The 138,385-nt window shown below is 59.4% G+C and overlaps 3 protein-coding genes, 1 long non-coding RNA gene and 1 pseudogene across 68 annotated transcripts; 1 reads left to right on the top strand and 4 right to left on the bottom strand.

Moving 5' to 3' along the window:
* Window positions 1-34,050: 34,050 nt before the first annotated feature.
* LOC134809158 (uncharacterized) lies at window positions 34,051-38,412 on the bottom strand. Its single transcript, XR_010154180.1, has 3 exons — window positions 38,255-38,412; window positions 36,920-37,077; window positions 34,051-34,599 (listed from the first exon to the last, which is right to left on the bottom strand). It is a non-coding gene; the product is annotated as an uncharacterized LOC134809158 (long non-coding RNA).
* CHRNA4 (cholinergic receptor nicotinic alpha 4 subunit) lies at window positions 37,758-52,833 on the top strand. The gene is given in 6 exon segments (NM_001034114.1): window positions 37,758-37,833; window positions 39,226-39,377; window positions 42,403-42,447; window positions 42,744-42,853; window positions 48,446-49,820; window positions 52,708-52,833. Coding segments are annotated over 6 exon segments (1,884 nt in total).
* An 8,310-nt stretch (window positions 52,834-61,143) lies between these two features.
* COL20A1 (collagen type XX alpha 1 chain) lies at window positions 61,144-108,818 on the bottom strand. Of its 16 annotated transcripts, none has more exons than XM_009437624.5 (37): window positions 108,685-108,816; window positions 106,605-106,696; window positions 103,801-103,911; window positions 96,163-96,306; window positions 95,619-95,798; window positions 94,049-94,207; window positions 93,607-93,726; window positions 92,991-93,155; window positions 92,200-92,364; window positions 91,782-91,942; window positions 91,172-91,301; window positions 90,074-90,219; window positions 89,865-89,988; window positions 89,558-89,697; window positions 89,064-89,193; window positions 88,683-88,825; window positions 88,368-88,500; window positions 87,358-87,506; window positions 87,048-87,177; window positions 85,019-85,057; window positions 83,609-83,747; window positions 81,099-81,241; window positions 80,703-80,812; window positions 80,102-80,260; window positions 79,931-80,008; window positions 79,198-79,284; window positions 78,220-78,273; window positions 74,968-75,063; window positions 74,838-74,891; window positions 74,611-74,664; window positions 74,183-74,236; window positions 73,505-73,576; window positions 72,363-72,398; window positions 72,205-72,292; window positions 71,852-72,019; window positions 70,690-70,766; window positions 69,426-69,635 (listed from the first exon to the last, which is right to left on the bottom strand). In XM_009437624.5, the coding sequence occupies exons 2-36, from the start codon at window positions 106,684-106,686 to the stop codon at window positions 70,693-70,695; spliced, it is 4,017 nt and encodes a 1,338-aa protein (XP_009435899.2). In that variant the 5' UTR covers window positions 106,687-106,696; window positions 108,685-108,816; the 3' UTR covers window positions 69,426-69,635; window positions 70,690-70,692. The 16 variants fall into 16 exon arrangements, 12 of the variants coding, with proteins under 12 accessions (XP_009435898.1, XP_009435888.2, XP_009435890.2 ...); XM_009437625.5 differs by having other exon boundaries at window positions 72,205-72,271; XM_009437613.5 differs by lacking the exon at window positions 72,205-72,292 and having other exon boundaries at window positions 61,145-69,635.
* On the bottom strand, window positions 62,477-62,589 carry LOC112206549 (U6 spliceosomal RNA; annotated as a pseudogene).
* Window positions 108,819-112,165: 3,347 nt separating the features above from the next.
* ARFGAP1 (ADP ribosylation factor GTPase activating protein 1) lies at window positions 112,166-130,066 on the bottom strand. 50 transcript variants are annotated; one of them, XR_008541289.2, is made up of 17 exons: window positions 129,926-130,066; window positions 127,210-127,273; window positions 126,649-126,758; window positions 126,198-126,369; window positions 125,543-125,643; window positions 124,645-124,731; window positions 123,034-123,130; window positions 120,676-120,732; window positions 119,232-119,264; window positions 118,203-118,232; window positions 117,164-117,220; window positions 116,201-116,260; window positions 115,700-115,938; window positions 115,476-115,552; window positions 114,872-114,958; window positions 112,425-114,388; window positions 112,166-112,278 (listed from the first exon to the last, which is right to left on the bottom strand). XR_008541289.2 is itself a non-coding variant. In XM_054674627.2 (16 exons), exons 2-16 carry the CDS (start codon window positions 127,267-127,269, stop codon window positions 114,327-114,329), a joined length of 1,329 nt encoding a protein of 442 aa, XP_054530602.1. In that variant the 5' UTR covers window positions 127,270-127,273; window positions 129,926-130,066; the 3' UTR covers window positions 112,166-114,326. The 50 variants fall into 50 exon arrangements, 37 of the variants coding, with proteins under 37 accessions (XP_054530602.1, XP_054530594.1, XP_054530593.1 ...); XR_008541287.2 differs by having other exon boundaries at window positions 115,780-115,938; XR_008541292.2 differs by lacking the exon at window positions 114,872-114,958.
* Between the last annotated feature and the right edge of the window lie 8,319 nt (window positions 130,067-138,385).

Raw genomic sequence — 138,385 nt, 5'->3', positions numbered from 1 at the left:
TGCACCTCCTGCTGCAGCCCCTCCCCTCCACTGGGCCCACACCTCCTCCTGCAGCCCCTCCACCCAGCTGGGCCCGCACCTCCTCCTGCAGCCCCTCCCCTCCACTGGGCCCGCACCTCCTGCTGCAGCCCCTCCCCTCCACTGGACCCGCACCGCCTCCTGCAGCCCCTCCCCTCCACTGGGCCTGCACCTCCTCCTGCAGCCCCTCCCCTCCACTGGGCCTGCACCTCCTCCTGCAGCCCCTCCCCTCCACTGGGCCTGCACCTCCTGCTGCAGCCCCTCCACCTCCACTGGGCCTGCACCTCCTCCTGCAGCCCCTCCACCCGGCCGGGCCCGCACCGCCTCCTGCAGCCCCTCCCCTCCACTGGGCCTGCACCTCCTCCTGCAGCCCCTCCCCTCCACTGGGCCTGCACCTCCTCCTGCAGCCCCTCCCCTCCACTGGGCCTGCACCTCCTGCTGCAGCCCGTCCACCTCCACTGGGCCTGCACCTCCTCCTGCAGCCCCTCCACCCGGCCGGGCCCTCACCTCCTGCTGCAGCCCCTCCCCTCCACTGGACCCGCACCGCCTCCTGCAGCCCCTCCCCTCCACTGGGCCTGCACCTCCTGCTGCAGCCCCTCCCCTCCACTGGGCCCGCACCTCCTCCTGCAGCCCCGGCCGCCTCCTCCCTCATGGCTGCTGCCCGCGGACCCCCCAACTGTGGTGCTTCTTGCCCTGAAGTCTGCATGGCCCACGGGGAAAATCCCAGCAGCACTGGGACCCTCCGAGGGCGGCTCTCTATGCCATCCCCATACCTGCCTTCTTCCCTCTCTACTCTCTTCTAGAACCTTCCTGAACTTCCTGGCCCCTCCCAGTCCACCTCCAGCCCTGCCTCCTCCTTGGAGCCCCCCAGCTACCCTGAACCAGTGCCCCCTACACCATCCCCCCATCCCCTGCCTGGAGCTGCGTCCTGCGGGTGTTGGTTCTGTTTCCATCCGCGCCCCCCCCCCTTCCCTCCAGCCGGGGCCATGTCCCCAGGCTTGGGGATTCTCTGACAGTGACCACTGGAAAGTCCCAGCACCCGAGCTTGGCTGAGTCCTTGGGAGCCCTACCCGGCTGCAGCCATGTCTGCTTTAATAAAATGCAAAACATTTCATTTCTTTTTCAATTTAAAAGGAAAATGGTTCATCTCAAGAGTTCATCTCAGGAGACAAGGACTATGCTGAGTGTCGCCTCCTGCCTGGAGTGACCCTGGGCGGGGACCCCTGGGTCTGCCGTCAGCCAGCAGAGAGAGGGAGCTGCACCAGCCTCTCACATGAGCAGGAGCACCTATGGAGCACCTGCTGCATGCAGTGGGGGCAGGGAAAGAGGTGAGGCCGCACCTGCTGGAGGGGGACTGAAGGGCGAGCAGGGTCTGGGGGTGGCTCTGAGGGTGGAGAGCACACGGCGCCCGGTCTCTCCGCAATGCCGTCCTTCGTGGCCCTGGATGTGCTCCCTGCCTCGGATGTCTCCTTGTGCCTCTCTGCGTGCCGGGTTGGTCCCTGCAGCCTCACGAGGGGTGGTCGCTTGGCCTCGGTTTGGCCTGCACTGTCCTCCGGCCTCACGTGGCCTTGTCTTCACACCCAGCGTGGTCATGTCTTGGGAGCCCGTCACCCACGCATGCCTCAGGGTGGAGCCCCCGCCTGGACTCAGGACCCCGGGCACCACACCGAGGCGGTGGCCCCAGACCCTCCCCTGTCCAAACAGGAGATCTCTCGTAATGCAGCCAGGTGGTGTCCGGGGGACTGAGGCCCACCAGCGCCTCTGCCTTTTCCCGGCCTGATGGCGAATTCCGGTGCTGCTTCCTCAGCCTTGGCTCAGATGCCATCCTGCCGCTGCAGGATTTGCCTTCTGCTCTGCATCCTGGCTCTGTCATCAGCAGCCCTGGTCTCAAGGGGAGGCCCCCTGGGCCCACCGGCTCCCGCGTGTCTCAGAGGCTATGCAGACAAGAGTCCCTGGACTGGGCTGTGTTTGCTGGGGCTCCTTCCCTCCAGCGACGAGTCCCCAGATCGTCTCCCTGGTGTGCCTCAGTTCTCAAAGGTCCTGGCAGCCCCTCTGTGCCAGGCAGTGGCCCCACGCCAGCAGCCTCCTCCCACAGCCCAGGAGCTGGAGGAAACAGCTCAGCCAAGCCGCGCCGCCAGCTAGAGCCGGGACTCCCTCCTTGACATTCAGAGCTGCTAAGTTTTCCTGCGCATGGTTGGTTTGACATTTGCATTGGAATGGATTTATGTTAACTTCCTCCCTGCTGCTGGCTGGAGACCAAATCCTCCTGGTTGCTCAGGCAGTGATCCCCGGATGGGCCACCTGCCTCATTGCCTGCCCTGCCAGAGGGAGGCTCTGGGACCTGAGACCACCCAGGCGCAGACTTGGTGCTGTGTAGCTCATGGAGCGGCCCCGCCTCTGCTCCCACCGAGCCCTCCAGCCCCCTTGTCTTGGAAGGACGCAGCTCCCCTTCCTGGCCCTCCCCCAACCCCAAGTCCTCGCCCAAGCGCTGCTTCCTCTATTAAGCTTCCCTGAGCGGCCCTCTTGGAGGGTCACTGTTCCCTGGCAAATTCTGACCACACCTGGCTCCTCCATCATTTCATGGACGCAGCCCTGGTCAGCTCCACTTGGGTCGGGGCTGACGTGGCTCATTCCCTTGCACCCCAGCACAGCGCAGGACAGGCTATTCAGCTGGTGTCCAGTCCGCCTGTGCCGTATGCTCCCTGCAGCCGGGAGCAGCCACCCTTCCGTCCTCCCTGAGGGCTGGCACTGCCTCCCGGATCCTGCCGCGTACACAGCAGGTGCAGAATGGGTGCTCGCTAACTCCATGGGACGACGGGGTGTCAAACCTGCAGCCACCAGCTTCTGACGGGAGATTTGCTGAGAGCCTGCAAGTCCCACGGGCCTACTGGGGGGCTGTGCACAGAGAGCCTAGGGGGCCATGGCCCAGCCCTGGCACTCCCCGCCCACAGCAATTATTGCCCCAGGAGCCAGGCCCAGCCTGCACCCCCACACCAGCCCTGCTCCTTCCTCCTCTGGGCCCAGGCCCCAGGAGCCGGGCCCAGGCCCCAGGAGCCAGGCCCAGCCTGCGCCCCCACAATGGCCCTGCTCCTTCCTCCTCTAGGCCCAGGCGCCCGCCTGACACATGTCCACCATGTTCACCTTGCCTGTGTCACACATGAGAAGACTGAGACTCAGTGAGGGCCCAGCAGAGCGGGTGGAGCTGGTCAGCCCGGCTGTGCCCTGACATGTGGGGGTGGGGGGTGTGGAATCCTAATGAGGGAAAAGGAGTCGGGCTGGCAGGACTGAGGGAAGGCAAAAAGAAGAAGCAAAGAAGCTTTAAGTCTGCCCTTCTTCACCGTCCAGGACACACAGCCCTCCTGAAGAAGTAACTCACAGTCTTCCTGCGCCCGGCTATCACCAGACCCTTGGCTGATAGGAGAATGGATGTTAGCTGACTGCAACCTTGGCGTTATCAGCATTGCCTGTGGCCCTTTCCTGCACACAGCACAGGCACCGTCCTATAACATCCCCAGCAAGCCCTCATTTCTTTGCAGTGGCTCCTCCCTTGCTGACCTGCCCCTTGCTTCGGCTCCTCCCTTGCTGACCTGCCCCTTGCTTCGGCTCCTCCCTTGCTGACCTGCCCCTTGCTTCGGCTCCTCCCTTGCTGACCTGCCCCTTGCTTCGGCTCCTCCCTTGCTGACCTGCCCCTTGCTTCGGCTCCTCCCTTGCTGACCTGCCCCTTGCTTCGGCTCCTCCCTTGCTGACCTGCCCCTTGCTTCGGCTCCTCCCTTGCTGACCTGCCCCTTGCTTCGGCTCCTCCCTTGCTGACCTGCCCCTTGCTTCGGCTCCTCCCTTGCTGACCTGCCCCTTGCTTCGGCTCCTCCCTTGCTGACCTGCCCCTTGCTTCGGCTCCTCCCTTTCTGACCGGCCCGTTGCTTCTGTGCTATGCACGTTTCCTACTTTCTCTAATAAATCTGCCTTTCTTTACCTACAACTGTTTTGGTAAATTCTTTTTATGGCCCACACAACACCAGCCCCAGATGGTCACTACCCAAGATGAGGTCACTTCCTGCCATAGGTGAATGGGTGAGGTCCCGGGATCCAGCACAGGCCAGCGTGGCTGGAGAGTGTGTATGTGGAGGCAGGTGCTTCTGCAACCCTGTGCCTTCTCAGGGGCGGTGGGCTTTGCCTGGGCTGCCCTGAGGGGCGCTGAATCTGAGGAGGGCAGAGTGAGGGGAGCATGGAGGAGCCCCTGTGGGGGTTTGGGAGGAGCCACAGGCCCCAGTGCCCCCCAGCCCCTGCTCAGCCCTCAAGATGTAGCCAGGAGGTGGAGGTCTGTGGGCCACACCTGTGTTCTTCCTTCTGTGCTTGTGAGACCCCCGCCCTCCATAGTGCAGACTAGGCCAGAGGGAACCTGAGGGGCCTCTTTAAGTGGCAGGCCGGGTGCTGTGGCCTCCGTGGGGATGTGGGCGCTGCTCAGAGGGCTGCCTGTCTGCCCGGGGACCAACCTGGACCTTCCCCTCAGACGGGCCCTGCCAGGACTCTGAGGCCAGGAAACCTGGTCTGCATATACTGTGGGGGCCCCTGGTGTAGTGAAAATGGACAAACAGCACCCAGGAGTTAGAAGGTGAGATGCAGGCAAATGTTCACGTAGAAGAAACGGGTGTGGCAAACTAACGTCTCCAGCGGCAGCCGCATGGGTGTATCCCATGTGCTACCCCCACAGTGGGACCTTGCCTTCCCTCCACTGGGAGGTGGGGTCTCCATTTCCTCCCCTTGGGCCCGGGGGCCCAGGTTAGAAGGCACAGGAGTGACACTGCCTGACGCCAAGGCCAGGCCAGGATCCACAGGCTGCTTCTGCATGGTTGTTTCTCAGGATGCCAACTCCTGGAATCCAGACACCATGCTGTGAGGAAGCCCAGAGGCCACATGGCCACGTGTGTGTCCTGGTCAACAGTTCCAGCTCAGGCCTCTGTCACAACCTGTACTAGCCCCCGACACGTGAGTGAACGTGCGCCTTCGAGGCTTATGGCAGACGCCCTGCACATTGGGAGTGGAGATCGGCTGCGTGCTGTCCGACTCCTGAGCTGCAGAAACTGAGACGATAAATGGTTATCATTATTTTTAAGCCACTATGTTTTAGCATAATTTGTTACTCAGCAACAGATACACAACGACTCATCTTTCCTGAACTTGATTGTGTAACACTGGCATTACCCCTTCCTTATATGTCTGTTCAAACTTACCAGTGGGTTACTCTTTCCTTACACGTTTGTTAGAATTTACCAGTGGAACCATAGGAGCCTAAAATTTTCTTTTTTGAAAGGCTTTTAACTACAAATTCAATTTATTTAATAGGCATAGGACTACCTTGGAAGAGTTTTGGTAGTTTGTGTCTTTCAAGGAATTAGTCCACTTAAGTTGTTGAACCTGGGTGTAGAGTTGTCCCTAGTATTTTTTTATTGTTCCTTTAATAACTAGTATTGAGAGTGAGGTCCCCCTCTTTTGTTCCTGATATAATTTGCATTTCTTTTTGCAACCGTCTCACTCTGTTGCCCAGGCTGGAGTGCAATGGTGTGATCTCAGCTCACTGCAACCTCTGCCTCCCGGGTCCAAGCGATTCTCCTGCCTCAGCCTCCCGAGTAGCTGCGGTCACAGGTGCCTGCCACCACGTCCGGCTAATTTTTGTATTTTTAGTAGAGACGAGGTTACACCGTGTTGGTCAGGCTGGTCTTGAACTCCTGGCCTCAAGTGATCCCCCTGTCTTGGCCTCCCTCAGTGCTGGGATTACAGGCGTGAGCCACCGTGTCCAGCCTTCTTCTTTCTTTTTTTTTATTGCTCAGTCTGTCTAAGGTTTATCAATTTTATTTTTTCAAAGAACCAGATTTTGGTTTGGTTGACTTTGTTTTCAATTTCATTGATTTTTGCTGTAATCTTTATTACTTCCTTCCTTCTGCTTTCTTTACGTTTAATTTTCTCTTCATCTTTAGTTTCTTTAGGTGGAAGTTTGGGTTACTTATTTGAAATATTTCTTCTTTTTCTAATAATTTAATACTATAAATTTTCCTCTAAGCACTGCTTTACCTACCTACCACAAATTTTGATGTTATTCTTTACATTTTCATTTCAGTTCAAAATATTTTCAAATTTTTCTTGAGACTTCCTCTTTCATGGATTATTTTAGAGCGTGCTATTCAATTTCCAAATATTTGTGAGACTTCACTCATATCATTATTTAATTCTAGTTTAATTTCTTTATGTTCTAAGACCATACTTTGTATGATTTCTATTCTTTTAAATTTTAAAGTTTGTTTTATGGTCAGAATATAAGCTATCTTGGTGAATCTCCATGTGCACCTGAGAGGAAGGTGCTGCTGGGTCTCTGTGTGTTATTTTGTTTTATACATGTCAGTTAGTTCCAATTAGTTGAGGTTGTTAAGGTCATGTGTATTGTGACTGATATTCTTTTCTTCTTCTTCTTCTTCTTTTTTTTTTTGAGTCTCGCTCTGTCTTCCAGGCTGGAGTGCAGTGGCACCATCTCAGCTCACTGCAACCTCCGCCTCCTGGGTTCAAGCGATTCCCCTGCCTCAGCCTCCCGAGTAGCTGGGATCACAGGCGCCCACCACCACACCTGGCTAATTTTTTGTATTTAATAGAGACGGGGTTTCACCATGTTGGCCAAGATGTTACTGATTTTCTACCTAAGTGTTCCATCAGTGACTGCTGGGGGAGTGCTGACGTTTCCAGCTATAACTGTGGATTTCCCAGGTTCTCCTTTTAATTCTCTCAGTGTTTACTTCATGTATTTTGAGACTCTTTTATGAGCTGACTACACATTTAGGATGGTTATGTCTTCTTGCAGAACTGACCTTTTTATCATGAGGTAAGTGTTCCTCTTTATCCCTGATAATATCCTTTGTTCTGAAGCTACTTATTCTGATGTTAACAGAGTTACTCCAGGTTTCTTTGGCTTAGTGTTTATATAGTGTATCTTTTTCCATCTTTCAGCTTTTTACCTATCTTTGTCTTTATACTGAAGGTGACTTTTTTTCACACACCATAGTTAGATATTGTTTCCTAAAATCCAATCCGACAATCTCTTTATTTTTAACTGGTGCTTTTAGTTCACTCACATTTATAGTGATTATTGATATGGTTGGATGAAAATCCACCATCTTGCTAGCTATTTTGTATTTGTTCCATTTGGCTCGGTTTCTTTTTGCCTCTTTTTTTTTTTTTTTAATCTTCTCTTGGAGTAATTGAACAGTCTCAGGTCCTCCTTCACATCCTTTGCAATATTGGGAATTATTGCATATTTTACATTTATAGGTGCTATAAACACAAAATACTTTGCTCCTGTTTTTTGCTTTAGACAGTTAATTATATTTTAGAGCAAGTAAAAGTAAGAAAAAGTAAACTTTATTTTGAATTATTTTATTCAATTTCCGACACTCTTCATTGCTTTGTGTAGACCCAAGCTGCTGCCTCTGCCCGAAGAATTCCTTCAGCATTTCTTGTCGAGTAGATCTGAGGGCCATGCGTTCCCTCGGGTTTTGTTTGCCAGAGAAAGACTGAATCCTTCAGATTTGGTGGATAGTTTTACTGGCGATTGAATTCTGGGTTGACAGTTTTGTTTTGTTTCTCAGTAATTTAAAGGTGTTACTCCATTGTCTGCTTCCTTGAGTGATTTATGACAAGAAGTCAGCTGTGATTCTTAGATCCTGTTCCTCTATAGATATTGTGTCCCCACCACACCCGCACTCCCAGGCCAATGGATGCCTCCAGGAGTTCTACTTTGCCCTTGGCTTTCTTTTTTCTTTTTTTCTTTTTTTGAGATGGAGTCTGGCTCTGTCACCCAGGCTGGAGTGCAGTGGTGAAATCTCAGCTCACTGCAGCCTCTGCCTCCTGGGTTCAAGCAATTCTCGTGCCTCAGCCTCCTGAGTAGCTGGGATTACAGGCGTGCACCACCACATCAGGCTAAATTTTGTATTTTTAGTAGATGGGGTTTTGCCATGTTGGGCAGGCTGGTCTCGAACTCCTGACCTCAAGTGATCCACCCTCCTCGGCCTCCCAAAGTGCTGGGATTACAGGTGTGAGCCACTGCGCCAGGGCTGCCTTTGCCTTTAGTTTTCAAAAGTTTGAATTTGATATGCCTAGGGGCAGTTATTTTTGGTATTTGCCCTACTTAGTGTTAAGTTTTTTAGATGTGTGGCTTAGTGCTTGTCATTAATTTTGAAAAAGATACAGCCATTATTCTCCAAATGGCTCTTCCCTATTTTCTCTTTTCCTTCTGTTCTTGGATGCTCTGCCTTCCCCTCCCTGCTGTGTGTACATGTGCATGTGTGTGTGTGTGGGCATGCACGTGTGTGCACGTGTGTGTGTGCATGCGCCTGTGTATGTGTGTGGGCACGTATGTGCTTGTGCATGTGTGTGATTAGCGTGTTTGCATGTGTGGGCATGCACATGCATGTGCATATGTGTGGGGGGGCGTGTGTGTGCACATGTGTGCGTGTGTGAGTGTATACCTGTGTGTGCATGTGTGTGTGGGCATGCACGTGTTTGTGCTTGTATGTGCATACATGTGTGGGTGGCTGTGTGCACGTGCATGTGCGTGTGTGTGCCTGTGTTTGTGCACGTGTGCATGTATGCGCATCGGGTCTTGCACGTGCACCTGTGTGACTGTGCATATGCATGCATATGTATGTTTGTGGACGTTTGTACATGTGCGTGCATGTGTGTGCGTATGTATGTGTGTGCACGTGTGGGCGTGCACGTGCATGGTGTGTGCTTGTGTGTGCATGCACATATGTATTTGTGTGTGGGCATGCACATATATGTGCGTGTGTGGATATGTGTGCATGTGCATGTGTGGGCATGCACATGCATGTGCATATATGTGTGTGGGCGTGCATGTGTGTATGCATGTGTGTGGGCATGAACATGCATGTACATATATGTGCGTGTGTGGGTGTGCATGTGTGTGCATGTGTGTGAATGTGTCTGGGTGTGCATGTGTGTGTGCCTGTGTGTGCATATGTGTGTGCGTGTGTGGGCATGCACATGCATGTGCGGGTGTGCATGTGCGTGTGCATGTGTGTGCACAAGTTTGTGCGTGTGTGCATGTGTGGTGTGCATGTGAGTGCATGTTTGTGCATGTGTGGGCGTGCGTGTGTGGGCGTGCACGTGCGTGCATGTGTGTGTGTTGGTTATTAGGTATTGATCTATCCTCATGTTCACTGACCCTTTCCTCCACTGTGTTGCGTCTACTGCCCCATTGAAAGCATTTTTCATCTCTGTAGCCTGGTTTGACGTCTTTCCATCTGGTTCTTTCTTATCGTTTCCATCTCCCTGAGGAAATTACTCATCTCATCTTGTACATCGTCTACGTTTTCCGTTAGAGCCCTTAACATACTACTCAAGGTTATTTAAGTTCCCTGCCTGATAGTCCCAACATCAGTGTCATGCCCAATTCTGGTTTAGATGATTATTTTGCCTCTTGGGAGTGTGTTTGTTCCTGCTTTTCACATGTCTTATAATTTTTTACTGGAAGGCAGGCATTTTGTGGAGGAAAGTAGATATTGTCATGAGCGGCTTTATGCTTGGTGATGACCTGCCCTTCCTTCTCTAGGTCTTTGGTGTGGAGGTTTTATTAATGAAGTCAGGACTTGGACTTGGTTTGAGGTTGTTTCTATGGTTATCTTCTGTGTTTAGGGGATAGGCCATGTGCCAGGTGTTTTCTCAATGGCTTTTCCTTGGCTTTGTGTCTTTTCTTGGTTTCACACCCAGGGAGAATGCTTCTCTTTCAGCTCTTCCAGTTTTATTTTCATGGAGCCCTTGTTAGTCTTGTGTGAAAGGGTGGAGAATGTTTCTGGCTCCATCTCAGGCAGGCACTGTGTCCTCGGGTCTCGGGGTGTGGCCTCCGCAAGCGCGCCGGTTCCTTCGCAGCCACGGAGCTGAGCCAAGCGTTTTCCATCCTGTTCCCCAGGGCCAGGGCTTCTCCATTCTCGCTTCCTCTCGTTCAACCGCATCGTCCTGGGGTGACGGTTTCTGCGCTCTTCCCTCTGCAAGTGAGTCTTGTGCTTCACAGGAGGGTGAGGAGATGGTGCTGTCTGGCGGTGGCTTCCATTCCCCTCACCCGCTAGTGCCAGAGGGAAGATTTCTCATAATTTTCCACGACCTTTCCTGTGAGCCCCTGGTGGACCCTGCAAAAGGCGGACCCTCCACGCTCATGTCTTCATGGAGGTTCCCAGGGACAGACTGGCCTCATGTAGACTTTAGAATGTGCCAACATTTAGCCAGATCTTCTTCCTGGCTTATTCAGCATCCAGCAGTGTGTGCCAGGCAACCAAAGGCTGTGTCCTGTGGTTGCATCCACAGGGTCCTGTGTCTTGCATCCAGAGCCTGGTCACTGTATCTCCACAGATTTGGAATGAGTGGTTGGCTGAGAGCTGAGCTTTCTGATAAGTTCCAGAAGGTGCTCATTTCCAGGCTTTCCCGTGTTTCCTTCATTGTAAGCATGGGCGTGATGGTCTTTTCAACTCTCTTCATTGAGCCCAGGCTGGAAGGCTTGTCTTTGTTTGTGAAGGATAGTTTTGCTGGGTATAGAATTCTAGGTTGACTTTTAAGGCTGTTGCTCCAAAACCTTTCTGCTCATGTTGTTTCTGAGGATGAACCTGCTGTTGTCCTTTATTCTCCTCTGTCTAAAGTGTCTATTTTTTTTTCCTGGCTGCTTTATTGATTACCTTTCCTGACTTTGCCAGATTTCCCTTTTCCACTGATTTTGAACAATTTAATGATGATGCATCTCTGCGTGGTTTTCATCATCTGTGTCTTGTACTTGGGGTGATTGAACTTGGCTTTGTGGGCTTGTTGTTTTCATAAAATTTGGAATATTTGGGGACATGTTTTTTCAAATATTTTTTCTGTCTCTCCTCCTTTGGGCACAGCAATTACATATATATTTGCCCACTTTATGTTGTCTCACTGATCATTGATGGTCTTTTAATTTCTTAAAAATTCTTTTGTCCCCGTGTTTCACTGTGGACCTTTTCTATTGCTGGAACTTCCCTCCTCTTTTCTTCTGCAGCATCCGTCTGCCATCGATCCGGCACAGTGTGTTCATGTCTCAGGTACCTTGGTTTTCGTCTCTGGAGGTTATACTTTATATTTGGATCTTTTCTATATTTTCCATGTCTCTACTTAACTTTTTGCATAAATTAAACACAGTTCTGATAACTTTTTTTTGTTGTTTTGAGACAGAGTCTCACTTTGTTGCCCAGGCTGGAGTGCAGTGGTGTGATGTTGGCTCACTCCAACCTTTGCCTCCCGGGTTCAAGCGATTCTCCTGCCTCAGCCTCCTGAGTAGCTGGGATCACAGGTGCCTGCCACCACACCTGGCTAATTTTTTGTATTTTTAGTAGAGACGGGGTTTTGCGATGTTGGGCACGCTAGTCTCTAACTTGTGACCTCAAGTGATCCACCCACCTTGGCCTCCCAAAGTGCTGGGATTACAGGGATGAGCCACCACACCCAAACTCTGATAACATTTTAAATATCCTTGTCTATTACCTCTACATCTACATCAGTTTGGGGTCAGTTTCAATCAATTGATTTGGGGGCCACGTTTTTCTATTTCTGTGCATGCCTGGTAATCTTTGATTTAATGCCATAAGTTGTGAATTTTAATTCACAATAATTTGGTTAGTCCTGGTTTTTGACATTTGTTATGGGGTGATGTGTTACTCACAATAATTTGATTTTAGGAGTTTTTGTGTTTCAGGTTTGTTCATCCTAATTATTCCCCAGCTGAGACTGCCCAGCGTCTCCCTTCTGAGTTCTCCCCACACAATCCCATGGATTTCGAGGTTTTCCAGGCTGGCTGGGAAAAAGGCCCTCTCCCGGCCCTGTGGGAACACGGGGTTGCTCCTTCGGACTCCTCTAGATGGGCCTTTTCCTGGCCTGGGCCGCGTCCGCCCAGGGTGTGCAGAGGACATCCCAGAGGCTCCGTGTCAGAGCAGCTCCCTTCTCTCCCTCTCTACCAGGCACCTTGGCTTCCTCAGACTCCCAGGTCGGTCCCATCAACCCAGGACTGCACCAGGAAGAAGCTGCAGCAGCTGGAGGGCTCGTCCTCTTGGGGGCTGTGGAGCTCTGCTGCCGACGTCCCAGGCCTCCTAACACTGTGGCTGCAGATATTCTGTCTGTTGTTGTCCAGGCGGGAGGTGACCCTGGCCCTGTTACTGCATGTCGGCCCCAAAGCCTTTCTGAATCACGGTGACATCCTTGTCCCGCACATGGCCACCTCTATCTCCCTGCCCCGGGCCTTCGCTCATCCAAGTTCAGCCCCAGAATGCCCACCCCACCCACCTCTCAGAATTCCACCTGTTACGGGGTATCCCAGAGACCCAGTGGGTTTGTTCTTGATGTGGTTGCCACTGAGAGCCACCGAGAGTGTAGGGATGGGTGGTGGGGGGTGGAGGTGACGAGAGGAGTGGGGGTGAGGTTGGGGTTGGGGTTGGGGGGGTGGTGGTAGAGGGTTCCCTGGAAACAGGCCTCCTTTCCATGGTGGTGCCTACGATGTAGCCTCTGTGAGTTTTGGGGGGTTTGGCCACTGGGGGAGGACGGTGCGTGGAGTGGGGTCAGCGTTGCAGCCTGGGCGGCACTGGCTTGCTCTTCTCTGCACCTCTCGGCTGTGGGCCCTGCCTGTAGTGGTCCGTGAGGATGAAGGCCCAGTGAGCTTTCCTGGGCTATTGTCTTCCTGCTCCCAAAAAGTCCTGACCATCCTGGGGAGCCAGGCTCCCCAGCTCCCAGCCGCCAGGAGGCCAACTCAGGCCCAGCGCTGCAAGGACGCTGAGGCTCGGACGGGTGCCCGGGTGGTTGGTGGGGCCCGGTGACTCCTAGGCCCTATCCCCGAGCTCTCTCCGCATCCCAGTCCCCTGAGTGATCCTGGCTGCCGGAGTCAGTGGGAGCACCTTTCCCACCTCCAACCCCAGCAGGTGGTGCGAGGGGAGGTGTGAGACAGAGACTTTCTCATTCTAATTCTGTGCATAACTCTTCATTTGACATGGTTACAAGCATCATGCATTCGTTTTGTAATTAAAAAAACCCAGACAAGTAAGTCAATGATTTTACTGCTAAGGAAACAAAACACAATAAAAAGAAGCGAGGCAGAGCTGGCTGGTGATAAACTGGCCCATGTGGTGGAACCGAAGCCCCCGGGCCAGGCAGCAGCCTTGAAAATAAAGTTCCCGCGGTTTGTGATCGGACACCCCCGCCTCCGCCCTCCAGCCACGCATCCTGGGAAACTGCTGGGGGCAGGGCTGGCCATGACCTCAGCAGGTGGATCTGAAGGGGCCACTTGGCTGCTGAGGATGTGAAAGTGAATTTTATTTTCTTCAGGTTCCGGAGGCAAGAAATGGCCTGGTAAATATTTTTTGTGCCCTTAAAAAAAATATTCAGGCTGGGCGTGGTGGCTCACACCTGTCATCCCAGCACTTTGGGAGACCGAGGCGGGCGGATCACTTGAGGTCAGGAGTTTCAGACCAGCCTGGCCAACATGGTGAAACCCTGTTTTGACTAAACATGCAAAAAATTAGCCAGGCGCGGTGGCGGGCGCCTGCAGTCCCAGCTACTTGGGAGGCTGAGGCAGGAGAATCACTTGAACCTGGGAGATGGAGGCTGCAGTGAGCTGAGATTGCACCATTGCACTCCATCCTGGGCTACAGAGTGAACTTGATCTCAAAAAAAAAAAAAAAAAAATCAGCCGAGAGAAGGCTTTCCAAGTCAGATGCCCTGTGTGGACGGACAGGTAGTGCTGTGGAAACCCGCTGGCCAGTCAGGTGGGGAGAGCCCCGGGCTGAGTCCTGCCTCTCGCCTGCTTGCTGCCAGCGCCAGGAGGAAGGGTTCCCAGCGCTATTCTGGGCAGCTGAGGACCAGGGCTGCCATTGGCCAGGAGAAACCCAATGGGGTACAGCCCCAGCCCTAAGGGAAGGAGGGAGACTGGGCCAGGGAGGGTGAGATCTGCTTGTGGGAGGGGTGGGGCTGGTGACAGTCCACACAGGGATGGTGGGGCGGGGGCTGGGGTCCAGCTGGCACCAGGTGCAGAAGGGTTTACCCACACGTGGGTCTAGGGGGCCTCGGAACCCCTCATGGACACGGGTTGGGGAGATTACCAAGCCCATCAGCGGGTTGGCCAAGACCTCCCTGGGGGTAAAATGGGTGGGGAGATTCCTGGTCCTGCCCAGGCCCTCTGCCCTGATGCCACCCGAAGGAGTTCACCCTACTCCAGAGGCTGTAGGGCCAGGACCACTGGGGACTTGAGCCAGCCATGAAAGAGTCTAGGTCCCCAGATGGACCACCCCCATCTTGATAAGGACAGAAAGTCCCCCCTTTGCTGGTTTATCATCCTCTCTTTCCACCTCCCCACCCCCAGCTCTCTCCATCGACACCATCCCCAGCATGGACCTAGATGGGGTCCTTACACCTGGGGGTGCTGGTGACCCCATTTTACAGATGACGAGACTATGGTCAGGACCAAATGGCAGAGTCAGGGTTCATAACCTGATGCGTGACCCCGGGGTCCTCACCGCCCAGCTGCAGCCCCCCCAGCCCCCGCTGGTGCTGGGACACTTCCAGCACCGCCCAGCAGGTGGTGCTGCAGGGACAGCTTCTGGGGCCCGGCTCTCCGGCTCTGCACTGGGGGCTTGGAGCTGGGGTCAGGGTCTCCCTCCAGCCTGCGGTTAACGGCGACTGCAGCTGCGGTATCGGAGCGTCTTGGCAGAGGGAAGGCCGAGCATCCAGAGGCCAGTGGAAAAACCATCTTGCCACGGAGTCTGTTTCCTCCTGAACTGGAAACGGATTTCAGGTAAAGTGTTGAGTCCAGGCCCAGCAGAGCAGTCACTGCACCTCCTGGGTCTCGGGTTCCCAGTTCCCTCCCCCGGAGCCGCCGTCTTCCCTGGTCCCTCTGGACAGGTCAAGCGCCCTGTAGGGAAAGCGGTCAGCCCCACACTCCTGAAGCCCCCTCCACGCTCCCCTCTGCCTGGGAAGGCTCCGTCTCCGCCCTGACTCAAGAGGAGGCAGGAGTGGCCTTGGAGACAAACAGCCCCTTCGCCAACTCCCCAGCCAAAAATATACAGAGGCGGTTACCAGCACAGCCTGAGAGCAGGAGGAAGGGCCTGCAGGCCACAAGGGCCCCCGAGCCACACAGGAGGTGAGGGACGGTGCCTGTCATACCCTTCTGTTTCTCCGAGCCAAAGCGGCCCTCTGCGTGAGGGCAGTGGCAGACCTTGGACCCTGAGTTCACAGCTGTGCCTCCCTCCTTTTCTTTCTCCTCTGATGGAAGTCGGGACGCCAGGGGAATGAGGGGGACCCCCAGACTCACATGATGTTGCCCCGAGCTCTGGGGAACCCGTGAGAATGGCATTTCACACCCAAGCGGCCACCAGGCTTCGGTTCCCATGAGCTCCTATTTTAACCTCCTTCTCCCAGAAGGCAGAGGTCTTCAGCATAGGCAGAGCTACCTCTGGTGCAGGGCTGGGCACACCGCAGAGGCAGGTGCCTGTGAGGCTGGGGAGCCGGCCCTGGAGTTGGAATGAGCAGGTTCTGGAGGCTGAGGGGGCTGGTGTAGGAGGCTGAGGGGGCTAGGGGAGGCTGAGAAAGCTCATCTTGGCAGTTGAATGATCTCATTTTGGGAGAAGGCAACATCATAGGGGCTTTTAGGGTGCCACAGGGGGCAGCACCCAGGCCTCGGCCTTTGGGTGGGAGGGTGGGATCCCTCCGCCTTTGGGCGCCTCCCTCCTGCCTCTGCTGGAAGGCTTCTCCCTTTGTCACGGGACCCTTGGGCTGTTGCTTTTCCTGCTGGAAGCCTCTGTGGCTGGTGGCACCTTCGCCAAGGTTTGCTGGGGCCCTCTGGGCTCATTCCGCCCACTCGGCCCAGGAGGTTGGGCTTGGCTCATGCTACCCGCGTGGACCCCACACCTGCCGAGGGCGAGCCAGGCGCAGAGCGGTGTGTGAGCGAGTCAACGTGGGCTCCAGGCACTATGCACAGCCAGGCGCCAGCTGCAGCAGGGAGGACAGCTCCACACGCCGGCTCCCTGTGAGGCTGGGGCTGGACCAGGCAGACCACAAGTGGCTTCCACAGCTGGCACCGGGGAACGCGGTGGTGCCTGGAAGCTTGGAGGTACCAGGAACTGCAGAGCCCCAAAGATGGCATCACAGACCTGGCTCGAGGAGCTCCTTGGTCTGGGCTCCCCGAAGGGCCACAGCTCTTCTCTCCTCCTCTCTTCTCTCCCTCTCATCACCCACAGCGTGGTGAGCAAGGGGCGTGTCTCAACCCTGTCTGTCACGGCTCTTTCAGCCCTGCCATTTGGGCCCCACGTTCTTGTTCCACACCAGGAAGAATGAGGTACATGGACACGTGGGGGGTGACTGGGTGAAGGGGAGCTTCACTGAACAGCTCAGAGGCGACCCACAGTGAGTCACTCCTCTCAGCAAGCGGGTGACCCATTGTCATCTGGAGTCTGGCTGAGTCTGGGTTTTTATGGGCTTCAGAGGGGAGGAAGTGCATGCTGATTGGTCCATGGGTGGTCATGCATGCTGATTGGTCCATGGGTGGTCATGCATGCTGATTGGTCTGTGGGTGGTCATGCATGCTGATTGGTCCGTGGGTGGTCATGGGTGGGCCCAGAAAAAGTACCACAAGTTCTCACTGTGGTCCACAGAACTGGAAGCCCTGGCCTGAAGATGAGGCTTCACTGGGACCCCCCGCTTTCCACCCAGGAGCCCATCTGCCCCCTGCCACCATTAACCTGCTCTCCACGGTGCCCACGGTGCCCACGGTGCCCAGACTGTTTGTGCTGAAGGCTGCCTGCAGGCCCACACTGACCTGCCCTTAGTGTCCCTCAGCCTCCCTCCCATGCTTGTCAGCGCCCAAAGTCTGAAGGGGGCCAAGGCAGCGGGGGCTGGTGTATCAGTGCTGCCCCAAGGGTGAGTACACGCAGGCGGGCTGTGACTGTGCCTGGGCTCAGCCTCAACTTTGCCCTGAAATCAGAGCAGGCACTGGGAGCAGGGAGAGGCCAGGCAGCGGGGGCAGGGGCTTCCTGGACCCCCGAGAGTGCAGAGATGCCTGGGTCTGCAGCCACAGCTGGGCCCCCACCCTGTCAACTCAGAAGTGGGTGGAACTTCCACCTGTTCCCAGCTCCCACCAGCTCCACAGAGTGCACAGCCCCGGCTACACCTCCCCGACGGCAGCCAGCATCATGGCAGCCCACTCCAGACAGGCCGCCGCTGCTATCACCTTCACCCACCGCTGGGCGATCCAGTCTGGTTACATGCTGGCCTCTCCCTCCCCCTGCCTTCGACACAATCAAGGGAACAGATCATGGAAAAAATGCAGAAGGAGCCTGAGGGGACACTGGATGTGTGGGTTTGAGTCTAATTTTTGAGCAGATGAAGAAAGGCCCCTCCTTTTCCTTGAAAATTGAAGCTGGAATAACACAGAGTATCCACCAGCAGATCCGTGTGGAGGGCCAGCTGTGAGCAAATTGCAGTGTGGACACAGCACAGTGCAGGCACAGCCCTAAAGGAGGGTACCACGCAGCGGGGGTGAATGGGGGGCCCCGGAGCACAAGGCGGAGGGTGGTTTTGGGAGGCTGGAGTTGCTGTTTTGTGTGCACGCACCCCCTTCCCCCACGCCCTGTGTCTTCCACCTCAGACTGTCCCGCACTCCCTTCCCTGGGTGACCCTCGGAGCTGCTCATCCCTCGGAGCTGCAGGTGAAGTCAGCACCTTGGATAGCTCTGTCACACAGGGGAGGCCAGGCCTTGAGCAAGGCCCCCTGGCTTCAGCTCCTAACAGCTTCCACTCCTACAAGCGTGCAGCTTCGGGTCAGAGCCCCGCGACCCCACAGCCCACCCAGAAGACGTCCTCGTGGCACGGCTGTCCCATTGCACTTTGCCAAGTGTTGGCTGGAAGGTGGTGGGAGAGGAGTGACAGTTTGATGAAGAATGAATGAATTAATTAATTAAGGCACAGGGTAATAGAGGCTGGCCAGGCCCGGTCCCCGTTCCTTATTTCCTAATGCAGATAAATTCCAGTAATTTCTGTGGGGTGAGAAATGGGCATCAGAAATAATGGTTTTACTATCAAAAATTGAAACATAGTGCCTGTGTGTATCTGAAACAATACTCGTTGTTCAGATGTCTCTGGGGCAAGAACAGCTCGATGCCGAGGGAGGAGCCTTTTTCGATTCCTGCACTGCGAGGTACTCAGCAGCAATGGAAGCCCCCGGGGCTGGGCCACAGCTGTGCCATCACACCCCCGGCCCCGGGGCTGACCCTTTGCTGATGTCAGCTCACCAGTGCCAGCTCAGCTTCCCTGCAATGCCCTTGATATTTACAAGGTAGACGCTAGAAGCCCGGGATGCTTTGCTGTTGGGAGGGAAACGCCTGCCAGACGGAGTAAACCAGCTGCTCCGGAATTCTCACCAGCACTGGGAGGGTTGGTGTTGCTGCTCAGCACGGGGGCTCAGAAGCCCTCCCCACGCCCCCATTATCCTCAGCTTCCCCAGGCTCCATCCAGCAGGAGGGAGCAGACGGTGGGCCCTGCCTCCTGGCCTTGAGACCAGAAGACGGCCCAGGGTTTGAAGCAGGTGAAAGTCTGAGCTGCTTCTGCAAGTGCAGCCTTTGTTCCAAGGAAGCAGGGCTGCCCTGCACCCCGGTGTGCAGGGGGGCAGCTGGCTTTTCCCGTCTGCAGAGCTCCGTCTCCCCAGGAGGGGCGTCCTGTCTCGGGCCAGCATGACCGCCGTCTCCCTGCTGCTGAAGGGGAGGGCCCCCTTTCTCTGGGCCTTGGCCTCTGTCTGTCAAATGACGGTAAGACGCAATTGGGGTGCATGAGCTATGGTCCAGAGAATGGCATGGGAGGGAGCTGGCTCACCTGCCCCCCAGGCTGGCTTAGGGTCATGGTTCACCCGTCCACTCTGCACCCTGTGAATGATTCAAGTCAAGGCCGTGCCTTCAAAGAGCTCACGGCCTCATGAAATGTGACCGACAGAGGCACATGCAGGTTGCTATGGAAACACGCACAGGCTATTCGGGGTGGGGGATGGGCCCGGAGGGTCTCGCCAGGGATGAAGTGTTGAAAGATGAATGCGTTTTCCTCTCAGAGCCGGGGAGGTGGCGGTGCGGTGGGAGGCGTGTGCTCCGGAAGCTCCAGATGCATCAACCTGCCGCCCCGCAAAGCTCGTTTATTTAGAAACGTCTCGGCAAAGCCAACCGTGGGATGGAAGCCTTTCCCTCTTTTCCCCGATCTGGATGTGCAGAGGCAAAGCCACTACCGTGACTGGCTGCTGATGCTCCCTCCGGACGCACCCCTCCCTGGTGCAGCTCCGAGCTGGAGGGGCCTGGGTGCCCCCGGCTGTCACCCCAGAACAAGAGCCAAAGAACTGAGCTCCCCAGATGAGCCAAATGGGGGCTCCCTCTGTCCCCATCCCCCAAGGAGGGATGGCGGGGGAACCCAGGTCCTCGGCCCCGGTGGTCGCCCGGGGGCTCTGCGGTGGGTCCACCAGCTCCCCTGCTGTGTCTACACCCAGAGCCTTTATTTCTCCCAGGCAAAGCCACTCGCCAGCCCACCCAGGTCGGGGAGGTCCACGGCGAGGGGCTTTCCCCTGGTGCAGCTCCTCAGCGGCCCTTCGACCAGAGTGGCTGGGGGCAGAGCTGTGCCCCTGGCAGCCCCGGGTTGAGGTGTCCTCAGAGCAGGCGCCTGACAGCCCGTAGACTGTGACCCTGGGGGCTGCACGGAGAGGGGTCTCCCAGAGGCCTTGGCACCGAGCCCAGGCAGGAGCCCGCAGACCGTGACCCTGGGGGCTGCACGGAGAGGGGTCTCCCAGAGGCCTTGGCACCGAGCCCAGGCAGGGGCCCGCAGACCGTGACCCTGGGGGCTGCACAAAGAGGGGTCTCCCAGAGGCCTTGGCACCGAGCCCAGGCAGGGGCCCGCAGACCGTGACCCTGGGGGCTGCACAAAGAGGGGTCTCCCAGAGGCCTTGGCACCGAGCCCAGGCAGGGGCCCGCAGACCGTGACCCTGGGGGCTGCACGGAGAGGGGTCTCCCAGAGGCCTTGGCACCGAGCCCAGGCAGGGGCCCGCAGACCGTGACCCTGGGGGCTGCACGGAGAGGGGTCTCCCAGAGGCCTTGGCACCGAGCCCAGGCAGGGGCCCGCAGACCGTGACCCTGGGGGCTGCACGGAGAGGGGTCTCCCAGAGGCCTTGGCACCGAGCCCAGGCAGGGGCCCGCAGACCGTGACCCTGGGGGCTGCACGGAGAGGGGTCTCCCAGAGGCCTTGGCACCGAGCCCAGGCAGGGGCCCGCAGACCGTGACCCTGGGGGCTGCACGGAGAGGGGTCTCCCAGAGGCCTTGGCACCGAGCCCAGGCAGGGGCCCGCAGACCGTGACCCTGGGGGCTGCACGGAGAGGGGTCTCCCAGAGGCCTTGGCACTGACCCCAGGCAGGGGCCCGCAGACCGTGACCCTGGGGGCTGCACGGAGAGGGGTCTCCCAGAGGCCTTGGCACTGACCCCAGGCAGGGGCCCGCAGACCGTGACCCTGGGGGCTGCACGGAGAGGGGTCTCCCAGAGGCCTTGGCACTGACCCCAGGCAGGGGCCCGCAGACCGTGACCCTGGGGGCTGCACGGAGAGGGGTCTCCCAGAGGCCTTGGCACTGACCCCAGGCAGGGGCCCGCAGACCGTGACCCTGGGGGCTGCACGGAGAGGGGTCTCCCAGAGGCCTTGGCACTGACCCCAGGCAGGGGCCCGCAGACCGTGACCCTGGGGGCTGCACAAAGAGGGGTCTCCCAGAGGCCTTGGCACTGACCCCAGGCAGGGGCCCGCAGACCGTGACCCTGGGGGCTGCACGGAGAGGGGTCTCCCAGAGGCCTTGGCACTGACCCCAGGCAGGGGCCCGCAGACCGTGACCCTGGGGGCTGCACAAAGAGGGGTCTCCCAGAGGCCTTGGCACTGACCCCAGGCAGGGGCCCGCAGACCGTGACCCTGGGGGCTGCACGGAGAGGGGTCTCCCAGAGGCCTTGGCACCGAGCCCAGGCAGGAGCCCGCAGACCGTGACCCTGGGGGCTGCACGGAGAGGGGTCTCCCAGAGGCCTTGGCACTGACCCCAGGCAGGGGCCTGCAGACCGTGACCCTGGGGGCTGCACGGAGAGGGGTCTCCCAGAGGCCTTGGCACTGACCCCAGGCAGGGGCCCGCAGACCGTGACCCTGGGGGCTGCACGGAGAGGGGTCTCCCAGAGGCCTTGGCACCGAGCCCAGGCAGGAGCCCGCAGACCGTGACCCTGGGGGCTGCACGGAGAGGGGTCTCCCAGAGGCCTTGGCACTGACCCCAGGCAGGGGCCCGCAGACCGTGACCCTGGGGGCTGCACAAAGAGGGGTCTCCCAGAGGCCTTGGCACCGAGCCCAGGCAGGGGCACCCTGGATGTGAGCTGCTGATCCACCTGCCACAGACACTTTGTTTGCTTGGCCTCTGAACTGTGAGTCAAGGGTGAAAACAGGAACCTCTCTTCCAGGGAAACTGTCCTGAGGGGTCCAGGCTGTGTGGCCTCTGCCCAGACTGCTGACCCAAGCTGGTGCCGACGAGTCTGCAAAGGCCAGCAGCTCCCATGCAGGCCCTTGTGTACTCTCAGGGTGGGGAACCGCACCTCATACCTCCGCTCCTGGGCTCCCCCCAACCTCAACACCCCCACTCTGGTGTGGGAAAGCAGTGAGGAGGGAGGGGCATCCCCGGGCACCCCCGGCTTCCTCTGCAGCAGGAACTGGGCAGCCGTCATGGGAAGTTCCCTTTGTCTGGCTGCTTTGTACTCTTTTCCAAGGAAAACCTATTCGTGTTTTACCCACGGAATTAAAAAATCATTAAAAGAAAAGTGTACGAAGAGAAAAATCAGTGAACCTGGGAGTATCTTCTCCCCAAAAATGGTTGAGTTATCACTTGTTGCTGAGAAAATTAACAAAAGATCTGAGTTACGGACATGAGCAGAGTGGGCAGTTTCTGAACGGTGCTTCCTGGAATCTGGGGTTCCTGGGAAATGCCTCGGAGTCTGCGCAGGGGGCTGGGGCTGGAGTGCAGGGCTGGTGGGGGGTGCGGGACTGGTGGGGGTACAGGGCTGGTGGGGGTGTGGGGGTGGTGGGGTGGGATACAGGGCTGACTGGAGGATACAGGGGTGATGGGGTTGCAGTGTTGGTGGGGGTGCAAGGGTGGTAGGGGCATAGGGCGGGTTGGGGGTGCAGAGGTGGTAGGCGGTGGGGTACAGTGCTGGTGGGATACGGGGCTGCTGGGGTGCAGGGATGGCGGGGTTCAGGGATGGTGGGGTGCAGAGCTGGTGGGGTGTGGGGTGCAGAGCTGGTGGGAGGTGGGGTACAGGGCTCATGGGGGGTGGGGTGCAGGGCTGCTGGGGTATAGGGCTGATGGGGTACAAGGCTGATGGGGTGCAGGGCTGATGGGGTACAGGGCTGGTGGGGTGCAGGGTTGATGGGGTGCACGACTGATGGGGTGCAGGGCTGCTGGGATGCAGGGAGGGTAGGGGTGGGGTGCAGAGCTGGTGGGGGTGGGGTGCAGTGCTGGTGGGAAGTGGGGTGCAGGGCTGATGGGGTACAGGGCTGATGGGGTGCAGGGCTGGTGGGGTGCAGGGCTGATGGGGTACAGGGCTGCTGGGGTGCAGGGCTGGTGGAGTTCAGGCCAGTGGATCTGACTCAGAGCCACCAAAACCTCAACCGAGGCCTCTCTGCTTTCTTTTCTTCTAAACGGTTCTGTCATGTAAACTTTTTTTGAAGACGAGTTCTGTGGATAGAACAAGGTTAGAAACGCCACCTGACAGAGCGGCCTGCGATGCCCCTCACTGTCCTGGAGCCAGACAGGTGGAGGAGAGACCTCGGGGCTGGGCCGCGTCAGCTGACTCCAGAGTGGACACCAGGTGAGTCCCAAACCTTAGGTGAGGGTGAGCCCTGTCCAACCCTGGGACGCATCCTGGGGGCTAGGGAAGCCGTGACCTTATGCCCTTGTCATGTGCTGCTGAGATGGCACCTCTGGTGAGACGCTGGGCACTGTCTCTAGGGGTGCAGGGAGTGGGGGAGCCTGGGAGCTGTCTCCAGGGGCGCAGGGAGGTGGCGGGGCCCTGACTGCCCCCCACCTGCCCACCTCCTCCCTAGAGGTTGCATCCAGCCAGTATGGCTTGCACAGAGAGCCTATTAAAATCGTGCATCTCTTTGAGGGGAAATATCTCTGCCCCATCAGCCTGGTGGGAGGTGGAATGCCGCCCATGCCTCCAGAGTCCGCAGGAGATACAGGACCCGCCCATGGTGACTGCCTGGGCTCAGCCTCCCAGGCGTCTCTGTGGGAGACAGAAAAGAGCTGCTGTGGGCACTGAGGGTGTTGCAGCTAACAAGGCCGGAAGCCAAAGTGCAGCCACCTTAATTAGCAGTTTCCCCAGTGTGGAGGTTGTTCATTAACCGGAAGTTTGATGCGTAAGGGGTGAGGGCGCTGGAGGCAGGGATGAGTGAGCTGTCTGCCTGAGCCTGCTGCTCTGAGACCCTCCTCCCTCCATCCCGAGCCAGTGTCCTGCCAAGGTGTTGCCCCGACTGCTCCCTTCCCCTCAGGTGTGTGGCCTGACAATCCATCGGCCCCTCATTTCCAGGCAATGCCCAGGGAGGGGACTCCTGGAAGAAACTGGCCTCTTGACTTAGGGTTAAACGTCCTCTGGTTTGAAGACACAAGAGTCTGCATTTGCCCAATACTTGGGGTTCTCAGCTTTTCTCCAACCTGGTCATCACAGAGTGACCAGCATTGGCCTGGCAATGGTGCCTTCACATGGGAGCGAAAAGGACCAGCCTGAGGTGAGGAGGATGGGTCCTGTGTCCCCACTCTCCCCTGAGCCCGGGGCCTTGCAGTGGCCTTGACCTTCAGCCCTGGGCTTCTTCCTACCCGAGCCCCCGGCAGTGTCCCTCAGCCCAGCCCAGCCCGTTCAGCCTTTGCCTGGGGCCAGTCACTGAGGGTGGCTTCCCCGGGACGTCCCGGGCTCCCTTGAAGGAGCCGCTCTCGGCGCGATTCTGCGGACGGATGGGGGCGTCTGTGCTGAGCCCTCCACTGTCTTGGGCTCTTCTAATATCACACTGAGCACTGGGCGTTGTTCGTCCCACTCTACGGATGAGAAAGTCGGGGCTCATGTAGGTGGAGGAAACTGCCTGAGCACCAGAACCTGGGGAGGCGCCGAGGCTGGACCGAGCCTGCTGTGCCTGTGCCTGTGCCGAGCCCGCCGTGGCTGTGCCTGTGCTGAGCCTGCCGTGCTGAGCCTGCTGTGGCTGTGGCCATGCCGAGCCCGCCATGGCTGTGCCTGTGCCGAGCCCGCCGTGGCTGTGGCCGTGCCGAGCCCGCCGTGGCTGTGGCCGTGCCGAGCCCGCCGTGGCTGTGCCTGTGCCGAGCCCGCCGTGGCTGTGGCCGTGCCGAGCCCGCCGTGGCTGTGCCTGTGCCGAGCCTGCCGTGCTGAGCCTGCCGTGGCTGTGGCTGTGCCGAGCCTGCCGTGGCTGTGCCTGTGCTGAGCCTGCCGTGCTGAGCCTGCCGTGGCTGTGCCTGTGCTGAGCCTGCCGTGCTGAGCCTGCCGTGGCTGTGGCCGTGCCGAGCCCGCCGTGGCTGTGGCCGTGCCGAGCCCGCCGTGGCTGTGCCTGTGCCGAGCCCGCCGTGCCTGTGGCCGTGCCGAGCCCGCCGTGGCTGTGGCCGTGCCGAGCCTGCCGTGGCTGAGGCTGGGCCGAGCCTGCCGTGGCTGAGGCTGGACCGAGCCTGCTGTGCTGAGCCTGCCGTGGCTGTGGCCATGCCGAGCCCGCCGTGGCTGTGCCTGTGCCGAGCCGAGCCTGCTGTGGCTGTGGCTGTGCTGAGCCTGCTGTGGCCGTGTTGCTGCACATTTACCAGGCAGGGACTCAGTTTCCCCTGGGGTGCAACTGAGGGCTGGGCTGGGGGATCACAAAGAGGGAGGCAGCACGAGGTGCTTGTGGGGGCTCTGGGCTGCACGTTCCAGCAGGAGCAGGGGCGACGGCCCGCGTCTCTGAACAGGCTCTTTTAGTGGTGCTGGGCGGGACCCGGGTGTGCCCCTCCCGTGGGCCAGAGCGACTCTAGGGCCCAGGCCTGGACTCTTGGGCTGCAGGTGAGAGCCAGGCGGCGGGGCAGGGAGTCAGAGGCAGAGGCAGGGGCGAGGCAGCTCCTCCTGGCTGCACCCCGAGACACTGGAGGAAGCTGTCTCTGAGCTCTTCCTCCTGCTGTCCAGACCAGGCGCTGAAATCAAAGACAGAACTGATACTGACCACAAAGCCTCTCAGAGCCACTTCATTGGAGAAGATTAGGGTCAGGCAGCGGCGGGCAGCTCACGGCCGCACGGGGCTTCCCTCTGGGGGGCCGGGATTTGATCTCCCTGAGCAGGATTTTCCACAGGAAGAGTCAGTCCCGTGCGCCTCCTTTAAGCCTTAACCAAAGCGGGGTTCCTCCATCAGGCCTGCGGGGGCCCACGGCCCCCAGCTGTTGCCCGTGTGCACACCTGGAACCACGTCTAAGTCCTTGCCGGCCAGAGGCCTTTTCTCACCACCCATGCTCATCCTCAGCCCTTCCTGCCTTCAGCCATGCCCGAGGCTCTGCCCTGGGTAATAGGTCCGCCCTGGGTGGAGGCTCTGCCCTAGGTGGTGGGTCTGCACTGGGTGGCGGGTCTGGGGTGGCCAAGGCAGGTGCAGCCCTCCTGGGCCCTTCAGTCGGCTGGGGTGAGAGTTAATCAACAGTCTCCATGGCGGGGAACAGGAGGGACCTGTCCCGTGAGAGGGGAGTCAGGAAGGACTCTTGGGAAGATGGCCTTTCATTCAAAGCCTGAATGAGAATCAGCCAGATGTGCTGGGGCCAGGCAGGTGGGGACGAGTGCGCAGGGAGGGGCTCAGCATCTTCTAGCACCAACCACACACCTGCAAGAGAGAAGACAGGGTAGACCCCTGTGGCCCCCTGGGGCTGAGACGGCTTTAGGATGGTACTCCAGTTGCCCCCATCCTTTCCCGAGACCCTCCTGGACCTGAGCTCCGGGATGCAGGAGCGGTGAGTCTGCCCTGCTTTGGTCTTCTGTGGGACTGGCAGCACGTCCAGAAGACGTTTGCTGCGTTTAATGATACTGGGGACAGGACAGTGGCCCTGGGCGTTTAATGGGGCTGGGGACAGGCCAGTGGCCCTGGGCATTTAATGGGGCTGGGGACAGGCCAGTGGCCCTGGGCGTTTAATGGGGCTGGGGACAGGACAGTGGCCCTGGGCGTTTAATGAGACTGGGGACAGGACAGTGGCCCTGGGCGTTTAATGGGGCTGGGGACAGGACAGTGGCCCTGGACGTTTAATGGGGCTGGGGACAGGACAGTGGCCCTGGGCGTTTAATGGGGCTGCGGACAGGACAGTGGCCCTGGGCGTTTAATGGGGCTGGGGACAGGACAGTGGCCCTGGGCGTTTAATGGGGCTGGGGACAGGACAGTGGCCCTGGGCGTTTAATGGGGCTGGGGACAAGACAGTGGCCCTGGGCTCTGAGGTCCCTGCAGACCTGCTGCGTGGCCAGGTCTCGACTTTGGTCCCTGCACCTCAAAACAAGGGTGTTGACACAGGGTCTCTGTGACCTGTGGCAGCCCCAGTGTTCCGTCCTTGTCCTCACGGGACTCAGAGCCTCCCTCCACGAGCTGCTGCTGGGCTCACCTGTCCTGGTGGTTTTCCTGAGCCAGGAATAGAGTCTTCACCTGACCTAACCTGAGGCCACGCCCAGGCCACTCTGAAGTGAGATCCGGCGGCCTGGGGAGGTTCAGGGGCTCATAGATGGCTGCGCCCAACCCTGCCACACTTCTCCTGGACCTATCAGAGGTGCGTGCTGTGGTCAGTGCCTGGAGACAGAGCAGCTCCAGGCCACCCACCCTTCCGGTCTGAAGCGTCTCACCCCACACAAGGCCCCAGCACTACAAGCCCATTCTTCCCGTTCCTTGGAGCAGACCCTGGTGGCAGCATCTGCAGGGGGGTCCCAGGCAGCCTCACCGCAGGCATCACGGAAGCACGGAAGAGCTGCCTTGCGCCAGCACGGGGCACGCAGGGACGTCTGGGTGCCCCGGCTGGCAGCCACTCTCCCCGCAGGCAGGGTCTAGTGTATCCGTGTGCGATGTCTGTGATTGGGCTTTGTGCTGGGAGCGTAATGAGGAGCCTCCCCGGCCTCCCCAGACCCTGTCGCTGATGGGGGAAGGACACGTGGCCATCATAACACATACATCACCAAACGTGGGCTTCCAGCGCGGAGGAAGCAAATTAAACGCTGCAAACGAGCGTCAGGGTAATTATCCCCACCAGGGCTGGGACAGGGTCCAGGCCTCCCTGAGAACGGGGCAGACGCATATCGAGCGCTTAAGAGACGGGGAACTGGGGCAAAGGTGCTGGTGCCACAACAGCCCAGACACAGAGGAGGGTCGAGGCCGCCCCACGTCCCCATCTGCTGCGAGGAAGAGAATGATTTGGAGAGGAGCTGAAAGTCAAGTGAGTGCAGCCCATGAGGGGAAGCTCATTGGTTTAATTCCGGATGGTTAGGAGGCTCGGAGACGCCATCGGAGCCATGAATATTCATGAGCCGGCAGCCTTGCCCAGGTAGCCGAGGCCGGGCTGGCGGCTGCGTTGGCTCCGCTCATTTTTGAAACGACACAGCACTTCTGGATTGGAGACGTGATGAGCTATTTGTAGACATGTCCTTGTTGATAAGGAAACAGCGCTGGTTGACAGAACTCTCCACCCTCTGGCACGGCTGGGCTCTTCTCCCGGGGGTGGGGCGGGGGCATTGGGGGCCCGGGTTTGGGGAATGGGGCGTCAAGAAGCTGTGAGGGTGGAGAAGGGCCCTGGGCTGGGTCAGGCTGAAATGGGTCCCTCTCCCCAGCCCTTGGCTCTGTCATCATGGGAGTAACAGAATAATAATGTCACCCCATACGCTCGTGACAATCCATCTGGTATGACAAATGTTCGAACACGCTGGAAGCTGACAAGGGCTTCGTGCTGCAAACGACCCCTGCCCCCCAAAGCTATGCTCAGAAACCCAAGGCAGGTGGGGCCTGAGCTGTCCCTCCTGCTCAGGGGGCAAAGTCCCGCGAGGGCAAGCTGGCACTCACCCACCCACCAAGGACCCAGGCCGGCTCACAGGGACCTGTCCAGCTGGGTCCCAATCGTTACACTCCTCCACCTCCTCCCAAAGGCACCTTCACCCAGGCCTGGCTCTGGGCTCCCTGTAGGGGGCTAAGTGTCCAGCGTCCCCTTCCTGTAAGGAAGGAGACCAGGCTGCCGGGAGGCTCGCTGTGGGCCCCCAGCTGGGGCCAGGGCATGAGGGGACTCTGGCGTGGGGCACACTTGTGGCGGTGCTGGCCCCACACAAGTCCAGGAGGGTGGGTGGGGCTGGGAATGAGAAGGTGTGGTCTTGGTCTTGACTTGAGTGCTGGGGAGGGCAGGGCTGAGGAGGGACAGGTGGGAGGAGGCACTGCGTGGAGGAAGAACTGAGCTCCTGGAGAACTGGGTGCACCGCTCAGCAGGTGGGCGGGGTCCCAGACTCGGCATTGACACTGCCCCGGGAGGGCAGGCCTGGCAGCAGGCGTTCAGATGTCCTGCACTCGGCCACGTGTGACTGAGCGGTGCCCCGGTTTCCCGACATTACAAGAGGTGCCCAAGTTGCAGGCTGCAAGTTCCCCAACTGGCCTCAGAAGCCTGGGGTACCCAGTGCTGGGAGGCAGAGCCTGAGGATGCCCAAGGACCCCTAGCGGCTGTGGGGATGAAGCCCACCCTCTGCCCCCACTTTCAGAGGAACGTGCTGATGTGAAAATCCAATTGCCTGGCAAAGGAAACCTCTCCCTCTGAAATTAGCCCCTGGACCTGGGGACCTGAGTCCCCATAACCACAGGCTGAAAAAGGCAGTGCTGTGGGGGTCCCACCCCCAGATCCAGGGAAAACAACACGGAGAGGCTGAGGCTGCGGACGCGTGGGCCACCCCCCTCTGCACGGGACCCTCCCAGGCAGAAAAGCTGGGCAGGGGATGTTGGGGTAAATGAGCAGAGGCCCTGAGTCTGGGTGGGCAGGGTGAGCAGAGGGTGAGGCCGCCTGTCAGCAGGTGACTGTCACACTCATGCTTGTGAAAACATGCTCCTGTGCACACACATGCCCCATGCACACACGTGCACACACCCTGTTTGTGCCTATACAAGCCCTGTGTACACACGCCCCATGCACACACACTGCACACACACATCCTGTGCGCACATACACACGGCACATCTCATGAAGCATGTACCACGTGCACACACACCCTGTATACACATACATCTCATGAAACAGTCCATGCACACACACACGTGTGTGCACACGTACCCTGTGCATGCATCTACAAGCCTGGTGCACCCACACCCTGCACACATACATCTCACGCACACACACATCCCACGTACACATATCCCACGTACACGTATCCCACACACACACATCCCACGTACACACATCCCGTGTACACACAGGAAAATGATCCCTGCTTTGTGCCTCCGGGCCTGCAGCCATTCTGCTTTGGTGGAGAGGCCAGGACTGTCCAGGGCTTCCTCACCTGCTGCAAGACCTCAGCCAGTTCAGGCCCCAGCAAGACCCTCTCCACTTGCAGGAGCCAGGCGGCCATCCTGGTCCCTTGGCTCATTCTCAGCAGCTGGGAGACACCTGCTGACACAGTTCACTTTGGCTGAGGGGGAGGGAGACCCCACGTTGCTGCCTTTTCCAGCTGGTGTTTGTGGGACATGGGTCCCCAGGAATTGTTCCGGAAAGTCTGGCAGGGAGTGTCCAGCATGGCCCGTGTGGCTCCCCAGGGAACCTTTGATCTTAACAAGGCTTGGGTGGTCTCAGCAGGGTGGGGAGAAGGAAGCCCACTCAGGGTGCTGGTCCAGGGGTCGCTTCTCTGACAGTTCCCCCCGCTGTTCCCTGGGACGGGGGCCTTCTGGAGTTTGCAGCACCCTCCCTCGGTTAGAGACAGCCCTGCTCTCAAAGCCTCAGAGCCGGGACAAGCAACCCAAATTTTATGGGTGGGGAGGCTGGGCTAAGATGGGTGGGGGGACTTGCCCAGGGTCCTGAACCTGGAGGGGGCAGAATCAGGCCTAGGCCTGGATCTCCTGACTCGAGGTCCCGTGGCTCACACATACCCCAGAAAGTGGGGCCCTGATATGCCCGGGGAGGCTGAGGTGGGCTCGGGGTACATGCCCTAGGGAGGAGGGGCAGCCAGAGGGCAGGGTGTGAGGGCCACAGTGTGGTGTGATGAAACCTACATGGGAGCCCAGGGCTGCCCCCCAGAGCTGGCCCGGGGCTCAGGCCCTCGCCGTGCATCAGAATCTCATGGGAGCTTCTACAGGCCCAGAGGGGCCAGGCTCCAGGGGTCTCGTGGACACTGGGGAAAGCCACATCCACAACTGCAGGGGTCTCCTCTCTACTGGGGGTCTGGCTGGGGAACACGGGAGAGGGCAAGGTGACTTGGAGGTGCAGGAGGAGGAAGAGAATTCCCAGGACTCGGCACTCTCCTTGGGGGGGTCACTGGATCCGCAGCAGGTCTTGACGGTCACCTGAGGTCCGTCCGCAGCTCTGGGGCAACGTGCAGAAGCGTCCGGAGCCTTCACCCACCCTCCCCACCCCTGACCCCAGGGAAGCTGTGGCCCTTGTTCCTCCCCAGCTGGAGCCGCCTCCGTCCTTTCTGGATGCAGAGGTGGCCCTGGAAGGTGCAGGCTGGATGTCATTAGCAGGCGGCCAGCTGGCTGGGACAAAGGGCTTTTCTGTGTCAGTGACCTGTCGGGACGTTATTCCTCACAAAGAGCCGAGATGCGCTCCCTCTCCCGATGCCTGCCCAGAGCTCACTGCTCAGGGCTGGGAGTGTCCTCTGGATTGGGAGGGGGGTGCTGGGGGGAGCCTAGGGCTAAACCCTGAGTGGGATTCCTGGCCCCTGATGTGCTGTGAACCGATGGCCCACGGCCCCCAGGGCTTGCCCCCTCCCCTGGCTGCACCACATCTGGCCTTGCCTCCGGGCCTGTCTGGACCCTGAAGCCACTGAACCGTGACCCTCAGATGTCAGCACAAGGGCTCCCCTGAGAGTGCAGAAGAACTCCTGGGTGGCTTCAGCGAGGACCCAGGAGCCTGCACGACCCCCTCTCCATCCTCACAACGGCCCAGTGACTCGGGGCCAGCACTGACCCCACAGCTGAGGAAACCAAGGCCCAGAGAAAAAGATGATTTGCCTGAGGTCCCCTGGCAGCAGGGGCACAGCCAGAGTTCAAACCCTCAGCTCGCTGCCAACCTTCCCACTGCACGGTCTCTGGGCCATCCGCGAGACTTGGAGGCAGACCTGGGTGCCCGATCATTCTCATTCATCGCTGCAGTTTCACTGAGAGGCTGGAGGCTTCCTCTGGGAGTGCTTATAGTGAATTAACTACTCAGCAGAGAGGCAGGGAGTGTGGAGGGAGGGCCAGAAGCACTTAGAGCCACAAAACCGGAGCCAATGGGAGATCAGTAACTGTCTACAAAGAGCCTGGCAGGCGTCGCAGGGCAGGACCCAGCCCCCAGAAAGCCCAGGTATGGCGGAGCCCCTGAGAGCTTGAGGAGCCCCACTCAGAGGGCTCAGGGGAGAGGGGAGTTGCAGACAGCCCCGGCCCTGAGCCAGAGACACCCTGTGAGTCAGGACACCTGTGGCAGCTGCTGGAGCCGGTGGCAGACCCTCAGGCCTGAGCTGTGGACGTCAAGGACATCCCCACAGGAGGAAATCCACTGTGGCCCCAGGCTCTGACCTTGACCGTGACCCCAGGCCCCGACCTTGACCGTGACCCCAGACCCCGACCTTGACCGCGACCCCAGGCCCCGACCTTGACTGTGGCCCCAGGTCCTGACCTTGGCTCGGCTTGGCCTCTGCTTCGTGTCTTTGGTCCAGAAGGTGGGGATGAGCTGCTGGCTTCTTGGTGGTGAGGGGCCTTGGCTTCCGGTGCTGCCATTCACTCCTCCCCAACAAGGAAAACCTTTGGTGATTTTCAGGTTGTGATGCGTGGAAGGAATCAGGCCTCTCAGCCAACCTTTCCGTCTCCCACTATCACCCCAGCGGCTGTGCCCTACATCTTTTCAGCAAAGGCAGCTTCAGCAGGGCCCGGGATGGAAGCAGCTGCAGGTGGGGAAAGAGGGGGTGTGAGGAGAACATGTTGCCCCTTTGGCAATCCGGGCCCAATTCCCATGTTTCTCTTACACTTAACGATCTTCAAAACCTGTGCTGAACAAAACGGACAAAGACAGGGGCTCAAAGATCTCTTCTCTCAGCCCGAGGAAAAGCACTCTCTGTTCCCTGCAAGGCAGAGCACCAGGAGAGGGCAGGGAGCACCAGGAGAGGGCAGGGAGCACCAGGAGAGGGCAGGGAGCACCAGGAGAGGGCAGGGAGCACCAGGAGAGGGCAGGGAGCACCAGGAGAGGGCAGGGAGCTGGGAGCGCAGCCGAGGGCAGGGAGTTGAGAGCACAGCCGGGGGCAGGGAGCCAGGCCTGGGGGTGCAGTGGGGAGCACCTGGGCTCTGGTGAGGCTCCAGGAGGCCACTCTCATCCATGGGGTGCTCATGTCTGTGAAGGGGCAGGTGACACTGCTCACTCGTGTGGCCTCTTCGTTTTCCCGCCTCAGAGGAACAGGGTCGGAGGGACGCAGGCCAGACTCCGGTGAGCAGCAAAGCATGGGGCTCAGGCCCCACAGATGAGGTGCGAGTGACTTGGCCCCACAGAGGGGCTGAGCCCAGGCCCGACTCTCCTGATAGCCCCAGAGGGAACAGCAGCCGGGACTCCCGCAGGGCCGGGTGCACTCTGTCTCCAGGGGGGGCCCCATGGCAGGGCTGGCAGGGAGGGGTGCTTGGGGGCCACCAGGCGGTGAGCATGACCCCCGGGTCCACGGGAGGGCGAGGAGGCCTTCCCAGACTCACGGAGGCTACAGGACAGAGTTACTCTCCGCCCATCCTGGTGGATGACAGGGAAGTCAATGTGGTGAGAACTGACAGCATTGAGTCTCCGGGGCCCCAGCGTCTCTGCTCCCACCTGTCCTGAACCCTCCTCAGTCCTCTCCTGGGCCCCGTGACTCCTTGCAGACATGGGTCCTCACTCCGGGGAGGGGTGAGGTGGCCGCTGGTGACAGGCCTGCTCTGGGCCAACCCTCCCTTAGCCCTTGGACAGGCATCCGTCCATCTGTCCACGTGGTCACTGTGGCCCAAGAGCCAGGCTCTGCCTGCCAAGCCCAGACCTGCCCTCAAGGACTGGCACTGTTGGCAGGTGGGGGACAGGGGAGGCCAGCAGAGAGCAGACGCATGACATTTGGTGTGAAGAGTGCCAGGAAGACAGTCGGGCAGAGCAGGTGGGGGAGTGCTGCCCTTCCCCGGGCTTCCCCTTTCTCTCAGGGGTGCTGGGTGGGACAGAGTTTCCACAGAGCACGGTAGGGATGGGCAAGGCCCAGCTGCAGGAGGGGGAGGCCCTTGGGGGGGATGGGAGCACAGGCAGGGCCCCCTGTCCATGGGCTGAGCCCACAGCACGTCCCAGCACAGGGACCTGGGGCTGGATGCCTCCTGCCTCCCACAGCCATCTCCTTGGGTGCGGCTCAGGCTCAGCTGGTGCCCCTCAGTGCTCTCACCTTTACTACAAACCCTCGGTTACCATGGGCAGGTAGACAGCAGTGAGGGAGAGAGAAAAATCACCCCCAGAGCCGTGCTTCCAGGGGAGCTGCTTTGCACCGTAGCCAGTGGCAGCCTGGAGTTGGTGGTGACATGGGGAGGGTGGGGGGCGGGGGCTGGTGTCTGCAAGGGCCTGATTGTGTCCCCCAGGGTGGGGGGCGGGGGCTGGTGTCTGCGAGGGCCTGGTTGTGTCCCCCAGGGTGGGGGGCGGGGCTGGTGTCTGCGAGGGCCTGGTTGTGTCCCCCAGGGTGGGGGGCGGGGCTGGTGTCTGCGAGGGCCTGGTTGTGTCCCCCAGGGTGGGGAGGCGGGGCTGGTGTCTGCAAGGGCCTGGTAGTGTCCCCCAACCTACCCGCAAGCCCCCTAGGGCGGCTCAGGCCACAGAAGAGCTGTGCCCCCAAATCTGGTCTCACTGGACTTTGAATCCAGAGTTTTTGTTTCCTTTGAAGCAGCAATTTCAGGAGCAGCAGAGGCAAGGGCCAGGATGTGCAGTAGGAATCTAATTCAGCCTCGGTGATTACTGGGTTCCCACAACCAGCGCTCTCCAGCGGGCGCAGGTGGGAGGGAGGGGCTGTGCAAATTAATGAGTTAGACCTGATTAATCTTGCTGCATTAGCAAATCCAAAGGGAAAGCCAGTGAGGTTGGACAGATGTGTGTGAGCGTGTGCACTCAGCCGCAGGGCTGTGTCACCAGAGCCCCGGGCATCCAGCTGACCCGGCCTGGCCCCTGGCTCCGGGAGAGACAGGCCTGCTGGCCCTGGCTGAGCTCTCAGAGTGAACTCACCTGCAGGAATCCACCAGGGAGAGCCGCCGGCTTGAGACCGCTTGACCCTGTGGAAGCCTGGGCCTGTTTTGTTAGAAAAGTGAGGAGGAGACAGAAAAGGCAAAGCTGGCTTAGTCTCAGAGCCTCTGCCAGGCTCCTGCCGAGGCCCACGGCCTCTTCCCCTGCACCAACGGGGGGCAAATTCCAGCCCCTGCCCCAGGCCAGGACACCAGGTTCGGGCTGAGCCCTGGCTGCGGTGGGGAACCCTGACCCTCCACATCAGCCCTGGGCCAAGTGGCTCTAAGCTGACATTTCTCCGGGCACTCTGAGGCCGCCTGCATCAGAGCTGCCAGCAATGGCTGGTGGAAGCCACAGATTTGGAGGCCTCACCCCAGACTGAACAGTCTCTGAGGGCGGAGCCCCAGAATCTGGAGTTAAACAAACTCACCCACGCACGGCTGAGTGGACACCCGTGGCCCTCAGGCTGCCCTTCAGGGATTCACCCAGCTCACCACACGCCCCTCGCTCTGCTGTGACCCCAGATAATCTCCACAGGAGGCCTCGATTTTAACAAGTCCAGGGGGAAACCATGAGCCCAAGCACAGGAGCAGGGGTGTCCTCTTCCCAAAGAGGTCTTTGGTTTGCCACGGGAGGGTGAGGCACCCACGAGGGTGTGGAACCCACGAGGCGGACATCACTTTATCAGCAGAAGAGCCCCGTTTCGGCCAGCTGCCAAGTCAGAGAAACGATAACCCCGTGTCACAGGGGCTCCAGCAGGGACCGCAGCACGGCTGGCCTCTCCACTCACACAAGAATGTGGATTTGGCTCTGCCAATGGCAGTTGCTCTGCGACACCACAGGCAGGGGCTTCTCACCAAGGTGGGGCCTGAACCAAAGGGCAGAGGCCACTCTATACCATGCGGGAGCTGCTGGCCTTGCCACCTCTCTGTCCCCTTCCTAAGCAGGGAGCCTCATGGGCAGGGAGCGGGGGTTCTGTGAGTGGGTCAGAGGTCAGAGGTCAGCAGGCTGCCCTCACGGGGCCTCGGGGGACTTTGCTCTTCTCCCCTCCCTGTGTTTACCAGCTGCTTGCTCAGCCCAAATATCCATCCAGCTTGGAACCTTCTAGTTCCTGGCACAGAACTGGCCCATGGAGGGGCTTCATGTAGGCCAGAAGGAACAGGGTCTTGCACTGCCCAGGGGCTTGGGAAGAGCAAGGAGGGGAGGAGGAGGAGAGGGAATCCTTCCTTGGGGGACTTCAGTCTGCCTAGGGAAACAGGTCCTTGAAACCATCGAGGGTTGGATCTGCAGGGTGGTCTGAGGGAGAGCCGTCAGCAGGGTGGGTGGTGGACACCCATGGCTCCAGGAAAGAGTTCAGGAAAGTAGACCTGGGATCTCCCAGGAGGCTGTCCCAGTGAGGGCACCTTAGCCCAAAACTACATCTGAGGCCAGCAGGAGGCCGAGGTGCAGACCCTAAAGCAGGAGGCCGGGGTGCAGACCCTAAAGCAGGAGGCCGGGGTGCAGACCCTAAAGCAGGGGGCCGGGGTGCAGACCCTAAAGCCAGATGGCCTGGGTTGGAATCCCAGTACTGACTGTGAGCTTCGGCAAGTCGCTCGGCCTCTCTGCACCTGTGTTATCTCTTTGGTAACGTAAGGACAATTGAAGAGGCCACCGCAAGGGGGCCGTGGAAGTGCAGGGGGTCCCTGCATCCAGCTTGCTTGGACCAGCATGTGGGAAGGCCACAGAAGCAGGGCAGGTGTTGTCGCTGGACCAGGCAATTCAGGAGAGCAGTGTCCTCGTTGGACCAGCCACTGTGCAGCGGCTGTGTGTTCTGAAAGCTCTAATTGTAGGCACTGCCCACAGAGCGGACAGACAGCTCTGGCCAGTGAGGAAGAGCTCCTGCCCGTCCCAAAGCAGGTGTATGAGGAGCCATGAGCTCAACCTGGAACCAGAGGTGGGCAGGGAGGGGAGAGAGAGGTGGGCAGGAGCAGTGGCTGCTCAGGGAAGCTGGGGGGAGGAGGAGAAGGAAGGTGGGGGGTGGGGACAGGGGAGATGGGAGAGGCGATGGGAGGGGCGGGAGCTGTAGGGCTCCAGAGGCCTGTGCTGGAGATGGGGTTGCTGCAGGGAACTCCTGACGGAGCCCCCTCGCCCGACCAGCAGCCTTGCAGCCTTGGAGGGAGGGGTGTGAATGCGGAGAGTCACCGGACCTCTCCAGCCCCTTCTGCTCTGCCTTCCATTACCGACGACAGAAATCTCCGTTTTCGGGGGCTGTGTCCCAGCTGCAGAGCCTGAGGCTGGGCCAGGGGCGCGGCTGCAGGGATGGCCGGGTCTGATGTTTCTGCAGCGCCTTGCCCTCTCCTCCTGCACACGAGATTCAGCCGCACAAGGCGCCCCTCCTCCAACGCACCTGCTGCTCTGTGGGCGGCCACCTCGGCACCCACCTGAGGGCGGGGCCCCTCCCTGGGGACCGTGCGCCTGGGCCCCCCTCTGGACGCCTCTTGGCTCTCGGCGGAGGTACCGGGGAAGGCGGGGGCTGCAGGCGGACAGAGAGTCCTGAACGGCTCGCTGGAGAACAAGACCAGAGACGCGATTTTCAGGCTGCAGACACCGGCTGGCGCGATGGAGTAACCCAGATGTGCTAGGGGTGCCCCTCCTTGCGCCGGATCCCCTAGATGCGCCCCCCACCCCTGCAGGCAGGGAGCGGGCGCCCAGGCTGGAGATGTGGGCAGGGAGGTCAGACTGACTCCGGGACCCCCCAGTCGCACTCAGTGACCCCGGGGTCCCCGTCCCCGGCTCAGGCACGTCTCGAACCCCAGGAGAACAAGGAAACTTTACCTCCGCCCGGGGCCCAGCGCAGCCTCCCCGTCCCCCTGGGCGCGCGGTCCATCCCTGCTCATTCTCCCCGGCCCTTGCTCCCTCCTCCCTTTTCTCTCTCCGTCCCCTCCCCCTCCTCCTCCCCCCTCCTCTTCTCCCCCCTCCCCAGCTTCCCCTCCTCCCCCCTCCCCTGCTTCCCCTCCCAGCCGGCTGAGGCGGGCAGGGCCGGGCGGGGCCGCGCCACGGAGCCCACAGCCCGGCGCTCCCTGCCGCGCCGCCGCCGCACCGCGCCCCACAGGAGAAGACGAACCGGGTCCGGCGGCCGAAGCGGCCGGCGAGGCGCGGGAGGCATGAAGTTGGGCGCGCACTGGCCTCGAAGCGGCGGGGAGCCGGGAGCCGCCCGCATCTAGAGCCCGCGAGGTGCGTGCGCCATGGAGCTAGGGGGCTCCGGAGCGCCGCGGCTGCTGCCGCCGCTGCTGCTGCTTCTGGGGACCGGCCTCCTGCGCGGTAAGTTACGGGGCGCGGGATGGGCCCCCTTTCGCCCGCGTTCGGATGGCCTGGGACCCCCAGAGCCAGAGGGAGGCAGGCTCCTTACTGCGGTCCCCAGCCGCGGGTGCGCGCGACTGGGCGACCGTGAGGCTCCCCATCCCCAGCCGCACAGGCTGCGCTTGCACCCGGGCTGAGCCAGGCGAGGAGGGAGTTAACCGCCGGCGAATGCGGAGGGCTGGGAAAGGGGGTTTCTGCGGGGTGTGGGGGGTTCCGCTGCTATTTCAGGGCTGGCCCCAAAAGCTCGAACTTGAGCAGAGGTGGGGCCACCTTCGCCCCTCCCCCATCCATCCAGCTAAATTTCCCTGAAGACCCCCATGCCTGCTTCCTCCGGTTTAGGGGATCAGAGGGGTGGCCTCTGCCCTTGGCGGCCGCCACCCACCTTTTCTGCAGGAAGAACAAGGTCGCTGGTGGGCACTCTGGGCTGGGAGTCAAGGCTCCCAGGGGTGTAGAACTGACCCCTCCCCCTCCCCGAGTCCTGTCTGCGCTCTCAGGCCAGCGGGACCCACCAGGGAGGTGGAGGTCTCCCCCTCCGCCCAGACCCGCCCCTGATGGCAACGCCCAGGACAGGCAGGGAACGCCTCAGATCCTGGGGCCCCGGACCTGGAGCACAGATGGACCTAGGGCTGTGCTCCTCCAGAGCGACTCATCAAGGGCGTTCTGGGTCTGACCAACAGCACGGGCAGGCTGGGGTGCGGAGGGGGCTGGCACCTCGTTGGGGTCTGCATCTGAAACACTCCTCGGGCATCAGGGGATTGATGAACCATGGGAGGTTCCGTAGGAAGCGGGCGCTTGTGGGGGCCCGATCCTCCTTCCCCTTCCTCCCTCTTCCTGCCTGGGCTGGCCCCGCTGCCCTGTACTCCCTCCTTTGCTGCTGTTACCCCCGAGTGTCCTCTGACTCGCCAGCTGCTAGAGACACAGCCCTTCCCTGGAAGTCAGTGTGACAGGAGACCCAAAGCAGTCCTCGGCCCATCCGCCGCCTGGTTTTGTGGTGCGGTCAAGGTGCTGGGAAGGCCTCCGTGGGCTGAGGGGCCTGGGAAGCTTCCCCGAGGAAATCACAATTACACCCAGGGGTGGGAGAGAGCCGGAGGCCAAGAGAGGGCAGCGCACGCCACGCCCGGCACACACACACACACACACACACACACACAGCGCACGCCCGGCACACACACACACACACACACAGCGCACGCCCGGCACACACACAGGTCCTGGGGTGGGAAGTGCTCATGTGAGGAGCTGAAAGGAAGTGGACGTGCTGGGCAGGGGGCTGGGGCAGCCTGGAGAGCTCCTGGACAGCTCCCGGCTCCTGTCCCGCCTGCACCTGAGCCACTGGCCTGCCTCTCCCCGCAGCCAGCAGCCATGTGGAGACCCGGGCCCACGCCGAGGAGCGGCTCCTGAAGAAACTCTTCTCCGGTTACAACAAGTGGTCCCGACCTGTGGCCAACATCTCGGACGTGGTCCTCGTCCGCTTCGGCCTGTCCATCGCTCAGCTCATTGACGTGGTAGGTGAGGGCGTGGCCATCGTGCGCTGTGACTGAGGTCGCCCTGCAAGGAGCACAGGGGTCTGGGTGGGCAGAGGGGACACAGCCATCAACACTCCCCGTGGCTGTGAGTGTCCGGCCCGGGCTGGTACGTCAGAACGGCAGCCACCAGCTCTGCCCCGCCTGAGCCCCAGCCAAGGATTGATTCAGAGCGTCCCAGCCAGGCCCTGCCCTTTCCTCCCCCTTGACGTGGGAACACTCCAAGTGGCCAGGTTCTCAGTACAGAGCCCAGGCACCTTCGGAAGCAAAGAACAGCAAAGGCCTTGCTTGGGGGTGGCGGGGCACGCTGTGACCTTGGAGCAACAGGGACAACCGGCCGGGGCAGGGGCCGGGGCAGGAGCAGGCACTGTGGTGTCCCGGCAGCACCCCAACCTTAGCTGGCCCCAGAGGCCCCTCACCCACAGATCTGGAATGTGGGGTTTGGGGGAGTCTTGGGCGAGTTCTGTTTGTCTGAAGTATGTTTCCTTTCTGGTGGGGGGCCCAGGAGGCTGCTGGGAGGAAGCCTTACTGGTCCAGCCAGGCCCCTGCAGCGTGGGCCAGTGCACATGGAGCCCCAAGGCAGGGATAGGAACCAGGAGGCTTCGAGGCTGAGAGAACTGAGCTGCGGGAGGCTCGGCCTTGTGCTCGGTTGAGATGCTTGGTTACCTACCCAGGCCTGAGCCAGACTGTCTGGGGGTCTCGGCGGCCCTGGAGGGGCCGGGTAAGGGGCAGCAGAGACATTTCCACGTTTCCCAGCCAGGCTCAGCCACTCCAAATGGGGTGAGACCATCCCTCAGGGTACCTGGCTGGGTGGGGGTGCATAGCCTGGGGGCTGCCACCATGGAGGAGGGCAGCTTGGGCAGGCTGTGGCCTCTGGGAGCTGGCCCACTTGCGAGTGGGCAGCCAATGGCCAGCTGAGCTGCAGGGGCTCGTCTTCCACACTGAAGTCCGCCAGCTCCAGCCCTGCTGCCAAATCCCAGCTCGCTGGTCCAGGGAGGGCACCCCCACATGGGGAGGCATTTGTATGCTGTAGAGGCCCAGCCCACACCTTGCCAGGATGCCAAGCCTGGGTCTGCCGCTGAGGGAGGAGCCGCCGGGTTGCGGGAGAATTTCCTCTCTTTGGGAGGCTGGTGCCGTGCGTGTTGGGTAACCCTGGGCCTGGGGCCTGTGAAACGGGGTGAGAGCTGCTTCACTATCCCAGGCTGAGTGGGCCACACCCCAGGGGCTTTGGGAGGTGTGGGGAGCTGCAGCCACATTCCCGCGGACAGGCTGCTCAGTGGTGGCAGTTGCCCATGCAGGGCGGCGCATGGAGACTCCAGTCAGCCAGCCCCGTCCAGGGTCGGCCACCCAGACCTCCAGCCTCAGTGTCCTGGAACTGCCCCTGAGTGGCTCCTGTGGAGTGTCCCTGGCGGAGGCCCAGCCAGAAGACAATGCGGGTTGCACAGGCTTGGCAAGCCTGCTGAGGTTTGCAAACACGGCTGCAAAGTGGTGGCTGGCAGAGGCGGCCGCTGGCAGCTGCCCAAGGCTCTGGGTCTGCCACCCCCCACCTGGCTGCCTACCTGAGCTTCTCAGGGCTCAATCCATGGCTCCCTACGCCACCACAGAGTCCCCAGTTTGCCCAGGAGACATTGAGGCCTGGAGCACACCCAGCACCAAGACTCCCAGAGCTGCCCACCCCTCTCTCCACCCTGCAGCCGACTAAGGACTTACACGAACATGCACACGTGGGTGCTGACGCTCCTGGGTGCCCAAGGCCGAGGGCCACGTGTGCGCGGAAGGGGCTGCCTGATGCTCCTGGGTGCTGGCCTAAGGCTGAGGGCCACGTGTATGTGGAAGGGGCGGCCTTGTGTCTGGCCCACTCTGCCCGTCCCACCAGGGGCTGGGGATTCACCCGTGCCCCCTTTGCGGGCTCGGATACTTGTTATAGATGCCATCACCAGGGTCTGTCCTGGAGGGGAGGGCTTGTGAGCTGCACGTGTGAGCTCAGGCCCCAGGACTGGCTGCAGAGGAGGGTCTGGAAGACCCAGTGCTTTTCCAACCAGCCCAGGCCAGTGCCGAGTGGTGGTAAAATGTGCAGTGTTGACCTGCCCTCCAGCTTCAAGGGCGCCTGAGAATGACGGCTGCAAGGGGGTAGGGCAGGACACTGGGCAGGGGGGCCAGGCCTGGCCACATGAAGCTGGTTCTGAGGACCCTGGAGCTTCCTCAGACACATGGGATGAGGTCCTGAGGGGATGTGGTCCTGAGGGGATGTGGTCCTGAGGGGAGATATGGCCCTGCACGGAGACATGATCTGTGGGGACGTGGTCTGTGGGACGTGGTCCTGTGGGGACATGGTCGGTGGAGACGTGGTCCTGTGGGGACGTGGTCCGTGGAGATGTGGTCCTGTGGGGATGTGGTCCATGGAGATGTGGTTCTATGGCGATGTGGTCGGTGGGGACGTGGTTCTGTGGGGATGTGGAAGGAGGTGGGTGGGGTGGGTCGGAAGGGGCTGGGGTGAGTGGCCTAGCTGCACACAGTGACCTTGAGTGACAGGTCCCACCTGCTCAGGTCATGAGGCACAGTCCTGGAGGGGCCACCCTGGCCAGCAGTGGAACCCACTTATGTGCCAGGGGCAGCTTTGCTGTCTGTGTGTGCCCACGTGGGGGCCTTGTCTGCAGAGGGGCTGCCCCCAAGGGCCGGGAGGGAGCAAGGCAGGTGGGCAGAAGGAGGCTCCCCATGCCCGCCACACCTGTCCTTAGCTGGGGGAGCCTGTGAGGCCGCCGACCTCCTCTCCAGTTTCCTGCTGGAGATGTTTGTGGCCTTGTCCCCACATCCCTAGGTCCCCTCAGAGTCCCCATCCTGGGCTCGGCTGCCTCCAGGGACGGGGCACTCACCACCTCCAGAGGTCGCCCGTCCACCATATCTTGCCCTGGCCGTGTCCTTGTGCCAGTGGCTGTGGATGAGGAAACCTAGGGCCAGAGAAAGACACCAAGGGGTCACTGGCCCCCTTCCTCTCTCGGTGCCCTAGGATGAGAAGAACCAGATGATGACCACGAACGTATGGGTGAAGCAGGTGAGTGGGAGGGCACTGCCCTGCCCCGCCCCTGCCCTCCCCCACACCCCTCACCCTGCTGCCCTGCCCTGGCCCTGCCCCACCCTGGCCCTGCCCCACCCCTGTCATCCCCCACACCCCTCACCCTGCTGCCCTGCCCTGGCCCTGCCCCACCCTGGCCCTGCCCCACCCCTGTCCTCCCCCACACCCCTCACCCTGCTGCCCTATCCTGGCCCTGCCCCACCCTGGCCCTGCCCCGCCCCTGCCCTCCCCCACCCCCCTCACCCTGCAGCCTCCCCCCGCCCCACCCCATCCAGGAATGGCACGACTACAAGCTGCGCTGGGACCCAGCTGACTATGAGAATGTCACCTCCATCCGCATCCCCTCTGAGCTCATCTGGCGGCCGGACATTGTCCTCTACAACAAGTGAGTCCCCTACAGGGTCTTGGTGGGCAGGAGTGGCCAGGGCCTGCCCCTGCCCAGACAGGGAGCTCCACCAAGGCCCAGCCTGGCCCAGCGGGGCCTATGCCAGCCCCATGCATGCCAGCCCAGGCCCAGGAAGGAAGAAGCAGGAGCAATGGAGAAATTGGTGTGGGTTGAGGAGGGAAGGGTCCCCCCAGGCCAGCAAAGAGGCTGAGGGCATCCCTGGGTCTCAGCACTGGGGCGTCAGAGCCGGAGGGGCCTGAGAGTGGCTGTGGCACCTGGACACAGTGTCCCTGCCTGGACCAGTCCTGAGGCCTGGGGGCTGGCTCCTGACCCGGGACGTCTTTGCCCCCACCCTTGACGGCTGCAGGAGAGCCCTTTTGGGCAGGAGTGCTTTTCGCCATCAGACCCCATCCTGGCCTTTCTGGGAGAATAGTGTGGACTGCAGGGTGCCCTGGAGAGGGGTGAGGAAGCCCCAGACGGTTCTCATGCCACTAGGGCCTCTGCTTTCTCTGCACGCTCACGCCCTGCCCAGGACATGTCACGCCAGGTCCCCAGCAAACAAAGCCTCGGGCTGGGCCAAGCCCATGTCAGGCTCCTAGGAGGCCAAGATGAAGTCTGGTCATGGAAACGGGTTTTCTGTGCCTGGAAGCCAGGGCAGCGTTGCCACGGATTGGCCGTGGCAGACGGTGGCCTCCGGAGGCTGCTGTCCTCTAACTTGTCCTTCCTGCAGATCTGTGCCCAGGGCCCTGCGCCCGGCAGCCAGCGCTGTCTGAGCTGAGTCCTCCAGGGACGATCTCCGGCCACAGGCTCAGGGCCTGGGTGTGGCAGGGTCGCAGCTCCCACAAACAAAGCAAATGGAAGCTCTTCCTCCTCTCCCGTCCCAGCCATCTGCCCACAGCCCTTTCCAGGCCCCAGGGCACCCGCCTGACCTACAAACCCTGCTGTATGATTAAGAACGAATGGGCTCCTCTTCCAACTCAATTGATTCCAGTAATGGCAGCGGGAAGGGCCTCCGGCAGTGGGAGGGCCGGACACTTTTCCAGGGTGCATTGGGGAGGTGGTCAGTGGTGAGTGGGCGGCGGGTGGTCTTCCCTTAGGACAGACTCCCTGCCCCCTGCAAGCCACCCAGCCACCCAGCTCCCCGCCACCAGGACCATGCACCGAATCCGCCTGTGTGACTCGCATGGACACATTTCAGGGAGAAGTGGAAACGCCCAGGATGGGCCGGGCAGAGAAGCCGCTCTGGGCGCCTGTGCACAGCCCTCCAGGAATGCAGCCCCCAGGAACGAAGCATCTGAGGACCACAGCCCCCACTGTGACCTCAAACCCCCAGGACCACAGCCCCCCGAGTACTGCAGCCCCCCCACTTCCACAGCCTCACCAGGACCACAGCCCTCCAAAGACTGCAGCCCCCACCAGGTTCACAGCTCCCCCAGGACCACAGTTCCTCTAGGACCACAGCCCCTTAGGACCACAGGTCCCCAGGATCACATTCCCTGCCAGGACCACAGTCCTCCCAGGACTTCATCCCACCCTAGGGCTACAGTGCCTCCTGCAGAACTGCAGCCCCCACAAGGATCACAGTTCTTGCCTGACCACAGCCCCCTAGGACTACAACACCCCTAGGACCACAGCCCCCCCCCAGGACCACAGCCCTCTAGGACCGCAGCCCCCCCAGGACCGCAGCCCCCCCAGGACCACAGCCCCCTAGGACCACAGCCCCCCAGGACCACAGCTCCCCCTAGGACCACAGCCCCCCAGGACCACAGCCCCCTAGGACCACAGCCCCCCCAGGACCACAGCCCCACCTAGGACCACAGCCCCCCCAGGACCACAGCCCCACCTAGGACCACAGCCCCCTAGGACCACAGCCCCCCAAGGACCGCAGCCCCCCCGAGGGTCACAGCCCCCTAGGACCACAGCCCCCCCAGGACCACAGCCCCACCTAGGACCACAGCCCCCCTAGGACCACAGCACCCCCAGGACCACAGCCCCATCTAGGACCACAGCCCCCCCAGGACCACAGCCCCACCTAGGACCACAGCCCCCTAGGACCACAGCCCCCCCAGGACCGCAGCCCCCCCGAGGGTCACAGCCCCCTAGGACCACAGCCCCCCCAGGACCACAGCCCCACCTAGGACCACAGCCCCCCCAGGACTGCAGCCCCCCCTAGGAACACAGCCCCTCCAGAACCACAGCCCCCTCTAGGACCGCAGCCCCCTAGGACCACAGCCCCCACAGGACTGCAGCCCCCCCTAGGACCACAGCCTCTCCAGAACCACAGCCCCCTCTAGGACCACAGCCCCCTAGGACCACAGCCCCCCCAGGACCACAGCCCCCCCAGGACCACAGCCCCACCTAGGACCACAGCCCCCTAGGACCACAGCCCCCCCCAGGACCACAGCCCCATCTAGGACCACAGCCCCCTAGGACCGCAGCCCCCCCAGGACCACAGCCCCCTAGGACCGCAGCCCCCCCAGGACCACAGCCCCCTAGGACCGCAGCCCCCCAGGACCACAGACCCCCCAGGACCACAGCCCCCTAGGACCGCAGCCCCCCCAGGACCACAGCCCCCCTAGGACCGCAGCCCCCCTAGGACTGCAGCCCCTCCAGAACCACAGCCCCCTCAGGACCGCAGCCCCCCCAGGACCGCAGCCCCCCCAGGACCACAGCCCCCCCAGGACCACAGCCCCCCTAGGACCACAGCCCCCCCAGGACCACAGCCCCCCCAGGACCATAGCCCCCTAGGACCGCAGCCCCCCCAGGACCGCAGCCCCCCCAGGACCGCAGCCCCCCCAGGACTGCAGCCCCCCCTAGGACCACAGCCCCTCCAGAACCACAGCCCCCTCTAGGACCACAGCCCCCTAGGACCACAGTGCCCCCAGGACCACAGCCCCTCCAGAACCACAGCCCCTCTAGGACCACAGCCCCCTAGGACCACAGTGCCCCCAGGACCGCAGCCCCCCCAAGACCGCAGCCCCCCCAGGACCGCAGCCCCCCCAGGACCGCAGCCCCCCTAGGACCGCAGTCCCCCTAGGACCACAGCTCCCTAGGACCACAGCTCGGGAGAGCAGGGATTGCTGCCACCCCATGTTCTCCTGTGTCTCCTCCTCACCATGGCCTGTGGGATGTAGTGGGGTGACCCCAGTTTTCTCTTTGGGGCTGGGATTGTCACCGAGGCTCTCTCCGGACAGGACCCAGGGTTCCTGGAGTGGCCGCTGGTGCTGGGTCTGCTCCCGCTGAAGAGGCCTGTTTCTGGGGCAGCAGGTGGCTGTGACTGGTGGCCGGCCAGGCTGCAGGGTGGGAGGCCTCGGCCCTTCTCTGGGATTTGGCCACCCCCAGTTGGGGGCCCTGCTGTCCACTTTTTGGGGCAGGTGCCCAGAAATCCCTGACCTGCACTGGGGTCGGGGTGGAGGGGACAGAGGGTCTCACGCCAGCCTGTGGGCCCTGGAGCAGGAACCTGGACCTGCTGGACTGGGCGGCTCCTCAGACCCTGTCTGCTCCCAGGGTGCAGCTTTATGGTGCGAGTCCAGAGCCGGCTCACGGCCAGGTGGTTCAGCCCAAACGGGGTTCTCCTCAAAGGCTCCCCAGAGGGCGGCTGGAGCCAGGGGTGGGTGGGGCAGGGAGCAGCAGTGACGCGGCCCAGGGGTGCTGTGGGACCTGGGGGCTGTGGGACCTGGGGGCTGGGGGACCTGGCCCTGACCTTGTCCCGTTTCCTGTGGCGCGGGCAGAGGACCCTGGGGGAGGGGGGCCCTGCCCAGAGTGGCGCAGACCTGCACTGTTCCCTGAGCATGGCCCTGGCGTTCCCTGTAGAGTGTGTGCTGAACAGAGTAGTCACCCGCTTGCCGTATGAGAATCTTTTAATTTGTGCCTCAGAAGGTGGAGGGCGTTGGTTTTTGGAGAGATGGGCTGGGGAGAGGGAGCAAACTTGAGCCTGATTCCACCCAGACTGACATAGGTGGTAAAGCCCCGCCCCCTGCTGGAGGGACGCTCGGGAGCCAGGCTGTGCTGGGCCGGAGCCGCATTGAGATGCAGCTGGTGGCTCTTGCTGGGTCTCCCTCCCTCTGCAGCTGAGCGGCAGCCTAGCCGGCGGTGTTGGCTCAGGACCAGTTCAGGGGGGCAGAGGCTCAGCACCGACTGAGACCTTGGGGGGCCAGGTCTCCATGACCTGGAGGGCAGAGCTCCAGCAGCGGCGGCTCCACAAAGGGAGGGTCCCTGAGGGTTGGGAGGGAGGTTGAGGTACAGGTCCGGCCCTGGGACTCGGGGGCAGGCACAGAGGAAGCTCGGGGAACAGTGGCCAGCTCTGCCCCAGTACCTGGAGAGGCCCTGGCCTTTGAGCAGGCTCTCAGGGAATGAGACAGAGGAGGCATGGGCAGGGGTCCAGGCAGCTTGGCAGAGGTGGAGCAGGAGGTGTGTGGCTGGGCAGCCGCTCCCCCGGACGCGTCGTGCCCCAGTGCCCTCCACAGAGCTGAGCCTGGCCCCATGCCTGCCAACGCTGGGGATTTAATGGGGTCTCAGGCTTCCCATTGGTGGGGACTTCTGTGGGTGGGGGTGGGGGGGTCGGCTGCTGCCCCCGCGAGCCTGGCTGCCTCAGCCCTGAGTGTGCTCCTGCAGTGCGTCCCACCCAGCCAGCCGCTGTCTATGGAACCAGGGGTTGGGGCTGGGAGCTCTGCCTACCGGGAGGAGTTCAAGGGACATCAGCCCCTCGCTCCATTGCTCTGTTGCCCACCTGGGCCTGTGGACAGAACACCCACGTCCCCCAAGGCAAAAGAGAGTCCAGAGCCAGTGGCTCAGACGTGGCCCTGGAACTGGGCAGTGCATATGCAGCCCCACTGCATTGGCCCTGAGTGGCCAGGACACCTGTCCTTGCCTCTGTGGCCCCTGGTGTCCTCATGCTCACACACTGGGAGGTGGCCTCCAGGTCCTTGGGGTTAACGGCAGAAGCTGGGTGAGGAATTCCCATGGTGTCCCAGGGTGCTGCTTGGAGGGGCAGGGACATGGGGATGCCGTGTGTCCCAGGAGGTGACGCCGGGAGACTAGCCCCATCCATGCGCCACTCATGGATAAGGATAATCACCAGCAGCAGTGATTATGTGTGTCAGGCACTCGTAGGTCCCTTCCCGTTCTCTGAACCACGTGCTACGCCCAGCTCAGGGATGATAAACTGAGGTGCACGAGTAAGTGAGAAGACGAACAGTGTACCTGGGCAAGGCCGACAGCCCTTTTGTGCTCCTGTGACGTGAGAATGCCTCTGCGTGTGGCGTGGACGTGGACGTGGGTATGGACGTGGGCGTGGGGCGTGGACGTGGGGCGTGGACGCGGGACGTGGACGTGGGACGTGGACGTGGATGTGGGCATGGATGTGGATGTGGGCATAGGTGTGGGCATGGATGTGGGTGTGGACGTGGGCATGGGTGTGGATGTGGGCGTGGACGTGGATGTGGGTATGGATGTGGGCGTGGGACGTGGATGTGGGCGTGGGCGTGGATGTGGGTGTGGGTGTGGACGTGGGCATGGGTGTGGATGTGGGCGTGGATGTGGACGTGGGCATGGATGTGGGGGTCTCACACCCTTCGCTCTCTTCCTGCCCAGTGCTGACGGGGACTTCGCGGTCACCCACCTGACCAAGGCCCACCTGTTCCATGACGGGCGGGTGCAGTGGACTCCCCCGGCCATTTACAAGAGCTCCTGCAGCATCGACGTCACCTTCTTCCCCTTCGACCAGCAGAACTGCACCATGAAATTCGGCTCCTGGACCTACGACAAGGCCAAGATCGACCTGGTGAACATGCACAGCCGCGTGGACCAGCTGGACTTCTGGGAGAGTGGCGAGTGGGTCATCGTGGACGCCGTGGGCACCTACAACACCAGGAAGTACGAGTGCTGCGCCGAGATCTACCCGGACATCACCTATGCCTTCGTCATCCGGCGGCTGCCGCTCTTCTACACCATCAACCTCATCATCCCCTGCCTGCTCATCTCCTGCCTCACCGTGCTGGTCTTCTACCTGCCCTCCGAGTGTGGCGAGAAGATCACGCTGTGCATCTCCGTGCTGCTGTCGCTCACCGTCTTCTTGCTGCTCATCACCGAGATCATCCCGTCCACCTCACTGGTCATCCCGCTCATCGGCGAGTACTTGCTGTTCACCATGATCTTCGTCACCCTGTCCATCGTCATCACGGTCTTCGTGCTCAATGTGCACCACCGCTCGCCACGCACGCACACCATGCCCACCTGGGTACGCAGGGTCTTCCTGGACATCGTGCCGCGCCTGCTCCTCATGAAGCGGCCGTCCGTGGTCAAGGACAATTGCCGGCGGCTCATCGAGTCCATGCACAAGATGGCCAGTGCCCCGCGCTTCTGGCCCGAGCCAGAAGGGGAGCCCCCTGCCACGAGCGGCACCCAGAGCCTGCACCCGCCCTCACCGTCCTTCTGCATCCCCCTGGATGTGCCGGCTGAGCCTGGGCCTTCCTGCAAGTCACCGTCCGACCAGCTCCCTGCTCAGCAGCCCCTGGAAGCTGAGAAAGCCAGCCCCCACGCCTCGCCTGGACCCTGCCGCCCGCCCCACGGCACCCAGGCACCAGGGCTGGCCAAAGCCAGGTCCCTCAGCGTCCAGCACATGTCCAGCCCTGGCGAAGCAGTGGAAGGCGGCATCCGGTGCCGGTCTCGGAGCATCCAGTACTGTGTTCCCCGAGACGATGCCACCTCCGAGGCAGGTGGCCAGGCTGCTGGCGCCCTGGCCTCTCGCAACACCCACTCGGCTGAGCTCCCACCCCCAGACCGGCCCTCTCCGTGCAAATGCACGTGCAAGAAGGAGCCCTCTTCGGTGTCCCCGAGCGCCACGGTCAAGGCCCGCAGCACCAAAGCGCCGCCCCGGCACCTGCCCCTGTCCCCGGCCCTGACCCGGGCGGTGGAGGGTGTCCAGTACATTGCAGACCACCTGAAGGCCGAAGACACAGACTTCTCGGTAAGTCCCGCCCATGGCTGTGTTGGGCGCCTCCGACCCAGATGGAACCGGCGGACGCCCTTTCTTCCTGGTGTGTAATCCAGGAGCCGGGCCCAGGCCTCAGGCTGCTTCGCTTTGGGGTGCAGGGCGTGGCCCCTGCTGCAGCAGCCTCTTCCCAAGCCTGCTATGTGGCCGCAGGTCCCAGTCGGAGCGGGGCAGGGGGCCCCGAGTGGCTGGCACAGGGTGGATCCCGGTGCCGTCTCCGGCTTTGGGACACAGTGGGCCTCGGCGGACGGCACGGTGAGGGGCCACAGGCAGTGTCCTTCCAGCACAGAACGGGGGCGCTCTGGGAACTCCTGCCCAGCAATGGCCAAGTCCCCAGAACGCAACGAGGCACTGCCAAGGCCCTTTCCCCAGAGTGCGCCTGTGCCTGCCCCGTGGGCCTCCCCGGGGCCCCTCTGTATCTGGGGCCTGGATGTAGGGGGCTCAGAGAAGATGGGATGGGATGGGCTGGTGGCAGGAGGAAGGAGCTGGGACAGGGACACAGCTCCAAGACCATCAGCCCCACACGGCCAAGCTGGGGACAGGTGGGAGAGCCAGGGGCTGGGGGCAGAACGCTGGTCCCACGGCTAAGGCCCCCCGGGGCCCGGGGCCAGCCCACCTACCCTCACCCTCCAGCGCCAGGCACTGGCCGCACAGAGGCCCCAGGAGCCACAGTTTCTGCTAAGTGGCAGCCATGTCCGTGTTACCTGTGGCTGTGCAGTCTCCTACCCATTCCATGCAGGAGAGGCTGGGGCTGAGCCAGCTTTGCCTGACCCCAGCACCAGGTAGCTTCCCTGTTTCCTTCTGCAGACATTTACTGCCTGTCACACGGGGGGAGGCACAGGGCCCAGGGTCCACAGACAGGATAATGGGGCGGGACGGGTGGGGCACACAGGTGGCCAGGGGTCTCGGCCTCGGCCGTGCAGCCCATGACGTCCACAGCGGCAACTCGGCATCTGTCCTGTCCATCCACCTGCTGTCGCCGGCACCTCCCGGCTCTTGTCCCGGTGCCAGGGCCTGGCGCCCTCAGTGGGCCACCTCCGTCTGAAGGGGCCACCTCTGCCAGGACCCCAGAGCGCCATCCTTGATAGTTTATTCGGACGCATCTGGTGCCTGCCCCCACTAGCTGAGCGAGCCCCAAAGCGAGGGGCCCGTGCTCCATACCCCTGAGAAGTGAGGGAGTTGCTCGCCCCACACAGCCACCCCACTGAATCCCAAGAAGCTGCAAAGCCTCCTGCAGGTTCCAGAACATTCTGGGGTCGCGAGAGCAGCCTGGAGAAGCATCGGGATCCTGCTTTGCTGCCAGCTCTTGAAGCGAGAGGCAGCTGTGCCCGGGCTGTGCCACCGTGGGGTCAGATGCATTTAGATGTTTGATCAAAGCGGTCCTGAAGCTGGCAGTGGGTCTGAGCTCGGCGGTCGCGCGGCCTGGGCCCCTCCAGCAGCCTTCTCGGGCCAATTGCTGCCGCTGCCTGACCTGGTTCTGGGCTTGTGGGGAGCAGAGCTGACTTCACAGCAGCCACCTCGGGGACAAAGGGAAGGCTTTGGTCTGCGGCTGCGTTTCATCTTCAGGGTGGATGGAACGCGGCACACAGAACCCAGGGAACTAAAGGCACATAGGAAAGGGCGAGAGGGCGGCCGCGTCCCTGCCCCCAGAGCTGAGGCCTGGGCAGGACTTTATTTATAAGTGACCCCGTTTGCCTTCAGGCTTCCTGTAGATAAACGCGGCCGTTTTGGTTCAGTTTAACACCATCAGGAGACCCGGGATTGCTATAAACAATCAGAGCAGGAGGAGGCACTATCCCCACAGTGTGCTCAGGCCCCCTCGGCACATCCCTCCCATCCCTCAGCATCCACAGGCCTGGGACCCAGGACACCCTCACGGCCGGGCCCAGAGGCAGCTCATCAGCTTGGGGGTTGTCTCAGGTCCTACACGGCAGAGCCAGAGACGCGGGATGGGGGAGCCGGGGATGTGGGAAGGGAGAGTCAGGGACGCGGGACGGGGGAGCCGGAGACACACAGGACAGGGGAGCCGGGGATGCGGGACGGGGGAGCCGGGGCGAGGGCAGTGGCCAGCGGCATGAGTGCCTTGGGCTGCACACAGCGGCTGTCTCGAGAGTGGCTTCCCAACTCCAGGCCTGACCAGGCCACTGCCTCTGCCCTCCCTAGGCCTCTGCTCCTGGGGGTCACCCAGGGTGGGGTCCGCCCTGCATCAGCCCCAGGAGTGTGGGGTTAGAAGCCGGACCTGGAGCCGGAACCCGCTGTCCCCGTTCAGATATGTAACCGCAGCCGCCCCTGAAGGCCTCAGTGTGAAAACGAGACAGGCCAGGGGAGGCTCGAGTGAGAGACTGCAGATGGCGGCAGCTCTGCGGGCTCTGTGTGTGCTGCTTTCGTCCGCCCTCTGTGCCCCCACCGGGCCACATTTGCCCATCTGCAAAACGGGGAGGGGGATGGGCCCCTCCCAGCGCTGGTGAGCTGAAAGCAGACTGCTCACGGGGTGCCTGAGCCCCCCTCCCCCGTGCCCCCTTCCTGGAGCACAGGCCGCCTGCTGAGAGGTGGGGGCACACAGGGCATAGTGCAGAGCTTGTCTCCACAAGGAGGTCTGCCCAGCCGGAATTCCCAGGGTTCCAAGGTCCTCCTGCCCCATACCATGGTGACGATGCCCCCCGCAGAGCACTGGCCGTCCCGTGCACCCCAATTCCTCCCCTCGGTGCAGCTGTGTGCCACGTGCACCAGCAGCAATGGCTGCCTCGGGTGGAAGGTGGGAGGTGGAGAAGCTGCCGCCGGCGGCGGCGGCGCCAGGGTCCTGAGGGCTCTCCCCGCCGGCAGCGGCTGGGCCGTGCTGGAGTGACAGCGTCTGTGCTTGCAGGTGAAGGAGGACTGGAAGTACGTGGCCATGGTCATCGACCGCATCTTCCTCTGGATGTTCATCATCGTCTGCCTGCTGGGGACGGTGGGCCTCTTCCTGCCGCCCTGGCTGGCTGGCATGATCTAGGAAGGGACCAGGAGCCTGCGTGGCCTGGGGCTGCCATGCACGGGGCCAGCATCCATGCGGCTGGCCTGGGGCCGGGCTGGCTTCTCCCTGGACTCTGTGGGGCCACACGTTTGCCAAATTATCCTTCCTGTTCTGTGTCTGCTGTAAGACGGCCTCTGGGGAGACCGAGTGTGGAGCTGCTTCCAGTTGGTCTGTGGCCCCAGGAGGTAGTGGCTTGGAGCAGAGGTGGGGGTCGGCGCCTTCTACCTGCAGGACTCGGGCTAAGTCCAGTTCAAGAGTCTCCTGAGCTCCCCTGCAGATGGAACTCACTCCTCCCAGTCTCTCAGCAGATCTGGTGATGGTCCCGACCGCCCCAAGGGGCCCTTGAAGGGAGTTCACGCCCCTTCAGCCCCAAGCGCCCCGTCTTCTGGAGGCCCGGCCGCCTCTCCCACCCACCGTGTCCTGCGCCTGTGTGGGCTTCGGCTTCTCCCCCAGGGTCCTCGAGCCTCTCGGACCCCATGAGGGTGAGCCAGCAGCGCTCCAATCTGCTTCGCTAGGAGAGGGTCCAGGCAGGGATTGTGTTTGGTTGTGTTTTGGGTAAGTTAGTGAGAACTCAAGTCTTGTGCCCAAGGAGGCTTGGAGAACAGAGCTTTGTGGAGCTGGTTCCGCGTGGGGAGAATCGGGAGGCCCATGCGGGACCAGCTCTCCCCTGCGCAGGCCCTCCGCGGGGGACGGGAACACCCAGCCCCAGCGAGTCCGGAGACCAGGACTCTGCCTTCCAGGCGTAGGGCCAGGGCTCCGGCAGGTGGCCAGGGCTCCACGGGGCCCAGTGGCTTCCGCCCCTGGGGTACTTCTGTGCTGTGATTCCCCGGAGCTGGGAAGGTCCCGAATGGAGTCCAGACCTGGGCCCTGGTTCCCCCAGGACCCTGAGGGTTTCCACCTCGGCGCACAGCCCGGGAGATCCGCCCCGGGCTCTGGGTTCGGGAAGAAGGACTTCCTGCTACAGTAGCTGTGGGGAGCTGGCGGGGGCATCCTTGAGGACCTCCACCTGGGAGATGCTGGGACCCTCGGGGCAGGAAGCCCCTGAGAAGCCTCATGGGAGTCAGGGAGCCCTGGGGTTTCCACACAGGCCCATGCCCTCCGTCCTGGCAGGGCAGGCAGAGCTCAGCAGGGCCTCACCCCTGTAGGCGGTACCCAGAGGTGGGGGAGGCCTGAAATGTTTCCAGGCATGACCCTGGAGCCCGGCAGTGCACACCCTGAAGATGGCGCACCCGGCAGCCCCCCAGTGTCCCCAGGGGCACACTTCCCCTTGGGATGGGTACAGGCTGCCCCACCCCTCCATGATTCCAAGGGCCCAGAGGGGCGGGGCCAGGACGGCGTGTCCCCTGCCTGTGAGTGACATCGGTTCGGGAGGAGACAGTCAGGAAGCCTCCTGCTGAGTGGTCCACATTCTGCTGCCCCCAGACCCCATCCAGCCAGGGGCGGGGATGGGGTTGGGCTCTGTGTCCCACTGAGTCTCATTCCTCTGTCCCCGAGCCGAGCTCTCCTGGGCCAGCGTCTTGTCAGGAGGTGCCTGAGAGCAGAATGAATAATTGAGGTTAGGAACCCGGCATGCCGAGTGCCCCAGAAATGCCGCTGTGTCCCCGCGGGCAGTGACATGAGTGGGGAGGAGACTCAGGCCCACATTGCCCACACCTGCCTCTGAACTGCTGCTGGTCACCCCCACCCCCGGGTGCCTGTGACCGGGGTCCTGAGGCTGGGGCTTTTGTGCCAGGAGTGGGTGGGATGCAGAGACCCCCGTGCCAAATCCTGGGCATCCCCAGCCCCCTGGCCCCTCCCACATCCCCTGTGTATTCAGGACCCCATCTGCTGAGCTCTGACCTGCCCCCGCTCCGCCATCAGCCCCTGCTGCTCCTCGGCCAGAGCTCCCAGGACGCAGGGAGACCCTGGGAGAGTGAGGTCATCCCGGGGCCATGGAAGCTGGCAGGAGACACTGGTCTCAGAGGAGGGAGAGAGACGCAGATTTCAGATGTAAGAAGCCCGATCCACATTGCATAAGCGGATCCAGCTGCCAGATGTGTGGGCAGCTGCAGGGAGTGGCCCGGGGTGCTGGGCCCAGCTGTGGTTGTTCTTTTCTGGGTCAGGAGTGACTGCGGAGTGGCTGGGACGCTCCTGCCGGGGGACCCTCCTGCCAGGGGTGGCCGCTTGCCTGGGGGAAGACCCCTTTCCCTTTCTTCTTTTTTTTTTGAGGCTCAAAAAAAAAAAAATCCAAATAAAGCACCATATTCCCACCACGCCAAATTAACCTTGACAACAATGTTGACGTATTTGCGTCCAGTGCTGTTTTTATTAATTAAGGTAAAATTTACATATGGCGAGATGCATGCTCTTCGGTGGAGACCCAGCCCCTAGAAGGTCCCTCCAGCCCTTCCTGTCGGCGTCCCTCCCCATCTGTGGCTCTGACTTAAGCACGGTGGATTGAACTCTCCGGCTCACGACCTTCGAGGAGTCAGAATCCTGCAGTTGGAGCCTTTGATGTCTGGCTTCTTCATCCTATGACTTAGAGCTTCATCCGTGCTGTTGTGTGTGTCCGTAGCTCCTTGCTGTCTGTTCCTTCGTTTTTAATTGTGAGCAGTGTTCTTCTGTCTGAATAAACTAAGACGCAGTTTGTCCATCACCTGTTAGTGGACTTTGCTTGCAGCTGTCGGTGATTAGGAACGGAGGTGCCGGTGTGTGCATGGCACTCTATCCGTTATGCATGTTTATTTTCTGTATCTGTGAATGTTTTAACATCTTTCAGACCCAGGACTGCTCCTCCTAGGGCCAGTTAGTTCCCGGGGGTGGACAGCTTGCCTAGAACCCACCTTGCCAGGGCTGTGACCCCCGACCCCCTATCAAAGTCTCACACTAAACCAATGTTTCCCCGCCCTGTGCCAGGCACCAGGCAGCGGGAGACACTGCTGCAGCTCAAAGCCTGCGGGGCGCCGGCCCCTCTGCGGCTGCTCGCGCCACCCTGCCCCCTCCTTCCCAGGGGAGGCCCCAGTGAAGGCCCTGGCCAGGGCTTCCCAGCCCCTTCTGCCTCTGGACCGGCCTGGGTGCTTCCCGTGTGGCCCGGCCTGGGGCGACGTGGCCCTCCTCTCAGGAAGCGTGGTAATCTCTCAATGGTATTGGCCTCCGGAGTTGTCACTCAGGCTCCCTTGTAAGTTAAGGCCGGGCCCAGGACACTCTAGGGCACGCAGCTGCTGTGGGACTGCTGGGTTAGCAGGTGCCCCCTGGAGCAGAGGCGGCTTCGGATTTCTAAAGTGGCTGAGTCCTTTCACCTTGCACCGGAAATGCTGGATCAGGCGCAGCACACACAGCACCTGGGGACGCAAGCCCGGCCAGCCCCACGGACCAAGTCCCGCCGACCATGTGGCCCGCCGAGCCCAGGTGCGGCTGCCCGGCTTCTGCAGGCAATGTCTGCCAAGCCCTGGAATGTGCTCCCAGTGTGTGCACAGACTTCAATGAATAAAACGCACCGTCACCACGTGTGCCGTGCTTTGCATTTTCTATTCAAGTGTCTTCTATTTCAATCTGTAGGAAAGGCTGGGTGCGACCCACAAAACTGATTTCTTGACCCACGGTTGGAAGCTCGCTGCTTAGGACGGAACACCTGGTAGTGGGATTGTCAGGGGCTTGCACTGGGTTTTAGGAGATAATGCCAACGTGTCTTCCACGTGACTGTGCCATTTACACTCCCTGTCTGCAGACAGGCGCTCCCGCTGCGCTAATCCGAGCTGGCATTTCTTGGCATTTGCCTGCCTCGCGGGGTAACGTACACAGCGTGCGTATGAATCCTCAGCGGCATGACAAGGCATTTTCTTTCACAGACTGAATATTCGCATAGAGCCGGCACCCAGGAATCCCCTGCCCAGCCCGGCCGGCCACGACCTGCCCGAGGTCACCCAACACCTCTGCCCGGCGTTGCCTGGCCCTGGGTTCTGTGCGTGGCCGCGCCAGGCGTGCCCTTCTGTCGGCTCCCGATCCCAGGTCATTGCTCGCTGCGCGGCCACTGTGCTGTGGGCTCTGCCGCGTGGCTCCACCATCTTATTCACCCGTCACCAGCTCGGGGCTGCTGTGAACAGACTTTGGCAGGGAGGCTGACCCAGGAGCTCCCGCTCAGCCGTGGGAAGGAAGGGTGCGTGGTCGGCTCAATGAGCTGCTGACGGAGGGTTTGCCAACGTGGTTGCACCGACGTTACCTCCTCTCAGGGCTCCGATTCTCCCCCCTGTACCAAGGGTTCTTAATTTTTGCCAGTCTGGTGGGAATACAGTTCTCTCTGTGTTTTAAATTGCATTTCTCTAGTTGAGTTGGCGCATCTTCTCACACGTTTATCGGCTGTTCACGTTTCTTCTATGACGTGCCTATTTTGTCAGGTTTTTGAATCTCTGTTTTGTATTTCTAATTGAATTCCTCTGGAGTCAGCGAAGTATTCCATTTAATTTCAGTGCTTTCAAATCCTTCACGCTTGTTATCGGGTCCAGCATATGGTCTGTCCTCATCAGGGTTCCACGCAGCCTTGAAAATAACACATCTTTCGGCTCTGTTTCAGGGAACATTCTAGAAATGCCCGCCAGGTCCCACCTACTGAGGTGTCCTTCAGGCCTTCTACACCCGGGCCAGTGTTCTGTCTACACGGTGTAGGAGGTTTCAGAGGGGAGCTGAGGTCACCAAGGAGAACCGTGGCTTTGCCCCTTCTCGCAGGCGTGCCGGCATTTTCTTCGTGTATTTAGAAGCTCTGTTAGGTTGCGTTCAGGGTTGCTGTGTTCTCGCGAGGGGGCACCTGCTCACTATGTAACGGCCTCTCTATCCCTCGTACTGTGCCACTCTCTCAAGTCTCCTTTCTCATCCTCACGTAAACGCTCCGGCCGTCTTTTGAGAGTTGTTGGTAGATCCCTTTCCAGTCTCTCCTTTTCACCTTGCTGCTCCATTTGATTACATATAAGGAGGGTTTCCTGCAGACAACACGTAAGCACCATCCTAGTCAGACACAGAACGTTTCCCTCACCCAGAGAGCTCCTTCGTGTCCTGTGTAGCTAAAACCCTCTGCGCTCCAGGAAACCGCTGATGTGATTCCCAGCTCTGTGGATCATTTCTGTTATGTTCTAGAACGTCATGTAGGTGGAACAGGTGCGTTTGTGGATAGCCTCTGTCATGCAGCATGGCGTTTGGAGTTATTGATGAACAGTCAAACTCTGTAAAATATTTGAAGAGATTTATTCTGAGCCAAATCTGAGTGACCATGGCCCATGACATAGCCCTCAGGAGGTCCTGAGGACACGTGCCCGAGGTGGTGGGGCGCAGCTTGGTTTTATGGATTTTAGGGAGGCGTGAGACATCAATCAATACGTTTAAGAAATACATCGGTTTGGTTCAGAAAGGTGGGACAGTTCAAAGTGAATTCAAACATTTTCTGGTTGACAGTTGGTTGAGTTTGTCTGAAGACCTGGCATCCATGGAAAGGAATGTTCAGGTTGAGATAAAGGATTGTGGAGACCAAGTTTGATTGGTGCAGAGGAAGCTCTCAGATAGCAGACTTCAGAGACAGCAGGTTGTGAAATGTTTCTTACTGGACCTAAAAGGGTGCCTGGCTCTTAGTTGATGATCTCCTGGATCTGGAAAGGAAGGAAAACAAAGGGGAAGGGGATTCTCTATAGAATGTGGGTTTTCCCACGAGAAACTTTGCAGGGCAATTTCAAGGTATGGCAAGGAAATATATTTTGGCGTAAAACATTTTTTTTTTCCTTGTCTCATAATGTTACACCAGAGTGAGACTGGGAAGTAAGTCACGATATATAGGGTCAAATAAAACACATCTGGTGAAGAATGGATAGTTTGTAGGGCATGACTCCCCAGACACTTTTGATAGGAATTTGGGCAAGATAGGAAATCAGAACTTAGTCCTTGTGGTATTCACCCAAGCTGTTGAATGTACGTAATTCACTCCTCTTTATGGATATGATGTAGTTCGTTCATCTGTGTGGATATGATGTAATTCACTCCTCTTTATGGATATGATGTAGTTCGTTCATCTGTGTGGATATGATGTAATTCACTCATCTTTATGGATATGACATACTTCACTCATCTTTGTGGATATGACGTAATTCATTCATCTGTGTGGATATGACCTAATTCACCCGTCTTTGTGGGTATGATGTAATTCATTCATCTGTGTGGATATGATGTAATTCATTCATCTGTGTGGATATGATGTAATTCACTCATCTTTGTGGATATGACGTAATTTACTTTTCTTTGTGGATATGATGTAATTCACTCATCTTTGTGGATATGATGTAATTCATTCATCTGTGTGGATATGATGTAATTCACTCATCTGTGTGGATATGATGTAATTCATTCATCTGTGTGGATATGATGTAATTCACTCGTCTTTGTGGATATGACCTAATTCACTCGTCTTTGTGGATATGATGTAATTCATTCATCTGTGTGGATATGATGTAATTCACCCATCTTTATGGATATGACATAATTCACTCATCTTTGTGGATATGACGTAATTCATTCATCTGTGTGGATATGATGTAATTCACTCGTCTTTGTGGATATGATGCAATTCATTCATCTGTGTGGATATGACGTAATTCACTCATCTTGTGGATATGACGTAATTCACTCATCTTTGTGGATATGATGTAATTCACTCATCTTTGTGGATATGATGTAATTCATTCATCTGTGTGGATATGATGTAATTCACTCGTCTTTGTGGATATGACCTAATTCACTCGTCTTTGTGGATATGACCTAATTCACTCGTCTTTGTGGATATGATGTAATTCATTCATCTGTGTGGATATGATGTAATTCATTCATCTGTGTGGATATGATGTAATTCGCTCGTCTTTGTGGATATGATGCAATTCATTCCTCTGTGTGGATGTGATGTAATTCACTCATCTTTGTGGATATGACATAATTTACTTGTCTTTGTGGATATGATGTAATTCACTCATCTTTGTGGATATGATGTAATTGATTCATCTGTTTGGATATGACGTAATTCACTCGTCTTTGTGGATATGATGTAATTCACTCATCTTTGTGGATATGATGTAATTCATTCATCTGTTTGGATATGATGTAATTCACTCGTCTTTGTGGATATGATGTAATTCACTCCTCTTTATGGATATGATGTAGTTCGTTCATCTGTGTGGATATGATGTAATTCACTCATCTTTATGGATATGACATACTTCACTCATCTTTGTGGATATGACGTAATTCATTCATCTGTGTGGATATGACCTAATTCACCCGTCTTTGTGGGTATGATGTAATTCATTCATCTGTGTGGATATGATGTAATTCATTCATCTGTGTGGATATGATGTAATTCACTCATCTTGTGGATACGACATAATTTACTTGTCTTTGTGGATATGATGTCATTCACTCGTCTTTGTGGATATGATGTAATTCATTCATCTGTGTGGATATGGTGTAATTCACTCATCTTTGTGGATATGATGTAATTCATTCATCTGTGTGGATATGATGTAATTCACTCGTCTTTGTGGATATGACCTAATTCACTCGTCTTTGTGGATATGACGTAATTCATTCGTCTGTGTGGATATGATGTAATTCATTCACCTGTGTGGATATGACATAATTCACTTATCTTGTGGATATGACATAATTCATTCATCTGTGTGGATATGATGTAATTCATTCACCTGTGTGGATATGACATAATTCACTCATCTTTATGGATTTGCTGCAATTTGTTGAGTAATCAATGCACATGTGGATTGTTTCCAGTTTGGACCTGCTCTGATTAAAGTGACTGTGAACACTCATGTGCAGGCTTCGTGCAGACACCTGCTTTCATTGCTTTGGGGCAAATACCTGGTAGAATTGCTGGGGGCATAGGATAGTTGTACTTTTCTGTTTTTGTTTGTTTTTAGACGGAGTCTCGCTCTGATGCCAGGCTGGAGGGCAATGGTGCGATCTTGGCTCATTGCAACCTCCGCCTCCGGAGTTCAAGTGCTTCTCCTGCCTCAGCCTCCTGAGTAGCTGGGACTACAGGCACACACCACCACGCCCAGCTAATTTTTGTATTTTTAGTAGAGATGAAGTCTCACCATGTTGGCCAGGCTGGTCTCGATCTCTTGACCTCATGTGATCCACCCGCCTCGGCTTCCCAAGGTACTGGGATTACAGGCGTGATCCACCGTGCCCAGCCTGTACTTTTCTCTTTGTAAGGAGCCCCGACGTTGTTTTCCAGGGTGGCTGGAGCATCCACATGCCCCGACATCCTCACCAGCACCCAGTGTCTTAGCCGTTGCAGTGACTGTGATTTTCATATGTGCCTCCCTGATGATGGTGATGTTGACCATTTTAGGTGCTTACGAGCCACTTGTATGTCTTCTTTTTGTGAAGGATCTGTTGAAATATTTTGCCCATTGTTTTATCAGATTGTCTGCTTTTAGTGAGTTGTAGGAATTTTGTGTACATTCTGGATGTAAAACCTCCATCCAGGACTTGTGGTCAGAGTAGGTCCTCTCTGCCTCTGACAGCCCTCATTCTCTTAATGGTGTCTTTTGAAGAAAAGCTTTGAATTTTGACAAAGTGTCATTTTTTCCTTCTGTTGGTTTTAATGGTTAGTGCTTCGTGTGTCCTGTTTGAGAAGCCTTTGCCTACTCCGAGGCTGTAAATGTGATCTTCCGTTTTTTCCTTTTGGAAAGTGTAGTTCTGGTTTTGGTGTTTAGGTGAGAGTCTTTGAATTAACTGTTGTGTCTGGTGTGAGATAAGGGTGGAGGCTCATTGTTTGAGCACCATTCCCGTGGACGTGGCTGGAGACAGTGTCGCGAGCGTGTTACCCAGCTCTGTGGCTGTTACTGGCCCAGGACTGCTCCATCACGGCTGGAAGCAGAAAGCTGCATGTCATCTTTAAATGCCATTTGGAGAATTCATCCTTCGATCAGTGAAAGGTATTGCAGTTTCTACTACAGCGGGATATATTTAGGCCAACTCTGTGGTTTTTTGTTGTTGTTGTGGAAATATGTTCCATCCCTTCTGTGGGAGAAAACTGGTATAGCCAGCTGCTCTGGAAGCTACACATTCCCTGGTGACTGCTCCTAACTCAAAACAAGCATTTATGTTTTTCAAGAGCTTAGTATATTGACCTGAAAAATGCCTCCCACCTCCAAAGAAAACAAGTACCCCAGCGTGCCTTCAGGAATTCTGGCCTCCCACGCACCAGCCACACTGGAATAACCTAGAATTTCAGCTCTGGATTGCCACAGACATGATTTGTCTGGGGTGAAGGGTTTGATTATTTGGTCCATAGGGAACTTCACTAAGTTTTACACTTACTGTGGGGTTTTCCCAGGTATCTGGTGTAATTTCTGATCATTTTCCTTTTTCTGCAGAATACCTCCTGCAGTGGTATTTTCAGAGAAGATCTTGCGTGTGACTCCTTCTGACGCTCTCGGGGATTCAGAGTGTATTTTTGTCTCATTCATTTAAGTGATAGTTCTGTAGATATGAAACGCGAGCGTGTTTTCTTGAACCCTGTGGAGCCGCCGTCCCAGCGTCTCCTCTGCTGGCCCCTGGTTCTTCTGCAGTCTGGGCTGCAGGTTTTCCCCGGAAAGATTTCTATTTTTTTTCTTTTAACTGTGTGTCATCCCAGCACATGGGGCTATGCTAATCTTCACTGTATCGTTCCAATTTTAGGACATGTACTGAAGATTTTTAAAAGACTGTTTTTCACCGTCATCATTATGTACTGCATTATATATGGCATTGAGGAACCTAAGGGTACATTTAAAAATTTATTCCATTTGACGTTCTAGGCCCTTTTAATCTGAGATCTTAAATCTTTCTCTAATGCACAAATCTTCAGAAACCCCAGTTGTTTCAACCTTTCCCCCTCCTCTTGCTGTTTCTTTCCTCGTAGAGCCCCCGTGGCGTGGGTGCTGACACCTACATTTTCTGTTTCCTTTTTATCTTTTCCCAAAGCCTCCTGGGAGACGTCTCAGACCTGATCTTACAGCTCCGCTTTTAACATTTCTCTTTTTATGTTTTATACACATCATATTCCTAGTTGGTTTTCCTTTATACCTATAATTCTGGCGTCATGTTACCGATATCCCTCCTTGCCTCTTTAAGAGATTACAATTTTAAAAAATTAATAGATCAAAGAGAACAAACATGAATTCTTCTCTGCCTGGTACAGATTCTCCGGTTTGTCTCTCCCAATGCTTTTGATCTCGGATACCCCACCTTCCCTTGTGAATACGTCCCCTCAACATGGATAACAGCGCTGTGCATGCACGAATGTGTGAGTACGTGTGTGTATGGGTGTGTGTTTGCAAATGCATGCCTCGTGTGTGTGTGTACGGATTTGGGGAGGAGACAGTCCATTGTCATGTAACGGTTTCTTGTGGGCTACTGTCACACACGCGTGCATGCACACGCACACACGTGCACACGTGCACGCAGACACACGCACACAAACGTGCATGCACACGCACGCACACGCGTGCATGCAGACACGCACACACGCAGATACGTGCACGCACACACACGCACACACATGCATGCAGACACACGCACACACATGCACGCAGACACACGCACACACGTGCACACACAGGGTGGCCTGAGTCGTCCCCAGGGTTTCTCCGTTTCTGTGTTCAGATCCTGGATTTGTCGGGCTCCCTCCCCAGTCCTGGCGTCTCACCAGGCAGGAGCCTCTGTTAGTGGCCATCTTGTTTCCAGGAGTCTGTGGGGACTCTTCTGGAAATGCGGATGTCTGAACGCCCATTTCACCTGGGCCTGCAGATCTGTTGGCGTAAAATGGGTCAGAGGGCTCTGGTTTTCAGCCTTGTCTTCATCCATGGTTTTGTCCTCTCTGCCCCAGCACTGTGGTGGCCCTCTCGTTTCTCTGGCCAGGTGCACTTCACTGAGCCCTCCGGGATGTGGGGGCCGCCTTCCCCACCCCGTGGCTGGCCCACGGCTGGCCCCACTCTCCCTTTCCCCTCTTGCCTCAGGGAGGAGCCAGAAAAGGTTCTACTCTTGCAGCTCAGCTTGGCCGTGAGACCGACGTCTGGCCACAGGGATGTAGCTGACAGTGGCAAGGACACCTTTGGAATGTGCCCTTCAAGGTTCCGAGCCTGCCCTTCTCCCTCCTCTTCTTCCTGTTGTTGGAATGTGACCCGATTCCGGGCCAGCCTTTCTCCTCCCTCCTCTTCTTCCTGTTGTTGGAATATGACCCAACAGTGGAAACAAGGGCAGTGTCCTGTGTGGAGGATGCAGAGCCAGGTGAGGGAAAGAGGCCTCCCCGTGCCTCTGAGAAGGTCACTTCCACACCGCGAGAGCCACTCTTATCCTGTTATTATTGTTACTTGAAGCCACATCGAGCCCTACACAGCGCGTTTAATCACTCTGTGGGAGGTGGTAACGTGTTCAGCTAAAACGTCTGTTTTCTGGACAAGGAGAGTTGCAGTCTTTGTCATTAGGGACAAGCAGAAGTCTCCAAGTGGGACTCCTGTTAACACTGTTGCTCTTCACCCAGAGGACTCCCGCCCCTTCCCCCAAGTGAGGTGTAGCTCCTGGAGCAGCAGCAGTCATCTTCTGATGAAGGGCAGCTACATGCCAAGGACGGCCAAACAGGCTGGGATCCGCCATCTTGTGATGAAGGGCTGGGATCCGCCATCTTGTGATGAAGGGCTGGGATCTGCCATCTTGTGATGAAGGGCGGGGATCCGCTATCTTGTGATGAAGGGCTGGGATCTGCCACCTTCTGATGAAGGGCAGCTACATGCCAAGGATGGCCAAACAGCCTGGGGTCTGCCATCTTGTGATAAAGGGCTGAGATCCGCCATCCTGTGATGAAGGGCAGCTACATGCCAAGGACAGCCAAACAGGCTGGGATCCGCCATCTTGTGATGAAGGGCTGGGATCCACCATCTTGTGATGAAGGGCAGGGATCCGCTATCTTGTGATAAAGGGCTGGGATCTGCCATCTTCTGATGAAGGGCGGCTACATGCCAAGGACGGCCAAACAGCCTGGAATCCGCCATCTTGTGATGAAAGGCTGGGATCCGCCATCTTGTGATGAAGGGCAGGGATCTGCTATCTTGTGATGAAGGGCTGGGATCTGCTATCTTGTGATGAAGGGCTGGGATCTGCCACCTTCTGATGAAGGGCAGCTACATGTCAAGGACGGCCAAACAGCCTGGGGTCTGCCATCTTGTGATAAAGGGCTGAGATCTGCCATCCTGTGATGAAGGGCAGCTCCACATGCCAAGGACAGCCAAACAGGCTGGGATCCACCATCTTGTGATGAAGGGCAGCTACATGCCAAGGACAGCCAAACAGGCTGGGATCCGCCATCTTGTGATGAAGGGCAGGGATCCGCTATCTTGTGATGAAAGGCTGGGATCTGCCATCTTCTGATGAAGGGCGGCTACATGCCAAGGACAGCCAAACAGGCTGGGATCCGCCATCTTGTGATGAAGGGCAGGGATCCGCCATCTTGTGATGAAGGGCAGGGATCCGCCATCTTGTGATGAAGGGCAGCTACATGCCAAGGATGGCCAAACAGCCCGGGATTCCCTCATTGTCCATTCCTGCCCACAGGACTTTACGTGTGATGGCAAAAACTGATTTAGGGAAGCCAATGGCAATCAGGTTTTAATTAAATACAGCCAAACACAGTACTAATGAATGCACGCTGCTTCAGGGTTTATTTTCTACTATTTAAAATTGTTTGAGTTGGAATCTTCCCTAAAAACTGTGTTTAAGGGCCGGTGAGGTGACTCACACCTGTAATCCCAGCACTTTGGGAGGCCAAGGAGGGTGGATCGTTTGAGCTCGGAAGTTCAAGACCAGCCTGGGTAACACGGCAACACCCTGTCTCAATTTAAAAAAATACAAAAAACATTAGCCAAGCGTGGTGGCGCACGCCTGGGGTTCCTGCTACTCAGAAGACCGGAGTGGGAGGACCACGAGCCCAGGGTGGCACAGAGGTTGCAGTGAGCCGAGATCATGCCACTGTACTCCAGCCTGGGTGACAGAGCAAGACTTTGTCTCAAAAAACAAGAAAACAAAACAAAGCACTGTATTTACAGCTATAAATTGCCCTCTAGGTACCACTGCAGCTGCAGCACAGAGATTCTGACATGGTGCTGCATCCATCATTATTTGGTTACAAGTATCTTCACGTTTTCTTTTTTCTCTTTAACCCATGAATTATTGTGGAGTCATGGGTGTGTCTTTTAGCTTCTAGAGGCATTCTTTAGCTTGTTATCATTGGTTGTTTTTCCAGTTTCATCAGTGAGTGAGTTCTGAACAGCAGGATCCTTTGGAATGTAAGGTTTCTTACGGCCCAGTTCATGGTTAGTGTGTGGATATTCCACACATGAGAGGAGAGTGTTTCTCCACTGGGCAAGGAGTTCTGTACTTACCATCAGATCACGACGGGGGGCTGTATTATGACATCGTCTCTGTGCTCTGGCTCAAGTCCAAATGTTCCACGCCCTTCCCCAAGAAATGCACTGAATCTACAGACACTGGCTTCCCCCACCATCTGCCCTGGTGTGGGTCCACGTGTCCCAGCTCTCCCGTCCCCACTGCCCTGGTCCTTGGTAGATGAAGAGGCTGGCAGCCATACGTCGCCCCCCAGGTGCAGATGGCATCGGGGCAGGCTCCTCTACAGCCGGGGTTGGGTTTCCTCAGCTCCCATTTCTGACACTGCCTGGGCCAGAGCCATCCTCTGTGGGTGGACACGCCTCACCTTCTGGTCCTGCGGGCACAGCACCCCCTGCCTCCTGCTACACATTCCTCCCAGGCCTGCACGCACCTGCCTTCCTGGGGGCTGTGCCCACCCCTCCCTCCGAGCTCATCACTGAGCCGTTCTTCCCAGCTCCCCACCTTGCAGGTGGCTCTCAGAGGGGCTGTGAAGGCCTGGAGCTTCCAGGGTCGCTCCTGGGGCCTCAGGCAGAGCCACTCGGCACTGCCTGCAGACCTAGGGAGGGCAGGTCAGATACGCACGGCTGCACGCCCCTTACAGTCCGCACAGCCACACCACCCTGTGACCCCAGCGTGAGCCCCGTAATTCCATGACCTTCCCACAACCCCCATGACCCCAGCGGCCTGAGCTGAGCGTCAGATCAGCCTTGCATCACACCACCTTGGTGGCTGGCCCGAGCTGAACATTCCAGGCTGCATGGGCACGGGGGTGACCCGGGGCAGCACCTAAGGCCATGAGCTCTGGGCCAAGACCAAGCACCTCCCTGCATTTCCTCCCGGAGCCCCCACACTGCATAGGGCTGAAGCTGTGCTGCCTCTGGGGGTGGAGAGGGGACCGAGGCCCACTACAGAGGGGCCTCTGGAGGGGAGAACTGTGGCCGTAAAGGCAGCAGGGGAGGCATTGCCAGAAACCCAGCGCTCTGGCCAGGAGCGTGAGCCCCAGCTCAGTCCCTGGGGGCTCCTAAAAGAACCCAGAGGGATGCGATGGAGTCGGGGCTGATGGGAGACGTGCAGGTCGGCTGGGTCTCGGGGAGGCTGCCTTCCTGCAAACAGGAGCCAGGCCGGTTTGGTGCATCCGGAGGCCGCTCTCAGCTCCCTTGCCATCCTCACCTTTGATTCGTACTCAGCTCCACTGCACAGGCTGGGGCGGGTGGGGCCTCAGGGACCAGTCCCTAAGCTGCCTGGGCACCAGCTGGCTGCTGCCTTTGCTGTGCCATTTTAACTGGCCTCCAGCATAAAGTCAGTTTCCTGAAGACAGCCGGACTCCCCTTTTGAGGCTGAGCATCACTGGTGTCACACCAGGGTGGCGGGGGGTAGGGCAGCTGAGGGGGTGGTGGGGATTAGAGCCACCGTGGTTCCCCCCGGCCAGGCTGCCTCCTCTTGGCTGCCAATGTGGTCTCAGCCACCCAGTGCCCAGTCCCTTCATCAAATTGGAGAGCCCCAGGAAAGGGGCTCCTTTGGAAGGCTCTGGATGCCCTGTGGGCTCTGGGCTTGATTCTAGCCCCACTCCTGCCTCATGACAAAGCCTGCTCACTCCACTGCTCAAAGAGCCTTCTCAGTTCAGCTGGGGACATGTAATTCCCTGCCCCGGAGAAACCAAGTGAGAGCAACCAAGCTGTGTTGCTGGTCACACAATCTGAAGCAACTCAACTCCCCAACAGAAGCCAAGTGACCTAGGTGTCCTCCCTGCAGGACGGAGGGGCTGGCTTGGGCTGCTGCTCTCAACAACTGTGTCTGATACCTGCACTGAAGGCTATAACTCTGCCCCAGATGCTGCTTTACCTGCACCTACTTTGGCCACATGCTCTCCTTGTCCCTCAGTGCAAAATCTGTCTCGATGCCACCTGACTTCTTCGACGTCTGATTTGTCCACAGACTTTGGGAATTTTCAGTGGTCTGTTTCTGTTCTCATGCTGCAGTGGGAGCTGGCATTTGGGGCTGCTTCCTGGCCTCAGTCAGGGCTGTGGCTCCTGTGGGTGCAGGCACTCTCTCCCATCCTGCTGACCCTGCCTATGACTCTCTATTTGGTCTCCAGGTCTGGTCAGTTCCTGGAACAGTTGAATCATAGATGAAGTGTTTGCCCCGAAGCTGTTTTGCGCTCACCTCTTTGGGGTATGCTTTGGTGCACGCAATGCTGCACTAGTGATCTTGGTGGGTTTTCCTTCTGTCAATATCAAGGGTCTCTCTTTGTTCCTTTTTAATACTTTTCATTCTCTCCTCAATGATATGGCTTCCCTCTTCATTTCTGGCACCTTTCTTGCTTAGCTGCCTAAGTGGTAACAGTGGACTAGTTACTGAATATTTGTTTGGAAAGGAAGTAGAAGTTCCCACATCACCCCCACGGGCCACAAGGCCCAGAAGCCCAGGTGTGTGTTCTGAGCTTGCCCCCATGCTGTTTGGGCCACAGTGGGGATAAGGCAGGAAGTCCAGGCTCACACAGCGTCTGTGATGGTTGGGAGAGACCTGGGCAGAGGTGCTGAGGAGCACGCAGGCCAGAAGCCTGCTGAGGGATGACCTTGCTCTGAGACCCTAAGGACCAGGGGCTGATGGTGCCAAGTCTCAAAGCAATGTCCCTGCACAAGGAACTCAGCACAGGGCTGGGTGGGTGAGGGGTGGCCATTCACACACAGGATCTGAACTCCTTCTTGGGCTGGGGACAGAGGGGATGATGAGGCAGGCAGGGACCTGCCTGTGCCCAGATGTGAAGGTGCTGGGGCCGGGGTGGGAGTGCTGTTCTGAGGGAGGAGCCATCGTGCAGGTGACTGGTGGGCCAGCAGTGGAACCATCTGTTGCCTGCGTGAGGCGCAGAGAGAGGCGGGCCCGCAGGGCCCTGGCCAGGCTTAGATGAGGCCCAGAGAAAGGGGCGGGGCCTGTTGTTGAGCCTGTTTTAGAGCTACTGAGATGGCCACAGGGCACGGCTGCCCTCCTGAACCCAATTCGCCATCAACCCAGCCCCTCCCCTTCCCCACTGCGGCTGAAGCTGCAGGGCCTCAAGGTGGGGTGTACGGAGCCAGGGTGGGGGACACTCTCCCAGGAAATGACTCCCGCCTCGCTTGGCTGGGTGAGCACTCAGGGGTTTATCTGAACTTGGAAATGCTACAGAGCCAAGAGCATGGGGTGGGCCTTGGCCGAGGCCGCTGCTTCTCTCTCCTTCCACCTGCAGGCTCTTCCTGAGCTTTTCTCCTGGCTTCTCCAGGATGTGGTCGCTCTCGGTGTCCAGAGAAACCCAGGGAGGAAGGCTCAGCGTTCCTCGGGGCAGTGCAGAAAATGTCCTGGCAGGAGAGAAGGGAGGACAGATGTGAGAGACCGAAGACAGCTGGACACCGGCTCAGGGCCAGCGCCTGGCACTGTGGCCACCCTGAGAGCCCGCATCCTGGGTCTCTGCACACTGCGTCCAGCAGGGCCGTGAGTGGGCGGAGCCATGGGCAGGGCCGTGAGTGGGCAGGATTGCGGGCAGGGCCGTGGGTGGGGTTATTCTCTGACGGGTCTGTGGAGGAGAAGCAAGGCTGCTTGTTCTTAGCCCTGGGCTCTGACTTGATTCTTGGGCATCTCAGGCAGCTGCCCTCTTGCCCCAGCCTTACCAGGAGCCCCTGGGTCTCCTGCCTGTGCTCCTCAGCCCTCCTAGCCCCTGCCGAGTCCCCTAGCTCAAAGATGCCGGCCCCTCATGGGCCCCAGGTCACACACCCTGCGCCACGCTCTGGCCCCTGAAGCTACTTGAGGCCGGAGTTGTGCTGTACCCACCACCTGCTCCTGGGACCCTGTCCCCACACCTGCTGCTGGGACCAGCCCCTCAGCTAAGTTTGCACACAGGGTCCGCCTGCCCAGCGCTTCCTGAGGAAGGCAGAGGTTACCTGGTGCTACTATGGCCCCCACCCTGCCTCTCTCATCGACATACCCAGGGCCTCACACGCCCCTCCTGAGACTCCTGTGAGCTTTCCCACACCTGGACCAGGTGCCCACTGAGCAAACACCTGAGCTCCACTCTCCCTGCTGCGCTAACCCTGGTCAGGGCCTCCTCCGCCCCAGCATGCAACTCTGCATCCCACGAGGTGGAGCAGACTCCCAGCACGCCAATCCATCTCCGGAACCCCACGTCCTGTGACCCCATGCCCTGTGACCCCACACCCTGTGACCCCACATTCCTGTTGCCCCTACGGGGTCCATAGTTGACCCTACTTTCCCCAGGGCCACCTCGCCTGCCTCTGCTGGGCCTTGTGCTCCCAGCACCCCACCCTGGACAGCACGAGGCCCCACCCGTTGGCCCCTCAGGAGCTCCTCCTTCCTGGATGCCCTCAGCCCTGGCAGGTGCAGGCAGCATGGGCTCACCTGTCACTCCCAGAGGCCCTGGGTGCTAGCCCCCTGCTGCCCAGGGCTGCCCGTCTGACCAACAGCTCCAGGCTCCCCTGCGAGGAAAGGGAGGGCATGTGAGGACGGAGCAATGCAGTGGCTTGGGGCCCTGTTCTGACGGGGACAGAGGGTGTCAGGGCCCCTCCCTGGGCACAGGCAGCAGGTCTGGTCCTCAGATGGAGTCTGAGATCTAGGGGCAGCAGCATGCCAGGTCCCCGTGCTCCACACAGGCGCCTCCTGGGCTCCATGACAGTTCTGGGGGGGCATGGCCAGGTGGGAAGGTGTCAGGTGGGGGCCCTGTGACGGTGCCTGTCACCCTCGTCTAGACAGGTGGGTGCAGAGGGGGCCGTTTATTCTGAGTAGTGATGTACCCCTCATCTGCCAGGCTGCAACCAGGCCACCGTGGGCAGCTTCCAAGCCGGGGGCAGGGGTTCCCACAGCCCACGGGGCTCCCCCCAGGTTGCCCCCAGTTTCCTGAGACGTCTGTGGGATGAGGGGTGGGATTCAGCCGATGCCCGAACAGAGCAGAGATGCCCCCGCTGCTGCCCCAGCCAGTGCAGAACTCAGTCCTCGTCTGGCTGGGTCATCCCCCGTCTGTTCTCCCCGTGGACGCCCCTCTCCAGCTCCAGCTCCCCGAATCAGCCTCTCCTCCATCTCAGAGTCCAAGTCATGACCCACCGCTGCTGCCTCAGAGGAGGAGGAGCGCCAACAAGGTCACGGGAGCCTGCGGCTGCGCGCTGGGTGGGGAGAGGCGGAGGAAGCAGCAGCCAGGAGGATAAGAGGGCGGGAGTGGGGAGGACAAGGAGGACAGGAGGGCGGGAGGGAGGGAGGAAGGATGGGAGGTAGGCTGGGCTCTCCTGTGTGGCCCTAAGCAGGCAGCTCATGTTTCCTGAAGACTGGGGAAGAGGTCACCTTGAGGGCCCTGGAAGGCCAGGCCGAGGCTGACCTCTTTGCCATGACTGGCTTTGTGTGGGCTCAGGGAAGCCTTGTGTCCTCACCCCAGCACCCCAGAGGCTGGACAGTGGCATCTCCAGCAGGAGCTGCTGTGCTGACACAGATTGAAGCCCCAGCCCCAGGACCAGGGGACAACCGGCGCCCCCACCGGCCACAACTCCCTCCCCAAGAGCCAGGAGCCCAGTACCTCTGCCCTCAAGGTGGCGGCCACCACGCCCCCATTCTCCAGGAACCAGGGCCTTGCTGCGGGTGCCAGGGGACCCCAGGGGCTCAGTGCCCGGCTCCAGCTTCTGCTCCAAGATGGGCATGGGGGGCCTGGTGTTCTTGTGGAAGGAGTCGAACTTTGACACGTGAGCTGTGGGGAGGAGGGGTGTCAGCAGGACACAGTGGGGACCCGCGGATGCGAGGCCTGTGCAGGCCACGCCAGGACACCTGGCCCAGGTGTGCTAACAATGGGTGAAGGCGGCCTCCCTCGGCCTGACCATTGTGAGGACAGACAGGTGTGGTGGGCACAGGTGCAGGGCTGCTGGCCTCACTCACTCTGAATGGCAGACTCACAGGCCTGGCTCACAAGCTGGTAGAGGGTGGCAAGGGACTGCGGCTCGCCCTGGAAGGGAAGGTGGTGCAGCTTTGGGACCCATGTGGCAGGTGCCTTCCCAGGAGATCCCGAGTGAGCCAAAGATCTCAGCCTCACTTACCTTCTCTCCTCGTTCCCCTTTGGGCCCTGGCAGTCCCTGATGAGGAGGGGAAGAGAAAAGAAGTCAGCAGAGATGGCCTGAGACCACACGTGACAAGTGTGAGATGGCCCTGGGGTGGATCCTCACTCAGGCAGCCTGATAGCCACAGTGGCGGTGTGAAAGCCCCATCCCAAATTCCCAGATCCTAGGAGCCTGTGGTCCTCGCCTGCACCCGAGAGCAGGCATGTGAGAGGCTCAGTTCTGCAGCAGAGTCCTGAGTGGGGCTGGAACTTGTACCACAAAGGACTTGCCTCTGGCTGTAGATTTTGTGCTAGGGGAGATGGCGGGTGTGGGACACTGCCCAGAGAACAGACCCCTCCCGGGCCCCGGGCCCGGGTCAGGCCTGTGCTGGCACTTCCCTGCCGTCTTCTGTCTTCTTCTACCTCCCCAGCTCCTTGGTGAACCTGGAGCCCACCTAAGGGGGGGCCCATGGAGCTGCTGAAGGCCAAGGCATCCCCCAGGGGACACTACACCCCCATCTCCCACGTCTGTCCCCCTACCCTCCATGGAGCCTGCCACCCCACCACCTCCCCTCCACCACGTCTGTCCTGGGTGGGGTTGGGAGAGGTGCAGAACCAGCCCTTAGCTACACTCTCTTGTACTAGCACCAACACCAAGCTCCCAGCTCAGAACAGGCCTCCAACAACAAATGGGAAGTCCCTGGGTGGTCAATAGGAAGTCCCTGAGTGGCCAACAGGAAGTCTCTGAGCGGTCAACAGGAAGTCCCCGGGCCGTCAACACGAAGTCCCTGAGTGGTAAACAAAAGTCCCTGGGCAGTCAACAGAAAGTCCCTGAGTGGTAAACAGGAAGTCCCTGGCAGTCAACAGGAAGTCCCTGGGAGAGCAACAGGAAGTCCTTGGGTGGTCAACAGGAAGTCCATGGGCTGTCACCAGGAAGTCCCTAGGGGGGTCAACAGGAAGTTCCAGGCCAGTAAACAGGAAGCTGTCAACAGGAAGTCTGTGGGCTGTCAACAGGAAGTCCCTAGGTGGTCAGTAGGAAGTCCCTGAGCTGTCAGTAGGAAGTCCCTGAGTGGTTGCATGTGGGGCTTGCACCCTTCGCTCCCCCACCTTTGGTTGGCTGGTGGGTGTTGGAAATGCACTTACTGTGGGCCCCACGGTCCCTGGAGGTCCTCGCTCTCCACTAGTGCCCCTGGCCCCTGCCATGCCCTGGAACCCCTGCATAGACACAGAAGTCAGGGTTTGGCTTGGGCCCCCAGCAAATCTGCTCCCACTTCAGCCCTGGTTCCCAGATGTCCCAGGGGCCCCCTGACCTGACAAGGGCGGTGGATGCCTGGCTGGCCCCAGCCTCCTTCAGGCCATTCCTCCGGCAGGTGGTGCCTCCCCTGCCTCCAGGCCCTGGCTCCCCATGCCCTGCACCCCTCCTCCAGCACTGTCAGCACCCACGCTGCTCTAAACGTCCCCAGCTGTGCCAGCTGCTCCAGTGTGACGGCAAGTTGGGCTTCCCCTGAAGTGGCGCTTGCAGGGAGGCAACCTGGCCTGCCCAGCACTCAGCCCGAGGCCGACGCCAGGAGACCCCCCTCCAAGGTCTCCCAGGAACTGAGTCCTCAGCACAGAGCCCTCACTTGGGAGCATGCAGTGCTCCTGAGCAGACGCTCACCCACCCACAGGGCCCTGCAGAAAGTTCCAGCAGAAGTGAGGCCCTCCCAGGCACTTCCTGGGGTAACCTAGGGGTGGCAGCTGGTGTTCAGACTGGCCTCTGCCTGACCCCTGGAACACAGGAACCCTGGGTGGGGGTCGGGGTCATGGGAGGTCGGTACCTACCCTGGGGCCAGGGGGTCCAGGCAGGCCAGCAGTTCCCTCCAGGCCTCTCATTCCCTGATGGCAAAGGAAGGCGCAAGCTGGGTGGGGTTTGTACCTGTACCCAGCCCTCCCATGGTGACAGCCCCCCAGCAGCACCCAACACACCCTGTAACCCAAGCAGCAAAGGTGAGGCAGCTGAGGCTGCCAGGCTCCTACCCAGCCACTCCCCCACCCACCCTGCCTCAGTGACAGCTCCTGCCTGGGGTGGGCTGGAGCTCTCCAGCCTTCTGGCCAGGCCACAGGCTGAAGGGGGTGGTGCAGCAGGTGAAGCAGGAGCCCAGGAGAAAGCACCTCCCCCTCCCTACCCCACAGCCTCCATCTCCAAGGCCCCCCGTCCCCAGGCCAGTCTCTACCACCCTGACAGAACCCTCCAAGCCCAGAGCCAGCACCTTTGGTCCCTGGAGGCCAACTCTCCCGGGGATGCCCTGGTGGCCGGGGTGGCCCTGGGAGAGAACAGAGGGGCCGGCCAGGCAGGGGCCAGGGTCACATCCAGAGGTGGCCCTGCCTGTGAGGCCTCACCCTCAACCCCTGTGCCCCCCATGCATTCCCCATCTCCATCCCTGTCCTTCCCCCACCCCCACCAACCCCTGTGGCCCCCTGGCCCCAGCCACACTACCTGCAAGCCTGGGAGCCCATGGTCTCCTTTCTCTCCTTTGACCCCTGGTGGACCCTGGAGGGGGGAGATGGGCTGGACAGCGAAGCGGAGGGGGCACAGGGCAGGAGGGCAGGGAAGGAGTGACACCTACCACAGGCCCCTGGACTGCGCGGCCCTGGGTCCCCGGCGAGCCCTGCTGGCCTCCAGGACCTTCTGGTCCCATCTGTCCGGGTGGCCCGGGCTCTCCCTGGAGACACAGGCAGTGGGTAGGGCCTGACAAGGTCACGCTTGCCACCCCTCCTGTGGCCCCTCTGGGTCACAGCCAGCCCTCCCAGCCCTCTGGGCATTCAGACCCAGACCCACATGGAGACACCTCCATTAAAGGAGCAGGGGCAGCCCCAGCACCCTCACTGCTCACCCTGGGAGGGTCTGGGAGAACCCACAGCAGGGGTCTGCAGAGCTAGAGAACGGCAGAGCCAAGCCTGTGAAGCCAGTTCCAACCAACCTCACCCCCAGCCCTCCCCTGCCCAACTCTGGGTTCTAACGGGGTGTGGGGTCGCTGCAGAAATCACCGAGGAAAAGCCAGAGACCCCCACAGGCCAACTGTATGGAAGAGACAGAAAACTTTCTTAAGCCCTGGACCCCAAAACACTAGACTCAGGTTTTACGGGAAATCCAACCCTGTGGGGCAGAGGACACTGCTGCTATTTAAACTCAAATTATCTTTTGAACAAAGCAAACTGAGGTTCCAAACACTATAAAGAAAACTGTGACAGTCTTATTTAGAAGCATCAGTGCAAAATCCAAAACAAAATGTCAGCAAGCTGAACTCTGCAGCACATGGCATGGATAACGAGAATTCAGCGACCACGTCAGATTTTCGACGGATGCAGGAATCATCCAGTATTTAGGGATATCCTACAATTAATAGCTCCAAGACGCACAGTCATTTCATTATGTCCATAACAGCACTAGAGCTTGTTTAATGTGCATTCTTGGTGTTTTAAATCTAATAAAAGAAGAGTGGATGGACTTCACTACCACATGACAAAATGCACCTGTCTCCGCTTCCAGGACAGCACTTTAACGGTCAAATGCTAGAAGCACTTCTGTTAGGCCAAGAAGAAAATGAGAGTATCTGCTACGGCCACTGTTCTCTGACAAAATTCTGGAGTATTCACCAACACCATTAGACAAGAAAAAGAAATTTGAGTGATCAAGACTGAAAAGCCGAAGGTGAAGTGTGTATTTGCAGGTGATGTCACTGTAAACCTGGAAAATCCAAGAAAATCACAAAGAAGATAATTGAGAAAGAAAACTGGGTACAAAAGTCACACACAGCGGTCACGGCCAGTGTGAAAATAATGAGGTAGAAGCTGTAATGAGAGAAAACACCTCACTTATAATAGCAACACAAAAGAGGACATATGTAGGGATGGAGGAGAACCGAGCGGGTCTGTAGGAAGAGGCCATCCCCACACTGCACTGAGGGCCGCAACAGGCCCTGTGAACAAAAGGCAGGATGGCTGTGTTTTTGGATGAGAAGATTCAACATCATGAAGACATCATCTGTTCCCGAGTATATCTATAAAGCGAATGCAGTTCCAGTAAAAACACCAACTGGATTGTTTAGGTTAAACGGATAAGTCGATTCTACAGTTCACTGAACAATGAAATAAGCAGAGAGAGCCAGGAAAATTCTGGGGGAATAATACAAAGGAGGACCAGCCCGTCTGGCATCGACATCTTAAAGAAATCTGTAATAATTTAAGCAGCACAGCCCTCGCCTGTGAACAACAGACACATCAACGGGACGGACTGGAGCATCTGAAAAACCCCAAAATACACAGGGGCCTTAGGACAGCACGAGAGCCAGGGCGTTCAACTTCTGCAAGGGGCTGGCTGTGTAATGAAAGACTCAGGCGACCAGGGGTGGTCTGTGAAGAGGTGAAGCTGGAGTCCTCCCCGTCCTCTGTCCTCCCCAGCGTTGTAACAAAATCAGCTCTAGACGAATCCACCTGGGAGTGTCGAAAAGGGCCTGGAAGCACCAGGAGGAACCAGGAGGAGGCGCGCTTTCTACTCTCGGAATAAGGAAGATCTTTTAAAACAGGCTACAAAATTCAGAAGCCATAGAACAGAGCAGTAACATGGACTACGTAAAAGTTATTTTAAAATCTGTATGGAAACGCACGTCGCAAACAAGGTCAAAAGACAAGAAAATGCCAAACGCAGTCAAAACTCACATCACAGACACAGGGCTGGTTCCAGCAAGTAAAAAGCGTGCCCACAAATTATTAAGAAAAAAGAACAGTGGAGAAGAAGTCAGAGGACATCTCCAGCAAGAAAATATTGGCAACTTTCAAAGGGCATTCACGCTGCTTGGAAGAGAAATGCATTTTCATCTATCAGACGCGGCTCCCAAAGCAGCCAGGAATGCAAGATGGGGGTGGGAGGTCACCGCTGGCTCGTCGCGGGGGAGCGCCTCGCACGGCTCTGCCGGGCCAGTGTGGGGACATCCACCCCAAAGCACAGGGGCGTGTGCCCTTCCACCCAGCGACTGTCCTAGGGACTCTGTGCCTGAGATGTGCTCTGAGGCTCCAGCACAACCGCAGACAAAGGGAATATGGCAGCGCAGGTGCAAAAGGACAGCCCCGCCAGAGCCAGGCGCACGTCTTTGCTCACGGGGATGTGGAACTCGCTGGAAGGCTGCCGGGGGAGAGGTGGGTGTCGGGGTCGGGAGGACGGCGGCCTTGCTGCACGCCGACCACGCCTTCGGCATCTGTGTCACGCTTGTGCAGTACCGTGGTTTAGGTAAATGTTTAGAATCGAGCCTGGAGGGCGGCCCTTTGGCGCCTGGGGTGGGGGGCTGCTGCCATCGCTGGGCGCGCTGTCTTCAACATCCCTCTCTGCAGAACCAGAACGTCCGCCCCCGAAACAACTCCCTGCACGCCGCGCATGCGCTGAGCCTAGAGACATCTGAAAATACTCTGTGGGCCTAAGCTCCGGGGCCCAGCCCAGCACACAGAAGGCATCTGGCTCATGCCTGCCCCATGGAAATCAAGGGCGGCCTTCAGGGCCAACAGGACAGGTGGCCTCACCTCCCCAAGCCTCAGATTCCCCCCCTGGGCCATGGGGTTCATCCTCCCTATCTGGGTGAAAAGGGGACTTGCACCATAACCAGGCCTGGGCCAGGCACCCTGCAGGCACACGGGGGAGGCCAGCCTAAACCCCCTGGACTCCTGGGGTGCTGGGGTCCCTGCCTGTCTGCAGCTTGGGGAGACCCCACCCTGCCTAGGGAGGCTGCGTGCAGCTCCCTGCACTCTCAGGAACGCACTGGGAGGGGTGTTCTCGTCTGGTAGGTACGATCCAGGCCCCTCACCTCCCAGGGCTCCCCAAAACTTACCCTGGGCCCTGGGAAGCCCTGCTCTCCTGGGGTGCCATTCCTCCCAGGGAGGCCCTGCAGAGGCACAAACAGGGCTAAGCCCCCAGAACCACCCAACCGAGGTAGAGGGGCACAGACCAGCCCCTGAGCCCCATGCCTGGCCCACCCTGAGCCCCTAGCCCTACCCAGCCCCAGACTGTCCACTGCTGTCAAAGGGAAGAGAAGGGGTTTCCAGGGCAAGGACGCACTAGCCCATCCTTCCGTCTCATAGTCAGGCAGTTCTGGGTTCAAATCCTGGCCCCCTGAGTAGACAGGGCTGTGGACACTGAGCTCAGAGTGAGTGTCAGCTGTGACCTGTGGGGTGCTGGAACCTTGGGGTGAGCAGAGGCAGCTGCAGCCATGGCAGGTCCAAGGACCTCTCAGGACCCACCCCATGGCAGGGGTCCAGGCCTGGAGGGCCGCCTCCCTGAGGCCTGGGTAGAGGGCCCCTATAGCTCCTGCTGCAGGTGAGCTGGGCTGCCAGCACCCAGGACAGTGGCCGTCCAAGTGGCTGTGACTCACAGCCGGCCCACGTCACACCCTGTGGCCACAGCACAGTTCTGGATCCCAGTTGCGCCTGGATCCGTCCCAAGCCTCACACTTCAGAAACACTGGATTCCACGCCAGAGGAGGGTTCGTGGGGGAGGCCCAGCCTGGGGGAAGGAAGGAGCTGCGCCTGGCCCCACTTCCCAACCCTGACAGTGAGAATCACTGGATTCCGCACTAGAGAAGGGTTCGCAGTGGAGGCCCAGCCTGGGGGAAGGAAGGGGCTGGGCCAGGCCTCTGTCTCCTGGCCCAGGGCGGGCACAGCAGGGAAGAGGCTCATGAAATACATCCCAAATCTGCAGCAGGACGGGGGGATGGACCGGGGCAGGAGGGCCTGGGTTACACATCCACCAGTGGCAGCAATACATTGGCCAGGGTTCCCTGGTCACCCCAGGGAGACGCCACTGGACTCACTGGGGGTCCTTGAGGTCCTGGGGGCCCAGGGGTCTCTGAGGAACAGGAACAGGCAGACACGAAGGCCGGGCAGGTCTCTCCATCCCTCTGGAAGAAGAGAGACCCTGCTCATTAGAGAGACCCTCTCCCTGGCTCTTGCCTGACCCTAGAGCTGAGATTAGCCAAGGACACCTGGGCTCCAGGGAGACTTCCAGACCCGCACCTGGGAGGCAGGGGTGAAGGTCAGGGGCACAAGTGCATAGTGGGCAGGTCCAGGACTCAGGCCACTAAGCCCCTGTATGTCCAGCCGGCCCTGGGTTCCCACCCTGCCACGCTGTCCGCATGAGCCCCAGGACAGAATGGTGCCTTCTCCCTCCCTCTCTCCCCTGTCTGGGCCCCCAGTATGGCCAAGCCCAGCACAGGGTATACAGAGGAGTCACTGAGGATGAGAGGGGCTCTCTGGTCTGGCCATGTGCCCCTTCTTGACTCATCTGCACCTGGCTGGGCCCACAGAGGTGGGCATGGCCCTGAGTGCAGCCAGGGGTTCCCAGCCTGCCCCAGGGCCTCCAGGACTCTCTGTCCAGCCCCTCTGGGCTCATCCACTGGCCCTGAGGCTGCCTCCTCTGAAAGCCTTCCCTGATCTCTCCCAGCACGGTGACAATCTGGACAGGCCAACTGACCCCAGGCACTGTGACCCTCAGTGGGCACTTGCCCTAACTTGCTTCGTGGAACAGGGGCAAGGGACGGGGCACACCGAGGCAGGGAGCTCACAGCACCGGTCCTCATCGGCCCAGGTGTCACTGCACACGATCTGCAGCATCTGGAGCTGAAACTGCAACACAGGGGAGCTGGCTCAGCCCCAGGGCTCAAAGAGGCTACCAGCCCCCACCAGCGTGGCCCAGCAGGTGGGCAGGGCCCAACTCACCACGGCCGAACTGCTCCGGGGGCCCCTGGCCTTGGCCAGCCTCCCCAGCGTGACGAAGCCGGCAGCGGGTGGGCTGCTCATCTCCCCAAGGGGCCGCTCAGCCACCTTCCGGCAGTCCACATAGAGCCTGACCTTGGAGCGGCCCACAGCCACGTGCACCTGTGAGACAGCACGGGAGGTTCTCCATAGCCCAGGCGGGGCCGGTGCCCACCTGAGCCCCCAAGGCCAGGCCAGAGCTGGGGAGTAACACCCATCCCTGGGGCCTGGGGTCAGGAACCTGACCTCACCTCAGGTTTCGGGGGACCCTGGGAGAACCCCCCCTTGCTGGGCCTCGGCTTCCCCTCTGTAAAATGGAACAAATGGCACCTGCTGCAGGAGCCTCCCGGGGTCTGTGGGTCCCAAAGAGACGGGCTGGGAGGCTCTTCAACTCCAATTAAGATGGAAGAGCTGGGGTAGAGGAACAGAGCCCCAGGTCAATGTTCCCTCCCAAGGAAGGTCCTGCTCTCCTAGGGAGAGGAGTTGGCATCCGGCAGGTCCCTGTGGGGCTGGGCTGCCCCAGAGCTGGGGGAACGGGGGAGAGGGGCGCGAGCTGCACCAGGACCTTGTGGAAGCTCCCGAAGAAAATCTTCCTCACTTCCTGCGGGTCGAAGGTGGCCTCCTGCAAGGCAGCCCTGGGGTCGCGGTGGAAGTAGGTCAGGGACTTCCTCCCGGCTGCCAGGGAAGGGGTGGAGCAGGTGAGAACGGGCTGCGACCAGCCTGGCCTATACCTTGAGCAGGGCGGCCCCCACGACAGGCCAGGAGCAGCCCTGAGGGTGCCAAGCTGGAGGTGACCCTCAATGTGGCCCACAGCCCCCTGCCCGGGACACCTGCCTCCCACCCAGGGGGTGCTGAGGGCCTGGCCTGGAGGCTGGACTTCCTCTGAAGGCCTCCCAGGGCTCTGGGGCCTCCCTGCCCCTACTCCTCCTGACTGCTGGGGGCGACGCAGGGCCCACGTCACCATCCAGCAGAACCCCAAGGAGGGGCTGGAAGTCCTCGGCCGTCATCTGCCACAGCGCGAAGGCCTCGCGGGGTGTCTCGGGAAGTAGGCGCAGAAGGAAGACGATGGTGTGCTCTGGAGGCAGGGGGGCTGGGAGGACGTCACTGTGGGGGTTGGGGGAGGGGGAGCCACATGAGCAGACCCGAGGGCGGCCAAACCTGGCAGGACGATCCGCTCGCCCAGCCCCAGCCCCAGTCCCAGTCCCTGAAGCTGCTCTGAGGGTCATGGTGGACCCCTGCACCCGCACACCCTTCCCAGCTGTAGACTGAGCGTGGAGGCCGCTGGCTTCCTAGGAGCCCAGACTGGTGGTTCCACAGAGCTGAGGGTCTATGAAGCCACACTGGGGCCTCCCTGCCTTGGTTTCCCCATGAGTAACACGGGGTACATAAAGGACAGAATCCCTCCCTGTTGAATGAGGAGGATTCAACAGAAGTACTTGGAGGCGCCAGGCCCAGGGCCATCCCAGGTCACATCCCAGATGACCCCAGCAAGGGCTCACCAAGACCCATGCTCCCGGGGCCCGTGAGGGTGAGGGGTGCCGGCCCAGGACACCCCACAGGGGAGTCTCAGGATCACTACTGAAAGGCAGCTCTGCTCTCGGGAGCAGCTCCCCCGACTCACACTCATTGGCACCGCCCAGCGGGTCCTGGCCAGTGCCCAGCCAGACACCCTGAGGGGTGGGACCAGGGTCTTGGTCCCCTAATGTTCCAGGAAGCAGGGTCTCAGGCCTCTGATAGAATCGGGGTCCAGGGAGCAGGGTCTCGGGCCCCTGATAGAATTTGGGTCCCAATGGCCGTAGCCTCCTATCTGTCTTCCATTCACTCTTAGGATGCCGAGCCACCTTCCTGCCATCCCGAGAGCAGACTGGTCTGGGGCCTGGGCACCTGTGATGCCACCTCAGGAGCCTCCCGACCCCACACAGCAGGAGCCCTCCTCTTTCGGTGTGGCAACCCTCACGGGGGTCCACCCTGGGTGGCCGCACCTGGAGAACCATCTGCCCCCACTTCTCGGGCTGTGAGCTCTGGAAGGGCAAACAGGCATGGGAAGTGCCTGCTCATGCCACGAGGCTGGGAGGAGCCCTCATTTGAGAACAGGGACTCATGGAAACAGCCACCCTGTGGAGGCTGCCTGGTCCCAGCAGGGTTTGCTTGAGAGCAGAGAGCTTGGGAGGCACCCAGGAGGCCTTGAAGCTGCCTCGGGCTGCAGGCGATCAGAGCTCCCACCTCACCCACCCGTAAGAACACCCAGCTCAGCACGTGCACCTGAGGCCACCGAGGAAGAGGAGAGGGGGGCGGGGGGCGTCTACACCACCTGACGCCATCGAGGAAGAGGGCTCTGCAGCCTGCTGCCCAGAGAGGAGGGCAGAGGGCAACTATACCACCCTGAAGAGAAACTGCCATGGGGGCGGAGCACAGGGGGCATGTGCAGCAAGACTGGGGGGAGGGAGAGGATGGTGAGGGAAGCCGGGGAACAGTCATCGAGTTCAGCCACGAAGATACCGTGGTGACCAGGGGGCCAGGGCCGAGCATAGCACATGGGCCGGCGGCTGTGTGGGGAGAAAACAGGCTGGGAGAGACATTCCTAAGCCCCAACAGTGCTAGGTGAGTTTTTAAATATATATATTTCTATAATTTTAAAATCTCTGTTACAGAATATAACTCATCTTTGTAACTTCTTTTTTTTTTTTTTTTTTTTTTTAAGGGACGGAGTATTGCTCTGGTGCCCAGGCTGGACTACAGTGGCACAATCCTGGCTCACTGCAGCCTCCGTCTCCTGAGACAGACATGCTCCCACCTCAGCCTCCTGAGTAGCTGGGAATACAGGTGCCTGCCACCGCACCCAGCTAAGTTTGTTTGTTTATTTGTAGAGATGGGGTCTTGCTGCATTGCCCAGGCTGGTTTCAACCTCCTGGACTTAGCCTCCCCAGTAGCTGGGACTGCAGGTGTGCACCACCACACCTGGCTTCCACCTTTATCATCAACCATTTTAACTTAAACTGTCATGCAGCTTATATCACAGTTCAGGGTCACGATGAACAACATCTCTGTAAATAAGGGAGGGTGGTCATGAGATATCAGGAATTGTCCCAAATCTCATGCAAAGCTATTTGAGTGATCGCTTCCTCTAAATCCGGCTACTGGCAGATTTGGCCCATCGCCTCAGGTCAGTCTGGGGCTCCTGCATGTTTGATCAGCCCTCAGCTCACATGGGAAATAGATCCATACTTGGTTGCAAAAATATGCCAAGGGGCTGGCCTCACTCTGCCCATGGAGATTTTATTAATTTGTAAAATGTGAATTTCTGAAGTGTGAGTACTGGGGTGAGTCAGCCGTTTGCTGACATAGCAGCGCTGCCCTGTCCCACAGCCTCCAGGAGGTCTCCGGCCCATGCCCGCCCCCCCACCATGTCCTCCTAATCTTCAGCGGCCCCAGCCTGGGCTTCCAGCTCCACCCCAGCCCTTGCCCTCACACCTGACCCGTCTTGTCAGCTGGGCGTCCTTGAAGAGCGTGAAGGTCGGGGTCCCACCGAAGGCAGAGGGCTCCATGGCCACGCCCCGGATGGACGCATAAGCCTTTTCCACCAGGCTGAAGGCCACCATCAGGTCAAACCCTGGGGAAGATGGTGGGGGAAGGGGCACCGAGGGACCCTCAGAGATGGCAGGGGAGGGAGGAAGGGGCAGGAGCGGGGACTCAAGAGGGACCCAGGGGCTGCAGTGTGGTGGGAGGGAGGGGTGACGGAGCGGGGTGGGTGGGAAGTCAGCACAGGGGCTGGGGGGTGGGTGGGGGTCTGCTTCAGGCCCTGGGCTGGGCATCGCCCCCCACCCCTCCCCAGGGGAATCCAACACACTGGGAGGGGCCACTCCCCAGGCCACCATGGTAAATCACTGGGCCAAATGCCCAGCTTCGGAGACCCAGAGATGGACAAGGTGGACGCCCAGGCCCCGATCATGAGCCCCAACTCCCACCTCTCGCCCCTGCCCCCCAGCAAGCCCACTGCACCGCGTCCCCCGCCCGCCCAGGGTCGTTTTCCCTCTGAGGAAGACTCTGTCAGTGAGTTCCCCTTTGCTGGCACACAGCGTGGCCAGCTCGCTCCATCCACCCTGCCTGGGGGCCTGCGATGACCCCATTCCCTGGCGAGCCCCACCGCGCAGAGCCGCAGGTGCCAGCCACCACCCTCGAAGCCCCAGCTCCTTTCCGGCACTAATTGGTACAAAGTGAAGGGCGAAATCCCATTCACACTGCAGCTTATCAGCGCTGCCAGCAGGCACCGGGCAGGAGGCGGCAGAGGCCGCAGCCCCTTCCAAGGCCTGTTTCAAGTAGGCAGTCCCTGCCTTCCCACCATCCCCGCCTGTCCCACAGTCCTGTCTTGTCCCTGCTGCAGGCTCAGAGCAGTCACAGCCCCACAAACATTCACTCACTGAAGCCTTAGGTGAGACTCACAGTCCTCACCACCCGCAGCCCTCCCTGCACCCTCGGGGCACTGTCCCCTGCCCTCGAGCTGTCCACCTCTCAGCCCCTCTCTGGGGAGGGTCTCACTCTCAGGCAACTCGAATGAGAACCCCGGGCTCAGCACCTCAAACCCCCAGTTCCGGTCAGCAGAGACCCTGGAATGGGGCTGGAAAGGACCCAGGGCCCCCAGCGCTGCCTGGACTCTGCCGGGTCCTGGCACTGACCTTACATAACCTTCGGCTCCCTCAGTGAGAAGCAGGAATAACCACCGCCCAGCCAGCCACAGGGACGTCTGTGGAGGCACAAACCCGCCCAAACATCCTCCAACTGCACCACCACTGGGTCCCAGGTCACGACACCCTTGGCCCCCACGCCCAGGAAGAGCCCGAGAGACTGTGGGCGGGCAGGCAGGGGAGGGCATGCAGGACCCACCTGGGAGGGAGCCGTCGGGGCGGAGGGCTGGGCAGGCTGCTGAGAGGAGACAGGGTCAGTGTGAGTGGGAGCGGCCCAGCCCCCAACGCCTGACAGACCACTGGGGAGGGGCCACTTCATGGACGATGCCCCAGCCTGTGCTCCATCTGTATAGGTGGGACTGTGCTATGTCCCATCTGCCACCCACAAGGCCTGTGGTCCTCACGCCTCCCAGAAAAGGAAGGGAACAGGGATGGTCCCTGCCCCTCTGGATCTCACTGAGTGAAGCAGCTGCCCCCAAGACAGCCCGGTGGGCCCCGGGTCGTACCAGGCATCTCACTGGGTGTGATACCCTTCGAGGGTACTGGTCACCCAGGAGTGCCCTGAACTGGCAGGGCCAGGGAGATGCCTGGTGTGCGGGCAGGCTGGAGGCACACGTGTCCTGGGGGCCAGGGAGATGCCTGGTGTGCAGGCAGGCTGGGGACACGCGTGTCCTGGGGCCAGGGAGATGCCTGGTGTGCGGGCAGGCTGGGGACACGCGTGTCCTGGGGCCAGGGAGATGCCTGGTGTGCGGGCAGGCTGGGGACACGCGTGTCCTGGGGCCAGGGAGATGCCTGGTGTGCGGGCAGGCTGGGGACACGCGTGTCCTGGGGCCAGGGAGATGCCTGGTGTGCGGGCAGGCTGGGGACACGCGTGTCCTGGGGCCAGGGAGATGCCTGGTGTGCGGGCAGGCTGGGGACACGCGTGTCCTGGGGCCAGGGAGATGCCTGGTGTGCGGGCAGGCTGGGGACACGCGTGTCCTGGGGCCAGGGAGATGCCTGGTGTGCGGGCAGGCTGGGGGCACGCGTGTCCTGGGGGCCAGGGAGATGCCTGGTGTGCGGGCAGGCTGGGGGCACGCGTGTCCTGGGGCCAGGGAGATGCCTGGTGTGCGGGCAGGCTGGGGGCACGTGTGTCCTGGGGCCAGGGAGATGCCTGGTGTGCGGGCAGGCTGGGGGCACGTGTGTCCTGGGGCCAGGGAGATGCCTGGTGTGAGGAGAGGCTGGGGACACGCATGTCCTGGGGGCCAGAGAGATGCCTGGTGTGTGGGCAGGCTGGGGACACGCGTGTCCTGGGGCCAGGGAGATGCCTGGTGTGCGGGCAGGCTGGGGACACGTGTGTCCTGGGGCCAGGGAGATGCCTGGTGTGCGGGCAGGCTGGGGGCACGCGTGTCCTGGGGCCAGGGAGATGCCTGGTGTGAGGAGAGGCTGGGGACACGCATGTCCTGGGGGCCAGAGAGATGCCTGGTGTGTGGGCAGGCTGGGGACACACGTGTCCTGGGGCCAGGGAGATGCCTGGTGTGAGGAGAGGCTGGGGACACGCATGTCCTGGGGGCCAGGGAGATGCCTGGTGTGCAGGCAGGCTGGGGACACGCGTGTCCTGGGGGCCAGGGAGATGCCTGGTGTGCGGGCAGGCTGGGGGCATGCGTGTCCTGGGGGCCCAGGGACTTGGGTTTGCTCTATGGCAGGTGCTCGGAACCCTTCATGGGCAGAGAAGGCAGGAAGGAGCACTCCTGATGGGAGGAGCCGCTCTCCCCTCCCATGGGAAGGCTGCCTTGCCGGGGAAGCTGTCCAGGCAGTGAGGACCCCGTCCCCAAGGGCGTGCAAGCCAAGACTGGAAGACCCCACAATGGGGAGCCCAGAGGGAAGCTGGAAGGTTGGGATGGATGCCTCTCAGAGCCCTTGCCCTGGACCTGTGGTTCTCCAGGAAAACCAGCAAGAGACAAAAAACCAGCAACAGCAGCTCCCACCGTGGAAGACCCCAGGCAAGTGTGACCACGTCCTCATCCCTGGAGAATCCAGGTGGGGCCAGCCCGGAACCAGTCATCTCCAGCCACCCGGGACCCCTGCCTGCCTGTGACCCCTGGGATCAACTAGGTCTGGGGTTGGCTGGGTCTGGGGTTGGATGAGTCTGGAGCTGGCAGGGTCTGGGGTCTAGGGCCCGGCTGGGGCTGGGAGCTAGGGCCTGCCAGGGTCTGGGTCTACCTGGGTCTGGGGTCTTGGTGCCCACTCACCTGTCTGGCCCATGGCAGACACAGCCTCACTCCTGCCTGCTGCATAGATAGCTGAGAGCAGGACCCTGTACTTCGTGGCTGCCTGCAGGTCGGGCAGTGTCACGTGGCTCCTGGGTGCTGGCACAGAGACCTAGGAGAAGGGAGGGTGCCTGGTCCCCACTTCCTGGGCAACTTTACTCGTCCATGCGGCTCAGCTGCCTCCCTCTGCGTCCTGCCATGGCAGAGCTGCCACCCTTCGCAGACAGTGTGGCCATGCCCCTTCCAGGAGGCCCCACGAGGTGGGGCAGCCTCAGGCTCTACCAAGACTCACGGATTTCTCAGGTCCCAAGCCAGAGGCGGGGGCGTAGGTGAGCCAGTAATGGAGCACGTGGCCAAGCGGGGGTGTCCAGCTGACCTGCAGGCTGTCGGGGGTCTCCGAGGCCAGGGCCAGGTTGGAGGGTGGGCTCCTGCTCACCGTGGCTGGCCGAGAGCATGGGCTGTGTGGGGCTCAGGCCCCTCCAGAAAGGAGGCACCCGGTGGCCAGAGGACCAGCTGCCCAGCCCCTACCCTGCTCTGTGTAATGCCTCCACCACATCATGCCACACCCCTACCACAGCCCACACCACACCCCTGGCACAACCACACTGCACCCCTGCCACGGCCCACACCGTGCCTCGCCACACCACACCCCTGCCACAGCCCACACCGCACCCCACCATGCCACACCACACCCCTGGCACACCCACACCATGCCCCCGCCACGCCACACCACACCCCTGCCACTGCCCACACCGCACCCCGCCACGCCACACCACACCACACCCCTGGCGCACCCACACCATGCCCCTGCCACAGCCCACACCGCACCCCACCATGCCACACCACACCCCTGCCACTGCCCACACCACACCCCGCCACGCCACACCACACCCCTGCCACACCCACACCACGCCCCTGCCACGGCCCACACCGTGCCCCACCACGCCCCACCACACCCCTGGCACACCCACACTACGCCCCTGCCACAGCCCACACTGGGCCCCTGCCATACCCACACCACGCCACCTGCCAGGGCCCTCACCATACCCCCAACCAGGGCTGCTGCCTGGGCTGCCCTGCGGGACACTAGGTGGTTTGTGCACTCGGCCACTGGGGGAACACCTATCCCCGTGTGGGCTCAAGGAAGTGCTGCAGACTCCAGCGACCAGGCCCAGTGATCAGGGCTCTGGAGCCAGCAGTTCTGGGAGTCTAGGGTCCTGGGCCTGTGCAGCGGGTGAGTCAGGGATCCCCTGGGCCATCCCTGCCCCACACCCAGCAGAGGGGAAGTGGAGGGGCACCTACAGGGGGTATAGCGGAGGGACACAGGGTCACTGCGGGCCCCGTCCCTGTAGTAGGCCAAGATGGTGACGTTGTACTCTGTGTGCCTCCCTAGGCCAGGCAGGACGGCCGTGCCGAGGTTCCCTGGGACAGAGATCTGGGGAGAGGAGAGCCCCAGGGGTCACCAGGTGCAGTGGGGTCCTCAGGTTGGGGGGCCGGGCAGTGAGGCATCCCTGGGAGACAGGGTGGGCGCACATATGGCTCTGAGCCCTAGACTTTGGCCTCAGGACTGGGGGCCCACGGGGGGCCCCTCGGAAGGACAAACCCACCCCTGCCCACCTCGTGAGCCTTCCCCTCTCCCAGGGGCGTCCATGTGATCTGGTAGACAAGCACGCCAGACGGGGCTGCGGCCACCCACGCCAGCTGGACTGCGTCGCCTGGCAGCTCCGTCACGGACAGCTGGCTTGGGCTGGGAGCTTTCTCTGAAGGAAGTGGAGACACAGGCTGGGGGTGTAGCCCCTGAGCCTGGGCACCTCAGAGGAGGGGCAGCCACACCCAGGAGCACCCTATACCCCCATCACACCCGTCCAGGTGCCCGCCCCCACCTGGCTCAGCACTGACCCAGGGCAGGCTCCCAAAACACTTGATGTGAACTGTCTAGTGGGGCAGAAGGACACAGAAACCCTGCTGGACCCCCAGCCCCAGCCTCTCCCCACTCACTGGTGGTCACCCGGCCAGTCAGCGTAGAGGAGCCACCCCCAGGGTAGAGGCAGGTGACACGGACAGTGTAGGTGGTGGAGGAAGAGAGAGGCCCCAGCGTGGCCGAGGTGGCGTTCCCAGGAGCCTCTGTCTGCAGCAGGTGGGAGGGCGACATGGCAGGCCCAGCCGGTGCCTGGAGCACTTGCTGGGGTGGAGAATCAGGCCCAGCACCTGCAGCCAGGACTACCCCATGACCCCCCGAAAACGGGGAAAATGGGCTTGTCCTGAGGGATGGGAGGGCAACAGAACTGCAGGACGGCTGGGGTGGGCCTCCCCAGCCTGGTTCCCCCCAGACCCCACACCCACATCTGCCCCCACACCAGGTGCCCCCGCTGCGCCTCGTGGCCGCTGTGGTTTTGAGTGTGTTATTTGATGGTTGGCTCCACCCCATGCCTGCCAGACAGGGCCCCGTGGTCCCTCAAGACACTCGGGCCCCCGGCGGGCTCTGCTCTCACCTGCCCCGAGTGTCCACCCTCGCTGGAGACATAGGTGACCCTGACCAGGCGCACAGGCCTTGGGGCACCCTCCCAGAACACTCGTGCCGCGTCGTGGCTCACGTCTGAGAAGCCCAGGTGTCTCGGGGGGGCCAGGGCGGCTGCAAAGCACAGCAGAGCCTCAAGGCCAGCACGCGGCCTCCATGGCAGGGGCAAGGGTGGGCAGTGGCTGGGACCGAGGGGGCCTGAGGTCTCCCATGCCATGGAAGGCTGAGGAACAAGATGGGGCACCCGCCCGTGGGCAGGCAGCCGGGGTTGGAGCACTCACGGGTCCTGGCATGGATGCCCCGGGCCTCGCTGCCCTCAGGGCCTCGCAGGCTCTGCACCGAGACCTCATAGTCCCTGCCAGGTTCCAGGCCATCCAGCAGCACCTCGGGCCGCCCGACCTGCACCTGCAGAGACATGACGTCCCAGGCCAGCCCCCACTCTCTCTGCCCCACTCCTCTGCCTCCCCCGCCACCCCCCGGCCCAGCTCACCTCTCGCTCCTCCTCCTCACCCTTGGGGGAAGCAGGAGAACATCGCACCAGGTAGTGGGTGGCCCCGGCCGAGGGCTGCCAGGTGAGGTGGATGGTTCTGGGCGTCACTGCGGCCAGGGTCAGCGCCCGGGGCGGAGGCAGAGGTGCTGGGGGGCCATGCAGGGGCGCTTTAGGAAGGAGCCCACACAGAGATCACACCCACGCACGGGGCACCCTCACACCAGAGCGGGTGGGCGCTTTAGGAAGGAGCCCACACAGAGATCACACCCACGCACGGGGCACCCTCACACCACAGCGGGTGGGCGCGGCCACCGCCTGGCAGGTGCACAGGATTCGAAGTGGCACTTCCCAGGCTTCACCTTGGGCCAAGGTTTGTGGCTCCAGCTCTGGGGACACAAGGCCACCCCACAGTTTTGTCTAAGGCCATCTGCCTTGAGGTCATGGGAGGAATGTGGCCTCCGGGGGATGAAAAGGGCTTCGGGAAACAGCCAGACACAAAAGTCTGCACGGTGTGATTCCACCTGCAGGAAACGTCTGGGACAGGCACATCCAGAGACAGAAGGTGGCTCGGGGTGGCCGGGGGGGCTGGTGCTTAGGGGTGCAGGGTTCCTCTGGGGGGATGAAAATGATCTAACATGAACTGTGGCCATGGGTGACAGCTCTGAATATACCAAAGCCACTGGAGTTGTACACTTTAAATGGGCAGGTTGTATGGTGTGTAAATTACATCTCAACAAGGCTATTACAGACGGGCTCATGGCAGTCCCTGGGGGTCCAAGAACCCAGCGAGCTAAGCCACGTGCTGGAGGCCAAGCAGGGGGGAGCTCCATGAACACCGTGGACAAGCAGCATAATGGGCTGTGATTACAGTTGAGGTGATGACACCAACGGTATAGCTGGTGTTCAGAAGAGAACACCCAGGGTCAGAGGGGCCCAGTGACTCGGCCTTGGTCACACAGCAAGCTGGGGATGGTGCCAACTGTGGGTGGTTAAGATCCAGAGCTGCTCGCTATGCTGCCCTGGGGTGCCAGGCTCCAAAGGACAGCCGTGAGTGGGGCCTCCCACCCAGAACCTGGCCGCTGCCTCTGCCCCACCTACCTGTGGTCACCAGGCCCCGCAGGCCTTCGCCAACCCCGCCCTCATAGATGGGGAACACGGAGACCAGGTACTCTGTGCGGGAGGCCAGGTTGTGCAGCTCCGTGGAGGCGGCGGGCCCCTCCACCACCACCTGGAACAGAGTGGGCAAGGACGGAGCCAGGAAGGGGGGTGCCGGGGGATGGGGAGCAGGACAGGAACTCCGTCAGCTGGAGTGTGAGCTCAGCTGGGGCCCGCAGGGTGCCCCACTTCCCACAGGCCTGGGCTCCCTGTACCTACGACAGAGCAGTGCCAGGCATGGCATGGGCAGGCCCACCACAATTATCAATCGATCGATCAATCAAAGGGAGAAGGAGCTCTGAGTCTGACCCTAACCCCAGCACCCTCGGAACGCCCCCTGCTCTGCCCTCCTTGGCCACTAAAATGCACTCATCCCAGGCTGCCTCCCAGACGCAGCTCCCCAGTGAGTCCCTGGGCTGTCAGCCCTTCGACACCCCCTTCTCAGCCTGGACCCAGTTATTTGTGGGCCTTTATTCCTGCCCTCCCTTTGGCTCATCAGATCCCACTACGGCTGAGGACCGGCTCGGGGAGCCCTGTATACCGGCCCCCTCACCTCCCTGGGGGTGCCACCTCTAGAGGCTCGCCAAACGATCAGATACTTGAGGGGGTGCCGGGGGGCTGGAGTCCAGGACAGGCGGATGCTGGAGGAGGTCACCTGGCTCAGGACCAGGCTGGTGGGGGCAGGGAGGGTGTCCAGGGCTGGAGCCGCTGCTGCTGGAGTAGCGGGAGTGGGGGGCAGGTGGTCACTGCACGGGCAGCTGTGTCCACGCTCCCCCTGGTGGCCACTCACAGGAGGGACAGGAAAGCTGCTCCCCAGCCCTTCTGTGGACAGATGTAAGGGGGTGCTGCAGACCCCCTCAGAGCCACAGGAGCCGGCCTCAGGTACCACACGGGAGCCACAGCGTCCCCCTAACCCTTTGCCCAAAGCAGCCGGGGGGGCTGCAGCCTGTGTGGGTGACCCCGCCCCTCACCTGGGCCCTGCCGCGGGCTCCCACCCTGGAGCCTCTGGCAGATGAGACGGCTGAGCAGGCCAGCCAGTGTGCCAAGCTGCAGGAAGTCCAGCACGCTGTGGACGGTGATGTCCCTCGGCGGGGACGCCAGGAGCCTCAGCTCAGCCTCATCGGCGTTCTTCACACCTGCTCGTGAGGAGGGAAGTGGGGTTGGCCTGCACCGGGGTCACCCGACGGGGCCACCTGCAGTGGGGGTCTCCATGGAGACTGGGTCAGGAGCAAAGAGGCCTATGGGCTGTACTTGGCCCACCTGCCACCCACATTCTGGGCCAGGCGCTCCCGAGGGGTTGGGGGCATCAAGGAAGGGTCTGTGCTCCCGGGACTCCTGCCTCGAAATCTGGGGTTTCCTCCCCACAGGACAGAGTTGATTCGCCTGTGAGTCCCAGGCCCTGGAGGATGCCAGGAAGCTCCTTGCCAGGGCACAGCAGGCGGGAGTCACCAGGCACAGGGATGGTGGCCAGAGGGGGCAGCTGGAGCTGCTCAGTGAATATCTCACCAGGGAAGTTCACGCCACAGGGGGAGGGTTGGGGGGGTTCCACGGAAGGCACCCAACACCAGGCGATTGGAAAGGAGCAGCCCGCCTGTGCCATCGCCTCTGAGTGCCAGGCGGTGCCTGGCTCTGCGTGCAGCTCCGTGCCGCAGATGTGGAAGCTGGGGCTCAGGGACCAGGTGCCCAATGCAAGCTCCCTGCTGCGACCCTAAACCCACCCGGCGGTGAGACTCCAGGGCCAGGGGAGCCGCATGGTGCTCACCCACAGCGAAGACGTTCACGCCCAGGTCCTTGAGGACACGGGCAGCAGTGTGCACATCGTCCTGGGACTTGCCGTCCGTCACCAGAATCACCACCTTGGCTGCCTCTGGACGGAGGCCAGCCACCGGCTGCAGGTTCTGCCCCAGCACGTGGGTCAGGGCAAGGCCTTGGGAGCAGCAGGAATAAAGTGACAGGCAGCTGCCAGCATCCCCTCCTGGTGCTCGGCTGGCAGCAACCGGACAGCAGAGATGCTCCTCTCCTTCCCTTGTGGGGTATCAGGAGGCCCCGCAGCAGCCCAAGGGAGCAGGGAGGGTCTGCCTGTTGAAGGGCCCCAAGTTCCCCAGCCAGACCCTACCTGCAAGGTGAGCACCCCGACTGGGCCGGGTGTGGACCCAGCCAGAGCTGCTAATGTGGAACAGAGGAGCCACGCGCTGGACACAGGCCCTCGTTTTCATCAAAGGTAAACAAGGGGGTGACTCTGCCCTCTATAAAGGTGTGAACAGGGCTCAGGTCCACACCACTGGGAGCTCGATTTACACACAAGCTTTCGGGATCTGGGAGGGCGGCAGAAGGAGGTCCGCCCTCAGGACGGAGGGAGGGGCAGGCCTGGGCCGTACCTGTGAACGTGTTCCCCCCCTTGTAGCGGAGGCGGCGCACAGCTGCCAGCACCTGTTCCTTGGTGCTGAGGGAGTTCAGGTCCCACTCAGTCTGAGCATCCCCGCTGTACTGAGTCAGGCCTGGGGAGCAGGGGCATGGCCACGGGCTGAGTTTCCAATGCTGAGATGCCCAGGGAGCTTGACACAAGGCCACACCTGAGAGCTGCACGTGCCTCTGTGGGGTCACCTGGCCACAGTAGCCAGTACCCAGGGAGAGGACGCTTGCAGAGCCAGGGCCTCCACATGGAGGGGTCCCCAGAACACCCCATGTGGAGCAGGCGTCCCACCCCACAAGGTGAGAGCCCTGGCTGGTACGGGGACCCCCACAGGTCACAGCCTCCTCTGGCAGAGCTGTGGGGACCACACCCGGGTGGGGCAGGAGGCAGGCCGGGCCAGCACCCACCTACTTGGACCTTATCCGGCCCGATTTCAAAGGGTGCGATGACGCTGGCCAGGAAGTCCTTGACCTGCTGGAAGTGACTGTGGCCAATACTCCAGGACCCGTCCACCAGGAAGACCATGTCAGCAGGCACGGGGGGCAGGCAGCGGAACTGGGGGCCGGCTGGGGGGGTGGGAGCGGGTCAGGTGCTAGGTGAGGCCCATCCCTGGTCCAAGACCCCCAAACTGCTCCGGGCCTGGCCTCAGCCCCCATATCACCTACCCCGGGGCTCCAGCCACAAGAGTGAGGCAGGCTGGGCCAGGTTTCAGGGGAAAGGACTCCAAGGCCCTCAGACCTCACCGGACTAGACAGCCCCACACCGGCACGGCTGCACAGTCCAGCCACCGCTAATGTGAGGCAGCCTGGTGCTCGGGCACCTCTGCCCTCCACGGCTGCATGCAGCTGCCCGCCCAGACATCAGGCCCAGAAGCCCACCGGGTGCAAACCGGGCAAGGAGGGGAGGGTGGGCACCACAGAGAGCCCCAGCAGAGCCGCCGTGAGCACCGCAGGGCGGCACTGTGGAGGCAAAGCCCCCATCCCCGGTCTGGCGCTCCCTGGGGTTTTGCAGGGGCAGTGCCTGGTGAGGCGGGCCCCAGAGCCAGGGCCAGACCCCCGGGGAGATGCCTGAACGAGGCCAGCAGCCATCACGGTGGAGCCCCTCGTGGGGCGACCGAAGAGGCCCAGCTGCCCTGAGGCCTGCATGGGTGGGGACACTCCCCTAGGGGAGCCCAAGTCCAGGGGACCCAGCAGAGCCCAGCACCCTGAGGGGAGGACAGCAGCGGACCCGAGGACCCTCTGGAGGGGATATGCCCAAGTCTGAGGAGAACATTTCCCTCAGTTCCAAGTCTGACGGGGGAGGTAGAATCCTGCTTCTGAGGACCCCAATCTGATGGAGGAGACAAAGCCAGGCCCTCCCAGTTCTATGGGGAAGCCCAGCCCCGCCTACGGGGGCCTTATGGGCAGACACAGTGCACTGCCCCCGTCTGTGCCCACCCCTTACCTGGCTTCTCTTCTTTCCTGGTGTGGCTCTACCTCTCCACGCCTGGGGCCGGCTGGGCAGGGCCCTCCCTCCGGGGCCCCCGGACCAGCTCTGCTCCTGATCCCACTCCTGGGGGAGCATGACCCACCCCTCTCACCACCCCCTAGACCCAGGCTGGAGGTTCCCAAAGGGGTCAGAGGTAGTGGGACAACCTGCTCCCAGTGGCCTGGCTTGAGTGAACCTGGGAACATGGCAACCTTAAGTTAAAGCCAGAGACAGTGTGGTCAGACACGAGGAAGAACTTCCCGGCCTCGTGGTCAGAGACCGTGTGGTCAGACACGAGGAAGAACTTCCCGGCCTCGTGGTCAGAGACCGTGTGGTCAGACACGAGGAAGAACTTCCCGGCCTCGTGGTCAGAGACCGTGTGGTCAGACACGAGGAAGAACTTCCCGGCCTCGTGGTCAGAGACTGTGTGGTCAGACACAAGGAAGAACTTCCTGGCCTCATGGTGGGAAATGTGGGAAACCAAAGGTCACTCCCTCCCTGGAGACTTACTCTCTCTCCACTCTGACCCACCAGGAGTGGGCGGATCCTGGCTTGGTGTGAAGGCAACTTGGGGCTCAGAAGCCTGCTCAGGGTCTGGGCTCCCCATGTGGGAGGGGGTGGGCTCCGGGGCTCCAGAGCCGAGGGGCCTCTGGCTGCTTCTGTCCAGGGAGCTACTCTTCAGATCCTCAACTGCAGGGAGACACAAAGAGCCATCAGGGTGGGAGTGGAGGGCCTGGTCCACTGGGGCAGCTGCACATACACCCCTTCAAGGGCGCATCTGTGGGTGCTGAGGGCGCAGGAGCCTGGGAGGCATGCAAAGATGTCAGGGGCAAGGCAGCCTTGCTGGTGAGTCAGGACTTGAATCTGCCCCTAGCACAGCCCAGAACTGCTTCACACACACCAACCCCTGGGGCTGGAACGCAGCCTGGAGGAGGGTGGGACCCCGGCCCGGAGGAGGGTGGGATTCAGCTGGAGGACAGTGGGACCCCAGCCCAGAGGAGGGTGGGACCCGGCCTGGAGGAGGGGGTACCCAGCTGGCAGACGGTGGACTTACTCACAAACTCCCTCCGAGCTAGCAGGAAGCGCCCAGAGCCAGTGAGCTCGAAGATCTGCAAGGTGTAGCCCTTGGAGGGGCTCAGGCCCCCCACTGTGGCCTTAGGGGTCTTGGTGGTCAGTATCACCTCCTGTTCCGAGTCCCCTGGGTAGGGGTGGGGAGAGCTTTAGAGGCCAAGGTGGGCACACGTGTGTGTATCTGTCACGGCGGGGAGTGAAACCCTCTTGGCTCCTCCTCCCCACCCCAGCTGCTCCCCTTGAAGCCAGGGAGACAGAAAGGGAGAGGGTCTGATGGAAGGGACGTGGGCTCCTGGGTAATAATGTGACAGAGAATGGGAGTCTTGGGGCAGTGAAAAGAAGATGTCACTTACTAAACCCCCCTAGAGGAATCCGTCGCATGGTGAGGTGAGAACCCATCCACCCTCAGAGATACTGTCAAGGTATGAAGACAGGGCTGCCCAGGGAGGGGATGACGACCCGAGGGGCCAGGTACAAGAAGGAAGAGTCCGGGCCAGGGCCCTGCCCACTCCCACAGGCTCCTACCCTATGGGCTGCACGGACCGACCAGCCGCAAGTATTTTCTGCTGTGTGACTCCATGATTCTAAAGTTAGGTCTGGATTTCAAGTGTGAAAAGCAAACAAATGATTCCAAAGGGGACACTGCCATATTCTCAGAGGAAAGAGTAAGAAGAAATGGCCTTGAAAGAGCACTCAGGAGGCAGCAGTCAGACCTGGAGAGGCACTGTGGGCACTGGGTGATTCTCTGGGTCTCAAGTGCTAAGACAAGGGAGAAAAGGGCAAGAAATCCACACGTGCACACCTGGAGGGAGGAAGGGAGGGAGGAACCCACACCTGCACACCTGGAGGAAGGAAGGGAGGGAGGAACCCACACCTGCGCACCTGCAGGGAGAAGAGGAGGGAGGAACCCACACCTGCACACCTGGAGGGAGGAAGGGAGGGAGGAACCCACACCTGCGCACCTGGAGGGAGGAAGGGAGGGAGGAACCCACACTGGCACACCTGGAGGGAGGAAGGGAGGGAGGAACCCACACCTGCACACCTGGAGGGAGAAGAGGAGGGAGGAACCCACACCTGCACACCTGGAGGGAGGAAGGGAGGGAGGAACCCACACCTGCACACCTGCAGGGAGAAGAGGAGGGAGGAACCCACACCTGCACACCTGGAGGGAGGAAGGGAGGGAGGAACCCACATCTGCGCACCTGGAGGAAGGGAGGGAGGGAGGAACCCACATCTGCGCACCTGGAGGGAGGAAGGGAGGGAGGAACCCACACGTGCACACCTGGAGGGAGGAAGGGAGGGAGGAACCCACACGTGCACACCTGGAGGGAGGAAGGGAGGGAGGAACCCACACCTGCACACCTGGAGGGAGGAAGGGAGGGAGGAACCCACACCTGCACACCTGGAGGGAGAAGAGGAGGGAGGAACCCACACCTGCACACCTGGAGGGAGAAGAGGAGGGAGGAGCCCACACCTGCACACCTGGAGGGAGAAGAGGAGGGAGGAACCCACACCTGCACACCTGGAGGGAGAAGAGGAGGGAGGAACCCACACCTGCACACCTGGAGGGAGAAGAGGAGGGAGGAGCCCACACCTGCACACCTGGAGGGAGGAAGAGAGGGAGGAACCCACACTGGCACACCTGGAGGGAGGAAGGGAGGGAGGAACCCACACCTGTGCACCGCAGGGAGAAGAGGAGGGAGGAACCCACACCTGCGCACCTGCAGGGAGAAGAGGAGGGAGGAACCCACACCTGCACACCTGGAGGGAGGAAGGGAGGGAGGAGCCAGCACCTGCACACCTGGAGGGAGGGAGGGAGGAAGGGAGGGAGGAACCCACACCTGCACGCCTGGAAAGAAAAGGGACACCATCCTCCCTGTGCAGTGAGTGGCTCCCCACAGCCCTACCCAGCCCCGCGCCAGGGAGTGACCAGCCAGGGAGGACCCTCTGTTCTCGGCTGAGCAAATGGGAGGCAGGGGTGTTGTCATTACCATCAACAGCTAACTGTTATTGAGTTTTCACTGTGTGCCTGGCAGTATCCTAAGCATTTCACAGGTATCAAGCCTCATAATCTTCACAACTCCATTACACCCATTTTAGAGATAGGAAAACTGAGGCACAAAGGACCAATCACACAGCTACTCCGCAGTAGAAGTGGGATAGAAGCCCAGGTCTGTCATATTCCCAAGGCTTCCTGCACAAACACGTGATTAACAAGCAATGACAATAATGAAAAAGTTTTATGACATTTAATATAAATATAGAATTTTAAAAGCCGGGCATGCCTCTAATCCCATCTACTTGGGAGGCTGAGGTGGGAGAATCACTTGAGCCCAGGAGTTTGAGTCCAGCCTGGGCAGTATAGTGAGACCCCATTTCAAAAATCAATAAATAAACACAAGTACTTGAAAATGGGATAAATATTATTGTGATGTTCTAAGGTCCTAGCGTTGCCTGGGGACAGCTGAGACAACCATTATGTATATCATATGCTGATAAATCAAGGCTGCATGTTGCGGTCACTAGTGTGGTTACTTGAAGGGTAAAAGAATATACAATCACCAAGTTGATGGCATCAGGGAATAATCACCCCATACCTACTGAACAATCTTAACTTCACAAGACACACCAGACATTATGTACCGCCAGCTGTGGTAACGCAGGAGTCACACAGCACCACTGATAAAGAATTCTTGTTAACAAATATAATCAAATTTGAGTCTGACCAAACTTCCAGGATGTAACTGCCAGTCTATGGGAGACAGGGTGGAGAGACGAAGGAGCGAGCTAAACGGCTCCCCAAAGATGCCACTGGCAAGAGAAGAAAGTGGGAAGTTCGACAGAACAATCTTGTTTCTTCTTCTACAAATAAATATCAAGGAAAAGGGAGAGGGGGAAACTGCTTTAGATTAAAAATTGCTTAAGACACAGGAACCAAACACAGTGTGTAGACTCTGTTCACACCCCAATTCAGACAAATCAATTGTAAAAGACATGCATCAAGACCAGGCGCGGTGACTCATGCCTGGAATCCCAGCACTTTGGGAGGCGGAGGCAGGTGGATCACCTGAGGTCAGGAGTTCGAGACCAGCCTGGCCAACACGGTGAAACCCCGTCTCTACTAAAAGTACAAAAATTAGCTGGGCATGGTGGCACGTGCCTGTAATCCCAGCTACTCGGGAGGCTGAGGCAGGAGAACTGCTTGAACCTGAAAGCAGGAGGCTTCAGTGAGCCAAGATCATGCCACTGCACTCCAGCCTGAGTGACAGAGTGAGACTCCATCTCAATAATTAATTAATTAATAAAAGACATGCATCAAGTTAGAAAACTCTACACAACTAAATATTCCATGATAGTACTGAAACATTTTAAATTTGGGAGCTGCTCATGGTATTGGGGTTATGATTGAGTCTTTTAGAGAAACATATTGAAATATTTATAGACAGGATTATATAATGCCTGGGATTTGCTTTAAGATACTATAGAATGTAAAGGGGGGTTGAGGAGAGGGACATAAAACAATATTGGCCACACGCTGATAATTGCTGAAAGCTACATCATGAAAACATGAGGTTTCATTATACTATGGTCTCTTCTTTTGCCTGTGTTTAAATTTTTCCATTGAAAAATCAGTTCAAACAAAGACAAGAAAGCAGAGAATAAAAACTTATAACAAGTGTAATAAAAAGGGAAGATTATAGATATAAACTCAAATGTATCATTAATTTCATTAAATATAAATGGAAAAAATCTTTTAATAAAAAGACAAAGACTGTCACACTGGATGAAAACAATACCCAATTATATGCTGCTTAGAAGACACATCTAAAATGAAAGGCTGGAGAAAGATTAACAGTAAAAGAAGGGGAAAGGAGATTTAATGCAAACACTACCTGGTGAAGCAATAGTACCATCACAACAAGTAAGATGTAAGGAAAAAAACAGCACTAGAGAGATAATGAAGAGCATTTCAAAATGAAAAAGGGTCAACCTACCAGGAAGATACAATCATTCTAAGTTTGTACGTACCCAATAACAGAGCCTCATGCATAAAGCAAAGAACAGTAAGACAACCACAAGAAAGACACATCTACAATTAGAATGGAGATTTGAAATACTTTTTTCAGTAACAGCATACGTAGACCCCAAACATAGTAACTATATAAAAAATCTGAAAAATAAGGTAAATGACTTAATTAGAACATTAGAAAACTCTACCCAACAACTGCAAATTGCATATATTTTCAAAGTCACATGGAACATTGACCAAAATTGATCATATGCTGGACCATAAAGCGAGGTACTTTTTTTTTGAGACGGAGTCTTGCTCTGTCACTCAGACTGGAGTGCAGTGGTGCCATCTCGGCTCACTGCAACCTCCACCTCCCAGGTTCAAGCGATTCTCCTGCCTCAGCCTCCTGAGTAGCTGGGATTACAGGTGTGTGCCACCACGCCCAGCTAATTTTTGTATGTGTAGTAGAGACGGGGTTTTGCCATGTTGGACAGGGTGGTCTCAAACTCCTGTCCTCAAGTGATCTGCCCACCTTGGCCTCCCAAAGAGCTGGGATTATAGGTGTGAGCCACCGCGCCCGGCCAGCAAGGTACTTTCCAAAGGACTGAAAGCATATTGTACATTTCTGGCCACAATGCAATGAAGGAAGAAATCCAAAACAAAAAATAAGTAGAAAATCCCCCATGTTTTAAAACTGAGAAACACACTTCTAAGTAGCCTATGGGTCAAATAAAAATATCGTAACAAAAATTAGATATTTTTACCTGAATGATAATGAAAATTCTACATATCAAAATGCAGCTATAGCTACTGCTTAGAAGAAAATTCAATAGTTTTAATTTCAAATCTTGTAAAAGGGCAGAAAATGAATGAACTTAAGCATCCATCTTAAGTTAGAGCAGAAAATTAAACACAGAGTAAAAGAAATAGAAACAACAATAAAAAATAAACAAAATCAACGACAGACCAACCAAGCCAAAATGTGTTTTATTAAAAGACTAATAAAGTAAATAAACTTCCAGACTGCCTTTTGAAAGCAGAGAGAAGATTCAATCAATAACGGGAATGAAAAGGGTGCTATAACTATAGAGTCTATGGGGTAATATGAAAAACATTATGCCAACTAATCAGGAAATTGATATAAAATACAAATTCCTATTTAAAAAACTAACTTACCAAAACTGACCAAAAAAATTAGAAAATCTGAGTAGTCCTATGTCTGTTAAGGAAATTGAATCAATTATATGAAGTATTTACACACACACACACACACACCCCACAAGCCCAGAAGTCAGTACCAGTGAATTCTAGCAAACATTTAAGGAAAAAAATACCACCAACATTACACAAACTCTTCCAGAAAACACAATAAGAGGAATCCTTCCCCACCTCATCTTATGAGGTATAAAGCTGATACCAAACTTTAAAAGGACTTTATAAGAAAGGGTAGTTATTGGCCAATATTCCCTCATGAATATAAGTATAAAAATCTTAGATGAAATATTTGCAAATTGATTTAATAATATATAAAAGGGGACAGGCCAGGTACAGTGGCTCACCCCTGTAATCCCAGCGCTTTGGGAGGTCAAGGTGAGAAGACTGCTTGAGGCCAGGAGATGGAGGCTGCAGTGAGCTATGACTGTGCCACTGCACTGTGCACTCCAGCCTGGGTGACAGAGAGAGACCCTGTCTCTTAAGGTATACATATATATATACACACACACACACACACGTATATATATATACACACACACGTATATATATACACACACACACGTATATATGTATACACACGTATATATACGTATATATGTATATATTATGTTTATATTTTAAAAATCAATCACTGTAGTTTACTACATTAATCAAATAAAGGAGAAAATAACCACCTCACTGAAGAAAAAGTTTGGAAAAAATAATGCATTCTCTTGACAAAAACTCAGCCTAAGTAGGAACAGCACAGGACTGAACCTGATAAGGTCCATCTATCTGGAAAAGGCAAAACAGAAAACAGCTCAGTGGTCACGGGCACTGGGCTAAGGGCTGACCTTGGGGTAACAGAACTGTTCTCTACATCAATTGTGATAGTGGCTACAGGATTGAATTCATGTGATAAATACAAATCACAGACCTCTTCTCAAAAGGGTGAATATTTCTGCACGTAAATTACAGCTCAACAAAGAAACACAGGATACCACTGAACACCCACCAGAGTAGCTCCAGTCAGGCTGCCAAGCGTTGGTTGCCAAGGGTGTCATGCAACGGAAGCAATCATACAGTGTCGACGGGAGTATACACTGGCACGACCCCTTTGGAAAATAGTTCAACATTTTCTACTAACGTTGAAACTGTGCACACACTGTGGCACTTCCACTCCTGGGTTTACACCCAGAACAGGCGCACGGACACCAGAAACACACGCGGGATCCCTCACACGGCGTCTACACAACAGCCAACCTGGACACAAGCCACACGTCCATCAATAGCAGAAGAGATCACACAGGGGAATACTATACAGCAAAGAAAATGGACGGCTGTTACACACCACAGGGCAAACCTCACAAAATGCCCACCAAAGACACAGACATGAGGGAGTCGCCACAGTGTGATTCCACTTAGAGAATGTTCTGAAACAGGCAAACTAGTCCATGCTGTTGGAGGTGGCCGTCCAGGGAGCAGGGGAGGGTGGACGTTGGCAAGGGCACCGGGGCACCCGGGACGGTCGTTTTCCACCCCAGGAGGGGTTTGAGTTGGCCACCCCACAGTGCTGATTCATACAGTTAGCATTTATGCCCGTGTGCTTTTCCATCTGAGTTTTGAAAAGCTTTAAAATTAGCACCCATTGTCAGGTTAGGACTGTTCCTGCTCTAGGAACAGGGTTCCCTGAAAAGGTGTCCTCAAGGCCCTGCTCCTGTAAACAAGGATTAACGCGTGGGGAGCAGGTGCTTCTGGGGTTCGCTGTGCAGAGTCCAGGCTGTTCTGAATGCCCCTGACGCATTGAGACTTGTTCTGAGGAGGGAGTCGTTTCTTTAAAAAATATGGACCGGGCATGGTGGTTCACGCCTGTAATCCCAGCACTGTGAGAGGCTGAGGGGGGCGGATCTCCTGAGCCCAGTTCAAGACCAGCCTGGGCAACATGGTGAAACCTCTTCTCCACAAAAAATACAAAACTTAGCCAGGAGTGGTGGCACACACCTGTACTTCCAGCTACGCAGGAGGCTGAGGTGGGAGGATCTCCTGAGCTCGGGAGATTGAGGCTGCAGGGAGCTGTGATTGCACCACTGCACTCCAGTCTGGGCAACACAGCAAGACCCTGCCTTTAAAAAAAATTAAAAATTGAAATTAAAAATCAAAAAATTAAAAGTATGTACTGAATGCCTTCTGCAGGGGCTGCGTGCCAGGGACAGAGGAGCCCCATTCCCTCTTCCATGTCATATGTGACAGGGGAAAGGAATGTGGGGACAGCAGAGACCAAGGCCAGAGAGGTGCTGACACTAAGGGGCTGGTGGGAGGGATGCTGTGGGCCTGAGTGGTGGCTGCGGCCACCACACTGACTGTCCTCAGCACGTGCTGATGGGGAAGGGGGCCTGGGAGGGCGCAGGTCCTCACCTGCCATGGGCTTCACCTGCACCAGGTAGCCGAGGCCGCTCCCCTCCGACTCTCTCCACTTCATCTGCAGCCGGTCCTCAGGCAGCACAGACAGCCTCAGGAGGCCACTTGCTACAGAAACAGGACATAGTGGTCAGGACTCACCTGGCCTCCCCATCCACCTCATCAGCTGTGGGGGGTACAGGCATCCTGCCCTCAGCATTTGGGAGGAACACAGTCCTATCCCGGGGAACCCCGAAGAGACAGAAGCCCACCCAGGGTGTCTGAGGCGGACTCAGCCCCACTTGGGGATACGAGGCCTCGCCTGGGCGCTGAGGAGAACCCGGCCCTCCCCGGGGTCCACAGTCACAGGGCCACTCCGGTAGCTTTGGTGAGAGGGAGTCCAGTCCCACCCAGGGAGGCCCCAGCCTGGCTCTCCGGGGGTCCTCCCACCAGGAAGAGGCTCAGGCCCATGTCTGGGAGGACAGCAACCACTCCACTGATGATCGGAGGCCCCGAGCCAACACAGCAGCTGGCAACCTGCCCAGGGCCCTGAGCTGAGTCCCCTGAGCTGGGTCCCCTGAGCTGGGGCCCCTGGGCTGAGTCCCCGGGCTGGGTCCCCTGAGCTAAGTCCCCTGGGCTGGGGCCCCTGGGCTGAGTCCCCTGGGCTGGGTCCCCTGAGCTGAGTCCCCTGAGCTGGGTCCCCTGGGCTGGGTCCCCTGAGCTGAGTCCCCTGAGCTGGGGCCCCTGGGCTGAGTCCCCTGGGCTGGGTCCCCAGGACAAGTGGCCATGCAGCTGCAGACCCCTAGCTGCCAAGGTCACTGCCAGGTGCACGTGCCGCCTCAGTGGGGAGTGTGGGTGCAGAATCCCACACTGGAAGTGTGTGCACATTGGCACGTGTGTGCATGTTGGTACATGTGTGCGTCCGTGCCCCCAAGACGAGGCTGCCTCCCGCAATGGGGGATGGGTGTCCAGGCCATCTGAGAGCAGGAGGGGGCGGCAGGGGCCTGGCCAACCTCCCAGGGCTCTGGAGAGGGTTGGTGCCCCCTGAAAGCTTCCGGGGCTCTGCAGTAGGGGCAGCTATTTTTGGAAAATGGGGACAGAGATGGGCTTCTTTGGGCTGCCCCCCGGAAAGCTGGGGCTTGGGGGGAAGAGCAGGGGCTGGGGGGCACTGGGGCAGACACAATGACCCATTCAGAGCAGGCGGCAGCTGGGCCGGGTCTCCGGATGGGGCTGAAAGGCAGGAATGTGTGGGGGATGAGGAGGGGGCTCTGAAGGCCAGCTGTGAGCAGGGCCCCTCCCGCAGCCCCTGCTTGTGAAGAGCCTTCTGTTGCTCCACTCTGCCTGAGAACGTCAGGGACCCCTTCCCCAGCTCCCTGCTGGAGGACAGCACTGTTGGGGCCTGAGCAGGGCACTGGGCAGACAGCGGCTGGTGGGAAGGGCCCCACCCAGGACCATGCTCCCCTCCCTGGACTGTGGCCGCACCCAGCCTGGGCCATCCTGGGAAGGGCTGCCCCAGCGTGTGGGCTCCCACCCGTCCTGAGCTGGACTCAGTGCCCCCAGCCCACCTGGCTGTCCTCAGGGGCTCAATGGCCCCCGAAAGGCCCTTGTGAGGGGTGGCCCCATCATGCTGAATCCTGAACTAGATAGAACTAGATTTGCCTTCACCTAAACTCAAGTTGTTTCTGTAGAATCAACTTACTGATTTGGCTCAAATTGACAGTGCAAGCTTCTTTCAAACTGAAATCTCAGCCCCCACTGGCCCCAGGGCAGGGTTACCCTGTCTGAGCTGAGGGGACCAAGGCACCTGCTCATGCAATGGTCTGTTGCCTGTGTGAAGGGCAAACCTGGCACCTCAGCATGGCAAGACAAGCCGTGAAATCCGGAAGGGTCTCAACAGGCGGCTCCACGCTACACCGGGGCTCCCGCATCTCACCCGCCCTTCTGCAATGGCAGCGGCACGTGGAGGCTCCCTCGCCCCGGCCTGTCAGGCCCTGGTGGGGGTCCTTTAGACGCACAGTAGAAGGGGGAGCTGCCGTCTCCTGCCTTTCACCCCAGCGGAACAAAACCATCGCTCAGTGGGAGCCCGGAACCTCCCAGGAGCTTGCAGGTGCCGGGAGGCGCCGCGTTGGCCCAGCCCAGGAACAAGTTTACAGCGTGGCCGAGGCCCCGGAGCCTTCTCCACAGACACGGAAATTCACCTTCCTAGAATCAATCTAAACCCACATTTCTCAACAGGAGGAAGAAGCTGCTCAGACAGGTGAGCCCACAGCATCCTCTGCCATTTCCCTTTGCTGCCATGGGCGGTGCCCTACGTTACCCAAACGCCCCAACCAGTAGCAGCCAGACTGGAGGGGCCTTCTGAGGACGTGGTGCTGTCGCCCAGGGATGCGCACGGAGTGGGTGGTGCTGCGTGGAAATGCGAGTGCCGCACCGAGAGAAGCCAGAGGGCTATGTGCCCAAAACACCAGTGGGAGGCGGCGGTGGGAAGCAGGCAGGAGGGAAGGGAAGGCGGCTCCATCTTTACCCCAGCCTCCTGCTTCCTGGAGACTGCTCCGAAAGGTGTTCGTGGAACAACTCTCGGCCAAGCATTAATATAACAGACAACTAAACCACAGAGACGCGCTCCCAAGGCGAGGCTGAGGGTTTGGCGGGAGCACACGCTCCCTCCCGTCTTGCCTTTGTTGTGGGAGCTGCTGTGAATTCAGCAGGCATTCAACTTAGGAGGAAGGCCGGGCTCAGGGGCGGAGGGCTCGTCCCGCGTAGGCACTGGTGGGGCAGGCGTGGCCTCGGGGCAAGCAGGGGCCCACTGCCAGTGTCCTTACCTTGAACTTGCTCTCTTCCCAGGGTGGCGCCCAGCCACAGCCAGAGGCAGAGGCCGAGGTGTGCAGGGGCTCCGGAGCTCATGGTGCTCGGGCTGTGGCGGGAAAGAGGCCATGCCCTTCAGCCGTCCCCCGGTCTGTCCCCTCCCCGACCACAACGCCAGAGCTTCTCCACATCCTCGAGGGCCAGGCAGCCTGTCCCCACACCGGGCTCCACCCCTCACATGTGTGAGGACCAGAGGCCTGCAACCTGTTGTCTAGGGGATACCTCCCAGCTGCCTAAAACTCAAGGACCCAAGGCTAGAGCTGGGGCTGCCTCCCACGCCCACCCCACTCTTGGCATTGACACCACTGGGGGCTGCTCTGAGTGACATCAGGACCCCCAGCCCCCAGTTGTCCCCACGCCCAGTGCAGGGGTGGCTGGGACGGGCATGGGGCCTCCTGCTTGTGGGGCTCCAGAGGGCCGTGGAGGGCTGAGGCAAGGGGCGAGCTCTCCAGGCAATGTCTGATTGCTGGACATGTGGAGTCCCTGCGGCCCCAGCCTCGCCCTGGAGGCGGAAGGGTCATCAGAGACCTGTGGAGGAGAGTGAGAGCTGCCTAGTAGGAGTGGGGAGCGGGTGGGTCTGGGGGACGCCAGCCGGGGGTGCAGGGTGTGTGTGCCATGGGCACACGGCTCTGAGGCCGAGACAGGGAGGCGGCCAGGGCCACTGGAGAGCTGAGTGGGCTACAAGGAGGACCAGAAAAAACCAGGCCTGGCCCACTCAAAGGGGCTGGGAGTGGAGGTTGGATTTGGGGTGCTCTGAGGAGCAGCTGAGGGGGACTCAGAGGCCAGGGTGACCCAGTGACCAGTGCCCAGAGGTGCCACTCGGAGAGGTGGGGAGCATGTCAGCTGCCAGGCCCGAGTCCTCCACCTGCCACCACGCCCAGGGCTGAAGGAGAAATGCCGGGGGTTCACTTGCACTCCGTTCCCCTGCACCCCCAGTCCCCTGCACGCCCCACTCCCCCACACTCCCGCTCCTCCACAGCCCCACTCCCCCCGCACTCCCCCTACCCCCACACTCCTCCCCCCGCACTCCCCTCCCCCCGCACTCCCCTCCCCCCCACACTCCCCTCCCCCGCACCCCCCCTCCCCCTCCCCCTGCACTCCCCTCCCCTGCACTCCCCTCCCCTGCACTCCCCCTCCCCCAGCACTCCCCCTCCCCCGCACTCCGCTCCCCTGCACTCCCGCTCCCCTGCACTCCCGCTCCCCGAGACTGCTCATGCCAGCCCCTCACCCCACGCACCAACTCGGGCCTTTAGAAGGCAGACAGAGCACTCCCGGCAGGCCGGGCCCCTACCCCTCTGTGCTGAGCTGAGGGCATGGCTTGAGTGCAGGCCCTGGTTCTGTGAGCCCCAGCCTCCCACACAGTAGGGTTCTAGGGTCCTGAGTGACCCAGGCCCTCCCACCCCCTGCAGCCAAACAGAGACCCCCCCAATACACGCTCCCTCCCAGTGTGTGACCCCAGTATCCCCACCAGGGAATCTGCTCCTCTGCAAGGGAAAGGCCTCACCCGGTGGGAAAGCCACCGGCTTAAATCAGGGATTTCACGCCCGCCCGGCCAGCCAAGGGCAGTCAGGTAAGACCCAGGCATTGGAACAGGAGGCACCTGAGGGCTGGGCTCCCAAACTGATCACAGAGGCACCAGTGGGCAGCCCGAGTGCCCCCAAGTCCCTGGATCCTCCCACCCCAGAAACCTGGCTTGACTCAGTGGGACCCCTGCCAGGGCCACAGGCATCCAGCCTGAAGTGCAAGCCGCTCTCTGCTCGATGTGCACCCTCCTCGTTCCCCCACAGCCCTGGATGTTGTATGAGACCCCCAGAAGGGAGCCCTTGGTGAGAGCTCAGGCAGCCCCGGGCTCCCACTGCCCCGGCCCCTCCTGGCCACACCCCGTGTGTGCTGGGCACCCCAGTCCTATGGCTCACAGGGGCACTTGGCCTCTATCTAGACTTTTCTGAAAGTCAGTCACCCTCAGATCACAGGCTGAGTGGATCCCCTGGCAGCCCCTTATCCACCCAGCCTCAGGACCACAGGGAAGTCACCCACCTCCTCCTACTCCTGGGACCCCAGTCCTCTCTCCTGGGGTGTGCTGGTCCACTCTCGTCCTGCTGTGGCCACAGAAAGGCTGGAGCTTATGAAAGGCTTCTCCTCCACGGAAGTCACTGCCCCAGCCCACCCCCCGACCCACCCCTCGGCCTGCCTCTCTCTCCTCCCCTCCCTTTGCCCTCCACCCTTCCTGTCTGCCGCCCCGGGCATCTCTCCAAGAACGGGGACCACAAAGATCCCAGCATGAAGGACCCCACTGCACAGCAGGGCAGGGTCCCACCAGTGAGGAGGCAGGGGCTGCACGGCCCAACACTTTTACTCCTCACTCCCAGAGGGTCCATCCTACAAGGAGGGGCTCACAGGGAAAGCCACTCAGATGCCAAGGCCGCCACGTGTGGGTGCTGGACACTAGGGGTTCTGGCTGCCCACTGTGGGGAGCAGGCTGCAGCGGCACCTGGTCCCCCACCCATGAGGTCACCCTTCCCCTCCCCCAGTATGCCCTCCCAGCCTATCCTAAAGGCTGCCACCACCCAACCCACTTTGCAGACTGGTGCCGGTAACCAGAGCTTCAGCAGGTGCCCAGGCCTGGAAAACAGGCCCCTGACCCGACGGGACCCTGGGCTGCTCCCAACTGGAGCAGCCCAACACTGGCCCTGCCCCTGCCCTGGCCCTGCCCCTGTCCCACCCCTGCTGTGACATAAGGCCCCACCTAGGCAGCGCGGAGTCCCGTAGCACCTGCCGGCTATAAAGGGCCCGCCGCTCACAGCTGTCCCTGCCCCGGGACTGCCTGGGAGATTACAGATGCACCCCAGCGGCCCTTGCCCAATGACTGGGTGGTGACGCAAGTGTAGGCATCCCGGCCTCACTGCACAGCCTCCTGAGAAACTCACTGTCCACAGCTCAAGGTGGATCTGGCCGAGGCATCTGCCGCCCTGATACACCCGAGTGCACCCAAATACCTGTCCCGACCTCTGTCTTTAAGGACCCCAGCCTAATACCACGCGTCGCATGGGTGCTTCAGGGCCACTGGAGGCAGCTGTCGGCCTTGTGAGCCCAGTCCCCAAGTCCATGCCTCCTCTGCACTCAGGACAGTGTGAAAGGGCCAGCCCCCTTGAGGCCTCCCGACCCTGGGTTGCCTGAGGCCTGAGGGAGGATGAGCCTCTCCCGACCCCGCCTGCTGCTCTGGTAGCTGAAGAGAAACCACTTGGCCTGGCCCCAGGCTCAGCCTCCAGAGGCAAAAGATGAGCTGGAGGTGCTCGGTGAGAGGCCAGCGCTGGCACAGCAGCCACAGAGGAAGAGGTGACACCTGCTGGAGGCAAAGGCCCAGGCTGGATGCTGCGGAGGAGAGGGGCCAACCTCTCCATCACCTCCCTGGATCCCTGGGCCACACCGATTCGGATTCAGGATACACCTCTTCATGAGCACCTCCTTTTTCTCGAAACGGAGTCTCGCTGTTGTCACCTGGGCTAGAGAACAATGCCGCAATCTCGGCTCATGGCAACCTCAGCCTCCCGGGTTCCAGCGATTCTCCTGCCTCAGCCTCCTGAGTAGCTGAGATTACAGGCACCCACCACCACAACCAGCTAATTTTTGTATTTTTAGTAGAGATGGGGTTTCACCATGTTGGCCAGGCTGGTCTCGAACTCCCGACCTCAGGTGATCCACCCGCCTCGGCCTCCGACAGTGCTGGGATTACAGGTGTGAGCCACCGCACCCGGCCCATGGCCACCTCTTGCACAGCCCATCCACCAACTGGCTGTCCCGGGGAAGCAGCCTGGGAGATGGTGTCAGGTCGTCGCAGTGGCAGGCTCCCAGGGGGCCGCTGGTGCCTGCAGTCCCGGCCATGGCCAGAGGAGGGCGCCCAGCCTGGCAGACGGGCACCAGGCACCAGGCACCAGGCGCAGGGGTGCAGCCCCGGCTCACAGGCTCCTGGGAACAGGCGTGTGCACCCACATCCCACACATGCAAGCCAGCGTCAGGGTCATCACAGACCAGGCAGTCAGGAACCCAGCATTCCTGGCTCATGAAATGTGAGCTCCCCAAGGGCGGACCCGTCTGCCTGTTCACCCCGCCCCTGCTCCTGGACTCCTGACACCTCTGCAGCACCCCTCAGACCACGTGGCAGTGATCTGGCTCAGGCAGGGCCGGCGAGCTGCCGGGGTCACAAACGACAAAGGGACAGGACAGAACCTGGGTCGGCCACTGTCCTCTCCTCACCAGGGTACTGTGGCCTGAGGCCCCAACCCCACAGGAACCCCCCGCATGCTTGTGGCCAGTCACACATCACCCGGTTCCAGGTGGGATCCCAGGCCCAGAGGTCCCAGAATTGGGGACATGGCCCCAGTGGCTTCCTGTGCAGCCTCCAGCCCCCGAGAAGCCTCAGTGCTCTGGGGACTGACCCCCAACCCCCGCCTGACTGTGTTGGCTGGGTCAGAACAGAGCAGGGCCAGGCCCCACAGCCGTCAGCCTCACCCAGCCTCCTCTGTCGGCCAGCAATGAAGGCTCACAGGGTAGGGCTTGTCCCTGGAAGGCTCAACAGGGGGCCAGCGGGCGTGATGAGTGGGTGGCCAGGGGAAACCGAGTGCACTTAGAAAAGTTTCGGGAAGGGCAGAAGCTGGCCTTGAGCATCCACTGGGTCACGCCAGTATCTGGGGACAGACAGCAGAGGCTGGCTCAAGGGAAGGGACGGGTGGCAGAAGGTGCCCAGCGTGGTCAGCCTGGACTCCTGGAGCCACGGTAGGGGTGGAACTGCATGCTGGAGGCTGGGAGCTGTGCAGCGTTACTGCCCATGCCCCACCAAGCTGGCCAGAGACCGAGACCAGGCTTCAACCAAGAACGGACTCCAGGCCCACAAAGCCTGGCCGGGACCCGCCACTTTCGTCTTCCCCATCCGGCAGTTCTGACCTCAGCCCACCTGCCCTAAAGCGCTGCCACAGAGCAGGCCGACCTTTGGGAGCCGCCCAGTTGAGACACAGAGACTCCAGGACCTCTGTGGGCCTCTCCTGGCTACAGCCACCCTCCTTGCCCTCCAACCCCAGCATCAGGTGGCACCTGGAGTTTCCTGGATACGGGCTGGGATCGTCCCCAGCATGAGCGGTGTTGAATCTCTGGGAGGGGCAGGAGCTCTCCTAGACACAGGCCCTGGTGCCATCCTCTACTACAGGAGCCACTGCCCACCTCCCCGGGCCAAAGGTCACTGGACCCCACCACAGTGTCTCGCTGGCCAGCCGGAGGCACATGCCAGGACCCCGTAAACTCTTCCCTGGCTGGGTCACCCAGCTGCCTGCTCCCCTACTCCCCAGAAGCTCTGGCTTAGATGGGGTGATGCCAGGGCCTCCCCAGGAGGGCTAGGTGGAGGGGGCCAGGAGCAGTGAGGGAGCCCGCCCACGATTCCTAGTGTCCCACCCCTGCCTTCCCGGGGGTCCCATGACCCTACTCGCACAGCACTGGAAGTGGCCCCTTGGGATGCACCCAGACGTTCTGCATGTTCCCGTATGCTTTATTGGAATGCTGTCAGGTCTGCGCCTTCCACACGGGCCCTCACACACAGCCAGGAGAGGCCCCAGCACCGGTCCCAGGCCCACCTGCCCGCACCTGCGGAAGGGAAAGGCCGTCACCCTCCGTGGACGGGGTCTCGGCCACCACATCCACCTTCTGAAGGTGGCCCAGACACCTCCACGCTGCTGACTGCACTTCCCATCAAAAGGGACTCCCTGGGGCAGAGTGGGCCGTCCCCCTACCTCCGAGGAAGGCACCCTCCTGGGTGGGGACAGACCTTGGCTCCCTGCTGCCAAGTCAAGGTGCTGGCGTGGAAACAGGCACATGGAACAACACATCCCACTGTCCAGGGTGGAGTCCACCCCTCCTCGGAGCACTCAGCCCACCAGGGTCCAAGCAGCCCTCGGGAGATACCACGCGGCCGCCCACGTCTCAGCTTGGAGAAAGACACGCAAAGACCCCCACGCTCAGCTCTCGGGGGCTGGCTTCCTGGGCCCTTTGTGCTGGCCGCTTTCCCGGTGGCTTCTCAGCACCTTGAGCCTCTGATCCCCCACCTCTGACCTCAGGTCCAACTACAGCAGGTGGCTGCTTCGGTGATCAAATCCCTCCGTGGCAGCCAAGGACACCGGCCCTCCACACCAGCTACCAAGAGGGCTGGTGCCCACAGGGAGGACCGGGCGCCAGGAGGGCTCGCTGAAATCTCGGTCCCATCCTGTTCTGCAAGTGGCTGAGTCCCCAGGGTGGGACGAGCACAGGGGCTGAAGGGCCCAGGCTGCTCCAGGAGCGCTGCAGACGGCGACCAGGAAGTGGGGTGACCAGGGAGCGTGGCCAAAGCCACAGTGATGAGCACGGTGGCAGGGAAGAGAGCACCTCACGTACAAACTGCACGAGCTTCGGGCGCATGCATGGCTGGCAAGACTGAGGGTCACACAGGGCGGACAAGGGAGACGAGTCACACGTGGCAGCACATCATCCAGTCCTCGGGGAGGTGAGGGTTGGCATGTGGTGGGCACCGGTGTGCAGGGCAGCCCCATCCCGGGGCTGGAGCTTCCCTAGACCCAGGCACCACGCACAGGCATCCCCTGCTCAGCTCCTGAACCCGGCCCCTCCTGCCTGGCCACGTCCGCTATCGCACCCTCCTGCATCAGGGCCGAAGGCCCACCCTGCGCTCCTTTTTCTTCCAGGGTGTTCCAGGATGGTCAAGTTTCAGCACTGAGAACAGCTCAGGTGTGGGTGTGGCTATTGTGGAGGCCGTCTCTGGTGAACCTGGTGAACTTGGTGGTGGGATGGTGCTGATGCAGGGGAGCCACAGAGGGTTACGACCGACGCGGGTTTGACAGCACAGGCCCAGGCAGGCGTGGACTCGGGAGCCGAGGGTGGTCGGATGGCAGCGTGAGCGCCAGTATCGTTTCCAGCATTTCCATCTTTACCACTCCAGTCACTCTCTTCAAAAAGAAAGAACTAGAGCAAAGCCAAAGTTAAATATCTCAACGAGAAGGGACACCTCACGTCGCTGACAGCTCGGCACGTGGCTGGTCCCAGGCCCCAGAGACACTGCGTAGTGAACCGGCCGCTGGAACGCGGTCACAGGCCTCTGTGCTGCAGCCCACCTCCCAGCAAGCCACGCAGAGCCCCGGCCTTGAGTCCAAGAAGGCCCAGGGGAGTGTGGGACAGGACGGCCCCCACACAGGCTGGACAGCAAGCCGCCCCCACGCACCGAGACTCCCCACGCGCAGGCGGCGCGCACCCGGGTCTCCCTAGGGTCCTGCCTCCCGAGACGCTGTCCTCACACTGCAGTTGCTGATTCTTGGGTCAAATGGAAGGAGGAGGAACGATGAGGGCAGAGTGCAAACACGAAGTCGCCCGGGGGCGCTGGGGATGGGGGCGCGGTGGGCCCTACCAGTTCTGGTTGTCCCAACCATCATCAGTGGGCACGGCCGGCGGCACTGCCTTCTTGGTGCCCTCCCCGCCCTCCCCGCCGTCGCTGTTGCTGTTCCTGTTGGTGGAGGCCGAGCCCCACACCTCCCAGCTGTCCGAGCTCCTCCTCTCGGTGGAGGTGTCCGCGCACGTCCAGCTGTCGCTGCTCGGGGACTTGCGGGTCTTGGTGGGCTCAGCACTTCCAAAGGTCTCCCAGAAGCTCTGGTCTATGTTGCTGTTTTGGAAGTGGTCCGGACAGCTGTTCTGATAACTGTGGCCCTCCGAGGGGCTTTTAAAGAGACAGAAGGGGGACTCTAAATGACTGTTACTCAGTCCACCACTGGGAATTCTGTGCCGCCGAGAGCTCTGCACCTGGACAGTGACCGCCTTCCCAGGCCAGCACTCGGGGTCCACAGCAGCCCCACCAGGTGGGATCTGTTTCTCCCGCTTCAGAGCAGAGGAAACTGCTGGGGAGCTGGAGAACCAGGGCCCACTCTTTATCAACCACCCAAACTGGAGGACAGTTTTACAGAAAACTTCCTTTTCTACCAGCTCCAAACTGCTGCAATAAAACAGTGGTTTAGTCAAGTGGGGAGGGGCAGGGGCACTTGGCCTCAAGCCCGGACACAGGCCCTCCCAAGCGACGCCCTCAGCTACTCTGGCCCCAGATCTGGCCCTGCCCTCTGTCCTCAGCTGCAATCACACCACTGAAAAACCACATACACAGAGGGAGAGAAGGGACGTGGTGTCTGCAGGGAAAATTTGGACCCACCTAGTGGGCAGCGCATCTGTGCCCACCAGGGCTGGCCTCTCAGTAGACAGCACAAGGCCAGGCCCGATGAGATCCCCGGTGGTTCCCCTGTTGGGGTCAGAGGCCGAGAACAGCAGCCAGCTTCCAGCACAAGCACCTGGGGTGCCCAGCACTAAGGGCGCCCAGCACTAAGGGCAGAGCTGGACATGGGGTCCAGGACAGGTCTCTGGGGCCCCAGCCTTCCTGTCCCCTGGCCCCCGACCTGCTCCATCCACCCAGAGTCTGAGAGACAGAGGAACAGCAGAGCAGCGCCAGCTCCTCCTACGTGGGGGCGTGTGGGTGAGACCCTCCCTCCCACCCTAGCCTGGGGAGCCCAGCTCCTGCAGGGTTCCAAAGAGCACACAGCAGGACAGAGACAGGCAGGACAGGCCTCTGCAGCTGCAGAGCACTCGGAAAGCCTCCACAGTGCCCCCTCCCCAGCAAAGATGCCAGCCACCTCCCGGAGAGGCTCCACAGTGCCCCTTCCCTCCCCAGCAAGGATGCCAGCCACCTCCTGGAGACCCTGTGGGAGGAGTGGCCAAGGCAGGGGAGTGGGATGCAAGGCCCAGGAGGGGACACAGCGTACCTGTCCAAGGGGCCCTCTGCTTTCCCCGAAAAAAAGGTGGTGACGTCCCGCCATCCCTTACTACCGACTCCCTGGACCTGGAAGGAGACAGGAAGAGAGGTTAGGCAGGCCCTGTCGCGGCACAAGCAGCTTCAGGAGGCCCCCACACGCAAGCCGGCGCGCGCCGTCCCGCTGAGAAGACCCAGGCAAAATCCAGAAACAAGAGGTGCCTCGCACACACGTACAGACACAGACGCGCCCGGCCACTCTGCAGCGGCGCCAGGTAGTGTGGGACATGGCAGCGAGGACAGCCTCGTGCACAGACCTCAAGAGCTCCCACCACATGCTTGGGGGAGAGGAGCGAGGCCTGCTCTTCCCTCCCCGTCTGTCCGCAGAGCGCCTCATGCCAGGAAACAGGACAAAATGCACGCTCCAAATGGCCCGCAGAGCAGTGGGACTGATGGCAGCAAAGACGGTGCTGGCACTTACCGAGGAAAAGGCCAGCAGCAGCAAGATAAGAGCAGAGGGAGAAGTGACAGTTAGTGGCTGACCGGGCCGCAGTGGGCCAAGCTGTTTCCATATCCCTCGGGCTGTCAGGCTGGGCAGCTCTCCTCCCGTCTCAGAGGACAGCGGCCACTGCCAAGCTGGGCTGAGGGCTGCACGGGGCACACCCTGCTCTCACGCCCAGGGCCGTGGAATATGGAGACTGGCTTCGACTGTGCCCGCGTATCTGGCAGGCTCCCTACCTTGGACGCCAACTGAGAGACCCCACTGGACACATCATCAAAAATCTTTCCCTCCTTCACCTGCACGGATGAAGACAGCGGCATTAATGGGGGCGGGAGAGATGAAAGCTTAAAGCTTCAGGAGTGCAGAAATTCCCTGGTGAGGGCATCCGAAATATCAGAGGCATGTGGATACCCATCAGGCTGAGCCCCAGAAAGTTCTACAGTGGCCCCAAAGGGATTCCAGCATCAAGAAACCATGTCACTGTGAGGCCTGGTGTCTGCAAACGTGGCCCCTGCCAGCCACTGCTGACAAATAGCAACGTGACCTGAGGACACCCCACGCTGCCCCAGGTGGGTCTTCCCCACTTGTCCCAGTCAGGCCCCGAAGGAGGCAGGGAGCTGGTGGGGCTCTTGACCCCCTAGGATGGCAGGCATCATTCCCATACCAGAGCCTCCTCTGGGCACAGCTCCGCGGCCAGCTGTGGGGGTGAGGCAGAGAACGGAGGTGGGCTGGGGGTGCTGGGCTGGGGGGCCAGCTGTGGGGGTGAGGCAGAGGAACGGAGGTGGGCTGGGGGTGCTGGGCTCTGGGGCCAGCTGTAGGGGTGAGGCAGAGAAACGGAGGTGGGCTGGGGGTGCTGGGCTGGGGGACCAGCTGTAGGGGTGAGGCAGAGGAACGGAGGTGGGCTGGGGGTGCTGGGCTGGGGGACCAGCTGTAGGGGTGAGGCAGAGGAACGGAGGTGGGCTGGGGGTGCTGGGCTGGGGGCACTGCAAGGGAGGCCCTAGGCCAGGGGAAGGGACCAGCTGGGGGGTCCAAGAGGCGCCCAGGCCCCAAGGAGGACGCCTGTGCTGGAGAGGTGGGGTGTGAGGCTGGGCCTCGCTGAGTCCCAGCTGCTGGACAAACAATCCCCCTAACGCCCCTGACACACCCACGTCCCCTGGAGTGAAGGGCTCCAGGCACAACCACCCAGAGCTGCCCGTTACCTTCTCCTGCGCAGGCTTGAGGACGTTCTCGTTCAGGCTGTGGCCCAGCTCGGACGCCTGTAGGAAGGGAAGTCACGTGAGCCCCACGACAGCTCCACCACGGGACATGGGTCGGCAGTGGCAGCACAGGCCAGCAAAGGGCAGCACGAGCTTCACCAGCAGGAGGGAAGGCAGCAGGATACAAGCGCAGGGAGCAGGAAACGGGGCTTTGCACACAACACCTGAAGGGCAGTAGGCCGCCACCTCTAGAAGGCGGAGACCGCGGCCCCCACCAATTCTTGCAGGAAGGTCCCCCTCCAGGGTCCTCCCTCACGCGCCACCATGCGGCCGGCAGGGCCGGGCTGGTGGGAACATGCCCTGTGGAGCCTGTGCCTGAGGCCAACGCCAGCTGTAGCCACCCCATGCTGACCTGCGACGCCTCTCCTTCCTCCCCAGGCAGTCACCGAGTCCCCCCTGGAGGGAAGAGGGCACGGAGGCTGGGGCCATAGGAAGAAGCTGCTGAGAAAGGAGCTCAGCCTCTCCTGATCCTGGGTCAGTGGAGTTGGGGCCACGTGGCCACCTGGGGATGTGGTGTGAGGCCTCCTCTTCCCTCAAAGGCAGGGAGCAGCACGGATCAAAGGCCGGAAAGGGAAGAACTCGTCATAGAGCAAAGATCTTCCCCTTTCCACTGCGTTCAAGGGAGCGCAGGTGGCCAGGAAACCCTGCTCAGCAGCTCTGCGCCCAGTGCCCCCGCCCTCCCTCCAGCACCTCCCCGGCAGCAGGCCTGGGTTGGGGGTCTGTGTGTTGCAGATGGGGGTCTCATTTTTTTGCCTGGGGGGAGCGCAGTGGTACTGCGCAGGGGTGACAGGCACACACAGCCAAGCCTGATGCAGATCCTGGATCTTAAAGGAGAGCCATGGACCGAGGCCAGGGAGAGGGTCTGAGCGTGCGCACATGTGAGGTGACACAAGACAGTGGCAGCACGCAGGAGGGACAGAGGAAGCCAAGCACATTCTCGGCGGAGATGCGGGCGGCATGCACGAGCAGACACGGGCTTTACCGGCTCCGGCTGCTGCTTGTGACCCCAAAACTTTACCCGACAGCAAGAAGACAGGTGAGGAGAGAGCAAGGTGAGGGGCGGCATTAGTAACCAGCAGTGCCTTCGAACCCGCCATGGGGTGCCGCAACACTAAGGCAGCACCGGGCAGGCTCTCAGCAACACAACCCTGGAGCAGCCGCTCCCTGCCCTGGAACTGACCACCACCTTCAGAAACTGCGCGAGCGACTGCACCTCAGGACCCTGGGAGGCCCGCGAAAAAGCCAGATGGGCGTCCCTGCAGCTGGGGGTGGGCACGTGGGGAGACTCCCTCAGAGAGGAAGGGGTGATATGGGCCACGGGGGTGACGGATGGGCACCTCGTGAGAAAGGACTCCCTCGCCCAGGGGGCAAAGGCGCGTCCTAGAGCCATGCACAGCTCCACGCCTGCAGTCCTGAGCTTTCATGGTGAGCCTCACATGGGTACTGCCTCCTGGGTGTGATTCTGAACCCGAGGACAGCCAGATCACAGCCCTGACCACCAAGTGGGGACTGCGGGGCCCCTACCCACATCCTAAAGAATAAAAAACATGCAAAGGCCTGAGGCCACACTGCCCCAACTGGGGGAAGCCCTGGCCAGAGCAAAGGGACGCCCCGTTGCCTCGAAGCGCAGACGCGTCCGGTGTGCCGCAGGCACAGCACCAACCACAGCGGCCCTTCTGGCTGAGCGGCCACCGCCAGCGCGGGCCATCTGCCAAGCCGGGCAGTCCTGCTCCCAACAAGGTGGCCGGCCACAGTGGCCGCACACCGGTACCAGCTACCAGTGAACAGGAAACGAGTTTGGCCCTGCAGGCCCTGAGCGGGTCCATGAGGCAGCCACCCAGGCATGAGGAGGGGAACAACATGGCAGGAACACCCCCTTCTACGCTGGGACCCCTCAGCTCTGAGCATGTGGCCTGAGAAGAGGGAACCAGGCAGCTTCAGGTGCTGCATGTGACGTCAGACTCAGGATAGTTTCAGATGCACCAGGGTGCAGAAGCTTCTCCTCTGTTACCTTCTGACTCGCTTGGGATCCAAACTTTGTAGCCTAAAATGAAAAACAAAGACAAGGCTTGACAGACTTAACACGGGCTGCCAGGCATCCTTCCTCAGGGCCCACAGACTCAGGTCCAGGACTGTCTCTCAATGGCCCCCGGGCTGCCAGCGGCTCTGGGCGGGCCCTATTAACTCTCAGATGCCCAGAAGAGCTGCAGCGGGCACTGAATTAGCACAAATGCTGGCCTCTCCCTAGAGGGAGGCCAGCTCGGTGTGCTATTGGGGTGAGGGCACAATGAGCAGCGTGCAAGGCCAGGGAACATCAGGGCCAACCCCATCCTCCAGACTTCAGGACAGGGCCGGGGCCTGCTGGAGCAGAAGACAGGCTGGGGAAGCCACACCAGCGCTATCTTCAATGGACAATGCCACCGCCCCAGCCCCATCTACCCCGCTGTGGGGACGGCTCCATGCCCAGCACAGTCCAGGCACCTTGGTCACTTTAAAGCTCTGGGGGAGGAGAAAAGGCCCGGTCGTGACACTCTGGCTGGAAGGTACCTGGGCCTCCCCAGGCCGCAGCCCTCCCGTGGAGACGAGAAAACGGAGGCCCTGGCGGGAACCAGAAGCTGACGCTCGGCAAAGTCACGGGGCCGTGGGAGCTGGAGCATGGACACCTGGCCTGCTGCCCCTTCCAGGGCCCTCCCAGGCCTTCCTCTCCCAGGGAAGACACGGGGCCAGAGTGACCACAGGGGCATGTGACAGGTGAGCGCTGTGACGGGGGAAGACACGGGGCCAGGGTGACCACGGGGACATCTGACAGGTGCGCACCGTGACTTCCGCTCACAAGAGCCCCACCCTAGGTGCCTTGGCTGCTTGTGCGGGCAGCTGCAGGCACCCAGCTGCCCCGCGCTGCCCTGCTCTGGGCTTCCCCTTCTCCTGTAACACCACAGCCCAGCCCCTGGGGGCCCACGCCCCATCCTGGTGTCAGGCCTGCTCTTGGGTCTCTGCCTCATGCTTCACTGTCTGCCCTGATGAAAGCCCCAAATCCTCCCCTCATTTCAGGCTGAGGAGCAGGCGAAAGAGAGAAATCGCTATCAAAACACGACTTGAGCCCCAGAAGAAGCTCCAGGGCACAGGGTGCCGGAGACCTGCCCTGCTTGGATAGGGTGGAGTCTAGGAATCAATGGGGCTCACATCTCCCTCACTTTCATCAGGGCGGGACCCCTTTGCCAGCAGCTGGTCTGACACAGGAGCGGCTCCTGACAGCCTGGGCTGCTGTGTTCCTGCAGAACCCCCAAGGCCTTGGGACCACCCTGGCTGGTACTGCGTTGGCACAGCCTATGGTTACAGCACCCAGAAACCCTGTGTCCCACATCCCTTCTGCAGCTCCCAGAACCCCAGGCCAGCAGCGGCCAGTGTCCCGAGGGCCTGGTGGGGACAGTGGCATGGCGGGGACAGTGACTTACGCCCTCCTTGGCTGCCGAGGCAAACCGGCTGGCTCCAGTGGTGAAGCTGCTCCAGCCCTGAGGGAGGCGACAAAGAGCAGCCACATCAGGACTGGGGCCCAGGAACCCGGCGCTGAGCAGAGTATCTCAGCAAGGAAGAGGACCAAGGCAGAGGCTGCCCCAGGTCCCCGTCCCAACCTGACCCCACCGCGCCTGCTTCTCCAGGCTGCTGGAGGAGTGCAACTGGACCCAGGGCACAACAGACATGCACCCTCTACCCCCACCTCGCCAACTGCAGTGCTCCCAACACAGCGCAAACCAGCCTCCCGTGGCTCCCACCACCCTCAAGAAGCAAGCCCACCCTGCAGGGCAGGACCCCTCCCCACGGCCGGCGCTCCCTCCTGCCTCCCTAGAGGAACAGGCAGAGGTGAGGCGTGTAGGGTCACGACCACCGTAACCTGCTCTGCTGCATCTACGCTCAGGGTTTCCTTCTGAGCCTCCCAAGATAATTAAAGCTATTTAAAAAAATAAACGTCTCATTTCAATCACAACTCACCCTCTTCCTCCTAAAGGAAGCGCAAAGGCACCCTCACTTGAGAGATCACCAAGCTGAGCTGCCTTCCCCAGAGAGCAGCTTCCCAGCAAAAGGCAGCAGAAGGAAGGGCCACAAAAATGAAGCCCACGCACAGGCTGGAAAAATGCGCTTTTCTTCCCTAAAGATGTAGCAATGACTGCAAGGGCAAGCAACCATGGCCGTCAGCGGCCAGAGGTGCAACCAGGCCACCCCGAGCAACTGGAAGCTCCACACACTTGGGGGCTCTTGCAGATGAAGACACCCGTTCTAAACCTGCTTATTTCCAGTTAACATACTTAGAAGATCTTGTCATGTTAGTTATTAAAAAGCCCTTTCTGGCCAGGCGTGGTGGCTCATGCCTGTAATACCAGAACTCTGGGAGGCTAAGCAACTTGAGAGGCCCAGGTGGGAGGATGGTTGAGCCCAGGGTTCCAGGCCACAGTGAGCTATGATTATGCCACTGTACTCCAGCCCTGGCAACAGAGCAAGACCCGTCTCCAAAAGAAACAAAAACAAAAAAACAAAAAACAAAATAAGCCCTTCCTTGGCTCTCAGCGCAAGCTCCCGTTTAAGCGGCCCCCGTGGCCAAAGGCTCAGGTTGCTGGTGTCACGGACAACAATGCTGCAATGAATAAAAATCTTTTTTTTTTTTTTCTGAGATGGGGTCGGACTCTGTCGCCCAGGTTGGAGTGCAATGGTGCTGTTTCGGCTCTCTGCAACCTCCGCCTCCCGGGTTCAAGCAATTCTCCTGCCTCAGCTTCCTCAGTAGCTGGGGCTACAAGGCACATGCCACCCCGCCTGGCTAATTTTTATATTTTTTTAGTAGAGACGGGGTTTCGCCACATTGGCCAGGCTGGTCTCGAACTCCTGACCTCAGGTGATCCACCCGCCTTGGCCTCCCAAAGTGCTGGGATTACAGGCGTGAGCCATCACACCTACAAAAATCATTTTTTAAAGATGGTAAAAATTTCCTTGGAAAAAGAAAGTGGAACAAAATATATTCCTGTTAATAGCAAAATGGCAACAAGCCCAGGGTGTCATACTCTGAACATCTGACCTGGAGCTTCCAGGCATCCCCAGACCAGAAATGGCCCTGAGTGACCTCAGGCAGCGCCCGAGCAACTTCCCAGCGCTGCCAGAGACCCAAGCACAGAGCCAGCTTCCCAATGCATGTAGCACTCCCCTCTGCAGAGAACCTGGCCAAGTGGCTGCCATCAGAGTCCTTGGGTTCCTTGGAAGAATGGCTGTTGTTAGATTTGAAATACACACATTTTGTGTTAGAAGTAAGTGACGGCCGGGCACGGTGGCTCACTCCTGTAATCCCAGCACTTTGGGAGGCCGAGGCGGACAGATCACCTGAAGTCAGGAGTTCGAAACCAACCTGGCCAACCTGGTGAAAACCCATCTCTACTAAAAATACAAAAATTAGCCTGACGTGATAGTAGGTGCCTATAATCCCAGCTACTCAGGAGGCTGAGGCAGGAGAATCACTTGAACCTGGGAGGCAGAGGTTGCAGTGAGCTGAGGTCGCACCACTGCCCTCCAGTCTGCAGCCTGGGCGACAAAGCAAGACTCCGTCTTAAAAAAAAAAAAAAAAAAAAGGAAGTGATTGAATACATTTGGGATCTGAAAAATTTAAGCCACATTTTTGAAAGAAAACGTCGCTGAAGGTAAGAGAGGGGTCCTTAGATCAGAACAAGGCAAAGAGCACATGTTCCAGGACTGCCACACTGCCCACTATGGCCCGTCGTGCCCTCAGGCCGGGGTCTGCCCATGGGAGATGCTCTGCAGGGCCAAGTCCTCACCGAGTACAGGGAGGACATGGCGTTGTTGAGGAAGTCATCTTCTTTCTTCTGAGGCGGTGGCGTGTTCCCAAACCCCACGTAGCGATTCCCCTGGGCCCTGAAAACAAAGCGGACAAGCGGCCGAAGATGCGGGCATGAACCCTGCTCCTCCTGAAGGCGTGGGGCCCTGAACAGAGGCAAGGCTGGGGCTCTGGGGGATGTGCCAACGTCCCCACGCACAGGACATGCACGCTGCCTCCTATGGCAGCAGGAGCCTCGGCAGCTCCCCGGCAGCAGAGAGATGTGCTTTCTGCTCATTTAAAAAGACCCTCCTGCCACATCACCACAGGGTCCCCAGCAAGTCCCCAAACCCAGCCACAGAAGTACTAGAAGAAGGATCAAAACAACTTAATATGACAGCTTTGGGGATAAAAATTCATTTATAGGTCCAGCAGATTCCAGGCAGAAAATGTGTTATGCTTTTCTTCTAAGTGTTAGCACTTCTCTACACCCAAGACGCCCAATTCACACCTGGGCAGCTGGGGGTCACTGCAATACACCCAAGACCCCCAATTCACACCTGGGCAGCTGGGGCTCACTGCAATACACCCAAGACCCCCAATTCACACCTGGGCAGCTGGGGGTCACTGCAATACATCTAAGACCCCCCAGTTCACACCTGGGCTGGCTGGGACTCACTGCAATACACCCAAGACACCCAGTTCACACCTGGGCTGGCTGGGGCTCACTGCAATACACCCAAGACCCCCAATTCATACCTGGGCTGGCTGGGGCTCACTGCAATACACCCAAGACCCCCCAATTCACACCTGGGCTGGCTGGGGCTCACTGCAATACACCCAAGACCCCCAATTCACACCTGGGCAGCTGGGGGTCACTGCAATACATCTAAGACCCCCCAATTCACACCTGGACAGCTGGGGCTCACTGCAATACACCCAAGACCCCCAATTCACACCTGGGCGGCTGGGGGTCACTGCAATACACCCAAGACCCCCAATTCACACCCGGACAGCTGGGGCTCACTGCAATACACCCAAGACCCCCAATTCACACCTGGGCAGCTGGGGGTCACTGCAATACATCTAAGACCCCCCAATTCACACCTGGACAGCTGGGGCTCACTGCAATACACCCAAGACCCCCAATTCACACCTGGGCAGCAGGGGGTCACTGCAATACACCCAAGACCCCCAATTCACACCTGGACAGCTGGGGCTCACTGCAATACACCCAAGACCCCCAATTCACACCTGGGCAGCTGGGGGTCACTGCAATACATCTAAGACCCCCCAATTCACACCTGGGCTGGCTGGGGATCACCGCAATACACCCAAGACCCCCAGTTCACACCAGGCTGGCTGGGACTCACTGCAATACACCTAAGATCCCCAATTCACACCTGGGCTGGCTGGGACTCACTGCAATACACCCAAGACCCCCAATTCACACTGGGCTGGCTGGGGCTTACTGCAATCAGACCCTGCACCGCGCATACCTGGGTCCCACACCCACTGCACATGGGAGGCCCCAAGGGAAGCAGCCCTACCCACCAGACTGAACCCTGTGGGCCTGGCCCACCCGAGGTGTCCCCAGCTCTCAAGTCCTTACCCTTGATAGGAGCCGAGGTCATCATTCAGCCAGTCTTCAAAAGCCTTGTCCGAGGAGGCAGTCACACTCTGCGGCTGGCCAGAGGCTCTGAAACCGAGAATCGAAGGCTGGTAAGGCCAAAACTGGGTGAAGTCTGAGGTAACCCCAGAAGCACCCCCAGAACCATGTGGCCTACATGGGCAGTGCCTTCACGTCACCCCTGAGAGCACCTGAGGCCAGGGTGGCCTTCAGCTCTGAGTGGCTGCTCGGGCTCAGGTGCTGAAACCCCAGCAATGCCAGCCTCATGGGCAACACGAGAGGCCTCCACAGTGGGCTCTGCGCTCTCCCCGTTGGCAGGAGGCAGCGGGGAGAGGTGAGGCAAGAGGGCCGAGGGCCTGGAATCAAGCCGGAGTTGCCCACAGTGCAAAGCCTTCTGTCAGAAGCACGTGGACGTGGCAGGACTACAGGGCTCCAGATGAGGTGGGGAGGCCTCGTGCTACCCAGTCACCCCACCCGGGACGCTCCTGCAGTAGGACGTGGGATGCATCCATGACGGGGTCAGTTCAAGGGTGCCAGGGCCAGTGCCACAGGCAGATGGGCAACTCTGGGGAAGGGCAGACAACACCCCCGTGAGCAGATGAAGATGTGAACTCCCACAGCGCCAGGGCAGACACGGCTGTGTGCACACCTGGAAGGTGTGTGGAGCTCACCTGGGGTGCTATCTGAGACAGCTCTATGGGTGTCTAAATTTACTAAAAGCTTGTATTGTTTTGGCAATTTTAAAAAGCTGTTTTTCCCACTGACTTCTGGGAAAAGAGCTGTCACAACAGCAAAGAAGGGGAGAATTCTGTGGAGAAACCCAATCTACTAAGTTCAGGACCCAGTGGAAACTGTACTAAGGCCCATGAGGAGCAGCTACCGGTGCACCGTGGACGGCAGCGTCCTGGGCTGAGGTGGGGTCCAGTTCTGGGCAGGTGATGACTCCAGAGACCACTCTCTGCCTTTGGCCAGAGTGGCCACCTGACAAGGAGACACAGGACATTAGAGAGCATAAAGGCGCCTGGCGATGCCCTCGGGCACCGTTGACTCTAGCGCACCCCCCACGGCCCGCCTGGAGCACCCACCACCCGCAGCCTCCTCCTGGCCCCCCTCAATGGCCCCTGCTCAGGTGCACAGACCAGGTGTGGATGCGAGGCCAGGACTCACTTTACAATGAACAACAGTGCTGGGGAGCTCCTAGTTGGTGCAGCTCCAACTTCCAACACAGGGGGACCCACCTATTTGGCCTCCAAACTTCTTAGAAACACTGTGCCCAACAGGTCACAGAGGCAATAAACGGTCACAGCTGCTTTCTCCCCTGGAGGCGGGGAAGGTCTGTCTCCCCCCGCAAGCCATTTGCCTCCCCTCTGGGCAGGAAGCCTCTGCTCCAGGGTGGCAAGTTGTGTGTGGCCCAGTGGGTGTGTTAGAACCAGCAAAAGAACCGACTCCAGAACCACTAAAGGCCACAGTCCAGCTGCCACAAACGGCAGAGCAGCCCCACACCATGGGCAAGAGTGAATCGGGCCCATCTCTACCTTATCCCTAAAGAGGGCCGCGGCTCTGCTGTTGTACTTCTCCTGCAAGGACCAGCAAGGATCGTAATCCTCCTGAGACTCCAGGAACTCTCGGAACTTAGCATTCCCACCAGCTTTCATCTTCTCAAGCTCAATGTCCTTCCACTTGTCCATAGTAACAGAGCGCACAAAGCTGGAAAGCAGAGGATCGAGCAGATCAACCAGCACCGGGGACACCCAGGGACACCCTCGACCCAGCATCGTCCTGAGAATTAGACACAGCAAGCAGCAGCCACAGGGAGGCCGAGTGGCCAGCAGCTGGAACTCTGTGCCATGGCGTCACTGGAGTGGACACTGGCAATGCAATGGGAGGTGGCCCCCAAGCTTCCCTGGTGTCAGCACCTCCGGTGTCAGGAACAGATGCTGGGGTGGCCGCAGGCTCTCCGCAGAGCCGGAGTGGCAGGACACTGACCTGAGGTGCACCCCAAGCCCGCGGTGTCTCCCCGAGCACTCCAGGCAGATCCAGATGCCGTAGGTCACACTGACCCACTGAGGATTGAATGCGCCACACTCAAAACAAACCTGCAAAGGGGCCACAAGTGACTCACCAGGTGGCTCAGGGCAGAGCCCAGGGACCCCAAAGACCCGACAGGTGGCCTCAAGGAGCGAATGCAGAGGGCTGCCCAGGGTGGCCGGGGGTGTGGGTCAGGGCAAGGCGTGAGGGGAAAGAGCCTCCGTGTAATAAAATGTTGACACGGGAAGACGAGGCGGACCTGTCCTTAGAGCGAGTGACCTGAGAAATGTGGAGGAGCCCCCACCCCTGACAGCCAGCAGTGATGAGCGCCAGAAATGGCACCACTCTAAGAGCCGGCCACCCAAGCCACCAGCCAGCACAAGCCATGCACGTCCAGAGCCACGCCAACCACCATCCACTGCAGGAGGGTCCCAGAACTACAGGCTCAGAGTACAATTTCCCGGAACTCACTGACCCTGACCAAGCCTTAGGGTGGGGGGTGGGGGGACAGAGGCTTACGTTGTTCTCATCCTGCACCCTGACTTCTTTAAGAACCTTCCTGGTTCTTGGGCTGGCCATGATGCTGCAAAGGAGAAAAACAAACACTTTAAACTTACAAACAGGCTACTCTACAAAAAAGAAAATAACATCTGTCCAAAAACACCACACAACAGAAAACCTGAGGGGCAATCTGTTGAGCTGCTTGGAAGCCCCGGTCACAGGGCCACTCACAGCAGGGGTCCGCGGGGACCACTTACTGAAGAATCTGTTCCCCATACCCCCAGGAGGCTCCCAGGCTGCGGCCAGGGCGATGATCAGGAAGACCATATAATTACTGCTGCCTCTTTGCTTAAGCTTATTCGTCACCAAGACTGCACCATTTATAAAAAGTCCTGTCTTCTAATGGTGAAATCCACAGCAAGGGGTAGTCTTTAAAAACACACACAGATTGGCTGCAAAATTTGATTTTCCACCTAAAAGGCGACACACCACACTTGGGCTGATCACTGCCAACGACAGGAAGCCCAGGGACTCTGCGCTCCAGCCTCCCCACCACCTTCCCAACGCAGTGCAGGGAGGCTCCCGCCTGTGCCCTGCTGCCTGGAGTGTGTGGAAAGTCCAGCCTACTGGGGGACCTGCAGTAGGTCCTTCTGGGGCCGTTCTGAGGCATGGGGGCGACAGTGTGGCTGCTGCAGGACAAGGAGAGTGGCTTCAGACCATCAGCCCCCACCACGGTGACTCACGGGGACCCTAGTGGGACAGCAGCAACAAGGTTTAGGGTGAAGAGAAAACCTATGGATGTCTCTGCAGCTCTCCTAGCTTTAGCAAAGTACAACTTCAACTGGTGGCCCATCTAATTCAGGACCAAGAAAATTGATATAGTTAAGATTCAAAGCCAGAGGAAGGGGTGGTACCAACCCCAGCGTCAAAGGAGAATGACCCAGTGGCCCTGCACACCACGCCACCGAGCAAACTGTAGAAGACAGTCCAGCCTGGAGGCAGCAGACCTGGATGCCTGCCAGCCCATGCCTCAGTGCATTGTCTCTCTGAGGCTCATCCCCCTCTCAATATGAACGGAGCCGTGTGCTGTTCCCTCTACCTCTCACTACACAGAGAACACGGTGAACTCTGTAAGCCATGGGAAGCTACACACGTGTGTACTGCTGACCTTCCCAGTGCCAGCCCTTCCCTCCTTCACTGTGTTTAAGAGGACTGTGTAGACCAGCTTTCCTATTCACAGTGTAGGCAGAGCTTTTAAAAAACAAAAAAGAAAAACCTCTGTCTTATATTTCATTTCTAATCTTAAGTATCCAGAAATAAGATATTCACTGGGGGGGGGGGGGGGGTCCCAACTCCACATGGCCAAAGTTTCTAAATTCTGAAGCCCATGACTCCTAGTATTGACCAGTGCCCACCTTAAACCTATTCAAAGTTAGGAAATAAACACCTGTTTTCTGCAGTTCATCAAAACAAAACCAAAAGTTCACCCTGGGCTCCCTTCTGCTCCATAATTCTGTGCCTTCTGTAAGAGTGTCCAGGAAGCACAGATCATGAGGCAGACATCTGAATGCTCACTCCTGACCGCAGGACCTGGACCCCAGCATGACTCATTCAGGTGGATACCGTCATCAAACTGAGCATCCACCCATACAGCCGACTGAGGATGGAATAAGGAAAACCTGTGTGGAGAGGTGCCCTGGCGGAGCGGGGAGCGGGACTGAGCTTACAAGGGCCTCGGGACACATTCTTGTCACAGCAGCCACTGAGGGCCCTGTGCAGAACCACGGCACATGCAGAAGCCACGGCCCACGGAGAGGAGGTGAGCCGCCAAAGCAGGACGACACCAATCCTGGTCGCCATACTCGGTGCTGTACTCTTTCCATAGCACCACGCCTGCCCTCGGGGCTTATGTATTGGTCAACAGACACAGGCAAACAAAAGTCAGAACCATGAGGAGACGGCTTGAATTTCTAACGGTAAAACATACAGGATACTCACAGAACTACCGGAGGGAGAGAGTGTGTAAAGGAAAGGACTTGGCTTGGATTTAAGAGGAACTCCTCTACGTGACTATTTTGGATATTCAAGAGCCCTAGTTCCCTGAAATGTTAAAGTTAGTAACACGAAAGCAAATACCTCCTAACCTTCAAAAGTACAAATATGGTTTATCTTGAAAAATAACGCAAAAACTCTGAACGCTTGAAACCAAGATGTAAAAATATATCTCCTTCTTAGGACCCTCACTTCTTAGGGGGTTGAAGCTCCACCGGGCTTCAGAGGCCACCTGACTGGGATGTGTCCAGGCCGAGTCCTGGGTCCGAAGGAGCTCGGGAAAAGGGTGTTGAAGGGGACGGGGCAGGGTCCTGCTCGCGCCCCGGGAGGCGACGTGCGTGGGCAGGGACCCTCTGGACTCCCGTAACCGGTGGGAGATTCCAGATTCGGGGTGCGGGTGGAGGGCAGCTTCGTACGGAAGGGGGCACGAGGGGCGGGGGGCGGCACGGCGGAGGGGCGGCTGCAGCGGGGCGTCCGCGCGAGAAGGGCCCCGCCGCCCAGCGCCGAGGGAACTGGGGTAGGTCAGGGTGGGCGCCCCCAAGCTCTGGGGCAGCAGCCTCAGGGTGGAACGGGGTCCGGGTGGAGGAGGCTGCGGCAGGGAGGTCCGCCCGCGAAGGCCGGGGACGACGCCGCGGCAGCCGGGACCTCAGGCCGAGCCCGCGCCGCCGAGCCGCGCGCTTACCTGGAGGGAGGGGCGGGCAGGGCCGCCGGGGTCAGGCCAGGGCCGGGGTAGGGCCGCCGCACTGCAATGAGGATGCGCCCGGTCGCCCACCAGCCGCCACCAGCTTCCGGCTACGTTGCGCTTTGCAAGGTCTCACGGGAGCCGGCAAGGGCGGGACTTCCGCCTCAGGCCCCAGCCCCTGAGGCGCGCACCCGCCCGGTCGCCATGGGGACGCGCAGCCACGCAGTCCAACTCCCACCCCGGGCCCCGGACCGCAGCTGGTCGTAGTGGCCGCGGAGGACGGCAGCCTTTGGGGGCCGGGCGGGAGAAGCGTCCGTTCATCCGCGGAACCAAGCTGAGGTGCTTCTGGGACGGCGCGTTCACCGGGGGCCGACAACGGGGGCGGGGCGGGTGGGGGCCTGGGGCGGGAGCTGCGGGGCTGGGACAGCCGGGCAGGGGGACGCAGGTAGGAGGACCGGGGGCCATGGAGGACCGGCGGCCATGGAGGACCGGCAGGGGAGCGAGGTCTACGGGGCGGGGGCAGAGGGGCCAGGACAGCCGGGGACCGGCAGGGGGACTCGGGTAGGAGGACTGGGGCAGCGGGCGACAGGCAGGGAGGCGAGGGTCACAGGCAGTGGGCAGCAGGGGACCGGGGGACCGGCGCGGGGGTGGAGGGTTGCGTCCTGGGGCCCATACTCCCGCCCTGGGGTCTGACTCTGTCTCCCACCACCCGAGCCTTTGGGCCCTGGTAGGAGGCGGCGGGGTTGAGAGCGTCTGCGGGCCCCCACCCCTGCCATGGTGGGACCTGAGTCTGCACTAGGAAGGTACAAAGCTGAAAAAGCGATCACCTGTGGGAGGTTAATTGCAGGTCACTTTTTGTTTTTTTTTACTTTGTGCTTTTCTGTGCATTCCACGTATTCCTCCTTGATCTGGGTGACTTTCGAAATGATGGAGAATAAACATTTTTGAGATATAAGCTACACACCGCAAAGCGTCCAGTTCAATGAGTTTTGACAAATGCATACCCCCAGGTAACGTCTACCATAGTCAATTATAGAACATTTCCATCAGAGGCAGCCACTCTTCTGATTCCAGTATCCCCATATCTTAGTTTTGTCTGTTCTGGAATATCACACAAATAGAGTCGTGCAAAATACACTTTCGTGATGGCTTCTTTCCCTTTACGTGATATCTCTGAGATTCAGCCACGTTGTGCGTATCCGTAACTGCCGAGTAGTGTGCCATGGAAAACACGCCACATTCCTTCATTTATTCACACTTTGCACACTGGGGTGGTGTCTAAGTTTTGGCTAGTATGAATAAAGCTGTCTTGAAAGGTCTTTTTGTAGGCATATTTTTTCTTCCTCTTAGGTAATTACCTAGAAGTGAAATTTCTGGGTCCTGGGTAAGTGTGTATGGAACGTTATTAAAACATGCTAAGTGGTCGGGCGCAGTGGCTCATGCCTGTAATCCCAACACTTAGGAAGGCTGAGGCAGGTGGATCACCCGAGGTCAGGAGTTCAAGACCAGCCGGGCCAACATGGCGAAACCCCGTCTCTACTAAAAATACAAAAATTAGCTGGGCTTGGGGGTGCATGCCTGTAATCCCAGCTACTCGGGAGACTGAAGCAGGAGAATTGCTTGAACCCTGGAGGCAAAGGTTACAGTGAGCTGAGATCACTCCACTGCACTCCAGCCTGGGTGACAAAGCGAGACTGCATCTCTAAACAACAACAAAAAGATGGTAAGCATTTCACGCTTCCGCCAGTGATGTGTGAGGTCCAGCTGCTCTGCATCTCTGTCAACACTTGGTATTGTCAGTCTTTTGACGGCAGCAGGCCTTGTGGGTACAAAATGGTGTCTCAGTGCCATTTATTTGCCCTCAGGAGGGAGTCGCCAGTTCTTGCAGTAAGAAACCACTGGCGTGCACAAAAAGGAAAGGGCCAAGGTGACGTGCACAGGCACCAGCAGCATCTACACAAGTGGAAGTTGGAACAGTGTAGATTTCAGCACCGATCTCGTGGTCAGGACTGTGTGGGTACCATGAGTTCAGAGAGTGGGAGCCATGTGCTGGATTAGTCACAGTGGGCTGCCTGGAAGAGGCAGACTGTGAAGGTTGAGAAGCTGAAAAGGAGGAGAGGAAAAGGGAAGGCAGTCTTGGAAGGGGCACAGTTGGGGCCAACATCTGGCATTGGGTAACCAAACAGTCAGTGGATGCTGAACTTGCAGTTTTCTGATTGTAAAGCAAGTAAGTCAGAGTGCTGTCTCATCAACCAGGCCCACCCGGACTCTGGGAGGTCTGGGGCTATCTCCATCCCCAGAGCAAGGCCGCCCCAGTTCCTAAAGCTCAGATTAGAGGCGTGGCCCTTCCAAAGACAGGGTAGCCTGCTGCCCCACAGCATCCACAGCAGCCTCGCCTCTCTCTGCAATCTCAAGGCTTGCAGAGGCCAACTCACAGAGGGGCCAAAGCTCGCTCACAGTGGTGAGATCTGGCAATGGAGTGGGGAATAGGGCGGAACCTGCAGCTGCAAATTGAAAACGTTCTATTTTCCCATCTAAAATATTTAGGTAATTTGTTTTTCTTCTAGAAGTGCCAGCAGTCCATTAATTTTCAGTTATAGTAATGTGATCGTCTCTGTACTTTCCTCCCCGAGGTCTTGAAGGTCTTGATGTGAATAAAATCAAACAGAATAATACAAAAACAGTGAAATGAGAACTTCCTAGTAAATGGCTGTGCAGAGCTGCCTGGGGCACAGGCAGGTGAGCAGGAACAAAGCTGCTGTGAGCCAGGCAGGAGTCCAGGTCACCTGTGAAGTTGTGGGACCTGCAGCAAAGCACTGCCTTTCCCCAGACTCAGGTCACCCATCTGTGGAACAAGGTCCCTAGACCCAGGTCACCCATCTGCGGAACAAGGTCTCCAATTTCCCTTTCAAGCCAGAGGCCTACACTGGCTGAGCACTTGCCAGAATTTCAGCCCTGGGCTCGATGAGGAAGAGCGTATTTAAACCGCGCAACCGTGCACTCCGATGTGAACCCATTGTTCAGACGAGGAAACCGAGGCACAGTACAATTCAATAATTTGCCCAAAGTGAAAAAGATGGTAAGTGGTGGGGCGAAGGTTTGCACCCAGAGTCTGTAATGCCGTCTTCGCAATAGAAGGGGAGGGTGTGTGGAGCCAGCTGTCCGCTGGGCCAGGACCAGGTGGGCCCTGGGATGGGGAGATACAGCGTCAGTTGCAGGGGTGAGAACCACAGAGGTTTCATTCTAAACACAAGGAACAGAGAAAGTGGGCAGGGCCTTGAGCACAGGTCCTCTGTGACCCTGTATGGGCCTCACAGCCAGTCAGCCTGGTCTACAGGGTCCAGCCAGCTCCCAGCAGGGGTGGCAGAGCCTGAGGAACAGCTAGAGCTACCCAATGCTGGGGTGTGTACACACATGTATGTGCAATGTGTGTATATGTGCATGTGTGTGTAGCGTGCATTTGTACTGCATGTATGGGTACATGCCTTCAGGCTCATCAGCTTAGGGTCACCATATTGGGTCAGTTATGGGGCATCCCCAAGGGCAGCCACCCTCCTAGGGCTTCCTTGCAAGGCAGGTCCCACTGCATCCACACTTGCACAACTGTCAGGGCAGGGACTCAGGCTATGGAGAGACATGCCCAAAGTCCCACAGTGGGTGGCAGCAGCACACAGATGGGGCTCCAGGCCACTCCCACCCCAGAGGCTCCGGGCCAGCCTTGCTGGAATGCCTCCAGCATAGCCAGAGGGTTGGGGCCCCTGCGCGGTCAAAGCACCCTCCCACTCCAGCAATTTGTGCAGCTCTTGGGAAGCCCTGCTGTCTCATCTAAGGAGTGGCCTGGACCCTCCTGCATGGCAAAACCAATGGGCATCTTGAAATGACTTTTAGTCTCGTCAACTGTCCAGGGCTCCAGGCCCCCATGAGAGGCGCATCTGGCCGTAGCGTCACCAGAGCCCTTAGTCTCCCCTGGACTCGGACTCGGAGCTCACCTTGAAAACTGAGGCTTAGCCCATTCATTCCTGTGGCTCAGCCCAGCACACATGGCCATGCATGTGGCTGAGAGCCCCTCCCAGCTCAGCTCCTCCCATCCTGCATTCCACCCACCTTTCTCCAGGGAGCACGCCTGAATGTTGGCGTTCCTGTAAATTCCCACGTTGAAATCCTAACCGCCAGTGTGCTGGTTTCAGGAGGTGAGGCCTTTGGGAGGTGATGAGGGGTCAAAGGCAGAGCCCTCATGAATGGGATGAGTGCCCTCATAAAAGGGGCCCCAGAGAGACCCGACGCCTTTTCCCATGTAAGGACACGAGAGGAGGTGCCGGCTCTTGGGCAGCAGGCCCTCACCCAGCCCAGAATATCCCCATGCCTTGATCTTGGACTTCCAGCCTCCAGAACTGTGAGAAATGAATTTCTGTTGCTTACAAGCCGCACAGTCTGGTGGATTTTCTTACAGCAGCCCGAGCAGATTAAGACAAGCACCTCCCAAAGAATCACTGGCACAGCAATCCCTGTCTTCAGCCTCCAGGGAACCTGACCTACGACAGCAGCCCTCCCAGCTGGCATTCCGGCTGCCATGTGCTGTGATGGGTGCCAGCACCTCTTAGTTGGGGTGAAGGGGAGAGGCCAGCAGCATAGCAAAGGGGAAATCCTTCTGGATCGTCGCCTCTCTCTCTCCAACCCTCTCCATCACCAGCATCAACCTGCAAGTCAGGTCACCTTGAGCCAAAGCCAGAAAGAGCCCCACACTTGCTGGGCTGCTCCATGCTCAGGCTGTTCCCTGCTCAGCGCTCCACACTTCCTGGTAGAGTCCCCTGAAGTTCTCCTGCCCAGAAGTTCCTTCTTTCTGCCCAGACCTCGCTCAGCACCATCATCCTAGGAATAAAATCCCAGGAATAAACTCATCATTCCAGGCCTCCTAGGAACTTAGGTTCTGGTCTTGTCTCTGCCCCGCCCTCTCGTGCAGCTGCTGGGGGCCTCCAGCCCCTGCTCACTCACCCATGCCCTCTGCACCCAACACTTGAGAGAATTCTGGTCATTCCCCTGGCCCTGCCCTGCCCCGTTGTCTGGGAGTTGCTGGAGGGTTGGCTTGTCCCCTCGCCCTCTCCCTGTCTCTTGGTGTGTCTGGCCAGGGCTCACACAGAGGCAGCTCCAGGGAAATTCCTGTAGCTCAACTGCTGGGTCCTGCATTGCCACCACAGTCACAGCCGGCTTGAGCGGTGACAGGGGGAAGAAGTGAGGCAGGGGAGCTGACTCGCAGGAGGGGCTTTCAGGAAGGAGGCATTCTACAACCCCAGGGCACCATGGGGGTGCCCCTTGGAGGCTTGAAAGCCCCTTTGGTCCTGGGCAGGACCTCCAGAGGGAGCACGGCCAGCAGTTTGGGGTGGACCTGCCCAGATCTTGTCTTCTGCATAAACAGGCACACGGCCTGGGCTTCCCTGCTACTCACACCTTGATTGGTGGCTTTCTTGCGTCCCCTCTATAGCAGAGGCTTGTTCATCTTAACCACTGAGGTCTCTTACATTCTCTAACTGGCCTCTGATTGGAAGACAGGACTCTCCTGTCACAATCATCATTACTTTGTTTTACCTTCGATGTTGCACTGGACATCTTTGTGCGGTGACCTCTCTCTGTTTGTGCGAGTATTTCCACAACATAGATCTCTAGAGGTGGAAGTGCCAGGTAAGTTCTGGGAGATTCCACCAAATTGTCCTCCAAACCCCTGTGCCAGATGCGCTGATGGGAGTGTGCCTGTTCCTTGCATCCCCTCCCTGGCTGCCATTACCAAGGGGGCTGTCTCCGCCGGGCTCTAAGCACACGCGTCGCCATCGATGTTTAATTTTCTCATCTTAATGGTGGTGAGGCCAAGCAAACACGCCCTGGCCATGGTGTGTCCTGTGGATGCCTGTGTTTTTCTCTGCCCATTTTTGTCTCCTGTTGATCATCTTCCACCACCAGGTCCTTCTGAAACAGCTTTGTCCTGTATCTGGAGAGAAGCACGTGAGGTTGGCCCGGGGCTGCCCACGACGGTGCCGCCTGGGTCCTGGAGAGAAGCACGTGGGGTTGGCGTGGGGCTGCCCATGACGGTGCCGCCTGGGTCCTGGAGAGAAGCGCGTGGGGTTGGCCCGGGGCTGCCCACGACGGTGCTGCCTTGGTCCTGGCTTCTGGCCTGCTGCATGGTGGGACTCCACCTGGCTGGTTCCAGCCCCGTCTGCCCCCACTTCTGCTGCCTGTGCGTGGCGTCCAGAAGAACTGGGGCCCAGGACAGAAGGAAATGGGAAGAATGTCAGGGTGTTGTACGTCACCCAGAAGTACAAATGTTCCTCGAAAATGCTGAGCCGCTCTGTCCTGAGCTCCAAGAAACTTGCAGCTGTGCTGAATTACGCGTGGCCACGGCGGCTAAGGAGTCACAGCTAAGAATGTGCTGAGACAAGGCCAGCTTCTCAGATTGCAGAACTGGTAGCTCAGATCCTGGGGCTGTGACAGCTGGACCCGCAGGGTCCTCCTGCTTTGGACCCTCCCGTGCGTATCTTAGCCAGGAATCTTTCCAGATTCTAGTTGCTAGAGGCAAAAATCTCAACCCCAAATGGCTTAGCAAAGGGAATGTATTGATTTGTGTGATGAGAATTCTAGAACAAAGTTCAATTTCAGGTGTGGCTTGATCCAGCAGCTCAGCACTATTGCTGAGAACCAGGATTCTCTGTGTATGTTTGCAGTTCCGTCTTCATCCTGAGACCCCAGGATGCTTCTGGCAGCTTCTAAGGCTGCAAGCTTCATGATTCGCCTCCAGCAAGAGAAAGTAGCCTTGCGCCAGCATCCCAGCTGAAAGTTCACGCTCCACCCTGATGGGCCTAGCTGGGGTCATGTGTCCACTTCCAAACAATCACCGGCCAGGAGGATAGAATGTGCTGACTGGGTGCCCTGGGCTCCAAGCTCCAGCCCTGAGGCCCATGTGGACTCAGTTTCCCCAGACTGTGAGGACCCCTAGCAGAAGACCAAGGTGTTGGGCACGGAGGGTGAGGTATTGAGAGCCTTGCCTCAAACCGGCGCTGTGTGGCTGCGCTTCCATGGTCCCGAGGGACCGGGAGACTCTTCCTGTGTGATCAGAGTTGTTCCCATGTGTCCCCAGGCCCAGCCAGTTGCCGACAGCCAGAGTGGTACCAACACTGGTGACCGAGTGGTGGGCATTACCAGCTTCCCAAACTGGGATGCCTCTCTCCTGCAGGACGGGGCAGTGTGAGGGTCGGGGCAGGGAGGGTGGGGGGAGAGAAAGGACTGGGCTACGGGGGCACTGAGACATCTCCCCACCCCACCCCTGCCCAGGAAAGGGGGGCAGGGCTTGTGCAGAGGCATATAAACTGTTTGCCTGATCAGCAGTTTAAAATGTTGTTTCAGGCTGAGTGCCGTGGCTCACACCTGCAATCCCAGCACTTTGGGAGGCCGAGGCAGGGAGATCACCTGAGGTCAGGAGTTCGAGACCAGCTTGGCCAACATGATAAGACACTGTCTCTACCAAAAAAACAAAAATTAGCTAGGCATGGTGGTGGGTACCCATAATCCCAGCTACTCAGGAGGCTGAGGCAGGAGAGTTGCTTGAACCGGGGAGGTGGAGGTTGCAGTGAGCCAAGATCGAGATTGCACCAATGTACTCCAGCCTGGGCGACAGAGTGAGACTTCATCTAGAAAAATAAACTAAAAATAACATTGTTTCAATATTAAAACAACCTTAAGTACATTACAAAGTGAAATTCAAGTGCATTTTAAGGATAAACAGGAGCTCTTGAAATCCCAAGTTCATATCAGGCAGCTCTGGCTGGGCCAGGTCTCAGAAATGAGATCTGTTTCTTTAGAGACTTTGAGGAATGCTCACTGGGTCCCCAACTCACATCTCTGTTTTGAGATGACTTTGCTAATTAGTCATCCAACACGGCCAGTGTCGATTCATTCAACATTGACATTTTTGAGCGTCTGCTGGTTCCAGGTTCTGCGCTGGGAGTATGTAGGGGGGCAGGCACAACTCGGGGTGTCCTCCTTCAAGGGATGATCAGACGGACGGCAGTGAGCGCCACAAAGAGCAGGCTTGTGGGCCCCAGTGCATGTGTTGGCCCTGCCCTGGGCGCTGCGGGGTAGTGAGGAAGCAAGGGAAGCAAAGACCCGGCAGCAGGAAGACTCGGTGTGTTTTTGAGCCTGGAGAAGCCACATGCCTCCTCTCGTGTGCTGGAGACACAGGGACAGCTAGGCATGTGCCTGGCCCTGGAGTTCCCGAGCAGCACAGTCTAGAAGGCTCACAGCCGCCGTCCCCACTACAGCCAGCAGCCGAAGCAACCAGAAAATGCACAGGGGCATGGCAAGTGGACGGCCACGTGTCCACGTCTTTAAGGACTGCACAGCCACGCAAACAAGCAGACCACTGCCACCAGGACACAGATGAGTCTCACGCCACACTGGACATGGTCTGGGCTGCGC

Source organism: Pan troglodytes, chromosome 21, assembly GCF_028858775.2.
Source record: "Pan troglodytes isolate AG18354 chromosome 21, NHGRI_mPanTro3-v2.0_pri, whole genome shotgun sequence".
NCBI lineage: Eukaryota > Metazoa > Chordata > Mammalia > Primates > Hominidae > Pan > Pan troglodytes.
Note: the sequence above shows the minus strand (reverse complement) of the source record. Positions and strands in the feature narration are given on the sequence as shown.

What these genes read in the sequence shown, in the direction of transcription:
- COL20A1 (XM_009437613.5), bottom strand. Translation starts at nt 106,686, where the DNA reads ATGAGCTCCGGAGCCCCTGCACACCTCGGCCTCTGCCTCTGGCTGTGG. An exon ending in AGGGTGGACACTCGGGGCAG is followed by an intron (nt 89,194 to 89,557) that starts GTGAGAGCAGAG and finishes CACCTGCTGCAG; the next exon opens with ACAGAGGCTCCTGGGAACGC. An exon ending in CAGGGACCGTGGGGCCCACA is followed by an intron (nt 72,399 to 73,504) that starts GTAAGTGCATTT and finishes CCTCCTCATCAG; the next exon opens with GGACTGCCAGGGCCCAAAGG.
- ARFGAP1 (XM_054674619.2), bottom strand. Translation starts at nt 127,269, where the DNA reads ATGGCCAGCCCAAGAACCAGGAAGGTTCTTAAAGAAGTCAGGGTGCAG. An exon ending in CGGCCCTCTTTAGGGATAAG is followed by an intron (nt 125,644 to 126,197) that starts GTAGAGATGGGC and finishes TCTCCTTGTCAG; the next exon opens with GTGGCCACTCTGGCCAAAGG. An exon ending in ACAGATGCGCTGCCCACTAG is followed by an intron (nt 114,389 to 114,871) that starts GTGGGTCCAAAT and finishes TCTCTTTAAAAG; the next exon opens with CCCCTCGGAGGGCCACAGTT.